Below are 144,179 nucleotides of genomic sequence, written 5' to 3'. Positions count from 1 at the left end.
AAGAGAAGAAACACTCACAGTACATTTACAGTGAGAAGTTTTTTATTGTAATCCTAATCGATGTTGTCATAAAAAATGACAATAACTTGTACTTATAATAACAGTACTTACAGTACATGTAATGTAAAAAGATTGTTGCTAAAAGGCTAACTAGCTACAGAACTTACATGCTGGTGGTTACCCTGTTTAGTCATAATAACTTAGTTTTAATTTATTTTCCATTTAGTTTTCGTCTGTGAAAAGAGGTAGTCGACGAACATTTTTCGTCTGTTTTAGTCGACGAAAACAACACTGATCCAGACTAGAGGGGGTATCAATATGTCCGTGCACTGACAATATTACTGACTACTGATTACTGACACTATGTAATATGGAGCATTAGGAGTCCAACTAGTACTACTGGGCCAACCTAACTCGTTTGTAAACGAGTCAGGGATGTGCCGATGTAATATAATTAATTGCTGTTAACCGATATTACCGATGTCGATTATGATCTCATTATGTATTAAAAAATATAATACATTATGTCCATTCTGACAAATACATGTACTGTAACAGCGTATCTGCACTGCAGGTTTAGGCAAGTCAGATTTAACTTTAATACCTTTTTGTGAGCTTGTAGATCTGTTCAAGCTGTTACTTTGGGCTTGTTTATCTGTAAAGTATAGGCTGACCCAAATCGACGATCGATCGATATGCACGGGAATCAATCTTGAAATACAAAATCGAATAGTCATTAAAAAAAGAAGCGGCCACTTTTGGTCCACGAGCCGGCCCCATTTGGTCCGCGAGCCATGCTGCATGCTGGCGCCTCGCAGACCTCGCAACGCCGCCTCCCCTCTCCCCCCTCACTCGTGGTAACAACAAGGAAGTCAACAAGAACAGCTGCAGCCTGCAGTCAGGCCGCCCAAAAGAAATCAAAAGTGTAGAATCCCTGATCCCTGATTCCCTGCCACTACAACGCATCTTCTCCAAAGCGGGATTTATTGTCTCTTTTCTGCACTAATATAAGTACGGTAACTAACTATAATATTGCACTCTCAGAGACAGAGACGCTTTTTAGGTTGTGCGAACGGTGCGGCTGCACATGGGCCTCACGGAGTCGCGCCTGCGAGACGGCTTTTGTTTATTCTTTGAAATGGAACGGCACTTTACGTGTCTCTCTCTCTCTCTCTCTCTCTCTCTCTCTCTCTCTCTCTCTCTCTCTCTCTCTCTCTCTCTCTCTCTCTCTCTCTCTCTCTCTCTCTCTCTCTCTCTCTCTCTCTCTCTCTCTCTCTCTCTCTCTCTCTCTCTCTCTCTCTCTCTCTCTCTCTCTCTCTCATTTTGCACCAATATTATACTGCCATGTCTTAATACAGTGTTGCTTTTTACAAATAAAATAAGCAAATTAAGAAGGTTGATCACAAAGTTAGTGTGCTACTTTGATGGGAATGCGACACCTGGGTGCTGTGCGAACAGTGAATCATTATATAGTTTCTTACCTTGTGGCTCGTGCTGGTTTGAAGAAAGAAGAATTATAGGCATAATCCAATTATAATCCAAGGTTTGTCTGGAGGATGGAGATCCAACACTATGTCATATTATTAAAGTAGGCCAAGTAAACTTTAAGAAGAGCTGGTCAGTGAGAAGCTGCTCCGCTCTGCTAATTGATCTGACCTATATTTGCGCAACTGACTGGCATTTGGTAGCCTAGTAATTATACTTATTTGGCAGCACCTGCAATTCAGTAACCTACAGGCCTACACATTTCAAAAGGCTTTCATATGCTATTAATATTTTTTCTAATAAGGTTTGTCCTTATAGATAGAAATGTGATAATTTTTGTATAGTTTTGGATATTAATTAATTAATTATTAAAGCACAGGGCCTCGCATTTCTCCCAGGCAGCTCTGATTGCGTGCGCCTCGCAGCAAGCACTCGTCTTTGCCATATTTCTTTATTTGAGAGGTGAAAGCAACAATTGTTGCTTATTGTTACATAAAATAATTGAGACCAATCCAAGCATGCGTTTCTCTCTGCTATATCGTTGTGCGTCACTGCTCGCCTCGCACCCCCCCCCCCACCCCCCCCCCCCGTCAGATGACGAAGCGTCGACGATCGATCGTGATTCGTTTCGAAGCGTCGATCATCAAAAGCGTGATCGAAGGTCAGCCCTACTGTAAAGACAGACCGATTAATCGGTCTGATTAATTAATCGGTCTGATTGATTAATCGAACCGATGCCGATTAATCTAATCAACTAGAATCGGCCGATACCGATGTGTTTGCCGATTAATCTCCCATCACTATAAACGACTAATACGTTTTAGGGGTAAATATGCCACAAAGTTGTGGAATCTGTATTATTTTTATGCCTGCACAACAGCTGGTTTTTAATTTGTGTGGGGGACGGGGACAGGAATGGACTAATTGTAGTAATTCAGCAGTCCAGTCAAGCCCTAAACAAACACACAGCCTTATCGCATCTATTTTTTCGCTATGTCATTGTTTCTGGTTTTACTTCTTATGTTGTCCTAATGTGTTGTTTTTTCTTCTGTATCTGTATGGCCACACCATGGTGTTCACATAAAATAAAATAAATATATATATATAAAATAATAACTATAACTAACTATATAATAACTATGCGTTTTGGGATGCAAAATGCACCCTATTTTAATCTCTGTCTACAGACTCTATATTAACAGGTTCCACGCCATTGCCGCAGATCTAGGTACTACGCTTACCGCCATTGGCATTGATTAATGGCAATTGCGCTTTTATAGCGCTTTCGATCGATCAAGCCATAATGCTACTTATGTTAGCATCGGGTAGCTAGCAATGGATCGCCCATCTTAGATCATCCTCGCCATAATAATCCATTCTATCCATTTCTTTCAATCACCTGTATCTCCTATTCCTTGTCCCAGATGGCATTTTTGGTCAAAACAACGTTTCTTTGACGGCACAGAGCCGGCGATGTGGAGCTCTCCACTGCCCCGGCATAGACCCATCTTGTAAACAAGGCCTGTCCAGGCTCCGTTCAGCTTCCTAGGTTATGTTGACTTCCGGTGGACCGTAAATGTGGATTTTCAAAATAAGAGCTCAACTGGAAAAAATGCTGTGCTGGCGTGAACTAGATCCTAATTTTTCAATAAATGCTAGTGGTTAGAGTGTTAATTACAATCAATCAATCAAATCATATATATATATATATATATAATATATTTTTTTTGTATGATTAATTATCTCCCCACATCCTAGATGTGTTTCCTGACCATCTACCTGTGAAGAAACATACCTACTGTGATCAGGGTGGGGGAAACATCTCGACAAGCAAGATGTGGGACAAGGTTCAGCCACAGAGATACTCTCAAACTACACCAGAGAATCCAAACAGGAGAGAAACCCTTCTGCCGTGTTTATTTTTTCAATTTCAGTTAGGTTTGTATTTGTTGTTAAAGTGTTGTCATTTGTATTTTTCCCATAGTTTTTTGGGGTGAGATTGGTGAGAATAGCCTAGATCTGCTGTTTTCACTGTGTTCAAACTTTTTGTTTAAAAAGAGAAATTAAAATATCTTTTTTAGTTAAAGAGCTTGTACCATGTGATGTGACAATAAATGTAAACTTACTTACTACCACACCCTCCCCAAACCAACAGTAAGGGTTGGCAGTTACAGGGACTATACAGGGGCAGCAATTAGCATAATAACTATATTGGGTGAAACATTTTAAGCGATAAAATATATATATATATATATATATATTTTTTTAATGGCCAAATTATAATTATAGACCCTTTATTGATCCTGCGGGGGAAAGGATATCAACTAATCGATTATGGCCACAGAGTACATCAGCACATTTGTGCCATTATCCTGTCAGGACATATTCTTAACCAAGCATCCATTAAAACCAGACTGTCAGCTCATCATTAGCCCTCGTCTGACCCAGAGGCTGAATGTTAACCCAAAATGACCAGCGCTTCACCTCTATTCTTATCCTTTAACCGTTTACACACAAGGACCCACTCTTTGCATTTGAGGGTAGTTCTATAATTGTAGCCAGTCGTGTCAATTGTTTAGAGAAAAGAAAAAGGCAAAAATCTCCTAATTTGAGCATCAACAATAAACAATATTCCATGACACGAACCATTAGTGGTGGTGATGATGCCAATAGCATGTTGTGACTCGACTGGGACACACTCACTGAAGTGAACTGGAAATGTGACTACATGCAATTTAAGAGGCAAATCTCTTCAATGGGCAAATATTACAGTGAGACATACATTTCCCTTCACACTGTTACCATAATTTATGTACTCGACTTTAAATGCATTATACAGGTATGAAACGGCCAACTATATCAATGCGATTTCTGCACCTACGCAGTTACGTTTCTGAAATGTTTGGAAAATGTGGTAGGCTACCATTATCAAAAAGGAGATGGTTTGATGAAGTTTGTTTTCAAAACAAAGCTCTGAGGTGACCTATAAGAGCTTTGTTCGTCAGTCGCAACCCCGAATTGTAACAATGTAAAGCATTTAAAAAAACCACACACAAGGGAACGCAACTTCATAGAAGTTAAGGAGAACCAATGACACAATGATCCCAATGGGGAGGCCTTTTGTGTGACCAGACGGGGAGCTCCGAGAAGGGAAAACCAGTACTCCCGTTTGTGAAAATCAAGTATGAAACAGACATGATGTATTCATAAAATCCATACTTCTCGTGGCGGGGGGGCCAGGAAGTGCATGTGACTAGAAAAAACACTTATTGGCGTATGAAGGTCGGCCTAGGATTGGTGCAACATTTGCCTGCTTTTTTTTCCTTCCCGGACCTTCGTCGTCTGGCCAACCACATTACAATTCTGGAGGTGGGCGTGTCTGGGAACCAACAATCATACTTCTGCCATGTTTACAACTATTAACACCTTCATTAGTAATGGACAACACTCATTGTACGGATGGTACGGTGTATCGTGCAAAAGGGGTCTATGCGATAGTTCTAGCTAAATCTGCTTTGCTTCTTTGTGCTCAATTGTTCACTTATCAGCATGCAATTCAGCAATTATCTAGGCTGGGGATCGCTGAAGGTGAAATATTGTACACGTCTGTGTGCGTCATGGCTACTATGCAGCACTTGGGGGCGGCCAGCCTTCTTAAATCAAGATGTTTCATCAATGCTACTATCATCATCACCACCATTTTGCCTTTGACATTATCTATTTGTGAGCCTTGTATTTATCTGTATTCCAAGTAAAAAAACAAAACAAAACAACAAAAACGAGAAATGTTATCAAATGCCCTGATTTCCAGGCAATGAAGTCATAAAAAAAAAAGCTCATTCACAGAACAAAAAGAAAGAAAATTCATATCACGGCAGATACTGCTCATCTTCTAAATACGGATGTGTGTATGTGTGCCTGTGAATGCTTTTCAATCGAGCGTGTGTGTGTGTGTGTGTGTGTGTGTGTGTGTGTGTGTGTGTGTGTGTGTGTGTGTGTGTGTGTGTGTGCGCGTGCGTGTGTGAGAGAGAAATGTGTGGTCTAAGAGCATGAATGGACCACACCGTTCTTCTGCATGTCTGAAGCGCCAGTTCCAGCATCAGAACACAGGTTCATTGATGACGTTTTGTTGGTCAGCGCCATTATTTGACAAAACTAGCATGCGTTGTGATCTTGTAGATTGCCTAGTTCTTAACCCATTTAGGCCCGATGTCGAAATTAAAAAAAAAATTACAATGACAATCATGACAATGTTTCTACAGTATGTCAGTGGTTCTCAATATTTCATGTCAAGGACCCCAAAAATTATATGTAATATGCCGCAGACCCCCATCTGAAAATATGATGTTCCAGGGACCCCCCAGAAGCAAAGATTTGAGTTAAAAACCGTCGCACTGAAAGAACATATAAGCAAAGATTTTAATGATTTTTCAAAAATAGCCACTCATAGCCGCGCTATGAGCTTGTAGATCTGCTATTTTTCAATAGCTAAAGTATAACATAATGCTTAAAACACCAAAAGGGGTTCCCGCCCAGAATGGGTTAAACTTGAATAAATATGGATTAATTTTGCACTTTGATAAAATAATCGGTCGAAACATCAGTAATGGGCCAAGACAAAATGGGGATGGACAGCAGAGCCAATAACGTGCCATCGGCCAGGCTCTAGTTCAGATATATTGTACGTGTGTTGGCTCACCCGAGGGCCAGAGAGATTTCCTCCAGCTGGGTCTTATGGTCCGGCTGTCCGTTCTCTGCAGCCTTCATTTTATACTGCTGAACATCATGGGCCACCTGGCTCTCCTATTGGGAAAGAAACACAACCTTTTGTCTTAGAAAACAATGGCTGATGAAGGATCCTCAATGATAACCCTCGGGTTATCACGGATATGAACTAGAGCACCTTTTTATGTAGGATTATGCGTAGTGACAAATATCACCCTTCCATCCAGCTTCCCTCCTCCGAACACGGGCAAATGTGTTCGTATAGACCCCGAGATTCCAAACCCCCACCAGTCCTGAGAAAAGCCGTTTACCGTAAAAATACAAATAAGAAAAAAACACATTTACTCCTGTGCTCAAACCACTTAATTGGCTCCCCAGAATCGATTTCAAAATACTTGAGGCTTGCTCTTGCCCCTGCTCTAAGTGGTCTAGCTCCCAAATACATCGGACCTGTTCACAGCTCATAGACCAGTCAGGCCTCTCGTGTCCTCAGACATTTGGTCACTATGGACCTACTACTGGTGTTGAACGGGAGTAGGAGGATGGCGGTGAGCCAGTAGTCTACAACAGCAGTGGCACAACCACAGAAATGTGGTGGGGAGGATTCATTGGCATAAAGGCTAAACTGGGGGGGGGGGGGGGGGAGGGTAAAAATAATAGGCTACTTCTTTGGGGGTGGAAAAAACAATTGTAAAAAAAGGTTCATCACTATCACTCCACATTGACCCATTTTGGGCAGAAACCCCTTTTGGTGTTTTAAGCATTATGTTATGCTTTAGCTATTGAAAACTTGTAGTTCTGCTATTTTTTGAAAAATCGTGAACATGTGGCACAAATCTTTGAATATATGTGGCCAAATTTGACTGAGGGACTGCCATTGGATTTTTTTAAATTAAAATTTTCAGCAGGGAATCATAGCTTCAAATTGACATATTGGTTGTTCAGTTTGACCCACCAGTTTTGGAGATATGGCTTATAGAGTAATGTCTTGCAGAAAACAGCGAGTTTTGAAAGGTTCACATTACACCTAGCTGCATTTATCTCATGTCGATTTCAGCTCTGACATTTATTTCAGACATGCACTGCATTTTACAATGCATTTTCAGATGGGGGTTGGTGGCCAATTAAATTTTTTGGGGTCCTTGACATGAAATATTGAGCACCACTGATATAGAAACATAGGTCTTTCAGAAAACTGTCAGGATTTAGACATTTTTTTAATTTCGACGTCAGGTCTAAATGGGTTCATTCCTCTCCTCTCTCACCATGGCCATCTCGCGGGTCCTCTTGCCAATCTCTCTCTCCACCTGGTAGAGCTCAAGGCTGAGCTGCTCGCTGGAGACTGCTGCTGAGCTGGTGCCCCCTGCTGGCCACTTTGCCTGCTGCTCTTGGCCCACTCCTCCCTGGCTCGGGCTGGGCTGGCCTGCCATAGCACTGGCCTCCCTCTGCAGCATCAAAGAGTTACTGGCAGCCTGCAGAAGAAAGAGGGAAAACCTTGTCAATTAATACCAACGATTGAAACAGTTTTTTTTCTGAATCAAGTAGAACAGGGCTACTCAACTTACGATGGCTCAGGGGCCACTCATTAAAATACCAAAAGTCCAAGGGCCGCAAGCCCAAATAATGTTGGTCCTATAGTGGATTTTTTTCGTCCGTGATTTTCTAACACTATGAGTAATCTAAAAATTGAGGAAACACACAGAAAACGGACTACATTTGCATCTAGGAAAAGCCAATCATGGAATGATTAATAATGAAATTAAGTTACAAAATTAGGCTTTTATTCGCAAAATGTGATGAGAACATGAACAGACTACTGTTGCAAATAAATCAAATATCAGAGATAACCAAGTCTACTACTACTGAAATTAATAAGCCATATCACAGTTGTATGGACTGGTACAAATAATAACATCTATAAATTACAGTTTTGGAAACTAACATATGTTTCCTACTTAATGGGTTCAGGCTCTCTGGACATACTTGATTCCAAATCAAGAATCAGGCTTCATTCACCAAATGTGAATAGTAACAGTGCAACAATGTAATAAGTGCAATATAAGTCAGAAAAAAGGCAACATACTCAAATTAAATATAGGCATATACTTGAAAACATCTGCCTACAGCTGGCTTCAGTCAGTGGCTTGACAAACACAACAGAGAATCATGAATATCTTCCAGTGACATTCAGTCACACTTTACTTTACTAATTACTGCCTACACATTAAAACAAATAGTTTCAAAAATCAGCTAAATCAGGTTTGATTTGGGCGACATCTGTTAAAGAGGAGGCAGGAGAGAGACGACATACATCGGGGACGGTAAACAGTAAACGCCACAACTACGTGACGAGAGAAAGAGAGAGAGGGAGAGTGAGAGAGGGATTTCTTACTTAAGGGCAGTCCATACTGTCTCCGACCACCGAACTTTTCGTCGGAAAGCTCCGGTACAACTACAACATGACGTCACTCGCAACTTCTGAAACGCATTCCTCCGAATTTTTGTTATGAAAGCTGCACTCCCATATGTTGTGACTCGCCGACCTCTACTTCGGAGAAACGGAGAACGTGATTGGTCGGTTGTCCCCCCCCCACGCCTCCCCTCCACTGCGCGCCCACCCCCCCTCCATGCCCCCCCCCCCCCCCCTACCATCCACCGCGCCCCCACACGAAACAGTCGGCATCTATACTCTATGCATTGAGGGCATTGACATTTGGCAATAACAATGGAGCCATTTGAAGAGAGGTTAGCAGAGCAGGTCAGAGAATATAGACACCTGTACAACCCTGCGTCTAAAGACCACAGACAACAACAAATGTCAAGGAATTCATGGAGAGAGATATAGGCAGACACTCAACGTTGAGCCAGAGGAGTGCAAAAAAAATGGAATGCACTTCGTGACAAATTTGTCAAAGCGCGCAAACGCGTCAAAGCGAAAAAGAGTGGAGATGCTGGAGGCTACAACACTGTCCCAAAGCTATTCATCCAGCTCCAGTGGCTCGACGGTCACATAAAACACAGAAAGACCACGTCAAACATGACCATCTGTGAGCCCCAGGTAAGGAGTTTTGTTGTTCTCAAGTTGACGTAAATAATAGACACCCAACGCAAAGTAGGTCGCCCCCCGCTAACTCAACATGGAGTTGAATGAAGTGGAGTAGAAAATACTCCACTAAACATTCCAATTTCCACCACTGATATCATGTTTTATTTCATCCCCAAGCCTCAAATTTCATATAAGGTTGGACTCACTTTCATTCAGTGGTTGTGAAACATGTTCATGTCAAGGACCCCCAAATTGATACAGTAGTAGTTTGGCCGCCAACCCCCATTTGAAAATCGGCATATGCAGTTGATTTTTCAAAATTTGTCTAAAGTAGCATATCATATCTAATAGCTCACATCACAATGCTTTCACGGATGTCATTGTAGTGAATCAATATCAATAGTAGACTGACCATATTGCTGTGGTTAGTATTTCTTCTTGATTGTATAGCCTAGTGATAGTCAGTTCATTTAGTTAAATTAATGATAATAAATAATAATACATGTTAATGATTAAATAGACAACATACAATTAATTACATATATAGCCTACTTGTTGCGGTTTGGAACACTGTTGCCACCTTGTGGATGCATAAAGACAAGATATTTGACATGTTAGGATATTCATGTTGTCAAACGTGAACTTAATTTGTTCTTAACACTTTCCCTTTGCTTTTTCACAGCCGCCTGTTCCCAGCAGTTCCCAGCAGTCTGTCGCTTCATTGACCTTCAGTCAGTTATTGGAGGCCCCATTGACTGACCACGACTTGTCCACCATCAGCATGGAAGAGTTTGGCCCTACAGCACTGGACGCTCCAGCTCCAGCACCTCCTCCTATTCCTGCTCCACGTTCCCTCCCTGGTCCCTCTACTTCCTCGTCTCTCCCTGTTCCTTCTACTTACTGTTCTCTCCCTGAGACCTCTACTTCCTGGTCTCTCCCTGGTCCCTCTGCACTTCCTGCTCCATCCCCATCTCCAGCTGCTGTTCCCACATCATCCGATTCTGAACCCCCACCTTCCAAGAAGAGGAAGGGGAAGAACTCAGGGGGCCCTGACCTTGAGGCTATGATGGATAAGATGGAGATGAGGAGAGAGGAGAGAGTGGCAGCAGTGGAGGCTGCTAGAGAGAAGCGGAATGACATCCTCAACACTTCTCTCAAACAGCTCTCAGACCAGAGAGATGAATGTGCAAGATACCTCCAGCCTGTGGCAGATTTCATGCGGTCACTGCCTCAAAAGCATCAGATTGAGTTCAAACACAAATTACAGAACCTAGTATATGAGACAGAGAAGGCTGTCAGTAATGAACTGTAGTGTCTCTATGTAAAGATGCTTCTAATTTAATTTAATTTACTTCTAATATATTACTGTTATACTGTTGTATTATTACTGTTATACTGTTATACTGTTATACTGTTGCCAATCTTCATGGCCTTAAATAGCCTGATGAAGGCCCTATAGGCCGAAACGTTGCGGTTTCCCCATTAAAGTTTTTTCACTGCATTCTTTTTCTTTATCAGGCACCTTATCCTCTCCTACGCACCTGTAGGTGTGCAAAGGCCTTCCTTTTTATTGCCTCTAATATTTGGAAATTTGGCCTATGTTTAACCAGAGGTACTAAAAATGTCTTACAGGTTGAGAACCACTGCTGTAAACCACATTGAGAACCAATTATCTCCCATCCAGCGACAGAATGGTTTTGGACATTAAAGGCAATTCATTCACTACAATATTTATAAAACGGGAAAATGTAAACCAAAAACATCTGGGAATATTACAATATTTATTTGCAGTAAAATATTTTCATTCAAGTATTAGGTACCGGGTGTCGCAACCCACGCCGCACAACCATTTCTTGCCATGCTACACGTCCCTGCGGTGTCAGGAAGAAGTCAGCCAAGTCGTCTCTTGTTGAGCGTGCGTCTTGGCTGGCTCTTTGACGGGACAATTCCACGCGATCCTGCAGGTTTGTGTCCCCTTCCACCTCACGCCTCCATGCACCTGGCTGCAGGTCCCCTGAAGCAGTGATGGAGTCTGTGAAGTTTGGTGGGATGTACCTAGGGACATAGCAATTGTTAAATTAGAGGCTTCATAATATTTTCCCAACATTTTTTTTCTTTTACAGTTGCCTACTTTCATGGGAAAAGAGAGGAAGCCGCACACTCATATGCTCCGAAGTATAAGTTTATTGACGACGTTTCGAGCCAAGGCTCTTCATCTGGTCAAACTCAAGATGTCAGTGATCCACCCACTTAAGTAGACACCCATGGGTCACGTTACTAGTGTGGGTGGAACCAACACAACATGGTCATTAATCAATTACTGAAATATCATTAAATATAGTGTTACACATTTCTCAAATCCACAGACGTGGACTAAACAAAAGGACATCATGATTATTATAGAATCTATGATAGTGATTCACATAATCAGGTATTATTACTTAGGCAACAATTCGAATATATACAGTGTACAATAAATAAATTATAAAAAATGGCTGATGGGGAAGTCCTCGTTCATTCCCTTTGGGGACATTGTATTCAAAGTGTAAATCCAAAAGGATTCACGTTGTAGCAATAGTCTATTTAGATCCCCTCCTCGCCTGGGGTATTTTACATGTTCAATCCCCTGATATCTCAGAGTGGCCACAGTATGTTTAGCGGACAAAAAATGCATTGCAACCGGGCTTTTTGGATCTTGGTTGCGAATGCTACTTCTATGCTCGCTCATGCGTGTTTTTAACGCCCTGTTGGTCTTGCCAACATACCCTAGACCACATGGACATTTGAGCAAGTATATAACATTTTTGGTTGTGCATGTTATAGTGCCCTTGATGTCATAGTTTTTACCCGTGAGTGGGTGCGTAAAAGTGTGGCTCTTAGTGGTGAAGTTGCATTGTGCGCAACGGCCGCATTTATAATTACCATCGGGGATTTGAGTCAAAAAGTTAGATTCTGGCGAGATAGGAGTGAGATCTGATTTGACAACAGTTTGCCTAATATTGGGAGGACGTTTGTAAACAACCCTAGGTATTTCTTTAAAAGTATTGGCCAGTTTGGGGTCGCTGCTGATGATGTACCAATGTTTCTTTATAGCACATTCAAATTCTTTTCCCAGGGCTGAGTATTGCACAATGCATAGAGGGCCGTTACTTGAGGGAGCGTCCCGTTTGGATTGAAGAACTTCCTCTTGTGTGCAGTCGCTGAATCTGTCGCGTGCCTTTTTTAGCCATTCATCTGGATAGCCTCTGCTTCTGAAGCGCGCATCTAGGAGATCTGCCTGTGTTTTGTAATCTGCGTCTTCACTACAGAGTCTCCTCATGCGGCTATGTTGGCTTATTGGAAGGCTGCGTTTCAGCGGTAGCGGATGGAAACTATCAGCTCGGAGCAAGGCATTACTGTCTGTGGGTTTTCTATAAACATCTGTTTTGAAACCTTTGCCGTTGCGTATGATGCGTATGTCCAGAAAACTGATTTCCTTTTTGTCAAAGGTGATAGTGAATTTCAGTGATTCATTGCAGGAGTTGATATAGTCAAAAAACATTTTTAGATCATGTTCACTGCCGCTCCATAATAAAAGGATGTCATCCACATAGCGTCGCCAAAGTTTTATGTAGGTTAGGAAGGGATTATTGGGCCCAAAGACTGAATCTTGTTCAAAAAGGCCCATATAGAGGCCTGCGTAATTAGGGGCCATACGGCTTCCCATTGCGGTGCCACGTGTTTGGAGATAATAGTCATTCTCAAACATAAAGAAATTCCTTGTTAAAACTAATTCGGCCAGCTCTCTGATGCAGTTTGTACTGGGTGAGGGGTTTTCACGTCGGTTCATATAATAGGTGAGCGCTTGCAATCCCCCTGTGTGTGGTATACAGGTGTATAAGCTCTCAACATCCAAAGTGACCATGATAACTTCTTCAATTTCCCCCACATTCTTTAGGGTGTTAATCATGTCCATGGAGTCTCTTATATAGGCTGGGAGAGAAGTGACATGTGGTTTTAAAAAATGATCGACATATGTGGAGATTTTCTCTGTGAGCGACCCGATTGAGGAGACAATGGGTCTGCCTGGAGGCGATTCAAGGCGTTTGTGGATTTTGGGCAGCGTGTATATGACTGGGGTGACAGGGTATTCAACTTTCATGAACTCCAATACATTTTTATCAATTTCCTGATTGTCAAAAAAATGCTGTAGTTTTCCATGTATTTCTGTTTTGAACTGGGCTGTAGGACTGGATGGCAACTTTTTATAGAAAGAAAGATCTTCTAGTTGTCTTTTTATTTCATTTTGATAGTCCACCCGGTTCTGAATGACTATAGCGCCGCCTTTATCAGCAGGCTTGACAATCACATGCACATCATTTTTCAAATCAATCAAAGCATCTCTCTGTTCTTTTGGGAGGTTATTCATTGTTTTATATTCCCGTTTTTTATTTAGGATTTGAGTTACATCTTTTTCCACCAATCTACAATAAGTCTCTAGAGAGGCGTTCTTGTTCCTGGGTGGACAAAAAGTAGATTTGGCACGGAAGGGATGTTTTGCCCTGGTCACATTTTCACGAGTGTCATCTACCTGTGTGAGCTCATTGGAAGTGTGTTTGGGGCTAAAGAATTCCCTTAGTCTGAGAGTGCGGAAAAACTTGTGAAAATCAATGATGGTGTTAAAGTCATTGCATTGTGTGGTAGGGACAAAAGAAAGGCCTTTACTGAGGGCTAACTCACATGGGGTGCTTATGGATTTATTGGACAAATTGATCACATTCAGTGATTCTGGCTGCTGCGTGTCCAGTAGGGGGAAGGTTGCCTTTTTCCTCTTGCTCCTGCGGCATTTTCTCCAGGGACGTTTCTGCCTCGTTGGCCTCGCTGTCCTCTTCGTTGTGGTCTCGACATTCCTCTGCGTCCTGCGCCTCGTCTAAAAAAGGTTCCCTCTGGTAGTGGACCCCATCGTTGTATTCTGAGTCTGTGTCGAAGGAAGAGGAGTCGGAGATGGGAGCGCTGTATCTTGGTGCGGCTCTGACGTCATCGGCATTCCTCTGCTGTGCCACGGGCTGGACTGGCCACAGGGCATACCGGGCATTTTCCCGGTGGGCCGCGACCGTAGGGGGCCCACCGTAGGGGGCCTGCCGCCAATAGGCGGCAGGCCACCAGGTAGCGCCCCCCCTGACCCCCCCGCCGGTGCAGTGCAGGGGTGGGGCCACATAATATTATGTTGCTTAGGGCCACTACTGTTTGTATCATTTATGTTGTTCTGTAAAAGTGGTGGTATTAGGGCTTGTTTGTGTGTGTGCCTCGACGGAGTGGGTGGTAGAGTTTCTGCTATCTGCGCGCTGGTTGTGGTGGGCCGGTCTGGGCCAAATTCACGCGAAAATGCCCGGGCCGAATTTTTGTCCCAGTCCAGCCCTGGTTCAGACGCTTCCTGGATACATAATGCCATCAAATCGAAGGAGCACTTATTCATAATTTGGCACCACTGGTCACAAAATATCTCGTTGCTTCGGCCCATTGTAGGCGCTTTTTTAATTCTGAGCCCTTCTGGGATCTGTCTTCTGCGTAGATAGTCACTCAGTGTGACAGCATGAAGGCGGTGTCTGATCTCTCTTTCGTAGAGTCGTTTTAGGGATTTTTCAAGTTCCCCTCTTGTTTGGAGACCATCTGCGGGCTCATCAAAAATCGAAGCAGTAACCATTATTCGGTCATAATCTTCTGTAGAGAATTCCAAGGTTTTGGATAAGGCATCGTTATAATCATTCGATGTTGCCATATTTATGGGTTCAGTGGAGTCTTGGTAGGAGTGCCGTATTGTGCAAAAATCATACAGAAACTATAGTAAAATACGCACATCACTTCATGGAGGTGCTGGGTTCAAAAAGTAACATAGGAAAAGAGAGGAAGCCGCACACTCATATGCTCCGAAGTATAAGTTTATTGACGACGTTTCGAGCCAAGGCTCTTCATCTGGTCAAACTCAAGATGTCAGTGATCCACCCACTTAAGTAGACACCCATGGGTCACGTTACTAGTGTGGGTGGAACCAACACAACATGGTCATTAATCAATTACTGAAATATCATTAAATATAGTGTTACACATTTCTCAAATCCACAGACGTGGACTAAACAAAAGGACATCATGATTATTATAGAATCTATGATAGTGATTCACATAATCAGGTATTATTACTTAGGCAACAATTCGAATATATACAGTGTACAATAAAGAAATTATAAAAAATGGCTGATGGGGAAGTCCTCGTTCATTCCCTTTGGGGAATGAATGGCCTACTTTCATGAAAAATAATGCTGTATCCAATATACATATTTGTAGAGAAAATCAGATCTTTTTTGGTATACTGTATGTCTCTGGCGAAGTAGTTTAAAGGCAAATATTAATTACATAAATACACATGGAAGTGTGGAATTTGGCATGGAGTATCCTGACACATATACGTAGGTATGAAGCAGGATTTTGGGGCTTGTTACCATTGTATTCTTAAATATGACCCCAGAAACACAAAAAAACAAACACTGTCCGCTTAACAAACAAAGATGGTTATTTTCCAGCACATTATGGTGAATATCACTGCCTCACTTGTACATAGAAAACTTCCCATATCCTTAAGCTTCAATTTTAGCCCAAGATGACCTTTCTATCTTGAAAATTGCTCTTTCTGTAGCCGAAATTCTGCACTATACCTGAAATCGGTCAGTCAGTATCAGCTATACATTTGGAATAAATGAATGACCGACTCCACATTATGGAATATTTCCTACTTGAATGAGCTATGTAAAAAAATTGGCAAAGTGTCCCATCTGTAATTTTTATGCAAATGAGTGCCGCAATTATATAAAAATCACACCCGTGTGAACTGAGTGGTGTAAGGTTTTATATAGCATGATCAGCTGTGGTCTAACGTAATGTCTGACGTAATGAAATAAGGTAAGGTATTATGTAGCCTGATCAGCTCTGATCTGACGTAATGAAATCACACCCGGATGTGATTTCACAACTGGCTTTTTCTGTGCAGAGAAAATGACCATGGTTGCTACGGTCATCCAGTTCACCCGGGTGTGATTTAATTACGTCAGAAATTATTTTGAACATAGCAACCATGCTCATTTTTTTCTGCACACAAAAGCCAGTTGTAGGAGTGGTTTACACCACTCAAAAATCAGACTCATCTGAAGTGAGTGGTGCTGTTGGGGTGTCTGACGATTAACCCACCTGATTAACCACGACCTGATTAACCCATTTTGACCTGAGATCAGATTCTAAAAATGTCTTCTACATCCTGACAGTTTTCTGAAAAAGCTGTTTCTATGTCAGTGGTTCTTCGATTTTTCAAAAATAGCAGACCTACAAGTTCATAGCGCGCCATTCGGTGGAGCGCTATGAGCTTGTAGATCTGCTATTTTTCAATAGCTAAAGCATAACATAATGCTAACACCAAAAGGGGTTCACGCCAAAAATGGGTTAAGACATTAACCGGTCGAAACATGTTGGTTGCTATTTTATAGAATAAAGTTTGATTTAACTACACCTATTCTATTGTTTATGTACATATTTGTGTCTTTTAAAATCAATATTAATAGTAAAACCGGTTGATAGTGTCATCCCAAAGATCTACCTTGAGGCTGGCCCATTTGATGCATCCGTACAGGTGAGGTAGTTGTGTAGGGCGACACATGCGTGTACAATGTCCCCAGCCTTTTCTGGGGAACCTTCAATTGCCCGCCCTAGGATCCGCCATCTAGCAGTCAAGATGCCGAAGGAATCTTCGATCATCATACGGGCTCTTGAGCAGTGTTGGGCACGTTACTTTAAAAAAGTAATTAGTTATAGTTACTAGTTACTTATCCAAAAAAGTAACTGAGTTAGTAACTGAATTACTCTATTGTAAAAGTAACTAGTTACTAGGAAAAGTAACTATTTGCGTAAAAAGGTTGTAATATGTCAAAGAATTTGGATTGTTTTTGGGAGCAGGTTTCACAAGCCAGGTGCATAGAGTAGAACAGCATAGACAGGTAGGCCTACTTACAACTTACACATAATAACCTTTGCCATTTGAGGGAGAAATAAACTTCAACTTCAATATATGTATTGCAAGTCCAGTTTTTAAGTCTCAATATGTTGAAATAAAAGTAAGTAACCTATTTTCCATTCAGTGACAGTTCTAGTGCTAGTCAAAATGCTTCCTTAATTTGGTTTAAAACTTTACAGAGCAACATGTTCATACATTTGTCACACATTTGTCAAACACTGGACTACACTACAGTGCTTTTTGTGTAAATTAAACTGTCTTAGTTACAACTTCAGACAAGACAACTGGTATTCAGGGCCGCATTTAGGGTGCGAATGGTGCCGCCACACAGGGCCTCGCGCTAGGCAGCGTTTTTTTTTTTTTTTGGAAGAAAAAAAAGAAACACTTTCCATTTCAGAGTCGGAGCTAAAATAGGCAGGGGCGGTTATTAGCGCTACGCACGACGGCTAGAGGCCCCGAGAGTTCTCTCTGAAAACATGTCGTTCCGTCGAAGTTGATAAGCTACGGTCGGTTTGGGGCCGGGCAGCCCCCGAGGGGAGCCTCCGACGGCCACGCGTCGCCTCCTCCTCCAAACCGGCGTCACTTCATCCTCCCGTTAAGCGACGCCCGACCGTCCCGTCGTGGGGCCCCCTGTTCCCCCATCTGCCGTGCAGAATTAGAGCAGATCTACAACTCTACAACATACGACGAATTAGACCGTTCCTCACCCAGGAGTCAGCCCAGCTCCTAATCCAGACAACAGTCTTGTCAAAACTTGACTATTGCAACTCCCTCCTTACTGGCCTACCGGCATGTGCACTTAAGCCCCTCCAACTGATCCAAAATGCCGCAGCACGCTTGGTCTTCAACCAGCCAAAATTCTCACACGTCTCCCCCCTTCTCCGCTCGCTCCATTGGCTCCCGGTCGCTGCCCGCACAGAATACAAAACTCTGATGCTGGCATTCAAAGCAACCAAAGGCATGGCCCCCCCATATCTCACAAGTATGATCGTACCCTACAAACCCTCCCGCTCACTCAGATCAGCCAACGCAGGGAAGCTGGAGGTACCTTCACTAAAAACGCCGGGACAACGCTCCACACGTCCCAAACTCTTCTCCCTTCTGGCTCCAAAACTATGGAATGCACTTCCCATTGCAGTCAGAACTGCAGCCTCACTCCCAATCTTCCGCCGTAGTCTGAAAACCCACCTCTTCAGACTCCACCATGGCCCGTAGCACTTGCCCTAGCCTAGCCCCTTAGATAGCACATTATGTAGACTTAGATAGTATTTTAAACAGACTTATAGCTTGTTATGTAGACAGCTCTAGAATTGCACTTTATGTAGTCATAGCACTTTATAGTACACATGTATAATATATTATATAGTATAGTATGTATAGTTTACATAGATACTCCACTGTTACGTTCTTAGTTTACGCATGATTCATGATAACTACTTTTTATACATGTGATGTATGCCATGCTTTTTGTTATTGCTTAATGTAAGTCGCTCTGGATTAAGAGCGTCTGCTAAATGCCTAAATTGTAAATTGTAATTGTAAATTGTCGCAGCGCGACGCGTTGGAACACAATGGAACGAAACAAAAACAAACTCTGCATCTGCCGTGCACGCTTGCGCTGCAGAATTAGAGCAGATCTGCAAGCTCACAATGCGTCGCGAGTTTGTAGATCGGCCGCACCATCGCGCAACGCAGTCGAATTATACACACAATGGAACCAAACAAAAACAAACTGAACACATGTAGGCTAGTTTCGTGCAGCTCCGCTCACAAACAAAATGACTTGTCACTCGAGTGAAGTGAAAAGGTAGGCTATGTCATGTGACTGTCATATAGGACTGTGTGTGGACAGAAAAAAGGTTTTATTTCAAATAATTAGTCACGCATGGACCGACGATGGCTCTCTTTTTTTCTAACCGTGTCATGTTTGCAGCAAGAGGAGCAGCAGCCACAGCCTGTAGTCGCGCACACACACACACACACACACACACACACACACACACACACACAAAAAAAATAACGACGTTAGGTAACGCCGTTATGCCCAACACTGCTCTTGAGTGGCGGTAATTGTAGATCTGCTGCTTCTCCTCAAGACCGCGAGCTGTACATAAGGTGTAAACAAAACAAATGTGTTATTTAGAGTTGTCAGTTTGTCACATAATGTTCCGATATGAGTCAACAGTGCAAAATTCTAATTTGCAAAGCAGGATTGCAAGTTGCAGGATGGGGGGGCCCCAGAATAAGATTCATATTTGAACTGGGACTAACCCCACCCTGGAATGTAGGAGTTGAGGCGTTACACTGAGTTTGACGCAGTTCCACAGATAAATAGTGAAAATCTACAAGCTCACAACACCTTGCCATTTTAATAAGGGAAAATTAGCTTAAGCGATGGCAAATCTGGGATAAAAATGCTTACCACTAGCTTTCTTCACAGATGTGTTCATAAAGGTGTCTACTATCACAGAAAAATGTGTTCCAACCCAACTCCCTTGGGAAACTTTGTGACAGCTGCTGAAAGTTGGGGTACCATACAACCATTATAAGGCAAAATGTTATAAATTTAATTATGCTTTAAGTAGCGTGACGTGTCAAACTAGGGGTTTTTCATCATTCTGAATCCATTCCAAGCATTAGTTTTGCACGAAAAATACTCCTTGGGCTAAAAATGGCCATAGCCGTCATCACAAATGTGATGAAATCAGCACATTTGGGCATATTTGTGCAAGTGGCTATGGCCAAACCCGTTCCAAGCATTCATTTTGCATGAAAAACACTCGTTTAGGCTAAATTCAGCCATAGAACTTGCCCAAATGTGCCCTAATGTGCCCAAATGTGCTGACCTCATCACCTTTGTGATGACGGCTATGGCCTTTTTAAGCCCAAGGAGTGTTTTTCGTGCAAAACTAATGCTTGGAATGGATTCAGAATGATGAAAACACCCTAGTTTGACACGTCACATGCTACTTAAAGCATAATGAAATGTATAACATTTTGCCTTATAATGTATTGTATGGTACCCCAACTTTCAGCAGCTGTCACAAAGTTTCCCAAGGGAGTTGGGTTGGAACAATTTTTTCTGTGATAGTAGACACCTTTATGAACACATCTGTGAAGAAAGCTAGTGGTAAGCATTTTTTTCCCAGATTTGCCACAACTTAAGGTAACTTTACATTACAGCAGTGGGGGTGCCCATGTCTAACCAATGACTAGTCTAAACTAAGTATGCACCCCCAGCAGTGGTTTTCAACCAGTGGTCCCCGGACCACCCGTGGTCATTGAAAGGGTTCCAGGTGGTCCCCAGCTAAGTGATGGAGTTGGTAACCAAATGGACCCTTATTAGATCTTTAACTGTCCATTTGGTTTCATTTTACACTCTCAAGAGTTACATTAATGTTAAACATCTGCATTAGTTAATTTACAATGAGTCTACACAATTACAATATACAATAATTATTATTTTGATCATTTGCATGTTGTCTATCCTAATGGTACCAACATCAATACAGCACGAAAAAGTGTACATATTCTTTAGTTTTGGGTCTGAGAGGCTAAATGTCATCAAATGGTGGTCCGTGGCTCAAATGCCAAATAAATAATGGGCCTTGATCCCAAGGTTGAAAAGTATTACAGTAACAGAAGGGATATTCATATATACACTTCATAACCTTGCTTGCAATTACATGAATCTCTCTGGCCTGTGCTCTCACACACAGTGGTAACATTTAACTGCATTCATGCTGAATTGTATAATTTATAATACAGAATAGGGATAGATGATAATAGTCTGAAAACATAAAAGTCCTAGCAACATACCTCCATAGGGAGACATGAGGTTGGCACCCAGTGGAAATGCAGCATCTCCTATGAAGACGTGTGGCACTGCTGGGACGGTGGTTCCAGGTAGGGGGTTGGGGGCTGGGAGATCCAGTTTGCCACTTTGCAGTGCCGAACCAAAGGTGCATTCAGCAAACACCCCCCCATCAGATTCTCTGCCATAGGATCCTACGTCCACGTATGTAAATCTGTACCTGGCATCGCAAACTGCCATAAAAACAATGGAGTGGTGTCCTTTATAGTTAAAGAACTCACTACCAGCATTTGGCGGAGCCTGCAGATTGACGTGCTTTCCGTCAATCGCGCCAAGACAGTTTGGGTAGTTCCAAAGTCTCCAAAAGTCCAATGCAATGTCACTGAATTGTGCCGGTGATGGAAAGGCCACAAACTCGTCTTTCAGTGCTTGCCAAATGGCTTTGCAGACCTCTGTCACGATCGAACACGCAGTGGACTTGCCCATCTTGAAACCAGCAGAGACGAATTGCTGCGTGCCCCCAGAAGCTGAAATGCACAGCGTGATTGCTAGTCGCTCAGCAGGCGAGATTGGTGCACTGTGTGTCGGTGCATGCTGAATCAGTGGCTCGATTCGACGCAGGAGATCGTCAAAACGACTGGCAGACATTCTCAGGATCGCAAAATGCTTCTCCTCGTCCATATTCCTCATCGGTAGAATGAGGGTGGTATACAGGCCATCCACCTGCCTGGTCCTGTTGAGAGGACGAACACACCACCGTCGCCCACTGGTTCTTCTGTTCGCCTCCTCCAAAATCGCACCCTCCATGACAAACTCGTCCTCCTCATCTGCCTCCATCAACCTTTCCTCCTCTTCCTCCTCCTCTTCCATTACCTCCAAAACTTTCGCTACTGCTTCTGCTGCTTTCTCCGCCATTGTTGTTGCTCTCTTCTCCACTCTCTTTCCCACAATGCTGTCCCCGTGTCCCGCGCGGGGGAAATTTATGGGCGGGACAAGACGGGGCGCGGTCTACCTTTTTCCGAACAAGATCGAAGTAGGGAAGTCATCGGCGTTCGGAGGGTTTTTTTCGGAAAAGAGAAAAAATAAAAGTCTGATCTTTCCGACGAAAAGTTCGGTGGTCGGAGACAGTATGGACTGCCCTTTAATGTGACACTTGAGTCTGCATTTTCCGCCACTCCTCCGACAGTCATGCATGCATGGGTGCTTGTCTATGAAAGCGTTGCGCTGTTTTGACTTTTCCCATTGTTAAGGCACATTCACATACATATTGATCCTTTCCGAAACAAGCCAGGAGGATCTTCTTTGCACAAGCACAAAACATGCCGTTTTCTGTCCGCGCCCATAACTTGCAGCTGTGCTTATGTGGACTTGTAAATCGACAACAACACGCCCACTTTTTGTCAGCAGGAAGAACAAACAGCTCAGTAGCGCATGATCGCATCATGTGGTTAGAAACGCTAGAAATGACTTTTCCTCACTGAAAGCAGAACAAAAATATTTTTTATTGGTATGACCATGACGGGCCAGCGGGCACAGACTCAACCCGCGGGTTGAAGTAGAAACTTAGTCTATGGGCATATTATGGTTACCAAAAGTGATGAAACGGTGAAAAAGTAATAATTCATCTAAAGAGGGGGGAAAAAATCCACACCTGTGTGAAGTGAGGGGCGCTCTTTTGCATATTTAAAAATGTAAAATTTGTAATACAACAAATCATTGTCTTTGTGTAAGTACTCAATTGGGGAAGTTTAATGGTGATAACAATCTAATATAGGTATGGTTTTGCCCACTCAATTCATAATTAACGTTTCAATTTTGGAGCTCTGGCTCATGGACTAAAAATAACTGAACCGGTTCCCATTGGGAACCAACCGGTGGAAAAGGGGCCTGAGAAGAACAGCCAGCACACATGTCCCTTTCACATGGTTTTATTTGACCTCTCCACAGAGCAGAGCAACGGACACGTTGCAACCTAACAGTCTTCCTCAGCATTTACTGAGGTGCTGGCTGTTTTCTCACTAGTCATATTAGTTGCTGTGCACATCCCCCACAACAATACATGAAAATATATATATATATGTCTCGTAAACCGAATCGAGTGTAGGCTGTGAAGCAGACAGGCCGTTTTAAAAACACACCATCATTGATAAAAGAGCATTCAATAAATACCTCCATGCTGTGCATCTGGGTTTGTTGGTTGATCTGCTGGTTGACCTGCTGCAGTTAAATCTTTAGCTGCTCTCTGTCTGACGCTGCCACAGGCAGACTGGGGAGAGAGAGAGAGAGAGAGAGAGAGAGAGAGAGAGAGAGAGAGAGAGAGAGAGAGAGAGAGAGAGAGAGAGAGAGAGAGAAATGTTTACAAGACCATCCACCAATGTTTTGGGCAGCAAATTTCTATTTTAGTTTTAGTCATAGTCTTTGGACTGAAACTTGTCACATTTTAGTCACCTGGAATGTTTTAGTGTCATGCGATTTTAGTCGACTACGGTAAATCTACAGTTGATTTAGTCGACTAAAATGTATTTTTGGCGGGCCTTGATGCCGTTGTAATGACAGATTTTACACTTGCTGAAAATAGCAGATCTACAAGATCACAACGCGTTGCAGCACGGCGCGTTGTGATCTTGTAGATCTGCCATTTTCAGCATGCAACAAAGTGTAAAATGACTTACTAGATCTCTTGTCCACTAGTCCCTTCCTAATATTTTAGTCTAGTTTTTATTTGTTGACGGAATTGTCAGTATAGTTAGTCTTAGTTTTAGTCATCATAGCTTACCCCCAGGAAAAGGGAACTCAAGAGTCACTGTTACACCGGGGCTCCACTGCTACGTCTATGAGCATGGAGGGGCCACCACTGCCGTTGGTGAGGGGCGAAGGCTTGCGGGTCACTGCTACGTCTATGAGCATGGAGGGGCCACCACTGCCGTTGGTGAGGGGCGAAGGCTTGCGGGTCACTGCTACGTCTATGAGCATGGAGGGGCCACCACTGCCGTTGGTGAGGGGTGAAGGCTTGTGGGTCACTGCTATGTCTAGGGAAAGGCCCTCATCAGGCATGAGGCCTCCTGAGCCTGGGAGGCGAGCCGCCAGCCGCTTATTCATCTTACGATACCTGGGGACGGTCACAAAAAGTACAACTTTCAATGGATTTTCTAGTGGCAGAAAGGATGAATGTGAAATGTCAAAATAAATTGAAAAGTTAAATATATGTGGATATTTCCGACTCTTTTTCAAATCAAACTTTATTTATAAAGCACATTTAAAAACGACTGTCATCGACCAAAGTGCTGTACATGTCAAAAAAACAGCATCAACAATACAATCAAATAAGATCAATACATCAATATCAAGCGGGTACATATGGATATAATAAGACACTAAGATAAGAGGTGATCAAATAAAAGGTTGGAATTAAACTAGATTGTGATTAAAAGCCAGGTCGAAAAAATGGGTCTTAGCAGGTCGAAAAAATTGGTCTTAAGGAGAGATTTAAAAGTCTCAATGGACTGGGCGTATCTGATGTGAAGAGGAAGGCTATTCCAGAGCCTAGGGGCAGCCACAGCAAAAGCATGGTCTCCCCTGGTTTTAAGTAGGGCTGTTTTGGGGGTCAATAGTGAGAGGTGCGCTGACCTCAGGGCTCTGACCGGCTTATGGTGTTCAAGAAGTTCTGCCAAGTAAAAGGGGGCCAGCCCATTGAGGGATTTAAAAGCAATTATCAAAAATTTAAAATCAATCCTAAATTTGACAGGGAGCCTTGATACAGAGACAGCATGACTAACTGTTTTTTTAATCCAAAATTAGTTAATAGCACAGGCAGACTCTTCATACTAGTGCATGTCTGAAATAAATGTCAGAGCTGAAATGGACATGAAATAAATGCAGATAGGTGTAATGTGAACCTTTCAAGCCCGTTTTCTCAACTCGCTGTTTTCTGCAAGACATTACTCTATAAGACATATCTCCAAAACCGGTGGGTCAAACTGACAACAACTAATGTCAATTTGAAGCCATGATTCCCTGCTTTCATATGACATGACATGTGAAACAGGGCCTGAGACGGTCACAGAGACAAATACACTTGCCAAGTCAGCTGAAGGACTTTGTTGTTACCTAGTCCTAGGGCACTTGGCCTTGGGTTTAAAAAGAAAATGAAATGTTGTTTTCTTTTTGTCTTTTTTTTGGTATTGTATACGGCTCTTTGGTGTAGAGCACATTACAACCTTCTACAGAAACCTAGGTGTTTGTAAAGACGATTTTAAACTAGTTATGGTAACAAATGATGAGGTAATTAAGAAACTGAGTACCCTCCAACCCCACAAGGCCACAGGCCATGACAATATTCCCTCCAAATTTCTCAGAGACTCAGCCATCTCTATAGCTCCAATCATCACCCACATAGTAAACCTCTCCATCAAACAGGGACAGGTCCCCCAAGATTTCAAACTGGCCAAAGTAACCCCCTTGCACAAGAAAGGGAGTAAATTAGACCCCGGCAACTACCGCCCTATTTCTATTCTTAGCTCCATCTCGAAAGTGATGGAAAAAATAGTCTATGAACAGGTTGAAAAGTATCTTGCCACTAATACATTAATGTACGAGTTCCAATCTGGCTTCAGAACGTCCCACTCCACTGACACATGCCTTCTCTATTTGAGCGACCACATCAAACATGAGGTGGATGCTGGCAAATACTGCGGCATGGTCATGCTGGACCGCCAAAAGGCTTTTGACACCGTGAACCACTCCATACTGGTTAACAAGCTAAAGGCAATTGGTTTCGATAGCACATCAGTGAGCTGGATGCAATCCTACCTGGAGGGGAGAGAACAGATGGTGGAGGTGAATGGAACACTGTACCCCCCCCCCTCCCAGTGAGCTGTGGCGTTCCACAAGGGAGCATACTGGGACCTTTACTGTTCCTAATATATGTTAACGACATGACTTCAGCTTGTGACTGCAACTTGTTCCTGTTCGCAGATGACTCGGCACTGCTAGTCTCGGACAGGAACAAACTGCAGGTTGAAAAGGCCCTCAGCTCTGAACTCGGTAGAATCTGCACCTGGCTCGCTGATAACAAACTATCTTTACACCTGGGAAAAACTGAATCCATTCTCTTTGGCTCTAATAGTAATCTCAGCAAGGCAAATGGCTTCTTGGTTAGAGTGGGTGACAATGTTATCACACGTAAAGATGAAATTACCTACCTAGGTTCCATCCTGGAGGCTAATCTTTCCGGTGATAAAATGGCCACCAACGTAATCAAAAAGGTCAACCATAGAACAAGATTCCTTTACAGGATCTCCTCACTGGTCAACAAAAACACCTTGAAGACCTTAACAGGAGCCCTTGTACAGGGTTTATTTGACTATGCATGCACCTCCTGGTACCACAGCACCTCAAAGGCCCTTAAAACCAGGCTCCAGACTTCCCAAAACAAACTGGTCAGGTTGTGTTGTTTTTTTAGAATGTTTACCCACCCACAGGAGGGCAGTGGAGTTCCATGTAGGTTTGAGTCATGAGAGTGAGAGCAAGCTGCCAGGCTGACGCTGAATAAAGATTACACACTGAGAAATAATAATGTAGTCCTGTGAAGTTACAAGCCTTTTGCGGTGCATCGGTAGCCCCGCGCTGTCGGCGGAGTCTGGCCGACACGGGTTCAACCTCATGCGAGGACATGTTGAGTTGAACAGTTGAAGCTTGCACAGCAGAGAAATGTCCCGGAGCTTCTGCAGCACAGTACGGGACACGAAGGTTTGATTTAGAGTTAGTTTCTTAAGCGGCTTATACACCTTGTATTACTCTATGCTTATACAGCGCAAGCGGAGAAGCTAGGTAGCAGCTAAGCTAACGTGGAGATTAGCTATAAGCGGCTAATGCTCAGAAGCTATTATTTAGTCGTCCTAGTGAAGTAAGCCTTTCACAGCGCAACTTACGTTCTCTTGTGAGCACAATACCACTGGAGTAACTCGCGGTACCGAGCAGTGTAATTACCCGTCCTTTTGTGAGGCTAAAATAATTTGTATATGTCAGAAGTTACTTGTGACAGTGATACCCAAGAGGAAAATTAGCAAGAGGCCAACTTTGCTTTACTTCCCGTATCTGCGTGAGGTGGGCGGTAACATTATCTTCTTCTTCTTGTTGATTTCCGGCAGTGTGGACGCCGCGAGGCGTATTACTGCCCTCCACTGGTCTGGTGATTTATTCACCTAAATCTTGTCATATAGTCCAGTGTCATGCAGGAACTGCAGAACTGCCTCAGAGGTTATTTGGTGGTTCTCATTATGGCCTCTGCCATCCTTAGGAATAGGGATTGTCTTTCTGTGCTGTACTCTTTACACTCTAAGAAAACATGTTTCACTGTTTCTGGCTTTCCACACTGGCAGAGCCCTGTGTCGTGCTTCCCAATGAGAAACAGGTTCTTATTTAAGCCACAGTGCCCCAGCCTCAGTCTGCAGAACTTTACTGCGCCTCTGCGTGATGCTGTAATACAGAAGCATTCTTTCTTTACTTTAGGTTCCACCTGAAAGTAGTGCCTCCCCTTGTCCTCCTTCTCCCATTCCCCTTGGGTCCGTGTATTTTACGGCCATTTCAATTCTAATTTCGTATCTGCAGATACGTATTCAGAATACGGTTTGGTGTTCTGAATACTGTTTGTCAAATATGGAAATGGTAAATTAAAACATAGAATACGGTTCGTTTTCTGAATACTGTTTAGAAATGGTTCATTAAAAACTTAGAAATAGGTATTTAAAACGAAAATATAACCCGATTCTATATTTTCGTTGGTGTCGTTGGAAACAGAATTAAGAATTCAAAACAAGACGCACTGCGACCTGTTCTGTGTTCTGTGGTTCATTTCTCCGCTCCGTCCCTCCCTCTCCCTGAAAAGGGGGCGGGGGCGTGGCCACGGCCGTCTTGAGTGACAGGCAGGCTGTGCTGCTGTTACTGCAAGCAGACACAGGCAGCGCTGTTGACGATCGCACCAGGCGATATTATATTTAATTTATCCTTTATTATATTTATTTAAACATATTGGCGTGCTTTTAGATCACATTTTAACGCACTGCTGTTATTATATGCCTTTAAGTATTCAATAGTAGACAGGGAAAAAAGCTATAACAACCTGATTACCGGGTGTGCCAAACCTTTCTCAGTTGTTTCTAATAGTAGAATCTAATTCTGCCTTGTACATTTTTGTATCGTGCATAGTTAATGAGATCATTTGCATATTAGATACATTAGCTGAAACAAAGATATAATAAGTACATGAATGTATAATATGGCAATAAGTTGACATAGTAAATGGTGCATTTATATAGCGCCTTTATCCAAGGCGCTTTACATAGACTGTGCATTGCATTCACCCATTCACAGTAGTAATATCTTTAGGGCACAAAATATTCACATTTTATCAAATATAATATATATTTATGTGAAATGAGTTTTGAAGGTGAGATTAGAAGATCAATTATGCAAACGAGGTCATTCTTTAAATGTATTGTTAATGTATGAATTATTCTTTAGATGAACAACACATCAATGCAGATATATGCCTAAATATGGTTCTGTGCAATACTTTGTGCAATATTAACTTGCATGTGTATCATTTTATAAACACATTTTCATATTTGTTTAATTGAAAAGCTAAACTGATTGGAGAAAAAACACAACATGGTACCAATTTTTTGTGAGCTAATAATCACGGTGTGCTAGCTTAGAAGCTTGACCTGTGTATTTAAGGTAAACAAATGTTGCAGTGTAAGAAAATCTAGCATGTTTATTGTGATTAATCAGTATATATTATGCATATGTAACAACATGCACATTCAGACTTAAAGATTCAGACTCAAAGCGATCATATTTATGCAATTGTTGAGAGGGGGACACTGGCTGGGGAACACTGTGGGGTCACTGGGGGGACACTGGCTGGGGAACAATGTGGGGTCACTGGGGGGACACTGGCTGGGGGACACTGAGGGGACATCTGTCTGTCTGTCTCTCTTGTCTGCAAGCCTGTGTAACTTCTAGTCTGCCTAACTTCTGGAGGGACACTGGGGGGGGACACTGGCTGGGGGGACACTGGCCCGACACTGGAGGACACTGGGGGACACTGGCTGGGGGACCCTGGGGGGATCACTGGCTGGGGGGTCACTGGGGAGTCACTGGCTGGGGGGGGTCACTGGGGGGACACTGGCTGGAGAGTCACTGGGGGACACTGGCTGGAGAGTCACTGGGGGGACACTGGCTGGGGGACACTGCCTGGTGAGTCACTGGGGGGACACTGGCTGGGGAGTCGCTGGGGAGTCACTGGGGGACACTGGCTGGAGAGTCACTGGGGGGACACTGGCTGGGGAGTCTCTAAGGGGGGACACTGGCTGGATAGTCACTGGGGGGACACTGGCTGGGGAGTCACTGGGGGGACACTGGCTGGAGAGTCACTGGGGGGACACTGGCTGGAGAGTCACTGGGGGGACACTGGCTGGGGAGTCACTGGGGGAACACTGGCTGGGGAGTCACTGGCTGGGGGACCCTGGGGGATCACTGGCTGGGGGACATTTGCTGGGGGGGGTCACTGGGGAGTCACTGGCTGGGGGGTCACTGGGGGACACTGGCTGGGGAGTCACTGGGGGACACTGGCTGGGGAGTCACTGGGGGGACACTGGCTGAGGAGTCACTGGGGGGAACACTGGCTGGGGAGTCACTGGCTGGGGGACCCTGGGGGGATCACTGGCTGGGGGGGTCACTGGGGAGTCACTGGCTGGGGGGACACTGGCTGGAGAGTCACTGGGGGGACACTGGCTGGGGGACACTGCCTGGGGAGTCACTGGGGGGACACTGGCTGGGGAGTCACTGGCTGGGGGACCCTGGGGGGATCACTGGCTGGGGGGGTCACTGGGGAGTCACTGGCTGGGGGGACACTGGCTGGAGAGTCACTGGGGGGACACTGGCTGGAGAGTCACTGGGGGGACACTGGCTGGGGGACACTGCCTGGGGAGTCACTGGGGGGACACTGGCTGGGGAGTCACTGGGGGGACACTGGCTGGGGAGTCACTGGGGGACACTGGCTGGAGAGTCACTGGGGGGACACTGGCTGGGGAGTCACTGGGGGACACTGGCTGGGGAGTCTCTAAGGGGGACACTGGCTGGAGAGTCACTGGGGGGACACCGGCTGGGGAGTCACTGGGGGGACACTGGCTGGAGAGTCACTGGGGGGGACACTGGCTGGGGGACACTGCCTGGGGAGTCACTGGGGGGACACTGGCTGGGGAGTCACTGGCTGGATCACTGGCTGGGGGGGGTCACTGGGGAGTCACTGACTGGGGGGGTCACTGGGGGACACTGGCTGGGGAGTCACTGGGGGACACTGGCTGGGGAGTCACTGGGGGGACACTGGCTGGAGAGTCACTGGGGGGACACTGGCTGGGGGACACTGCCTGGGGAGTCACTGGGGGGGACACTGGCTGGGGAGTCACTGGGGGGGACACTGGCTGGGGAGTCACTGGGGGGACACTGGCTGGGGAGTCACTGGCTGGGGGGTCACTGGGGGACACTGGCTGGGGAGTCACTGGGGGACACTGGCTGGGGAGTCACTGGGGGGACACTGGCTGGGGAGTCACTGGCTGGGGGACCCTGGGGGGGATCACTGGCTGGGGGGTCACTGGGGTGACTCCCCAGCAAGTGACCCCCCCAACCAGTGTCCCCCCCAGCGACTCCCCAGCCAGTGTCCCAGTGACCTCCAGTGTCGGGCCAGTGTCCCCCCCAGTGTCCCTCCAGAAGTTAGGCAGGCTAGAAGTTACGCAGGCTTGCAGGCAGGCAGGCAGGCAGACAGACAGACATACAGACAGACAGACAGACAGACAGACAGACAGACAGACAGACCCTCAGTGTCCCCCTCTCAACAATTGCATAAATATGATCGCTTTGAGTCTGAATCTTTAAGTCTGACTGTGCATGTTGTTACATATGCATAATATATACTGATTAATCACAATAAACATGCTAGATTTTCTTACACTGCAAAATTAGTTTACCTTAAATACACAGGTCAAGCTTCTAAGCTAGCACACCGTGATTATTAGCTCACAAAATTGGTACCATGTTGTGTTTTTTCTTAGAAACAACTGAGAAAGGTTTGGCACACCCGGTAATCAGGTTGTTATAGCTTTTGCCCTAGATAGATAGATAGGTAGATAGGTAGGTAGATAGATAGATAGATAGATAGATAGATAGATAGATAGATAGATAGATAGATAGATAGATAGATAGATAGATAGATAGATAGATAGATAGATAGATAGATAGATAGATAGATAGATAGATAGATAGATAGATAGATAGATAGATAGATAGATAGATAGATAGATAGATAGATAGATAGATTAGCCATTAACAGTTTTAACATGGTATAGTTGTATAGCCTATACGTTTTAGGAGTGCATATACATGCAGATGTCTGTGACAGCCTGTCAGCTGGTCAGTCAATTTGCTCCCAATGCTCCGCTTGTCTACGACAGAAAAACAGGTGTAGTGGACAAAGCCTACACCTGACCTGATATTAAAACATTTTCATTCATGCTGGAATGATAAATGCCGAAAGCTTTAGTGATTCCGTCCTATGCCAAATGTGCCGAATGCCGAGCCAGCGCAAGTGAGGACTTGGGAGATCTCACAGTCACAGATACCTGTATTAACCCAGCCAGCCCACCACCACCATCACTCCCCGAACCCACCTCACCCCTGCAGCCCACTTTGACAGGCTGGAATGGCTTAGGGTTGACGACAGAGTATGGCTACAGCATCTTGCAATGGGTCTGGTCCACACGATTCGATCCCCCACCCATGCAGTCACCCACCCCTTTTTCCCCTCACTGTATATTTTTTCACTGTGTTTTATTCCCCCCTTTTTGATGATTTCCTGTTTTTGGCTATGTATAGGTTATTTGTACGAAATGTTATGATGAATTGAACATGCAAGATTCTGAAACAATTGAATATGTTTGTTGTGAACTGAAAGCGTACCACTGTGTTTATTAGCAAACTGTAAAAGTACCAAAACAAGGTAGGGAGTGCAGGGGGTTATAACTGCCGTTATAAGAACTATTCGTGCCTGGGAGGGAATAAGGGAAATTGTCTTATACATCTTTGCAGTTGTTCATAATGGCTTGGTTTCAGCCGTCACATATTAAATGTGACATGTACAACGCTAAGACCGAAATTACACAAGGTTCAGCTGCTTACATTCATAAATTCCGTGCCGACGACCCGACGCTAAATTGTCTGTCTGTCTGTCTGTCTGTCTGTCTGTCTGTATATATATCCCTCCATGACTCCATCTCTCCATCTACCCAACAAATCACTTTCCATTGGGGTCCAACTTTGTAGTTGTTATATCATAGCCTACTGCAAACAGTGACTAATAAGACCCAGTTTATGTGTAGAGTAGAGTAGAGTAGAGTAGAGTAGAGTAGAGTAGAGTAGAGTAGAGTAGAGTACAGTACAGTACAGTAACAGTTACAGTATTGCCAGGTGTTGTTATTTCCGAGGCTTTACCTTACCTCTATTCATTACTACTTCAATGACTTCCATAGCTTGGTTGGCATGATGAGAATTGGCCCAAAGGCGTTAAGCGTTAGTGACCCACCTCTATAAACATTCAATTGGATTACAAACAATGACACAGATGACGATGATGAGGCACTAGTCTTATCAGAGCCGGATTTACCTTGCTTAGGGCCCCCCTGGGCGCGTGGCGGTGCCGCGCGTCCTGGGCTAATTGGGCAATTTTGTTTTCATTTTGGGGTACCCAGGCCCCTAAAAAGAGAGGCAGGCAGGCAGGCAGGCAGGCAGAAGCTCTCAATGGTTTAACCATAATACTTATAGTCTTATGTTATTGAATCCATCTCTCTCCATCCATTCATCCATATCTTTCTATCTATAAAAAATACGAGGTATGCCTATACCTTAGCATAATTAGAAAGGCTGTTTTTATTCTATCTATCAATGTTTTTTATTATCGATCTACCTATCTATTGAATACTTTGATAGGTTCAATTCAATATGAGGATGTTTAATCAGTGCGTTTCCATTGGGGTTCAATCATCCAGAAGATAAATGGGGTCATCATCCCTATGTTCCCCAGGTTCTATGTCCCCCAGGTTCATATAATAACAGCAGTGCGTTAAAGTGTGATCTAAAAGCACGCTAATATTTTTAAATTGTTGTTTAAATAAATATAATAAAGGATAAATTAAATATAATATCGCCTGGTGCGATCGTCAACAGCGCTGCCTGTGTCTGCTTGCAGTAACAGCAGCACAGCCTGCCTGTCACTCAAGACGGCAGTGGCCACGCCTCCGCCCCCTTTTCAGGGAGAGGGAGGGACGGAGCGGAGAAATGAACCACAGAACACAGAACAGGTCGCAGTGCGTCTTGTTTTGAATTCTTAATTCTGTTTCCAACGACACCAACGAAAATATAGAATCGGGTTATATTTTCGTTTTAAATACCTATTTCTAAGTTTTTAATGAACCATTTCTAAACAGTATTCAGAAAACGAACCGTATTCTATGTTTTAATTTACCATTTCTATATTTGACAAACAGTATTCAGAACACCAAACCGTATTCTGAATACGTATCTGCAGATACGAAATTAGAATTGAAATGGCCGTAAAATACACGGACCCCCTTGCCACTCCATTATCAGTCCCTCTTTGCTCATTCCCCTAAGTTCCACCCTCCCCAGGGGCAGTTGGACATCTACTTCCCTACCCAGGCTTCCCTTGGCAAGGAGGTCCACCCTATCGTTTCCTTCTACCCCTGCATGTCCTGGGACCCAACAGAAGGTTACCTCACTCGTCATCCCAATTCTGCCCATGGCACACAGGATTTCCAGCACTATGTCCGGACGGGCCTTGCTTTTGCCCCCTCTCAAGGCTTCTAGTGCTGCAGCAGAGTCTGAGCATATGCCCACCTCTCTTGGTCTCCCCTGTTCCACCCACCTTACTGCACACAGGATTGCTAGCAGTTCTGTGGTAAAGGCTGAGCTATTGTCGGAGATCCGCACACTGTATTCCAGCTCCAGCTGTTCAATGTACACCCCAAACCCTGCCCTCCTACTGGCTGGGTCTCTAGAGCCATCTGTATACACTAGTGTCTTGCCCCCCCTAGCGGCCTTGAATAGGTACTCCTCCACTTTTTTTACCTCCCTCTTATCTTCCTCCTGGAGGAAGCGTAGCTCAATGTCGAGCTCAGGAAGCAGCCATGGAGGGGATGGTGCCCAGACAGAGTGCTCTGCTATTCCTCCTTGCCCCAGTCCTAGCTCTCTGGCCTGCTGGTTAACTCTGTACATGTACGGCTCGTACCTACTGCCTCCTTCCCCCTCCTGCAGCAGGCATCTGGCTGGAAACGCTTGTCTGCTCCCACTGAGCTTCATCCAGTACTGCAGCCCCAGCTTGCTGCGCCTTAGCCGCAGAGGCATTTCTCCCATTTCAACCAGCAGCGCTGGCACCGGGGACGTCCTAAAGGCCCCACAGCACTGCCTCAGTGCCCTGGCCTGCAGGACGTCCAGCCGGCCCAGCACCGCCTTTGAAGCGGCACCATATACATAACTGCCATAGTCAATCGCCGATCTAATCATGGCCTGATATATCAGTCTCAGCGTACCCCTATCAGCTCCCCACTCATACCCAGCTAGGCTTCGCAGGACATTAATAACCTTTCCACACTTCTCCACTATTTTATTTATGTGCACCGCCCAGGTCAAGAGCAGGCAGCTTCCTTTTAAATCCAAAAATAACAGTTTGACTTGGGCGCTGATATCCTGAAGCCCCATGTATTGCCCCACTCCTCTACTTTCTGCAAGGCTTTTTGGACCTGTCCCAGAATGTACCCTACATTGCGCCCCCTTTTCCAAATTGCTCCATCGTCCGCGAACAGGGACAGCCCAAACCCCCCTCCTATGCCAGCAAAGATGTAATTTATCATTATGTTAAATAGCACTGGAGAGATTACGCTTCCCTGGGGGGTGCCATTCTCTATGCCTACTTTTTTTAGACATGACACCATCCACCCGGACCTGTATAGTTCTGTCCCTCAGAAAATCTTGCACCCAGTTGAACATTCGGCCTCTTACCCCTAGGTCATGCATTTTAATTAATAGCCCATCCTTCCATAGAGAGTCATATGCCTTCTCAATGTCCAGGAACACACCTACTACCACCTCTTTATGGTTGAATGCCCCCTTTATATCTTGGTCCAGCAGTGCCACAGACTCCATTGTGGATCGCCCATTCCTGAACCCATTCTGAAATTCGACAAATAGTCCTCTGGACTCCAAATAATAAACCAGCCTGTTTGTGACCAGTCTCTCCATTATTTTACAGAGCACTGAGGTGAGTGCTATTGGCCGGTATGACCCAGGGTCAGACGCCTCTTTGCCCGGTTTCAGGATCAGGACCACTACTGCATGTTTCCACTCCTTAGGTAAGTACCCCTCTTCCCATACCGTGTTTATCAACGCCAAGACCTCTTCCAACACAAGGTCGTCCAGGTGTTTAAGCATCTCGTAGGAGAGCCTGTCCCGCCCTGGAGAGGTGTTTGCCCCCGTCATTACAGCCTCCCTCAGTTCTTTAATTGAGAAGAAGACATTGACTGCGCTGTCGTTTTCAGAGCATCTTGCCAGTTTCCACTGGCTGGCTGCCAAGACCTCCGCCCTCCTCCTACCCCTCTCTTCTCCTGCACACTCGGACCTGTGCACCTCCTGAAAGCTTTCTACCAGCATGTCAGCTTTCTCCTTGTTAGACACTGCCTCCAACTCACCCTTCTGCAGCACCGGCATAGACCTCTTTTTGTAAACCCCTGACATCTTGTGGACCGCTGACCATAGCTGCCCTATTGGTGTCTCTGGCCCTATTCCCTCACAGAAAGCCCTCCAGCTGTTCCTCTTTTCCTCCTTTATGACCCTCCTTGCCAACGCCTTTAGCCTCTTAAATTCAATTACATTTTCCAACATTGGGTACTTCCTTAATTTACGGAATGCTCCGTTCCTATTTCTAACCGCTTCATCACACCTCTTACTCCACCAGGGGACACGCTTTCGGGCCCTGGCCTCTCGCTTCTTTGGGATGGTACCGCTAGCTGCATCATGGATCATAGAGCACAATGAATTGTTCCACCTGTCCACTGAGCCCTCGCTGTCAACCTGTCCCACTAGGCTTTCCGCCTTTTCCTGAAACTCGTCCCACTTGGCCCGAGCAAAATTATACCTAGGAACCGTCCCTCCCTCTTCCTTCCTTAGCTCTCTCCCAAACTTACTCATTATTGTGTAGTGATCACTGCCCAAGTTACATGACTCATCAACTTCCCACTCCCCAACTCTTGCCAAGCTAGGGGATGCTATTGTTAGGTCCAGTTGGCTGGACGTATTCCTAGCAATGTCGTACCTCGTTGGTCTCCCGTCGTTTAAGACTACCAGCCCGTGGTTGTCCAGCCAGTCCTCTATCACACCCCCATTACTGTCCCTTTGCCCGCTACCCCATAATGGGTTGTGGGCATTAAAGTCACCCGCCCATATGACTGGGCTCCTTACTTTCTCCATTACTTCGTCCAAGTCTGACAGCACCAGGCTCTTGCAGGGGTTGTAGAAGTTAATCACAGTCACTCTTTTTGCTCCCACTCCCGCCCTCTGCGCTATTAGCCTCCTCATTGTGGTTACCACTGCCATTACTTCCATCCGTTTGCTTTTGGCTGTCCCAAACCTCCACTGCAACACACTCTAGGTTCCCACTTAGCCCCAGTCTCCTATACTGGAGCCCCTTTTTTACAAAAGTGGCACAGCCCCCATGGGTCCTGTCAACCTCCCCTGCCTCCCCTCCTACTACTTCTGCCCTGTCCAGTCTCAAACTATCATACCCTGGGATTACAAAATCCAGGCACGGCCGCAGCCACGTCTCTTGTACACAAATGACCTCTGGCTCGTTCTCGAGCCTGTCAACAAACTTTTTTAGTTCCTGTCCATTCCTCACTAGGCTCCGAGCATTCCACTGTAGGACACAGAACATAAGGAGACTAACAAATGCCCACTTCATCATATTCACCTTCGGTTACACCACTAGCACCCACAGTGTCCCTTACCTCTTCCCTGCTCCCCGGCCGGCCCTGTCCCTTCTTGTTGTTTACATCTAGAATGAGCTGGTGCACTACCGCTGGGTCCTTTTAACCCCAAGGAACCTTTCCGCTACCATCATCACTTCCTTAAGGAGGTCTGAGACGTTGAGTTTCTCTTTCGCAAGAATGGGCCTTGCTGCTTTCAGAACCTCTGCCATAAATGCCAGAAATGACTCCTTGGTCATTACTAGCATGTCTGGTGGCCACCTGTTTGGCTCATCTTGCTTGCTCCCCTGCGTTACACTCCCCCCTCCTCTCTCCTCCCCGCCCTCCGTTGCAACTCTCTGCACTGCCTCAGCATATGTCACATTTTCTCGCTCCTTCACTGTCTGCACCTTCTGTGCTCGCACCACCGATAAGCCGCTCCATGGGTCCCCCCACAATTGGGACACTTTGGGGCTTCTGCGTTACATTCCGTGATACTGTGCTCTCCCCCACACTTAGCACACTTCTGCTTACCCCGACAGGACCCCGCAATATGGCCATACCTCTGGCAGTTGTAGCATCTCAGTGGTGGTCTTACATACTCCCTCACCTGATAGGACATTGACCCCAAAAACACTCTGCTTGGAAGCAGAGTGTCCTTAAACGTCAGCAGGACCGGCGGCTCCCCCCCGTGCCCCCTCTCTGCTCCCAAATCACTTAACAGCAATTACCTCTCCACCTCCAATATTATCCAGTATTTCTTTCTCTGACAGACCTGAGAACATTCCATAAACAACTCCCTTGCTTCCCTCACTTTCTTTAGGCGTAGCATTTAGCCTCTCAACTCTGCTCACCACTTTACTCACTTTCATAGCGTTGTCATACTGTTTTTTGCTTGCACATATGACTCTAAGGGCCTGTACTCACGAGGACGATTTCGGTGTTTCTCGGGCAAGTAATTAGCCGATCTGCCCTTTTTGTCACACGGAGACAGCGTTTTGGGGGACTTTAACGGCTAATTTTGAAACTACCTTCCAGAGTGGGAAAGTTTGGAGACGCGACTTTCACGTCTCCGTGTGTACAGCGAATGCCGCCTAATTTGCTGAAACGGTGATGTCATAGTCCCCTCGCCCCCTCCAAACTAACCAGTGTTAATGGTTTATTTCACCATAACCACTTACATATAAGTATCACAGCTATTTTATATTTGCACATAATGTCTATAAATCTCTTATCCAAAAATAGCCGATCTGCAGCCCGCACGCATGCAAACCGTTGCTGGGATTGAGCAGGCATGCACGAGAGAGGAGTTGTGCGTGAGGAGCTGATCACAGATAGAGGGAAAGTGTTATATTTGGCCTATTATTTATGCTATATATTATTGACCGCGTCTGTGTCACAGAGAGAGAGAGAGAGAGAGAGATGCTGCGTGTTAAAAAATAGAAGGGGCGCGCTCTCTCTCGCTCTCTCTCTCTCTCTCTCTCTCTCACACTTACTTTGTGCTTGCTGCTGTTTTCAGAAGAATTAATCCAAGGTTTGTCATATATTATGGTTTAGTAGGCAATGGCATACACTTTAGCTGGTCAGTCAGTGTGTGCAGACTCAGAGAGAGAAGCAGCACTGCTCTGCTCATTAAATTGATATGACGCATATGCGCATCTGATCAAGATAATTAGTTATTTGGCAACACCTGTGTGAAATACCAACGCTTTCATATAGCCTTTAGAATAAGCTTTTTCTTTTTTTTTTGGGCCATCTGCAGGCCAGCCATGTGTACTGCATCTTTATCTTGAAAACGAAGCAGTTTACCGGTCTCGAGTGGACGTCGTACATAATTAACATAACCGCAATGTAGACGCAGTAAGTTTTATATCGTTCACAAAACTTAGGCGGGGAACAGCCCGCGACGTCCTCGTGAAGGCAGCCCCCAAGTACACCATTGAACAGCACTTTAGCTGCAAAACCCCCACCGATCTGACTCTTTAAGTTTGCGTCAATCTGTAGTGGGTTGATTGCTTTGAAGCCTGCATCACCTGGCTTAGCTCCTTTGACTCTGTACAGCACTACAAGCTCGTCCGGGCTAGTTTTCCTCTGTTTTTCAGGGACATTGACATTTTCCTCACTCGGTGCGGGTCCCTTACCCCTCCTCTCCTGAATCCTCCACCCCCCTCCCTCGACCCCCCCACTCCCTTCGGAAGCCATAGGCTCCCGACTCCCACGCTAGCCTAGCACTGTCCTTCTGCACTAATATAGGTACACAGAACTGAAAACACTACTGCTATTAAACGCCAAGGGGATGACACATAAGCAGAGCAAAGAAAATAAAAAAGCCAAGAGAGAACCACCAATGATTGAGTTACTGCACAAAACTTGACAATACTTATTCAAAGTTTTGCGCCTCCAAACATTTGTCGCTCTGCGCCTCCTTCCTTCCTCCTCCGTCTACTGTGACAGCTGTCAAAAACCTGGCTGCCTGCCAACCTCTGACGTCCCAAACGCCGATCACGTTTGCGAGCCTACTCAGTAACATTATTAGGAGACGGGAAGAATGTTGGAGTCTATTCATTTCCAAAGAGTGAACGTAAACACAGCTTAGCTTATGATCCATTCCATCCATGGTCACTGAACTAAATACTGGACCCAATCATCACAAGGCACACAATATTTACAAGATATTAATAGTAAAATGGCTTCTTTTAGCGAGACAAATCAGGAGAAAATCTACCTAGGTACATGCCAAAATTCACACCCATAAACAATCATTCTTTGGGGGAATGGAATAGTGCAACATGAATATAGAGAATATTAGTGTTAGGTCCTCATGTGAATATTATTTTGCAGAATGTGAGAAAACGTCTCACAGACATTGCCACACCAACATTAAATTGCGCTGATCCTCCACCATCAGCTTCTGGTAGACGTGTGTGTAGCGCTCCTCCTATTGTTATGTTTTAAAATACGTAATACGTTTAGATTAATTTACCTCTTGTGTTTCAGGTGTACGCCGGTAAGTATTAGAAATTAAGTTAATTCACAGCCCTGTCTACCAATGTTCCCTCTAATTTTTTTTTCGGTCTGAGCAAACACTCAAACCTCCTGAGCAGACATCAGCAACTACTGAGCAAACATTACGTCACCTTGACACCAACTATCTAAACGTTAGATAATGCTAAGTGAGCGCCCCTCACTTCACACAGGTGGGATTTTTCTCTTTTGTTACATAGTTACGCAAGTTACATTTTTATTTTATATCAAGGTGGTAGGCTAGCAATTTTAGGAATATTCAGTTAGTCTATATCAGTGGTTCTCAACCTTTTCAGGCTGTGACCCCCCAAAGTAATCATATTTGAACTGGGGACCCCTCACCCAGACAAGCAACAGAATGGTTCCACAGATAAATATTGTGAAAATAGCCGATCTACAAGCTCGTTGTGAACTTGTAGATCGGCTATTTTCACAATTGTTGCCTCTTTCTTTATCATTTAATAATCTGGCCAATGTTTGACCAGTTTTTATAGCATGGTTTGCTGATTACTTTTGATGCAGTAATGGTATTTTTTTCTTTTAGAGCCTTTGAGGTATTATAAAAGTCTTAAAAGTCCTTAAATTGTCACTTCACTGTCATCTGGGGTCCCCCACCCCCAAATCATGTGGGGACCCACAGGTTGAGAACGACTGGTAGGCTATATGAATACTCAATATTGCTTTACATGGGGGGGCATGAGAAAACGGAAATAATGTATTGGGACACTCACACACACACCCAAGTTTGTTGGTTTGTGTTTTTGAACTCCTAGTTTCTCAGATTGTCGAAACGTCAGCAGCCCCTTTTGAAGAAAGCTGTATTAACAGATTGGAGAATTACAGAGAGGTTCCATATGGGGCTAGACCGCTAGAGATTAACGTTAGCTTCCACATGTTTCATTCACAAGCACACCGGACTGTCTGGAGGCTTGTTGTGCTGTAGTGATAACAACGTTAGCTAACCAGCTAACGAGAAGCTAACGTTAGTCCCCCTCTCTTGTTGTTGCGCACAGCCGTGCTTTTATCCACACTTCCATCCGTTCGCCTTTTAAATCTAAATGTCCCATCAACGCACGGGTCTATACGTACAAGCAACGCCAGCTTATCTGGTTCTTGGGGTTTCATTAACACTGACTGCTGCTGCTGCTGCTGCTGCTGCTGTTACGTCTCCACCTCTAAGGACTCGCGCGCAGTCACACACAGGAGGAGTAGCCTCGGTCCCAGGCAGGAGGAGAGGAGACCATAGAGTAATAAAAGGAGGGGAGGAGACCTATCTGTCGCGGTCACCTCGCCTGTGTAATCTAAATAACAGTGTAAAGTAAATAAAAAATAAAGTGTGGGCAAATGTCGACTCGGGATAGGTAGCCTATTATTACTGTAGTGATACTCGGGGCAATTTCTTTTTTAAATAAAAACTTTTTATTTTACACCAGCGTCTGTGTGTGACAGATTTCAGTTGTACGCGGGGGCATTTGGCCATGTGCGCGCGCGTGCACGGGCGCACCTTAGGGGGAACATTGCTGTCTACTGTAAATAACCAACACTGTTTTCTTCCTCCAGGTAATTAGAACGCTAAGTATCTTAATTCCCAGATCAACAGGTAAGTATAAAGGTAATTATTAATGTAACTTCAATACCATGTCACCAAGTACCATACGTAATGTAACTCTTCAGGATAGCAGGTATAAGTATACACTTCTATTAAATACCAAGAACAGATGTCCAGTCAGCTAAGTATAATAAAACAACATATTTACTTTGACAAACATACAAATGGCTTTTCTTTCAAAATGCAAATGAATAAATTCACAAAATCACAACCCTAGTTGCAAACCTTTAAGGTCAGAAATAATTAGTAAACAAACCGACCTTAGTTATGTCAACCAATCAATATCAAACCAACCAGAAAATACCCTGTTGTATTATTCTAATTAGTGTAAATAAACCCAATGAATTAGGCCTATACTAAACCCTGTTTTTAGAATGTATTTAAATCCTAATTAATTACATGAACTTTTAAATGCAATGTAAACCCTTTTTTAGATCTAATTTAAACCCTATTTGACTTTTTAGATGTAATGTAAATCCTATTTTAATGTAACCTTACTACACCTTTAAGATTAATAATATGAAATAACCCTTTTTAGATTACTATATTAACCCGGTGGATTACCTTAAAATAAAACAAAACACTTGTTCAAAGAACTTCAAATATCAACTTCACAATGAAACAATGGATCAACGGTTAAATGTGGGCCCACAACCTTTTTGTGGCAGCGGTGGCCGAACGGATAGCGGAGCGGTCTTGATACCGGAAGGTCGCCAGTTCGAACCAGCGGTCCGACACGTTAAAATTACCACCGCTGAAGTGCCCTTGAACAAGGCATTGAACCACTACGATGAAATGTGTTCTATGAGCAGGGCCTGGCTGGAAACAAGTTCTTGAGCTTAGCCCAGATACCCTGGGTAAATATAGTAATCAATCATCATCACACCATACACCCTGACGATAAAGAATTAAACACAATTAACCCCGTTGCAGGCCTGTATCGATGCTCGGGTGCGTTGTGGCCTAAAACGGAATGGCCCCTTCACTCTCCTGAGCCAGGAAAATAAAAAGGTACCTTTCGTGTGACGACGAGTGTCTGTGGGTGATACAACAGTTCAGAGCTCCTGAACCGGTCCCGACTTCCAAACGAAGAACAGCAGAAGAATGTCCTCTTAGAGCATGCAGGCAGGCAGCTCACTGCAGAAACATCTCTCCTCCCGTCCCGACGTTAGCAGAGACTTCAAGGCTTTTTTTGACGGTCTTTAGCCCAAACAACGTCTCTCTGAGCTAGTGAGACGTGCAGCTAAAAACAAGTCACTTGCCCTCGCTGGTTTAGCAAGCGCACTGATAATCACTTCACACGCAGCATATCACGGTATAAAACGTCTTGTAGACATTCAGTCCGAGTCCACCCATGAATACTGTAGCTTCACTGTAGTTGTAGAGCAGACACACACAGAAACTACAGCTAAATACTATTTTACATCATAAAGTTACAACTTTAGATCACACAGCAAACTGACGCAGCCACTGTGCTCCTCTCTCCTTCGCTCTCTTTCTGATTGGAAATCACATGCACCTGTACACTCACTGACTCCGGTTCTCTGAAACTACCCAATTCCCCACATCTACCAATCACACTAGGCAAGTAATAATTGACACAATAATGACATCATCATTATTCATTATGCTTTTCAGCTTTTACCAAAATACAGACACATGGAAAATAAACAAATCACAAATGCAGAAAAAAACAATTGTTCCCATGCTGTTTTATAAAGGTGAACTTTCCATCTTTATTATGCATAATGCAATACAAAAGCAACCAATTAAATCACACCACTCGTGCAACAACTTCCAATCCATACCATTACAACAGTGGCAGTATTTTATTTTTAAGGCAAGGACACAACACCAGCAGCCACAGACCAATCTGGGAACCCAGTACACGAAGAAGTACTGTGTGTGTGTGTGTGTGTGTGTGTGTGTGTGTGTGTGTGTGTGTGTGTGTGTGTGTGTGTGTGCTCGCGCGCTTAACTTTCCTCCTATCTTAAAAAAGAAAACCTTGTTTTTTTTCCCCCCTCAAGGCTTTTAGCTGAAAAGGCTACTGCAAAAAAGAAGATCTCTCTCTGATGCCCTGAAAGCTCTTCCTCCAATGACTGCTGACTTTATAGACCATCAGTTGAAGACATGTGGCTGAAACCAGAGAGGAAAACAATTCCCAACATCGGTCAAACAGCTGGGTGTGAAGATTTATCATCACAGCCCCAGAGCCTACTGGACACTGGGGAAGCACTTTACTTACATTTCCGCATGTAAGTAGTTCAAGAATGGATCATGACAACTTGACAAGATAGACCAAGTGAAGTGTTGCAGTTCATAATAACATATCCAGTATTGCTGAGCTTTTGTTCAACCATTACAAATCTATGAAAATGTGTCCTAACTGCATTGACCATCCAGATGTTTTTTTTTTTTTAAATCATTCCATTACACTAACATGCATACTGCTCCTTGATTTTACAGCCAGGTTTCCTAGATGGTGACCTCAGTCACATGGAAAACCTAGGGAAAAAGCTATATCCCCTATGTTGTTTCACTCGTATTAGATGAGATGACAATAAAAAAACATCTGGATTACAACAGCTCACTGGATTCTATTAATGGCCTCACAGCTAAAGGACAGGTGGCTAACCAAGCCATGGTCCTGATGGCTCGAGGAGTGGCCTCGAGGTGGAAGCAGGTGAGTTGATATTTTATTCCATACTGCTTAGAGAAAGTGACCAATGCATGCACATACAAGATAAAGTTTATTTTATGGGAGTGAGTGTTCACTCAGGACAAATGAATGCACTTCATCTGCTCACTACAGGCTATATAGGATACTTCCTTGCAACAAGTGCTCTCTCAGGAGAAGATCGGAGGATGTGAGGCGCCTAACAGTAATTGGTTTCACAGTAAGTCTATTATGTAGATGCGTACATATTATGTACATACTTCACATACATGTTACAGAGATTATGTTAACATGTACAGTGTACACTGTCTCACAACAGGTCATTTCTGTGGTCTGTGACCAAGCCTCAACCAATATGAAAACGCTGAAGTTGCTGGGAGCCAGCTTGGATCCAAAAGATGCTACAGATGTGGCACACTGCATATTGGTGGAGGGGAAAAGAATTCCTCTTATATTCGATGTGCCTCATCTTGTGAAATCCATTCTCAACAACCTTAAAAAACATGGCCTGAAGGTTGGTTTCATTCCCAGACCTGTTTACCATCTAATGAGAATTCAAATTGGACATACATTTGGAGACATTCCTTGCATGCATCTTGGCGTGATCAATGAGTGAAAACCTTGTTACAGTTGTGAAATAGTTACACGTATCACGTATCAACTTCCATCTTGTTACAGATGGGAGAAAAACAAGTCCAGTGGAAACACTTGGAACACTTTCATGCTCAGGATATGCAGAACTCTGTCCGCCTGGCTCCAAAATTGACTCGCAAACATATTGATTTGCCAGCTTTTACCAATATGCGTGTTCGACTTGCAACTCAAGTCTTCAGTCACACTGTGGCTGCAGGTGGGTAATAATCGATGCATCTGGGTACGTGAATGGGGCAATCAGAATGGAATGTAATTTAGTTTGGAACAAATTCACCTTGTTGTTGGCTTGTTGGCTTTGTTCGCGGCGTAAACGTCTTTAAATAAATACTTTAGAGTACCACAGACGAATAACAGTCTAAGTCCACACTATTGATCCATAATATATAAATGATAGATAAGGGTTCAGGACAACGAGGCCTTTTCGTGGAGGGGTCAGTCTGAAATTTGGACTTAGACTGTTTTTCGTCTGTGGTACTAGAGGAAAATGAACGGAGAATCATTTCCTGGGCCATGGTAGGGGGCGGGACTGCGACGCTCTATTTCAACAGAATGTAATGCAAGCCAATAATCCAACAATCATATAGGGATGAAGACAATGATTGACTTGAAAAGGCTACCAAGTGAGGCACATCATACGGCGGACTTCTTTGAAGACATGAACAGGTTGTTTGACATACTGAATTCAAGGTACTAATTCAAAATGGCTACTGATCATCACACTTGTTTTGTTTTTTGTTTTTTTTCCACGATTTTGTAACCCATTTTCACCCCTGTGTAGTCTCACTTTCACTTCTATAGTTTGTTTTATTTATTTTTTATTATTAGTCAATTTAAGTTGATTTTATCTTTATTAATCAGCAAACTCGTACTTTTCAGAAGCCTCTCTCATTCCAATCCTTGGTGCCGACCCCTCCGAAGAGGTGACGAGTCCAAAGAACAGTTTTAAGATCCTCATGGACAGCCTTACATGGATCTCTTCTTGGACCTTCAGGTTGGTTAGAACACATTACATGTGGTGAACAGAAAGAGGCAATGGACAATTGTCATGTTTCTATGCAGATGAGTATATTTCCATGAAATAGTCCTCAGACACCTCTAGAGATTTGTACAGTGACAGATCTATGATTCTCAAAACAGAATGCCACTGGCATCATTGGATTCATACAATAGATCATTGACTTCCAGGCCTGGATTCACTCCCCCTTGCCATCGAGGTTTAATCCTCACCATCCGAAGCGTCCTCCACATTGTACAGAAGCTGGAGAATTAACATGGAGACGTCAAATTCCTGTGTACAGCCAAGCTTAAAGGACAACTTCACCTTCAACTTCACCACTCAACCAATCTTCATATAATAGGTCCTCACCAATAATTATGATAAAATGTTTTTTCTACTCAGTTTGTGTCTCATAGGAGGGCTGTGGGCAGTTCAGAAAACCGGTCCACCAGTGACATCATCATTAGGCCGATTTTTTTTTTAAACAAGACTTTTTTACAAACATGTTTAGATTTATATTATTGTGATAACGATGGCTTCTGTTTTCGCATTGCAACTTTTCAGGACTAGAAAGCCTCCAGTTTCTATTAGCTTGGATTCCCCATCGATGATGTCACTGGTGGACGGGTTTCTGAACTGCCCACAGCCCTCCTATGAGACACAGACTGAGTAGAACTTTTTACGATTATTAGTGAGGACCTATTCTATGAAGATCGGTTGTTAAGTGGTGAAGTGGTCCTTTAACCAGGACTGCCTTGAGGTACGAACATAAGTAAAAAGAAAATATATATTATGAATAAACACAGTAGTTAATATTTTCTTCTAATCCATTTTATGTCTCTTCCCACTCCCAGAATTTGTTCTCTGTGATCCGTGGCAAGGGTGGACATTGCTTCAATCCCACAACCACAGAGTTTGCTGCAGCACTTAAAAGTGCCTCTGTCCAACGGCATGGGGAGCGTCTGTGTGGAGGATAAGGACATGCCTTTTATGGGGGGGGGGTGATGGCGGGTGGGGTGGGGGATTTATGTGGTGGGTATGGTGCATTTGTTTGGGTTGGGTTGTAAACTCTAAACCAGTGGTTCTCAAACATTTTCATGTCAAGGACCCCCAAATTGACATGCATTCTGCAGACCCCCATATGAAAATTTTCTGCTAGGGAAATGCTTTGAAGATTTATCAAAATGTTTTGAAAATAGCCGATCTACAAGCTCAAAATGGGCAGTAATGGGACGCGTTTGTGAGCTTGTAGATTGACTATTTTGGTATAAAATGGGATTAAAGTGGTAAAATGTTCCATATTTTGCTGTGGACTGCCTGGAACTTCCTCAAGGACCCCTTGAGGTCCTCAGACCAAACTTTGAGCATCATGCAGATGGCGCTGTTTTTCCTTTATGTTTTCAGATTGCACTTAAGAACGAAAAAGTCACTCTAAGAGTGCTCTACAGTGTGCGTAGATTCTGTTCTTACCTACGAACAAATCACAGCTAAGAAAATATTGAGGGATCCCAAAACCTTCTTAAAAACGTCCTAAGTGGGTCTAAGAACAAATTTCTTCTTAAGAAAGAACTAAGAACGGTTGGCGCATGAGGCCCATTGTATGTAAGTGGTTAATAGACAAAATGCAAAAAACCCAATATAACAGATCCCTGTTCATATTTACTGAATAGAGGGTGTAATAAGTGCGGTTTCTTATGGAAAATCTGGTAAACATTCAATAACATTTAAAGTGTCTTTGATGAACCCATTATAATCTAGAGCTAAATGCCTCATACAGTATGTGAAAATAGTTAAATAAAATTGTAAAATACAAGGTCACGTGTTATTCTAGGTCTCTAGAATAGAAAAAAACGTATTGGCATTAAAATGCAGTAATAAAAACTAAAGTAGACGGGATTATTTTACTGTATATTGGTTTGCTTATCTTGTTGGAAAGTATAAATTGTACTTGAAGCAAGGAGAACATTCAGATGTTATATGTTGCATATGGTTATTTCACTCCTCTATAGTGGTAACAGCCTGCAATCATGTAGTCTGCAACATTGTAAAGTGATGACTGCCTTATATTTATGTTTAAGAAGTACCGTACACAATAAGCTCATAGCAGTCAAAATAGCAGAGACTTTACCATTAATTACGGTCCTATCAATTATTGACAGTTCGATGTCTGATTTTTATATTTTTTCTTTTAATGTAACTTTTTTTGTAAAGCTCTGTGGATGCATTTGTAGGCTTTATTAGAATGGCCCCTCATGTAAAAACAATAGTCCTGTATTTTTGCTATCATGGCTATTGAGCAAACCAGTTATTCAGCAACAGGTGTACAAAGGCTCTTGTCGTCTTGAATTCATGTACTTGATAGACACAACTATTTGCTTGTTTATGAAATTCTTCTATTGTAACAAACTTTTGCTTGTACTGTATGTATACAATCTTAGGGTTACTAAAATGTATCGTAATGTTTAATCCAGGCCTTATTGCTGACTTTTCCATATCCTGTTTTGTCTGCCAGGCGACCATCAAGGTATCTCAGAAGAACGTCTGAACAACTGGTGAAATGGTAAATGGTGCATTTATATAGCGCCTTTTATCCAAGGCGCTTTACATAGATTGTGCATTACATTCACCCATTCACACACACATTCATACACCGATTGCGGCGGAAGCCATGCAAGGTACCAACCAGCACATCGGGAGCAATTTGGGGTTCAGTGTCTTGCCCAAGGACACTTCGACATGTAGACAGGAGGAGCCGGGATTCGAACCGCCAACCCATTGATCATTGGACGACCTGGCCTGCTCTACCTCTTGAGCCACAGTCGCATACGGGGGGTGGTTCTTCAAATTCATAGCATTCAGAGATTGTGGAATAGTTGTCTGGCTACGTGAGACTACTGTATCCCCAACAGCACTTACCAGAGTTATTCTATTTTTGTACGTTGGCCTTTGAACTTTGAAAGTTTCAGACATGCTGCTTCTGCTTCTGTTGTTGTGATAGCGGTTCTGTTGTTGTGATAGCAGGTGTCATCTGATGTCAAAATGCAACACTGTACTGTCAACTACCTACTGTGATAATGTACCGCATTGGACTCTACTATTATTAATTGGAGCAATACAACAACCAAGCGGCCATATGGGCAGGGGTAAGCCGTGTCAAGTAATGCAGTGGTTATCAAACTATTTGGCTTCAGTATAGTACTTTGCGCTAGCTATGATGCAAGATAATCCACCTTTTTGAATGTAACTACAAATAAATGGGAGAGTTGAAGTTGGTGCATTTTGAGCAGATTTAACTGGCAGTTAAATAGTCTGGCAGTGGTTATCTGTGCGACACTGCCACCTCCTGTCTATAATGACTACCTGACTTGTACACAAATTTCCAACATTAACAGTAGCTGCTGTTTGCCTTATTACTTTAATTGGATCACAACACTAGGCTTCTGTGTTTTACACTTATTAGGGTTTTATTATTAAATTCTATTGCGATCAATTCAGGTGCCAGTGGTGGAACGTAACTAGGCACATTTAATTTAATTTGTACAAATGGTACTCGAGGCACAATTTATTTCTACTTAGAGTATTTTCAACAATTTTACTTTTACTCCACAGCCACTACATCTCAGAGGCAAATTTTAAGTGCTGTAATTTGTTTTGTATTTATTTCAGTTATTTATTGCTCATATATGCTTATTCAATGCATGTCCAAGTTGGGCCGGCAGTGCCTTGTTTTGGCTAATGCGGAACCCTTTATATGGCCGTCTGGTGTCAGGTAGACATGGTTGCACACCTGTCACTTGACAGCGTGATACAGTTCCAAGTTTGTGCATCGCTGTGCTCATGGACAGGGCACAGTTATCTCATTCCCTTGTGCTTATAGAGCAGCCAGTAAGTTATGTTAAATGTTTTGGAATGTCTTTTCTTTATTTCATTTATTTCATTTATTTCATTTATTTCATTTATGATTATGGGCTGTATTATGTTTATGCCATGTTAGTCTAAGCATTTGTGTATTTTTGTGTTTTTCAGTAAAGAGTGATTAAATTGGCCGACATTTCCGAGCCAATCACATGGTTTATATACGTATTGAGGGTGCCTGCCTGGGAAACCTGTGACTTTTGGGTACTGGAGTTCAACATTACTATAGCAAAGACCAGATTAATTATCAGTGTTTACAGCGGAGGCGGTGGCAATCATCAATGGGAATAGGAGGTCAGACCAGAGCGAGTGGTGGTGTGCACTGATTCACTGGCGGTATTGGAAAGCTTACAGTCTGAATCTAAAAAGTCAGTGAGAGAGGATTTAGTTATTGAAATTGATCAGTATTTGTTAGAATTAAACAGAGGTGGGATAGATGTGCAGTTTTGTTGGGTGCCAGGCTGCCAGCACATAAGGGGTTGGCAGGGAATGAGGGCTGATAAGCTTGCCAAAAGAGCAACACAACTATGAACAGGACATAGAAATACAAGAGTTATTAGGAAAGGGAATTAAGCAATGGTGAAATGGCAGAGAAGGTGGGATGAGGATCAGAAAGGACGAGTTTATTACAAAATACAGTAAATGCAAAGGAGTAGGCTATAATGAAAGGAATAGGAGGGAAGAAAGAATTATTATAAGACTTTGGGTAGGTCATACAGGGTTAAATAGTACACTTTTATGGGTAAGGTAGAGAGCAACAAATGTGAGAACTGTGGTGAAATAGAAAACATTGTATTTGAATTGTGATAGGTAGGCCTATGGACTAGGAAAGAGCACAATTTGCAGGACAAAGTCTGTGAGGCAGCTAGGAGGGGAATGGAATGTTACTGGGATTCTTGGAGCAGAGGGAAAGGGAGTAGGCCTAGTAATGGTGAGGAAGGCACTGTTTAAGATTTTATATGACACAAATCTCATCCGACTAGTAGAATCATGTGCTATAGTTCCAAACATTGCTCCTATGGCTGGAACTATCCCATTGAGATAGAATGAGCACTTCCGCATTCCATTGTTACAATGGGAGTCAACGCTAGTGTCGCCACTCTCTTAATAGCTGGGGGAAATTACATGATACACTCTTGTACAGTAGGTGGCGGTATTCACCTTTACGTTGGTTGCGAGCCGCCAATAAACCGAAAGAAGAAGAACCTGGCTGTGACTTTCATGCTATGCTTTCATGTTGTGATATTTCTTTGTACATACACCTTTTTTGTGTGTAATAAATATATATACTCTATGAATAAATCAAGTCCAAAATGAATGTTATAAGATATTCTCTGCTTCAGTTACGTGGAGGAGTGACATCTTTAAGCAGGTAACTATATCAATCACATCGCCTGTTAGTTAGAAAGGTCAGCAATGTATTTGGCTAAGATGCTATGCTAAGTTTAGCATAGCTGAGTTTTGGTGCTCTGCTCACTGTCAGTGTCAGCCTCTCTCCCTAACCCAAAAAGAGACTCATCTGATTCTACAGCGATATACACAAGCTTATCACATGATGATTGATAACTGTGTGTGTGTGTGTGTGTGTGTGTGTGTGTGTGTGTGTGTGTGTGTGTGTGTGTGTGTGTGTGTGTGTGTGTTTCTTTCGGTGTTACTTTACTTGGTAATATGACAGACTGAACATCAAGTGACCAATGTTGGCTGTGAATAAGTTAATGTCTTGCCTATATTCTGTACATTTAGGGCTTGTTTGGATTCAAGCACTGAGACACGTGGGATATCAAAAGCAACTGAAAAATATGTGCCCTTGATAATGTATTTTATAAATGTGGACTCAAATAAAGGTGTGTGTGTGTGTGTGTGTGTGTGTGTGTGTGTGAGTGAGTGAGAGAGTGAGACTGTAAATGCAACATTCTCTTTCAATGCTGCCTGTTCTCAATTTTTTTTAAATACAGACTGCTATTGAGCTATTAAGCAGAGTCATTTATAGTGCATATTATGTTCTCTTAACAGCATTGCTACACCAAACAGCAGTGCTGCTTCCCACCATAGACTTCTCAGCAGCTGGGTCCTCTCCAGAGCTGCTCCAGAACCTCTGACTTCTTCCAGATGTGCAGCAGCACCCGGGGGGGTATTCCAGCAGCTTCTTCCTTGGCACTACCAACAGGTCCGGACGAGGAAGCGAGGCACAGAGTACCAGCCCAAGAACATCAAGCGGATCAGGACCCATGGCTGGGTCAAAAGACTCAGTACCAAGGGAGGCATCGAGGTCATCCTGCGACGCATGTTGAAGGGAAGAAAATCCCTCTCGCATTGAAAAGTGCCCAAATGGGAAAGTCCAAAGACGTTGTTCTGACTTGGCAATGAAAACTACTGGTTGTGGAGGTGTTGACCAACCTGACAACAACTTGTTGTTATAATTTCAGTGGCATTTGATCTATTGTATGATACTGTATGTCAAGTAAAATATCCTTGCAAAGTTGCCCTTGTGTTTCAGCTGTTTTTGTTTCATTTGGAGGGAAGATTATTGGTACTTAATTGCTTTAATCAGTTTGTGATGACGAGATCTTTTCCAAAGTTAGAATAATAAGAAGTCTGTCATGTTTGAGTAAAACAGACAATGTCGTGGTCATGGAGCTTTATCACAGTGTTTAATGACCATTGTCATATTATACGGTCTGTAGCAAAAGTCTCAACATCGAATGATGACATTGAATGATGACAACAAGGACAGTGCCTCAATTTCACCAATGTTTGTTTCAGCACCATATGCTGTGGTATTTTGTACTTTAAGTTTCTAGGCCGTATAGAAGAAGGTAAAACGGTAAAATAGTAATAAAGGGGAGATACACACACATACATGGATGTGTGTGTGTGTGTGTGTGTGTGTGTGTGTGTGTGTGTGTGTGTGTGTGTGTGTGTGTGTGTGTGTGTGTGTGTGTGTGTGATACACACATACACTTCAGTCTGTACTCTGTACATAGCACTATCCTGGGGTCTGATCGATTAAATTTTTTATTTCACAGTATGCAGAATAGGTACATCTCAAAAAGAAAGAATCAATGAGTCTCAATCTCAAAGAATTGAATTGGGATTGCACTGTAAAAATGCTGCTGTACATGTACAATGTTTCTAGGTCAGAGTGGGTGAGACAGTGGTTAGGAATGGATGCTAGTAGAAGTACAGTAGGCATAGAAAGTAGGGATATGTTTCCATGCCAGTCTCTGGTGTATTTACTTGCTCACCAGCCAATGAGCTTCGGCCCTCTCAGCCTGGGACCGAGGCTAACCAATGAGCAGACTTTCTCTGCGTGTTTACCATGTCACCAACCAATGGCGTCGTTGGATCAGCTGAAGGTTACCGCCCACAGAGACGAACAACAAAAATGGAGTAGATGTGTGGAAGAGCATCAAGGCAGCGAGAGAGGAAAGAACCCAACCTTGAGCATTTGTTGCAATTAAATCTAATTGGGACGATTTAACTAACTGCGACGAAAGTGTTTGTGGGTGACAAAATAATGTGATAAACATCAAACAAATATCCGGGGCATTTATTGTTAGAAAACGCCAGAATCGGAATTGGTAAACAACGCTTTTTGTTTTTGACGACAACGTTTAAGCTAGCAGCTGCAAGCCGTTAGCGACGGTTCCTTTTCAAGACTTTCAGGTCTCATTACTTGACCAAGGAGCTTAACCAAGACTTGGATATAAAATATGGACAAGGTAATGTATAATTTGCTAGATTTTTTTAAAACTATATAATGTCGTCGGAGGAGCGAGGTGGTAAACTGTACTGGTTTGTTTACATTTATTAAAGCCGTGTGTCCGTTCGCAAAGTGGGATAATCACTTATACGTGTTTTGGACTATCGTTAGATGTATCTATCGATTCTGACATTGTCAATCTATGTCAGAATCGATAGATATAGATTGGACTAGATCTACGAGAGTCCAAATGTTGGTCTATGTTATGTGCAATGTACTGTGGGAGACAGGATTTGCCTTGTCTTGACTCGTACTGTCAATAAAATGTCCACCATTTCCGTTGCACTGCACCTTTAAATACACATTTTTTATCACTTTAGCGTACGTGATCAAGTTTAGTGGACAGCAGTTGTTTACATTCCTTGTCATTTCCAGGCAGATTTCTTGAAAGGGCTACCTGTCTACAACAAAAGCAACTTCAGCAGATTCCACGCAGACTCTGTGTGTAAAGCTTCAGTAAGTGTGCTTGTGTTTCAAAGGTTACAACCTTGATGGGGGGGGGGGGGGGGGGGGACTGTGCCTGGAATAATCCCAGGCAATTTAATAAAGAAAATGCAAGAAAAGCAAATGCATGTAAAATGACATTTCTGTCCAGAGAAGTGAGACTTTTTTTTGCCAAGACAAGTGACGAATGCCTCAAAAAGTTAATGTTCTTTTGTTTCATTTATTTATGTAGAACCGCCGGCCATCAGTGTATCTTCCAACTCGGGATTATCCCTCAGAACAGAGTAAGTGTGTCAAGGTTGAGGATGTTAAAAGGCAGGTGAGCTACATCAGCTTGGTGAAGCAAGAAACCGTTGTTACATACAGTTGGCACAGTATTCCACATACAGGAGCCATAGATCGCTTGCACTCACTCCTGGTAGATTATGTGCGGCATAGATGTGATAAATGCTCCGTTTGTACTCACCCATTAAATAATTCCAAAGACGTGGAGTGTGATATTGTCCTCTAGTTTCATATCCATGTGAAAGATCTGGCACAAAGCGTGTATTTAGTCAATTATCTCCACTTTTTCACGAGCTGCACACGGACGACTTTCTCTCCGGGGCGAGAGCCCGGAATGATCGATGGACTGAATTTACCAATACTTCCTGTTGATTACCGCAGACGTCATCACCAATTGACCAGGGAAACACAAATGTTTGGGTCACACAATTGGCAGGTGGTGTGATTAATTACCCTGCACCTATCACAATGCACCTGCCAATTGTGTGTCCCAAACATTTGTGCTTCCCTGGTCAATTGGTGATGACGTTTGTGGTGATCAGAGGAAGTTTTGATAAATGAAGTCCATCTGTCATTCCGGGCCCCTTTGCCCGGAGAGAAAGACGTCCGGGTGCAGCTCGTGAAAAAGTGGAGATAATTTACTAAATACACTTTTTGTGCCAGAACTTTCACATGGATATGAAACTAGAGGACAATATTTCACTCCACGTCTTTGGAATTATTTAATGGGTGACTAACAAACGGAGCATTTATCACATTTATGCCGACGCATGTTTCATTTCTACCAGGAGCGGGTGCAACCGATCTAGGTCTGTGATACAGAATTTACGAAGTATATGAATGATCACAGACATTCTAGGTCTAGAAACTGCATAGCCCTAGAATGTCTGTGATACATTTCATGTATTCCCAATACACAGACATAGATCGGTGCCCTCCACTCGCAGTTAGCAGCGGGACATGCGTGGCATAAATGTGGTCCGCAGTCCGCACGCCATGTGCAAATTCCTAAGACTTGGAGTCAGATATTGTCCTCTAGTTTCATATCCATGTGAAAGTTCTGGCCGAAAACGTGTGTTTAGTAAAATATCTCCACTTTTCCAAAGGCTTCACACAGACAATGTATCCCAAGGTCATCGGGGTTTCGGGTCTCACGAACATTATATCCCTCACTCGGGTGACCCAGCCGGGGTGATCAAGTCCCGACTTACGTCCCAGTAGCTACCCTCGATCAGACCCACTAGGGAAAGACCAGGGCCACACAATCCGTTGGAACCACTCCGGAACTACTATGCCCGGGACTGGGAGGCACAATTCTGGCATGTGGAGGGACTAGGCTCTGTGGGTTGACTCCTGTCCGGGCCCCTCCTACGTCTCACCAGGTCCACTCCTGCACTCACCAGGACTACAGCCAGGACCTGTGCGTTGCACCAGACTCCCAGCACCAGACAAAGTCCATCGGTCACCCGGAATGACCGATGGACTAATTAAACAAAACATCCTTTGGGAAGCACAAACGTCGTCACAAATTGTCCAGCGAACCACAAATGTATGGGGCACAAAATTGGCAGGTGTTGTGCACTGATTAATTACCCAGCACCATTCGAAACGCACCTGTACATTTGTGCTTCCCTGGTCAATTTGTGATGACGTTTGTGGTGATCAGAGGAAGTTTGGGTAAATTCAGTCCATCGGTCATTCCGGGCCCCTCGCCCGGAGTCGCTCGTCTGCGTGAAGCTTGTGGAAAAGTGTGTTTGACTAAACACACGGTTGCAAAAACAATAACTCGTTCTGTGACCCTATTTAAGGGTCTCAATGTCACAGATATTATGTCATCACAGATATTATGTCACTTTGTATTATTTTTTTCTCGTGGTCGTATCCCTTCCTGTGTGTATACTATAATGTAGGTGTACACTTTATATGATCCGTTCACTCTGGCGTAAATAAGAGTGTCGCAGTCCCTTTATATGATCCGTTCACTCTGGCGTAAATAAGAGTGTCGCAGTCCCTTTATATGATCCGTTCACTCTGGCGTAAATAAGAGTGTCGCAGTCCCTTTATATGATCCGTTCACTCTGGCGTAAATAAGAGTGTCGCAGTCCCTTTATATGATCCGTTCACTCTGGCGTAAATAAGAGTGTCGCAGTCCCTTTATATGATCCGTTCACTCTGGCGTAAATAAGAGTGTCGCAGTCCCTTTATATGATCCGTTCACTCTGGCGTAAATAAGAGTGTCGCAGTCCCTTTATATGATCCGTTCACTCTGGCGTAAATAAGAGTGTCGCAGTCCCTTTATATGATCCGTTCACTCTGGCGTAAATAAGAGTGTCGCAGTCCCTTTATATGATCCGTTCACTCTGGGGTAAATAAGAGTGTCGCAGACCCTTTCATGACGACGACTGGCCCAGGAAATAACTCCCCATTCATTTTTCCCATAGACATTTCAAAAAGTATTTATTTCAAGATCTGTAAGCCTCGAACAAAGCCAACTGGGATCGTGACAAATCATGACGACAAGTGTTGTAACCTGCCCTTTTCTTCTTCTTTCTAATTATGTGTTCGTCCCCCCCAAAAATGGTTTGTTGTCATGATTTGTCACGATCCGAGTTGGCTTTGTTCGAGGCTTAAATACTTTTTGAAATGTCTATGGGGAAAATGAATGGGGAATTATTTCCTGGGCCTGTCGTCGTCGTCGTCGTCATGAAAGGGACTGCGACGCTCTATAGGGCAATACGGTGTAGCCTTCACTCTTTGTCTGCCCTTTTTTACTCTCTGCTAAGTAAATGATATGTGATTGTAAGTCGCTCTAGATAAGATCGTCCACTAAATGCCAAATTGTAATCTGATGGTGTTTTTGTGTTTCTCCTCAGTTATAGTCACAGAGAAGACAAACATCTTATTGCGTTATCTTCATCAGCAGTGGGATAAGAAGGTAAAGGACTTCTTCTCATTGGATGTCATGTCAAATCTTGTCATACACAAAAATCTAAGATGAAATCTTAGATTAGGGAGGGTGACTGGAAGAACTGAGCTTTATTCGAAGGTTAAGCTTTGAGTTTGAGAGTGTTGTATTGAGTCTTTTTCAATGGTTTAGTATCTGTTTCAAAATGTTAGTTTACGTAATTGAAGTAACGCCATATTGTAAGGTAAGTTGGACACGAGGCCTGTTGCATTGTGTTTGATTGTACAGATACCTGTCTGACAACCACTGCTTTTTACAATTGTTTCTGATTCTTTGTCTTGTACCCGCAGAATGCAGCCAAAAAGCGAGAACAGGAGCAGGCTGAGGGGGAGAACGCCGCACCTCCACGAAAGATTGCGAGGACTGACAGTCGGGAGCTGAACGAGGACTCGTAGAGCACTCGTCCAACAAAGACGGACTAACACACTTGACATGCGCATACACAGGCAACAGTCACGCACACTCCTTAAACTCAAACGCAGATGCAAAATATATATATGTTTGCAAAGCAGAAGCCTTGACAGGAGGAAAGATACTGTAAATGCAGGCGGCGTAGAACCCTGCCGCAGCAGTGCCGGTATGACTCAACAATGGATTCAGTGAAGAAGACTCATTATCTTACGCCTAATTTATCTAGTATACTCGGTTACATGATTTTCGGTGAGCAACACACCAATTAAGTATAAATTGGGCATTAACTACAGGAACCTGGGCATGTCATAATGGGTGAACATTCAGCAGAAATAGGCAAGCATTCGGCAAAGAAATATCATAACTACAAGCTTGCAACACGAGCAGATTTGGTGTTGTGGGGAAAGGAAGCAGGGGGCTCAGTACAAACCCCTGGGTGACCCCGTTCCAACTAAATATATAGGTTTTAAATGGTTAATGTCACAATTATAATGTATTCCTTTTGCAGTCATTTCTCTCTTTTAATCTGTAGGCCATACCTTTTGTTCACATACACTTTTCAGTAGAGAGGTCCTGCCTTTCCTGATGCAGCAAACCCTGACCACAAACATCTGCTTAAGCATCTGTACTTTGTGCTTTCAGTAACTTGGCATAGGTAGTGAACATACAACGAAAAATGCCTACCTTTTCATTCCTCTTATCTGGTTTACATTGATCTGTGCTCAAACATGGTTTTTATTAAAAAAAAATTGGTTAATGTACATTCAGTGCTCCTTAGTGCTGTTTGAGCGGTCCACAGATATATTAATTCATACAACCACCCACTCAAGATATGCATGTTTTATGTTAAAGTCCATGTAATTAAGTTGCATGCCACCTTATTGTGGTTTTACTCTCTCCAATTAGGAGTGTTTTGGTTTTGAAATGTGATGACGTGCTTTTTCATTGCGCGCCGCTTACCCCTTCTTAGATCACCCAGCATGAAGTTGTTATGGAAATGGAAAATGCCCAAGATGTCAACTCCATTGATGTAATTAGGAACTCAGGTTATTGTTGTGGACTGTGTTTGTGCTATAAGACTTAACGTCCCAAAGGAAATGTTATGTTTTCTCTCCCTTCAGTTGAGTGATCGATGAGTTCTTGCCTTAAAAAGTGAAAGGGAGTGTTTTCTGACCACATCATAGAGTGCTCCATTGGTTTACGGTGTGATTGACGGGTGAAGAATTGTATATGATCTTAAATTTGTGTGGATCTAGCGTCTCCTTCTCCTAAACTTAGGACACATTGATTTAGGCCAATACAGACTTTCCAAGATGACGCAAAATAGTTTTTGTATGACCTTTTTGTAGCAATATTTAAAGCATGATGTTGAATGCTTTGCGTTGCATCAGTTCTGCAGTGCTTGCATCTCCCCTCTGAAGTGCAAGGCTGTGTCACATCTGATGTTGTGTAAAATAGGTTTGCTGTGGAGAATGCTCACCAGACTGGTGAGACTTGACTGGTGGTGACAGTAGTACTGTAGCTGTATAGGAACTTATTTGGCGGACATGTAGCCGGGGCACCATTCCATTTCGGGTTTATGAACCGGTCGGGAGCGGATGATATCGCTACGTCATGTTGTAGTATTGTTTTGTAGTCATCAATCTTTCGGAACTTCCTTTTCCCTCAAACCGATTTTTCTCAAAAGCTACAGGCTACGAGAGCTTTTATTGTTATTCTTCCGGTTTGAGGGGAAAAGGAAGTTCCGTTTGATTGTTCCTGCCTGACGACTGCAAAACAATACTACAACATGACGTACGTAGCGATATCATCCTGATGACTACAAAACAATACTACAACATGACGTAACGATATCATCCGTTCCAGACCGGTTCACACGGCACTTTTGGAACAGAGACCAGGCTTTCCTCCGTGGTGGAAGGCCTGGTGAGGCGAGGTTAGTGGACATGTAGTTCAATTGTGCAAACTTGTCATACGTGTGCCCTTCACATTTTGGTTGAATTAGTTATCCAGATAAGGAATGATGTTTTAATGAGGACAAGCACAATTGTGTTTATTGGATGGGATGGCTGCCGATGGAACATGAAGGAGAAAAAAAGAAAACAGAGTCTCTCTCTTTCTGCTGCTACTTGTGAAGTTGGTGAATTGTATTCACAATAACTTTCCAAAGTTTGTATATTTGTACAGTGTGTAACGGTTTGCTTGTTCTGGCCCTTTTTATCAGGTAATGATTCATAAAGGACATCCTCCGAGACAGCCATCTTTTGTTTTAAAGGCTCTCTTAATCTGATGTTGGTTTAACCCATTTTGACCTGGGAACGATTCTACAAATGTCTTCTAAATATTGACAGTTTTCTGTCTGTCGTTCTCAAACATTTTCATGTCAAGGACCCCCAACATTATAGGTAATTGGCCGCTGACCCCCATCTCAAAATATGTTGTTCCAGGGACCACTCGAGAAGCAAAGATTTGAGTTAAAAACTGGCTCTGAAAGAATATATATTCAAAGATTTGCGCCACATTTTCACGATTTTTCAAAAATAGCAGACCTACAAGCTCTATGAGCTTGTATATCTGCTATTTTTCAATGGCTAAAGTATAACAATGCTTAAAACACCAAAAGGGGTTCCCGCCCAAAATGGGATAAGAGCCAACGCTGAGTACAGTTTCAGACAGTATAGACGGGGTTTGATTTGTTCATGGTTTTTGGAGGGAATTACATGCCTCGCGGCAGAGGTATGATGTTTGATTAATTATATCACAATTTAAAGTTCCCACTGTGTAACGTTTAGTAGGCTTTGGTGGCACCTCTCCATCATTTTGTCATTACAACATTGTCTACATATTTTGTCTACACCAAAAAGGAATGCTGTATGGTTCTAGCGCCTGAGGTGGAACGTAACAAGTTGTCAGAAGAATACATAAATATACACTTCCATTACCTGTGTCATTTTGGCACGAGTATCTGGTGCAAACACTGGCTAATAAAAAGAGGAATTAATAGGCTTTTTGGAGAAGTTAAAAAAGAACAAAAAATGTAATGGTTTTTGTATTAAAAAAAAATAAACCCCAGTGAAGTTACACATTATGACAGCCATACATGTATGACTTAAGTTGTTGAATACGGTATGTTTAACGTCAAATGGCAGATCTCAACACGTGTTGGTCGTACAAAGAAGAAAGTGTTTGAATGGTTACGAAAATGTCGTTCCTTTTTTATTCTTTTAAAATTGTGAGAATATTATTTTCACCTTTCCTTCATACAATACCTACAAAACTATCAACTATAATGTTTTGCCATGGCCAATCATTACATCTGTCTAAAGTATGTTTAACATTCAATGTTCACAGGTACTTAATTGCTTCAATAAGCGAGGACAAATATATTTCAACTTCTTTCACATGTTTAAGCCAGGGCAGGGACAGATCTGCTTTGGTTTATCGTTGTGGATGTCATGGTGGTCACTGTCGATTTCAGATGTTTTTCTTTTGAGTTTCATGACTTACAGTACATGTGTAACTTGTGATAAACAAAGTTCTCTTTAATTGACTTAGAATGGAAATGATCCTCTCACAGGTGTGTTTTTATGTTTCATTGCATTTTAATCTCTTGGATCCTTATTCTCAATAAATTGAGCTACGGTAAATCAGTGAGTGTGTACTGTGTCCTAAATGTGCCGTTACCTGCGTTTATATATGCTTAATATCAATCTTATCACTGATCCAAAAAACAAAAACCTTTCCATCGTCTCATAATGGGTATTTTATTCAAGTGAGATAATGTTTGCATCACTGGAGACAGTACATTCACACATTTATGTAATAAAATAATTCATAGAAAATCAAAGCTAAGAAAAATATATTTCTCACGTCACAGTGATTATAATCTGAGCTATTGCAAGAGGAATAGAATGGCTTTGAAAGTGCTTGACAACTGAAAAGACATGGCGTTACCACTGAAATGCTTGCAGATGATTACAACATGCATTCAAGACAGGCATGAAGAAAAATAATGTAGTTGGTGAAGTACTATTCACAATCTACATCCTTTGATTAACAGGCTAATAGTCCAGTTTCAAACGTTCTTTGCACAGCTATAGGATTTTCTTTGCCGTGCCAAATAGCAATTGGAAACCAGTTCAGAGCCACAAGTCATGCAGCACTTTAACCTTAGTTACAGGGTACTTTGGGCTTCATTCAAGGAATTACACATACTGTACATTTGATTTATTTTTACATGGAAGCCATAGAGCAACGGGAGAATAGATACAGTCTAATGCTTTTTGTGCAAAGCAGTTTGCATCAATGGTGAAAGTCTTAACACTTTGCTGACCTTACATTTTGGTCCTCTTCAACTAAAGTTTCTGCCACCGTTTACAGGACGGTGCTTTGAAGGCTCTGGATGTTTGCCCCTAGAACATTTGTACATTGCACAGTCCCATCTTTACACGATAATGGAATGTTTTTAAATAGTCTTATTTTATTGACTCTTTGAGCCAGGGTTATCTGAATCACTTGATTGTCTTGTTTCTCCTTTATCGGAATCGTTGGAAGGTAATTCCTCCGGCGTTGTATTTAGGTCGGTATCGCCTGTTCTGGACGGCCCGTTCACGCACACCACAGTCCCCTCCGACTTGCTGAAATTGAACAGTTTCCCGGGACTGAATGTCCTGTTGGGAGATTGTGACCTTTCCTGGCCGCCACCGGGGAGGGCGGCAGCAGCCGAGGCATTCACCGCCGCCACCGCCGACCCTTGCGTCGCTCCTCCTCCTCCTCCGACCGCCGCCGCCGCCAGTTCCTTCTTCGCCTCGGGCGACTTCAGGAACTTGAAATTCAGGAAGCCGGGGAGTTTGGCCTCGCCTCCCGTCGGGGACTGGGCGGGGGAGCGCGAGGACTTCCCCTGCAGCGGGATGATCTGCTTGAGCTTCATGACGTTGTTGTTGCCCAGGAGAGAGTTGGGCCTCTTGGGCTTGTTGTCCCCCGGCTTGCCCCCAGAGGACGTCTTATCACCGTGGTGGTGGTGATGGGCGCCGGCTGCGTCGGCCTTGTGGTACTCGCTCTCCTGGCGAGCCTCGGCCTGCAGCTCGGCCTGCCGTTGCATCTCCTCCTCCTCTCGACGGCGCCGGAGCTGCTGCTGGAAGTGCTGCTGTGCCTGGCGCTCGTGTTTCTGCATCCGTAAAGACAGACCGAGAGAGGAGCGAAGAAGAAGAAGAGAGTGAGTAGAGCATGACGGCATTAAGAAGAGCATAGCAGCCAGTGTTGTTTTCGTCGACTAATACTATGACGAAAAATGTTCGTCGACTACCTTTTTTTCACTGACGAAAACTACATAAAAACTAAGCCATGACGACTAAAAATATGACTAAATATACTGACAATTTCGTCTGCAAATAAAAACTAGACTAAAATGTTAGGAAGGGACTAGTGGACAAGAGATCCAGTATAATTAAGTCATTTTACACTTGGTTGCATGACTAGGACTGAAAATAGCAGATCTACAAGCTTGTAGATCTGCTATTTTCAGCAAGTGTAAAAACAGTCATCACAACGGCATCAAGGCCCGCCAAAATACATTTTAGTCGACTAAATCAACTGTAGATTTAGTCGACTAAAATCTCATGGCATTTAGTCGACTAAAACTAGACTAACACTAAGACATTCCAGGTGACTAAAATGTGACTGAAACTAAATGAAAACTATTGAAGAGACTGACTTTGAAACTAAAATCAAAATTTGCTGCCAAAAACAACACTGCATAGCAGTGGGTGTGGTCTTCTGGACCCACTGAAAAATCGGCCATTAATTTCTCCCCCATAGAGATGTAATCATGTAATGCAATCAGTAACCTCTGTATTACTTCATTTAAAAAGGTGTATTTGGGATTAATCCAAAGTATTGAAATGATCAGATAACCTTGCACATGAGGTTACATTTAAATGCAGGTAATCAGTAAGCTGTTACCAATTGCCTTTTTGAATGCAACTTATATTGTAATCTGTATATTTGCAGTAGTACAATATACAGATTTTCATATTCATACTTTAATATGTTAATCGTTGCTGGTGTTTTAATTCATTTTGAACAATTCTTTCATATTGTAGGTATTACTAAAGGGGGTCACACCAAATATCTTAGTGTGCAATGATGACAGTAAAGGGATTTTGAGAACCAATTGTCTACAACCAGCCAGCAGTGGGAGTGAGCCAGTGTTGTTTTCGTCGACTAAAACTAAGACAAAAAAATGTTCGTCGACTACCTTTTTTTCACTGACGAAAACTAAATGGAAACTAAATGAAAACTAAGCTATGGTGACTAAAACTATGACTAAATATACTGTCGATTTTGTCAACAAATAAAAACTAGACTAAAATGTTAGGAAGGGACTATAGTGGACAAGAGATCCAGTATAAGTCATTTTACACTTGGTTGCATGCTGAAAATAGCAGATCTACAAGCTCACAACGCGTCGCGCTGCAACGCGTTGTGAGCTTGTAGATCGGCTATTTTCAACAATTGTAAAATCAGCCATTACGATGGCATCAAGGCCTGCCAAAATACATTTTAGTCGACTAAATCAACTGTAGATTTAGTCGACTAAAATCTTATGATATTTAGTCGACTGAGCCAGTCACACTAATGTGACTAAAACTAGATGAAAACGTTTCAAGAGACCATGACTAAAACTAAAATAGAAATTTGCTGGCAAAAACAACACTGGAGTGAGCAGCGATAAGGACCGAGTTGTAGCTCATTGTTTGAGGGGGAATTGGCATAACGACCAAGGGGCACAAAATAAAGACAGACTGACACACACACACACACACACACACACACCTCACAAAGTAGAGCAAGCTTTCAACTTTTGTTCGAAGGTTTTTTCAAGCTATAAGAGGTCTCTACAGTATACCTTGAAAGCTTCCCTTCGTCGGTACTCTAGCTTGGCCATCTCGTCTGCTACCCAGCCAGGGATATCAGGGATGGCTACATGGATGACGTACTTTAGGAGAATTGCAAAGTGCTGTAAAACCGCCGACACCACAAAAAGGGACAGGGATGAACAGACAAGTTCCATAAAAGCACAAACAATCACAATCACCAATGTCCAAACAAAAATAGAGCTCTCAACCCATTTAGGCCTGACCTCGAAATTTAAAAAAAGTTTCTTCTAAATCCTCCAGTTTTCTGAAATACATATTTTCACGATTTTTCAAAAATAGCAGACCTACAAGCTCATAGCGCGCCACTCTGTGGCGCGCTATGAGCTTGTAGATCTGCTATTTTTCAATAGCTAAATTATAACAATGTTTAAAACACCAAAAGGGGTTCCCGCCCAAAATGGGTTAAACACACAAAGGGCTCCATTTTCGTCACCGCTAAACCCCTTTATCCCTAAACTTCTTTGCCTTTTTTTTAAAATATTTTGCAAAACATTTTTGAATAGTTAAAATGGCCAGTCGACAAGCTCACAACGTGTCAATGTAGATTGGCTAGTTGAACTATTCAAAAATGTTTTTCAAAATAGTCAAAAAAGGCAAAGGAGTTTAGAGTAGAGATGTCCCGATACTGTATCGGTATCGGGAAAAGTATCGGATCGGCCCTAATTTGTCATATCGGGTCATATCGGTATCGGTGAATATGCCAGCCTAAGCACCGATCCGACACAGGGGTAAGGGGTTGACACTATGGCAGGTAAATAAAATGTGGAGTTTGCTTTGGAGTTGCCCCAAACTGCAAGTGCACATTTGAGTGAGGAGTCTGCTATAAACACAACACGAGATATATAGCTAGATAGCTATAAACACAACATGAGATCACGACACTGGTATCGGTATTCGGTATCGGCTAACACAGAAATTGAGGTATCGGGATCGGATCAGAAGTGAAAAAAGTGTATCGGGACATCCCTAGTTTAGAGGTGACGAAAATGGAACCCAAAGACTCCAGAGGATTTGCATTTGCTATTGTTGCTGCAAACACACAAATCAGTGTTTACAAAAATACAGCTACAAAAAACTGATTGATTCGATTTTGAGATTTGCAACAAAGCCAGACAACAGATAATAACATTCAGGTGAGCTGTGTTTCGAGCTATGTTTCGTTCAGGCTGCTAGCTGAACTAAAAAATGAAACTGAAACCTCACGCATTTAGTGGTTCCCAAAGTGTGGTCTCAACATTGATTTTACAATATAAACTGGGGTCTCAGAGATAGAAATGCCATTACATGGGGGTCCATAGACTAATGCATGTCAAACTGGGGGGTCCTTGAAATTAAACAGTTTGAGAATCACTGCTAGAGCCGTAGAAATCTTCTCTTATAGGGGTCCCTGGCATATCTTTTCAAATTAGTGTCAATTTTGGCGGTCCTTGACATGAAATAGTGTGGGAACCACTGGCTTACATAGCCTTGATCGTACTGCTGGTGGACACATTACAGTTACAGCATACCTCTAGCAAGACAATGCAGATAATGGTCATCTCTGGACTCAGCCAGGGGAAGAGCCGTTGAAGCTGCCCGCATTGACCAATCAGGTAACAGTTCACTATGATGGCTATCAGTCCCATGGCCTCCATCACTGTCTGTCAATGCCAAAAAGAGAGGGAGGAAATATACAGGTCGTCAACTTAAATACATTTGTATTATTACTCTTTTGGTGTTTTATTTAAAGCATTATGTTATGCTTTAGCTATTGAAAAATAGCAGATCTACAAGCTCGTAGCGCGGCACCGAGCTTGTAGGTCTGCTATTTTTGAAAAATCGTGAAAATGTAGCACAAATCTTTGAATATATTCTTTCGGAGCGAACATTTTTAACTCAAATCTTTGAATATATTCTTTCACAGCGAACGTTTTAACTCATATCTTTGCCTAGTCTGGAACAACATATTTTCAGATGGGGGTCGGCGGCCAAATACATATAATTTTTGGGGTCCTTGACATGAAATATTGAGCACCACTGACATAGAAACATAGGTATTTCAGAAAACTGTCAGGATTTAGAATTTCGACGTCAGGCCTAAATGGGTTAATTTAGACTTCAATTTACATTTCGAAAAGTGTGCATTTTTTCTTAGGGCAAAGAAACAAAAGATACCGACCTGCCATCGGCCAATAGTGTCCACTCTTTGTCCAAAGGGCCTCTGCAGACCCGTGCAGAGCTTCAGGCCGTCGCTGCGTATCTCGATGATGTTGTTGATGAGAGCACACATGGCGGCCAGAGGAAAGGCCGAGGAGAAGAGAACCACATAGCCAAACTGAACGAACATCTCCTGGTAGTCCTGAAGGGTGTCCTGTTGAGGTCAAAAGTCACGTTTTAGAATACAAATCCTTAGATCGGCTATTTTCAAATGGCCGGAATGTATATAGTGGAGTTAAAAGCATTTGAAATTGGAAATACTCAAGTACAAAATACCTCAAAATTGTACTCAAGTACAATACTCAAGTACATGTACTTAGTTACTTTCCACCACTGGATCTCATGGGTGTGTAGTACAATGTTTGAGGACAACGATGAAGAGAAGCCCCCATCCTCCAAAGTCCAAACCTCCCTCAAAGTCTTAGGGGCGACTCACACGGTCGCAACATATTGATGTATGCTTGTTGTATGAGATGTATGCTTGTTGTAAGCTCTCAATGCATTTCCAATGGGAGTCACATGGTCACAATACCTACTGAAGTCACATGGTTTGACACAACATTTGTGTTGTATGAGGGGGAGGGGGGCAGTCGAAACACAGCCGTCCCTGTGTGGGTGTGGGTGTAAGGGGCGACTCACACCTTTAAAACATTGATGCATGCTTGTTGTATGAATGTTGTAAGTGTCATGGCCACCCCAATGCATTTCCAATGGAAGTCACATGGTTTGATACAACATTTTGGACTACAAGCTGTTGTATGGCTTTCGGCTGTGTTTCGACTGCCCCCCTCCCCCTCATACAACACAAATGTTGTGTCAAACCATGTGACTCCCATTGGAAATGCATTGAGAGCTTACAACAAGCATACATCAATCTGTTGCGACCGTGTGAGTCGCCCCTTAGCCTTTTCTATTTACTTATTTCTTTCTTTCTTCTTTTTTTCTCTCCCAAATTTAGTCCTATACCCACACACATTTCTGTGTTGTGTGTCACTGGCACTGCTGTTGCATCCTACTGACTGACCTACCAGTGAGGAGCCCCCTCTGGGGGGGGGGGGGCTGTAGACGTAGGTCAGGGGTGGGCAACTTTGACGATGGCAAGGGCCAATATATTTCCACACTCACTCCAGAGGGCCACAGTGCATATTACTGTCGTAGCAAAAATAGCCGATCTACAAGCTCAAAACGCGTCGCAGAGATCGACTATTCTTTTCTATATTTGAATTGAAAACCTGAATATTTTTTTTTGCTATTTTTCAATTGGAATCCTGAAAAGTAACCTTTTTATTGAATTTCAAATGCATTTAGTTATAGTTATGTTAACTTTATGAACTGTAAACATAACTACATTGGACACAAAAAGACAATAACATTTTAATACTAGTCATTAAGCACTAGTCATGTAATATTATTCATGAAGTAATTAAAGCAGGTTTGGAATTGTAACAGCTGAAATCAATACTATATCAGTATGCTGATATTAACATGCGGGCCGCATTAAGTGCCGCCAGTTGCCCACCCCTGACGTAGAGCCTTCGTCCCACTCCTCCCGCCCAACACTCCCTGCTGACAGGCGTCGCCCCAGGCCGTAGGACCCAGACTATGTGCAGTGCCACTGCCAATTACTGACCCTCGACAAAGCCGGATACACCGCGGTGGATTTGAACCCACGGCCTCTGGTGTGGTGGGCAGCTACTAGAGCAAAGTCTAAGCCTTTTCTTAGTGTTTTTCCTAATACAGTTGATTTTCTTTTTGTTGTGTTCTCCTCGTTAAATTTGAGATATTATTTATCACATTTTCCATCCATCTTACGTAATCTTAAACATAAAGGTATATAAACTAGACATTAAAATGTTCAAAATGCTCTCCTCAGAGCCAATGTCACCAACACTTGCTGACGTTAAAGCAGTTTGGAAAAATGAGGGAGAGAATACTGCAGTGTCTCACCTCGTATGTCTGCATACAGCTCTCAATCTCAGCCTGGGTGAGGGTGACAGTTCTGGGTTCTTGCGGCGGATCAATCCAAGACTTCTTGTCCTCTTTCCCCTCGCTTACATTTTTCCTTCGCTTACACAGAGAATCACATCCATTCAGCGAAACGGTAGCACTCTTCTCCCTGGTTTCCTGCTGAAATGCAGATTTAGCATTAGGATCGTGGCTGTGAGCTTGTAGATCGGCCAGTTTTGCTATTTTGAAGGGTGGAGGGTGAAAATGAAAGTGGTCTGTCTACGGCAGAGTTCCCCAATTAATTTTCCTCGAGGGCCATATTTTGACTAGGGTACCAGGCTGGGGGCCGAGTCCGCACGCGTGGAAAATGTTTTTTTTTTTCTTCTTTTTTTTCATGAATTAATTAAGCTTAGAATAGATGTAGAACAGTTGTTCTCAACCAGTGGTCCTTGAGTGGGTTCCAGGTGGTTTCCAGCTAAATGATGGAGAGTTGGTAACCAAATGGACCCTTATAGATCTTTAACTCTTGAGAGTGTAAAATGAATTCATTTTCAGTGCAAGACCCCATTTGAAAAGATATGGCAGGGATTCTCATCTTTTAATTTGAAGGATGCCCAGTTTGACATGCAGAGGCTACTGACCCCCATTTAATGCCATTTATATGTGGGACCTCAATTTATTATAACTTTTATTCATAAAAATCAATGTCAACTTAACTCTGAGAGAGTACAAATGGAACCAAATGGACCATAACAGGTCCATTTGGTTCCATTTGTACACTCTCTGAGTGCCAAAAGCCCTTGAATATGATGGCAGGGCTCTAGCAGTGATTCTCATCATTTAAAAAAAATAAAATAAAAGTGTTTTTGTTGTTGAAATTCTTCCAGGGGCCACAAGGGGGCGCCTATTGGGGAACCCTGGTCTACGGTCTACACACACACACACACACACACACACACCTGAGATGGTGCCTCGCAGTCGCTGTCATCGTCGCAGCTGTCGAACATGCTCGCCGCGTACATCGATCCTTCCTCCACCAGGGTGGGACTGTCCTCCAGGGAACCGTCGTCCGCCGCCGCCTGCGTTTCCGCCGTGACGTCCTGATAGTCCACCTTCTCGGAGAAGCCGACCTTCCGCTGGCGCAGGGCGGTGTCGCTCATGTCCCACTCCTCCTCCGTGAGCCTGAACCCGGCTTTCAGATCGCCCCTCTTCTTGGGCTCCGCGTTGCCGTTAGCCCCGCGCATGACGGCGATCCCCCTCGGCCCCAGGAAGGAGTAGTAGGCCGTCATCGACGTAGCCTGAGCCTTCCCCAGAGCCAGGCGGCCATATTTGAACGCAATGGCCTGCAGGAGTTCCCACACCACCCTGGGCGTGAAGACGCCCAGCTTGTGATGCTCGTACAGATACGGCTGGAGGACCTCTTTGATGTTCTGGAGGAACTGACGGAAGATCAACAGAGTGGCGAGCATCTGTGAAGAGTTATGAAAGAATGGTAAATGCATGCAATCGGCATGTACTCTAGTGTAGATACTTGAATTAGTTATGTTGTTGTAGAACAGGGATGGGAAACTGGCGGCCCCCCCTAGCCTCGCGTTGCGATACTAATATACCACTCGCCTCGGGGCATATGCATATGCAATAGGGGCGGATGAAGTCTGGCTGCGCCAGGCTAGCCCCCCCCCCACCTTCACCTAACCCTTCACAGACGTCGAAATCTAAAAAATGTCTTCTAAATCCTGACAGTTTTTTGAAAAACCTCATGTTTCTATATCAGTGGTGCTCGATATTTCATGTCAAGGACCCCAAAAATGATATGTAATTGGCCACCGACCCCCATCTGAAAATATGTTGTTCCAGGGACCCCCCCGGAAGCAAAGAGTTTAGTTAAAAACGTTCGCTCTGAAAGAATATATATTCAAAGATTTGCGCCAAATTTTCACGATTTTTTTCGACAATAGCAGACCTACAAGCTCGTAGCGCGGCACTCGGTGCCGCGCTATGAGCTTGTATAGATCTGCTATTTTTCAATAGCTAAAGTATAACATAATGCTTAAAACACCAAAAGGGGTTCCCGCCCAGAATGGGTTAATGTAGCTCTCAGGTTTATATTACAATACTGATATATTATTGACTTGCAAACTTTAATTACTTCAGTCTAAATTAGTAGCTTTATGAGTAGTATTAAAATGTTATTGTCTTTTTTTTTTCATGTCCAATGTATTTGTATTTAGTTTATAAAGTTAACATAACTATAATTATATTAAAGGCATTTGAAAGGAATTTGAAATTAAATAAAAATTATACTTTTCAGGATTCCAATTGAAAAATTGCAAAACATAATTCAGGATTTAAATTCAAATAATAGCAAAAATAGCTGATCTACAAGCTGTAGAGCTTGTAGATCAGCTATTTTTTGCTAAGACAGTAATATGCAATGTGGCCCTCTGGAGTGAGTGAGTGTGGAAATAATAGTGGCCCTCTCCATCGTCAAAGTTGCCCACCCCTGTTGTAGAAGCCCAAGATACAAAAGCAGCACAATGGCTAAATTATTTATAATGCTGTCATTTTGCCGAAATGTAAGGCTTTTTGTTTGTAAGGTTTGTTGAAAGTGTAACATCAGAAGACTCTCACAAACTGACGAGAGAGAACAGAAATGTATTTCAAAAGAAAAAGTCTCTCCGATTTAAGTATGAGCTGTTGTTACCTCCTTCAGTCGCTCCATATCCTTGAGGTAGAATCCAATGTAAAAAAGGCTAAGGTAGGAGTTGATGAATTCAAACTGTGGAACAAAGAGTAGACATTACGACGGCATAAAAGAACCATACATCAATAGCAGTCCTCTCTATTGAAATATCAAGCAGCAAAACAAAATGCCTGACTTACAAAAACCATCTTGATGATGAGATTATTCTCATAGGCACTCTGAAGTCTATAGTTCTCTGGAAAAAAGACCCCAAAACAAGGTTCACAAAAGTATTATTCGGTGTGCGGGTGAATATGTGAGAGTGAAATGAGAGTAATGGCAGTTCCCTTGCCATGCAACTGTAGCCCAAGCTCCCTTACCTTTGCTAGATAAGCCAGTTACAAGCAAGGGAACATCACAGTTACAAGATTCATTCCTTCATCAGTATGCATGTGGCTATATAGACATTGTTCTCCTCCTCAAACTATTCCACACACTAACAAGTTCATTAGAAGCTGTCAAATGCAGCTTTGTTTAACCACTTAAAGATGGAGTGCCGTGAGTTTTTCTCCAGTTTTTCATGTGTTTATGAGGTGACAGTACTTCATTAGACCCCGTGGCGTGGTTGTTGTGTGCAATGATGTCTTCCCTTTGTATTTAGGGTTTCTCAAACGTGCCAATGGAAGAAGAAAAAAACAGTGATATAGTGACATCACAATATTATCCCCTCCCCTAAGCCCTCCACCTTTATCTTACAACAACAGCTGTGGGTGCGGCTTCAGTTCAGGTGGATCACCGCCCATCACCACCCACCAGGCAAACTTAATGAACTGGTGGGCGTGTCCACATAAAAACGACAATTTAACAAAATACTGTACACTTTTTTGAAAAAACAATCTTCCTCCTTATATAATAATACCTGAGGATAATGTTTTAGGGTGGAAAACAAATCATGGCACTGCACCTTTAAAGGTAGGGTAAGTGATATTTTTTTGATTGAAACAGGGGTCTCTCTGGCTCCTTAATAAACAGGTGGGTTGCAAAATGTCAGCCAATCAGGAGAGTAGTAGAGTAGTCGCCATGAACGAACCAATATTGTCAATGTATCGTATCGTCAACCGTGTATCGTGATGCGTATCGTATCACTGTTAAAATGTATCGTTACACCCCAATACAGCGTTGCACTCTCGGAAATAATTCCCCATTAATTTTTCACATTTCAAAAAGTATTTATTTAAAGACCTTTAAAGCCTCGAACAAAACCAACAGCCGAGTTGACAAATCATAAAAATAAACACATATGTTTGAGCCGAACAAATAATTAGAAAGAAGGGAAAAAACTGCCCTTTTTTTCCGTCTTTCTAATTATCTATTCCGCCCAAAACAAAATTTATTGTCATGATTTGTCAACTCTGCTGTTGGCTTTGTCCAAGGCTTAAATGTCTTTAAATAAATACTTTTTGAAACGACTATGGGGAAAGTTAATGGGGAATTATTTCCTGGTGCCCTCGTCGTTCTGAAAGGGGGGCGAGGCTGCGACGCTATAGTGTGCACATTTATCAGCTTCATTTTTATAGTGTTCCAGTTCCAATTTTGTCAGCTCATTTCTTAGCGTCTAGACTAATTATTTGTTTACAAACTTTGAGACTGACCTGAACACAGGTGATTGTTTCATCATGTAATCAATTCCCAACAGATCCCCAAACCTGTTGTTTTGGGGAGTGCTGGTTTCAGTTCATTCAACCTCCTTGTGTGTTACAATTTAGGCATTTAGCAGACGCTCTTAATCCAGAGCAATTTACAAGAACAAAAAGCATGGCAATACATTACATACATAATGTGTGTTGACTATTGAGGCACGCCCTAGCGAGACATTATTCGCACTACGGTATCAACCGTTATGAGCTTGGAGGTCTGCCAGAGGCAAATACTTCTTATAACTGTCAGGGGTGCCCCCTGGTGCTGGAGTTTTTACGTGCAGCTGCTGCTGGTCAAAATATTCTCCTTAAACTGTTATAGTTCCATTTTTAAGCCACTGTGTTGCCACCGTTTAGTTTGTTGTGATCCGTGAACGCATCGTCGGCAGTGCTCGGCACAAAGCAAACAACAAAGCTCCCCCCACACACCCCCACCTTTGTCATGTTCAGGAAGATTTCTGGTACCACCAGAGGAGGTCCATGGTACCACTAGGTGGTACCAGTACCACAGGTTGAGAATCACTGCTCTAGTGTATAGCAATGAGTACCATCAGAATATAGAGCTATTTAACACCAACACCTATTTTAACCAAAGGAAATCACTTACCCTAGGCCTCTTTCTTTAAAAAAAAATAATAAAAAAATGTTGCTTTATTTATTTTTTAAATAGCCGATCTACAAGCTCACACTCACAATGTGTCGTGTTGCAACGCGTTGCGAGCATGTAGATCTGCCATCTTCAAAACATTTGTACAAAAAAAACGTGCATCCATTTTCACCTATATCGACATGCCCAATATAGGAACACCACAGTTAAAGGTTGGGCTTTGGCTTAATTGCTAATATTGCTGCCTAACAAAAAGGGTGTCTAAAAGAAGCAACACATAAGCACTGACTGCACTGCTTGATGTTGTTGGTGTTGAGTTGACTGTTCAAGAAGTGTGTCTTCAGGCTCTTACCCATGTCATTGAGCCAGTAGGCGATCTTCTTGTACACCTCATCACATATGGTCACAGTAATGGCCAGAATGATCTTGGGAATGAATCTGGTGATGCCAGGAAGTTCCTTGATGTCCATCACCACCTCCTGTCAGACGCATCAAGGGTATGAAACACAATCAATTAAGACATAATAATGAATTGCATTTTTATTGCGCTTTTCCAAGTGCTCAAAGCGCTTTACAATGGTTCATTCATTCATACATTGGGAGGTGAGGCGGCGAACAGTCGACGCCAGCGTCCTCACTTCCCACATTCACACACACCAATGGTGGCGAGCTCACAACGACCGACTCATTGGAGGCAGTGTAGGGGTTCAGTGTCTTGCCCAAGGACACTTAGACATGTGGACAGGAGGAGCCAGGATTCGAACCGCCGACCCAGGGATCATTGGACGACCTGCTCTACCTCCTGAGGCCGATTCTTTAAATGTCTTCTAAATCCTAAAAGTATGTTTCTCAAACTTGTGGTTCTCAAACTTTTTCATGTCAAGGACAATCACAATGTGATGTATTTGGCTGCAGACCCCCATCTCAAAATATTTTGTTTCGTTAAAGATGTTCGCCTTCAAAAATATATATTCAAACATTTGCACATGTTCATGATATTTAAAAAAAAAAAAAAAAAAAAGCAGATCTACAAGCTCGCAGTGCAGCACAAATTGACGTGCTGTGAGTTGTACGCCTGCTATTTTTGAATAGCCGACGCTAAAATCTTAAACACTGACACAGGTTTTAATGGGTTTAAGGTTATTCACCTAATATTCTGTATGAAAGCCAATTGACCATTTGCAGAACAATTTGACCATCTTCCCATCAGCGTTTGGAAGCACTCGTTTTCAGTAAAGCAATGTCCTGCTGCCTCCTGCATTATGTGCAAATTCAAAACGGGTCAGTTGAGTGATATCTAACGAGCACTTCCAAACTGCAACACTAAAGGTCCCTGCACACTGGCTGCGTTTTTCAGATTTTTTTGCAGAGTTTTCCCGAGTGTACCACCTTTAGAAAAAGAATCACCTGCAAGGACAGAAAGTAACTCATAACGTCATAATGTCTACAGTGGATTATTTATGAAACAAACACTTTGAGGATAGAAAGACAATAATTCAAGCTTTTCGTACAGCTGCAATGTTGGTGAGTTTGACGTTGTGTAATACAATCAGATAGGACTTTTCTGTTTGGATGAATGGGCTGCCAATGGGAAGTTGCACCTTCTTAGCACCTTGCCATTAACTTATATGGTCTGCAAATGGTGGATTGCACACGGACGTGAATTGACAGTAGTGCTTTGAGCATGAACGTGACATCTCACAAAGCATCACACTAATAACCCTGATAACTGAGTCGGATGGATTCATTTGTTTTAACCCATTCTGGGCTTTTGGTGTTTTAAGCATTATGTTATACTTTAGCTATTGAAAAATAGCAGATCTACAAGCTCATAGCGCGGCACTGAGTGCCGCACTACGAGCTTGTAGATCTGCTATTTTTTTTTAATCCTGAAAATGTGGGGCAAATCTTTGAATATATATTCTTTCAGAGTGAACGATTTTAACTCAAAACCTTGCTTCTGGAGAGTCCCTGGAACAACATATTTTCAGATGGGGGGGCCCACGGAAGAGTTAAAAAATAGCCCTGCTATACAGTAAACACATATTTAAAAAGGGAAGAATGCTTCTTATAAATACAATAACAAAATCCACACTAGTGGTATAATAATCACTAGCAGGAACTTCAAAACTGTAAATGGGTTTCTTGGTTACAGTGTTGATTTCGTCAACTAAAACTAAGACGACATTCTTTTCGTCGACTGCCTTTTTTCACTGACTAAAACTAAATGGAAACTAAATGAAAACTAAACTTTGATGACTAAAACTATGACTAAATATATTGACAATTTCGTCAACAAATAAAAACTAGACTAAAATGTTAGGAAGGGACTAGTGGACAACAGATCCAGTTTTATGCTAAGTTGCATGCATGCTGAAAATAGCAGACCATATTTACAGCATGCAACCAATGTGTAAAATCTTCCATTACAACGACATCAAGGCCTGTCAAAACACATTTTAGTTGACTAAATCAACTGTAGATTTAGTCGACTAAAACTGGACTAACACTAGAACATTTCAGGTGACTAAAATGTGACTAAAACTAAATTAAACTTATTCAAAAGACTATGACTAAAACTAAAATTTGCTGTCAAAAACAACACTGCTTGGTTGGGCTGTATTTTTTTTTTTTTTTTGCATCACTAACCTGCAGTTCCAGACAGAGCAGCATGGCCAGGAAGACGAAGCAGAGACAGAGCAGGCATATGGGCAGGCTGACCAGCCACCGGAACAAGGTCCTCTTCCAGGGAGGGTAGTAGAACTCCTCACAGCCCGTTATGGGACTGCACCGCTTCACCCCCTTGGGACAGAAGAGTGGATATTTGTACTTTTTACGTCATATATGTCAGTGGTTACCCAAACTATTTCATGTCAAGGACCCCCAAATTGACACTAATTATCCCCCATTTGAAGAGACAATGCCAGGGACCCCCATAAGAGAAGATTTCTATGGCTCCAGGAGTTATTCTCAACCCGTTTAATTTCAAGGACGCCCAGTTTGACATGCATTAGTCTACGGATGGACCCCCATGTAATGGCATTTATATCTCTGAGACCTCAATTTATATTGTAAAATCAATGTTGATTTCATTCTGAGAGTGTACAAATTGTACACTCTCAGAGTTACAGACCCATAAGGGTCCATTTGGTTCCAAACTATCATTTAGCCAGGGACCCCCTGGGAATCCCTCAAGGACCCCTGGGGGTCCCCGGACCCCACTTTGGGAACCACTGTCATATGTGACTCTTTTGGATACAGAGACAGTCATGGAGGCAAGACTAACTAACTGTTCTGGAGGAGAAAAACTGCTTTTTAATCCAAAATGAATTAATAGCACAGGCAGACTCTTCACATACTAGAACTAGAGCATGTCTGAAATAAATGTCAGAGCTGAAATTGACATGTAAACATGAAATACATTCTTAAACATGTAGCTAGGTGTAATGTAAGAGTCCACGGAAGTGAACCTTTCAAGCCCGTTTTCTGCTGTTTTCTATAAGCCATATCTCCAAAACTGGTGGGTCAAACTGAACAACCAATATGTCAATTTGAAGCTATGATTCCCCCAAAACGGTCACATAAGTTGGCATTTACGTTGGAAGCCTTTTGTGAAAAATGTGCTTCGAAATCCAGCATTTATCAGGCTCAACACCAATTTCTAACTGATATGTTGTTCCGTGTTTGTCGTTTGGTAAAGTAGGTCACCGTTTTGTGCAGAGAATGCATCATTATTTCATCTTTCGCATCTTTCAGTCACAATTACATTTCCTGTGGTTATTGTTGGTGAGGTTAGGAGAGAATGGCAGTTGGTACAGTCTACAGATCAAGTATAACAAAATAAACTTCACAAGAAGAATGCATTGATTATCATGAATAAATACAGAAGTAAGCATTAATTAACATTTAGTTACTAATGACATTTAGTTAACATTTAATAACGGTCTACATGTCAAACGAACATCAGTAAACAGTTGATCAAAATGTTGGTTTCTATTTTGTAGGCCTTAAGATCAGGTAGATTATAGTTATAGTCACCAATGTACACAGTTTTTAAATGTACAAATATTTATTTCCAATAAGAAAATACGCACGCATGCACGCACGCACGCACGCACACACGCACGCACGCACGCACGCACGCACGCACGCACGCACGCACGCACGCACGCACGCACGCACACACACACGTGTGGGGGAAATTATATTCCGGGTGGGATGCTAATATCATGCACAGTGGCGCTATGTGTTTTGACGGCTTGAATGAGCTGAATTTGAACGCTAAGCGGCCACACGCACGCACAAACTCACTCAGTCACTCATGCGCACACTCACGTGCCTCGATTAATATTAAATCCACGATGATCCCACTCATGATCGCGAGCAGCGGCGTTTCCTAATCCAGCGCTAATACAACGGATGACAAACGGAGGGAGAGACAGACAGAACTGAAGACTTTGTTTACATCAACATACGGTCGGTGGTGGAAAAGGTACTCAAATGTTTTACTTAAGTAAAAGTACACACACACACACACACACACGCACACACACACACGACAAAGCGACAGCTGTGCGCGGTAAGCTATTCTGCAAATTACAGTGCCCCAATATTTTGCACAACCTGGCAAAGCACAACATATGATTGTTTGGAGAATGGCCTATGTCTCTTTTTATGACATAAGTCCGAGGTCGCATTCACACCAGAATGTTATACTGCGATTAAAACGAATCCTGCTGCGTGTTGTCGGAAAGTGCGCTTCGTTTGGCAGGCGTGAAAGCTCATTCGAACTCTGACGCGAATTAAACAACCGCATTCTACTTCGCCAAAAAACGGTGGGTTTCGCTTTGATTCCAAGCGCACCGACCTGACTTCGATTCACTGCAGGTGTGAATGCAATCCGAATCAAATACAGGAAAGGAAGCAAGAAGTCCGTTACCGTGCATGAGGAGATCGAAGACCTCATTGAAATATGGTCAGACGAGCACATTAATCAATTGCTTAAGGAAACGCATAAAAACACTGCAGTGTACAGAATATTCTGTCTGTCTGTACATAAACATGGAGGGCCGTCATGTCACTGTGTGTGGGAATCCGAGTGGAGACTTTCTTTTTTTTGGTCCCGTCTGCGCTGTGCCTCGGCCTTGTGCCGTGTTCCCAAAACTACGCGCACACGCACACACACACACACACACACACACACACACACACACACACACACACACACACACATCCACAATTAAGTCCTAACTATTACTCGAAGACTCGAAGTATATATATTTGAACACCATAGATTTCACTGTTTATGAATATTGAACACGGTGATAACGTTCCCTGCTGCGTTTCCTTGGTACGGCTTGACACAGAATGATGCAACAAGCACAGTTGTCGTGGCCGAGTGGTTAAGGCGATAGACTAGAAATCTATTGGGATCTTCCCGCGCAGGTTCGAATCCTGCCGACAACGAGCTCCTTTTATAAGGGCAGCTGTAGTTGAGTGGACAGACCGCCCATTCAAATCGAGTCCACCGAAGTAGGTGTGTGTGTGTGTGTGTGTGTGTGTGTGTGTGTAATGACCCAAAATTTAGGAAAGCCTTAGCCTAGACTAGGTACACACTCAGTGAACACAGCCTTGCTATAGAGAAAGGCCGCCACAGACAGACCCTGCTCCCGAGGGAAGACAAACTATGCTCCCACTGCACACAAAATGTGGTGGAAACAGAACTACACTTTCTAACCACCTGCCCACTATAGCAAGCTATCGTCTCTGATGGACACTTCACATAGATTACACACACACACACACACACACACACACACACACACACACACACACACACACACACACACACACACACACACAATGAGTTTGAAAACATGTTCAACAACAAAAAAAACTCAGTTGTCGTGGCCGAGTGGTTAAGGCGATAGACTAGAAATCTATTGGGATCTTCCCGCGCAGGTTCGAATCCTGCCGACAACGAGCTCCTTTTATAAGGGCAGCTGTGTAGCTGAGTGGACAGACCGCCCATTCGCATCAAGTCCACCGAAGTAGAGGTGTGAATGCGACAGTCACCTAAGACTTAAGATGTGTGTGTGCGCCCAATATGCCACATACAGTGTCCTCTTTTTGGAGATTTCCCCCGCCATATTTTTTCCCACAACTTTGTGTCTGTCTGTCTGTCTGTCTGTCTGTGTGTGTAATGATGACCCAAAACTTAGGAAAGCCTTAGCCTAGACTAGGTACAGACTCAGTGAACACAGCCTTGCAATAGAGAAAGGCCGCCACAGACAGACCCCGCTCCCAAGTGAAGACAAACTATGCTCCCACTGCACACAAAATGTGGTGGAAACAGAACTACACTTTCTAACCACCTGCCCACTATAGCAAGCTATCGTCTCTGATGGACACTTCACATAGATTACACACACACACACACACACACACAAGATGAGTTTGAAAACATGTTCAACAACAAAAAAACTCAGTTGTCGTGGCCGAGTGGTTAAGGCGATAGACTAGAAATCTATTGGGATCTTCCCGCGCAGGTTCGAATCCTGCCGACAACGAGCTCCTTTTATAAGGGCAGCTGTAGCTGAGTGGACAGACCGCCCATTCGAATCGAGTCTACCGAAGTAGAGGTGTGAATGCGACAGTCACCTAAGACTTAAGATGTGTGTGTGCGCCCAATATTCAGTATATGCCACATACAGTGTCCTCTTTTTGGAGATTCCCCCCAACTTTGTGTGTGTGTGTGTGTGTGTGTGTGTGTGTGTGTGTGTGTGTGTGTGTGTGTGTAATGAACCAAAACGTAGGAAAGCCTTAGCCTAGACTAGGTACAGACTCAGTGAACACAGCCTTGCAATAGAGAAAGGCCGCCACAGACAGACCCCGCTCCCGAGGGAAGACAAACTATGCTCCCACTGCACACAAAATGTGGTGGAAACAGAACCACACTTTCTAACCACCTGCCCACTATAGCTATCAGAGACGAATACTTCCCATAGATTACACACGCACACCCAAAATGAGTTTGAAAACATGTTCAACGTCAAAAACTCCCATACCTATTGGGAGAAATACAACAATGTGCGAACACAGCAGCAAGATTTGTGAACTGTTGCGATAAAAGAAGGTTAGCCAATGGAATGGAACCAGCCTATCGCTCTGGATTAAGAGCGTCTGCTAAATGCCTAAATTGTAAATTGTAAATTGTATACTACTGGACTGGAGACAACCCACCGCAGCTACGCAAGGGCCACAGCAGGGGGCAGAAAGGGTGAGGATGAACCAAGACAAGGGCCACAGCAGGGGGCAGAAAGGGTGAGGATGAACCAAGACAAGAGCAGCAAGTCATTGTGTTTTTTAACAGCAAAGACATCTCTTTGGACAGCGGAAACGTCGCTGCTTGTCACACCCATCAGGCCAAACCAACCCCAAAGACAAAAACAACATGCCAAACATCATCATCCGTGATTTGTGAGCAAAATGTGGTGGAAACAGAACCACACTTTCTAACCACCTGTCCACTATAGAAAGCTATCAGAGACGGACACTTCACATAGATTACACACACACACACAAAATGAGTTTGAAAACTTGTTCAACGTAAAAAAAACTCCCATACCTATTGGGAGAAATACAACAATGTACGAACACAGCAGCAAGATTTGTGAACTGTTACGATAAAAGAAGGTTAGCCAATGGAATGGAAGCTATGCAAGGGCCACAGCAGGGGACAGAAAGGGTGAGGATGAACCAAGACAAGAGCAGCAAGTCATTGTGTTTTTTAACAGCAAAGACATCTCTTTGGACAGCGGAAACGTCGCTGCTTGTCACACCCATCAGGCCAAACCAACCCCAAAGACAAAAACAACATGCCAAACATCATCATCCGTGATTTGTGAGTAGAAAACATAAAATGGAGGTGCTACAGAATGCAAGGAAATTGAAGGGCACAGGTGTGTATGTAAATGAGCATCTCACACACACACACACACACACACACACACACACACACACACACACACACACACACACACACACACACACCTAACTATTACTTGAAGACTCGAAGTATATATATTTTAACACCATAGATTTCACTGTGTAGTTTATGAATATTGAACAGTGATAACGTTCCCTGCTGCGTTTCCTTGGTACGGGTTGACACAGAATGATGCAACAAGCACAGTTGTCGTGGCCGAGTGGTTAAGGCGATAGACTAGAAATCTATTGGGATCTTCCCGCGCAGGTTCGAATCCTGCCGACAACGAGCTCCTTTTATAAGGGCAGCTGTGTAGCTGAGTGGACAGACCGCCCATTCGCATCGAGTCCACCGAAGTAGAGGTGTGAATGCGACAGTCACCTAAGACTTAAGATGTGTGTTTGTGCGCCCAATATTCAGTATATGCCACATACAGTGTCCTCTTTTTGGAGATTCCCCCCAACTTTGTTTGTGTGTGTGTGTGTGTGTGTGTGGAAAGCCTTAGCCTAGACTAGGTACAGACTCAGTGAACACAGCCTTGCAATAGAGAAAGGCCGCCACAGACAGACCCCGCTCCCAAGGGAAGACAAACTATGCTCCCACTGCACACAGAATGTGGTGGAAACAGAACCACACTTTCTAACCACCTGTCCACTATAGAAAGCTATCAGAGACGGACACTTCCCATAGATTACACACACACACACACAAAATGAGTTTGAAAACTTGTTCAACGTAAAAAAAACTCCCATACCTATTGGGAGAAATACAACAATGTACGAACACAGCAGCAAGATTTGTGAACTGTTACGATAAAAGAAGGTTAGCCAATGGAATGGAAGCTATGCAAGGGCCACAGCAGGGGGCAGAAAGGGTGAGGATGAACCAAGACAAGAGCAGCAAGTCATTGTGTTTTTTAACAGCAAAGACATCTCTTTGGACAGCGGAAACGTCGCTGCTTGTCACACCCATCAGGCCAAACCAACCCCAAAGACAAAAACAACATGCCAAACATCATCATCCGTGATTTGTGAGTAGAAAACTGAGGTGCTGAATGCAAGGAAATTGAAGGGCACAGGTGTATATGTGAATGAGCATCTCAAAGAGAAATGGTGACAAGCTAGAATCTTTAAAAAGGCAAATCAAATTCAGAACACATGGACAAGGAACTGTAAGGTAATGATACAGCTGATTTGATTTTTTCACAGAATGTGGTGGAAACAGAACCACACTTTCTAACCACCTGCCCACTATAGCAAGCTATCAGAGACGGACACTTCACAATTACACACACACACACACAAAATGAGTTTGAAAACTTGTTCAACGTAAAAAAAACTCCCATACCTATTGGGAGAAATACAACAATGTACGAACACAGCAGCAAGATTTGTGAACTGTTACGATAAAAGAAGGTTAGCCAATGGAATGGAAGCTATGCAAGGGCCACAGCAGGGGACAGAAAGGGTGAGGATGAACCAAGACAAGAGCAGCAAGTCATTGTGTTTTTTAACAGCAAAGACATCTCTTTGGACAGCGGAAACGTCGCTGCTTGTCACACCCATCAGGCCAAACCAACCCCAAAGACAAAAACAACATGCCAAACATCAGCATCCGTGATTTGTGAGTAGAAAACATAAAATGGAGGTGCTACAGAATGCAAGGAAATTGAAGGGCACAGGTGTGTATGTAAATGAGCATCTCACACACACACACACACACACACACACACACACACACACACACACACACACACACACACACACACACACACACCTAACTATTACTTGAAGACTCGAAGTATATATATTTTAACACCATAGATTTCACTGTGTAGTTTATGAATATTGAACAGTGATAACGTTCCCTGCTGCGTTTCCTTGGTACGGGTTGACACAGAATGATGCAACAAGCACAGTTGTCGTGGCCGAGTGGTTAAGGCGATAGACTAGAAATCTATTGGGATCTTCCCGCGCAGGTTCGAATCCTGCCGACAACGAGCTCCTTTTATAAGGGCAGCTGTGTAGCTGAGTGGACAGACCGCCCATTCGCATCGAGTCCACCGAAGTAGAGGTGTGAATGCGACAGTCACCTAAGACTTAAGATGTGTGTTTGTGCGCCCAATATTCAGTATATGCCACATACAGTGTCTTCTTTTTGGAGATTCCCCCCAACTTTGTTTGTGTGTGTGTGTGTGTGTGGAAAGCCTTAGCCTAGACTAGGTACAGACTCAGTGAACACAGCCTTGCAATAGAGAAAGGCCGCCACAGACAGACCCCGCTCCCAAGGGAAGACAAACTATGCTCCCACTGCACACAGAATGTGGTGGAAACAGAACCACACTTTCTAACCACCTGTCCACTATAGAAAGCTATCAGAGACGGACACTTCACATAGATTACACACACACACACACACACACACAAAATGAGTTTGAAAACTTGTTCAACGTAAAAAAAACTCCCATACCTATTGGGAGAAATACAACAATGTACGAACACAGCAGCAAGATTTGTGAACTGTTACGATAAAAGAAGGTTAGCCAATGGAATGGAAGCTATGCAAGGGCCACAGCAGGGGACAGAAAGGGTGAGGATGAACCAAGACAAGAGCAGCAAGTCATTGTGTTTTTTAACAGCAAAGACATCTCTTTGGACAGCGGAAACGTCGCTGCTTGTCACACCCATCAGGCCAAACCAACCCCAAAGACAAAAACAACATGCCAAACATCATCATCCGTGATTTGTGAGTAGAAAACTGAGGTGCTGAATGCAAGGAAATTGAAGGGCACAGGTGTATATGTGAATGAGCATCTCAAAGAGAAATGGTGACAAGCTAGAATCTTTAAAAAGGCAAATCAATTTCAGAACACATGGACAAGGAACTGTAAGGTAATGATACAGCTGATTTGATTTTTTCACAGAATGTGGTGGAAACAGAACCACACTTTCTAACCACCTGCCCACTATAGCAAGCTATCAGAGACGGACACTTCACAGATTACACACACACACACAAAATGTGTTTGAAAACATGTTCAACGACAAAAAAACTCAGTTGTCGTGGCCGAGTGGTTAAGGCGATAGACTAGAAATCTATTGGGATCTTCCCGCGCAGGTTCGAATCCTGCCGACAACGAGCTCCTTTTATTCGCATCGAGTCTACCGAAGTAGATTTTTGTCAGGTGCTTGAAAAGCAGCCTGGACTACATTTCATAGCACATTCGATAGACGACCATAAACGACCTTAGTGGACACTTTTTGAGCGGTGCCTCCGCTCCAATACGCAGCTATGTGTGTCCCTATGTATGTCTTCTCTGTGTCCGTCCTTCTGTCCGAGCGAGCACGGACAGCTGCAACACCTAAAATGGCCAGTAGAGTACAGCACAGAGTACACTAAAGTACGAGCCCTGGGCCATTCCTGGAGGTCTGGATGTTCCGGGGCCCCCCAAACTGACCCTCCCGGGGACCCCCACACGGTAACTCTATCATTTCTCAACCGTTTCGGACACGGGCGGCTCGCCGGAACCGGGCTGGATGGATAATTCCAATTCGCAGCATGCTACAGGTTTGAAACTTGGTGTGTGAACTTAGACCACCAATAGGGACGGACTGTGATTGCTGAAGCCCCTCCCCCTCTGTGTTCCTATTGGCTGGGCTTTAAACAGCTATAACTTCAGTTCGCAGCATGCGACAGTCTCAAAACTTGGTTTGTGGACTTAGACAACCAATAGGGATGGACTGTGATTGCTGAAGCCCCACCCCCTCAGTGTTCCTATTAGCTGGGGTTTAAACAGCCATAACTCCAGTTCCCAGCATGCCAAAGGATTCAAACTTGGTAGGTGGTCTCAAGGGATGTGCTGTAATTGCTGAAGCCCCGCCCCCTCTGATTTCTTTTCCTATTGGCTGGGGTTTAAACAGCCATAAGATCCAGCATGCTACATACAGGTTTCTGCCATGAAACTTCACCCAAACACTCTGAGGGCAGTGGATGGTGTAACCCGGAAGTGGTCGTAAAGACAACAAAGTGAGTTAAAAGTACCCTATTTGAGAAAAGTTCCTAAGTGATTATAGTGAGTAAAAGGTTATTTGAGGTAAAGTAATCAAAGTGAGTTAAGCTTTCTTTTTCTTTTAAGCATGTTAATACTTTTAAATGTATATTCCATTGATTTTGTAATTTTATGTAAAAATGTTGTACCTAAAGGAACATTCTGCTTAAATACATTTTCTAATCTACAACATACTTTGCAGGACTTTTATAGTTACTTTACTAAAGCACAGACCATCATTATAGAACCCCGAACCCTTTATAATGTCTTATGATTATTGTTACAAAGCACTATGACTATAAGTATAAAGTGTTATAAACACATTATAATGCATTATAAGTATGCCTAGGATGCAAAATAGACATGGGATACATAACAAGTGCTACCCAATTGTGTGGCTGAAAGAAAAAGGACTGCGCCCAACGTGGGGCTCGAACCCACGACCCTGAGATTAAGAGTCTCATGCTCTACCGACTGAGCTAGCCGGGCATACAGCATGTGCTAGTAAATACCCAATTTGAACACACCCCCGCCCACCCTTCCCCCCCCCTACTTCCTTGTTCCTTCCACTCTATTCTTTCAAGAGCCACGTGGTGGGTAGCGGGGGTGGGGTGACAACACATTGCGGTATGAATGGAGACCTCTGCCTTCCTGCTGGAATTCCGCCTGCGGGGGACTCCAAGACTACAGATCACATTACTCACTGCTGTGCAAACATATCACTCCAGTCTGCCACCGATTCATAAACACTGATAGTAGTACTTGGACCCTGGATACGATCTCCGGGGCACAAAGTGACACTGACAACCTCTTCTATGAGGAGATAGTAATTGGTAAACTGTATAGTCAAGAGGAAAGACAAAGACAGAAGAGATCAAACCACAGTGCTGGACCAGAGTGTGTTTAAAAACTACATTCATTTTCCTTTCCTTTTATACTACGCTAAGTATATTGCATGACTTGTAAATATGGGTGCCTGCCGTATATCCAGTTGTCGTGGCCGAGTGGTTAAGGCGATGGACTAGAAATCCATTGGGATCTTCCCGCGCAGGTTCGAATCCTGCCGACAACGAGCTCCTTTTATACGGGCAGCTGTCCCCAGTTCGACCCTTGGCTCGCCCGGTCGATGTGTCTCTGAGCCAAAACACTGAAACCCTAACAAATCCCTGGGTGCTGTATTAATAGCGAATTAGTCTGCTCCTAATAGGATAGTTACATTTGACAAAAAGTGGACACAAATATTATTATTATTCATTATTGCAGTGTTCATTTTGACAGGACATTTTGATCTAGTCTTAGTCATAGTCTTTTGAATACAATTTCATTTAGTCATCTGAAATGTCTAGTTTTAGCTGACTAAATATCATAATATTTTTAGTTGAATATATATCTACAGTTGATTTAGTCTAACTAAAATGTATCTTGGCGGGGTAGAGATGAGGTGTTGTAATGCCTAATTTATAACTATCCGCCTGAAAATAGCACATTAGCTGCGACGCATTGAGCTCTTAGATCTATTTTCGGAGCATGACACCCGTGCACCACCAGGCATAACATGTGTTGTCGTGGCCGAGTGGTTAAGGCGATAGACTAGAAATCTATTGGGATCTTCCCGCGCAGGTTCGAATCCTGCCGACAACGATCTCTCTTTATAGTTTTTTCTAGCTATTTCAACTTAACCCATTTTGGTGTTAGCATTATGTTATGCTTTAGCTATTGAAAAATAGCAGATCTACAAGCTCATAGCACGCCACCGAGTGGCGCGCTACGAGCTTGTAGGTCTGCTATTTTTGGGGGGAAAAACGACTGACATAGAAACATAGCTTTTTCAGAAAACTGTCAGGATGTAGAAGACATTTTTAGAATCTGATCTCAGGTCAAAATGGGTTAACTGCATATCTTTTACTGTATTTTGTTACTTACTGTTACTTACAGCACTGATTCCCAACCTTGTGTGCCGCGGCACTTTAGTGTGCCGTTTGAAATGGCCAGGTGCGCCGTTTGATTTGAACAGAAGTAGCTTCTGTACCCAGGCTTTTATTTTTAAGTAACTCCGACCCTCCCCAGACAGCAATAGATACTGCAGGGCTCAGTGAGCTGCCATGCGGTCCGTTGTTGCAATTTGCATCATCATTGTTGTTGTTCCCATCCCCGCCAGTCTAACGACCCTCGGCCATAGAAATGCTAATGTGTGGCTTTGTTTACATGAGGAGATCACCTACTCTCCTGGCACGTACTGTATCAAAAAACACAGCTGGCCTTGTGCATTCCTAACCTCGCGTCACCAGGCTTTCAGTGCGTTCCTGCTGGTGCGTTCACACGGGCAGTTGAAACGATGCAAAACGCGTTGTGAGTTGATCATGTGGAGCCTGCTTTTTGCTGGTGTCGATCTTTTAAGCTGACACTGTGTTGCAAAAGCGGCTTACAAATCGCCGGGGCAGAGCTACATACAGCTGAACTGCACTGCATAACAGTAACGGCAGACGAGACGACATTCACGACAATAAAGAGAGAGAAGCAGAGTAGCCGCGCCGGGTCCTTCATGTTTCACGTTCGCTGTTGTCATACCGTAAATTCATAATAGGCCTTATGCAGCCGACACTTCTACGACTACGGTCGTGATTTTGTAGGAATAAAGTTCAGTACTTTATACAACACTATTTCATTTGATAATGTGATGCCATAGTTTTTCATAGTTTGTATTATTTGTGTTGCGACGTTGACATGATGACATGACTTAGAAACGTCTTAAATCTCCTGTTAAAAACGAGAGCTTTTCTCCGTTGTTGCCATGTCCGCTTGTTATAAGCGAATTGGGGCTTGGCTTCTTTTCATAGACCTGATTGCTTATTTCTCTCACACAATTTGGCGACACCTACCTCTCTCCAGCTGTTATACACAGCAGTGTAAACAACCGGTGTTGCCAGATTGTGTGAGAGAAATAAGCAACCAGGTCTATGAAAAGAAGCCAAGCCCCAAGTCGCTTATAACAAGCGGACATGGCAACAACGGAGAAATACATGAAGAGCTCTCGTTTTTAACAGGAGATTTAAGACGTTTCTAACTCATGTCATCATGTCAACGTCGCAACACAAATAATACAAACTATGAAAAACTATGGCATCACATTATCAAATGAAATAGTGTTGTATAAAGTACTGAACTTTATTCCTACAAAATCACGACCGTACGTTCACAGTGAATGAGTTTCTCCCGACCGGAAGCGTTCCGGCGGCCCAAGCTGAACGCGGAAGTGTCGGCTGCATAAGGCCTATTGTATACGTTTCTCAAACGCAACTTTCAAGTGAACTTTATGGAAACTTTAGGGAGAAGTCTTTCTTGCCTGGCTGCGGTGAACAAACACTTGTGATTCAGCGTGTCACAGACACTATTAGTGAAGACGTTCTTAACTTTCTGTGTGTGCACTGACTGTGCACAGCATGCACTCAAACTTTGTTGATCATGCGTGACGTGATGGAAGCATTTGTGTTCGCATTGGTAGATCAGGAAATAAAATATATTAATATTAAAAATATATTTGTTAAATATATATATATATAAAACTTACAAATACATTGTAGCAGCTGTGTGTGTGTGTGTGTCTCTGTGTGGAAAAAGTATATATATATATATATATATATATATATATATATATATATATAAAAGTATATCATAGATATCAAGTTTTGACTGACCAAACACAGGGAGGGATTCTACACACCCTGAACTGCGGCCGTTGCTCCTCCAAGGACTCTGCCGGCGTGTCCAGCGTGCCCCATTTGTACGCCAGCTCCGCCTCGCGTCTCTTCCAACGCTCCAGGAAGAGTGTCGCCCACACCACGTTGAAGAGGGCGAACACCACGCAACAGATATCCTGACTGGTCTGTGTGTGGGCAGAGAGAGAGAGAAGACTCACTCACTCACTCACTCACTCACTCACTCACTCACTCACACACACACTGATGATGGAACAAATACTTGAAATGATTATTTTTATGCCACCCACGGTAGTTTCCACTTCACTTGGCTATTTAAATTATGGTTCGTAAATCCTCAGAATCCCATCCATCCTATTTGCTTTTCAGTATCGATTTAAATGACTAGTTACATATATTTTGTTAGGATTATCATGGCCAAAGCAATTAGCGTTAACTGAGATGTATCCCTTCCGATCATCAAAATGCTTAAACCTTAAAATGACACATACTGGAATTACTTTACATTTTGTTAATAAACAAACATTTGTATTGCATCATAGGACATATCATTTTTTGTGTTTTTGTGAACCTCCTTTTTATTGGAAAAACAAATAACAAATTCGGACACTCGCCGATACCCAGCAGCACTGTAGGTAATCACACTGAGAGAAACAAATCCATTAACCCATTTAGGCCTGACGTCAAAATTAAAAAAAATCTTCTAATCCTTTTATTAAAAACCCATGTTTCTGTCAGTTGTTCTCAAACATATTCATGTCAAGGGACCCCAAATATATTATGATATTGGCCGCCGACCCCCATCTGAAAATATGTTGTTCCAGGGACCCTCTCAGTAGCAAAGATTTGAGTTAAAAACTCGCTCTGAAAGAACATATATTCAAAGATTTCAGGCACATTTTCACAGTTTTAAAAAAATAGCAGACCTACAAGCTCGTAGCGCGCCACTCGGTGGCGCGCTATGAGGTTGTAGATCTAAAAATTTTCAATAGCTAAATTATAACAATGTTTAAAACACCAAAAAAGGTTCCTGCCCAAAATGGGTTTATACTATACAATCCTCCATCGTCAGCTGAATTCAATCACCCTTATTAGAAACATTGCTGAACTATTAGGCTCTGTGTGTGTACTGTGTACCTGGTCATCCTCTGCTAGTATCCAAAGCAGAAAGCCAACAACAGCAGGGTACAGCATAGAGTTGGTGTAGAAACCCAACCAGGCAAAGTACATGGCAATTTTCACTCCAAAGTAGTCACAGATATCATCTAAAAAACGCAGACAAACAATCAGGAAAAACCAAATCCTCTTTTTTTATACGAATGTGTTAATCCAAACCAGTGGTCTTCAACCCTTTTCATGTCAAGGCCCATTATTTATTCTGCATTTGGCCACTCAGAATAGCCAAATGGCATTGATCACGCCTCCAGGTCTTAAGTTAAGTAATAAGACCTGGTACTTAAAGGAGAATTCCACACTAAAAGGCTTTCTTACCTTTCTTTGTAGTTGTTACGTCCCCACCAAAGAGGTCCAGGCGTTATTTTGTGCAAAAGCTCCTTATTGGCTATTTCCCATACCATAAGCCCTAAATGAATTGCATTGAATTGAATGAGAATTGAATGGGGCTATGGGGTGTTGTACTAATTTGCTTATTTCCATCGTTCAAAACTATTATTTTTTTGTATATATCCTCTCTTCATAATGTAAATAATATCCTACTAATATCCTATCCACTTTACTAATTATTTCGATGGAAATAATCGAATTAGCACAACACCCCATAGCCCCATTCAATTCCCATTCAATTCAATGCAATTTATTGAGGGCTTATGGTAGGGGAAATGGCCAATAAGGAGTTTTTGCACAAAACACCTGGACCTCTTTGGTGGGGACGTAACAACTACAAAGAAAGGTAAGAAAGGTAAGAAAGCCTTCTAGCATGGAATTCTCCTTTAAGACACACATAATACTGCCCTTAGCCTCTCATACACAAAACTTAAAATATTTTGTTATCGTTGGATAAGATCACAATTCCATTCTGTATTGATGTGGTACCATTGATTGATTGATTGATTGATTGAAATATTTATTAACAGTTTGCAGAATTACAGTACATTTCAAGCACAAACTCAATACAAAGACCGTTAACTGTGAGTGGACGACCCAATTAAGCATTACACTTGTTTACAAGAGGGTCCAAAACATTTAGAGACGTACAAATAGACACTTCTATATAGCCAAAGAACAGAACAGGAATTCATCGTAAGAATTAGGAGATAACAGGCAAACAATCAAACTAACAATTCTTCTACATTCTCTAATTGTGTAGGTTTCTTGTAAATTAAGTAATGCAGATGTTTAACAATAGGTATTCAGACAGCCAGCAATGGGTAGAACACTCCCAACAAAAAAATGTAGTCTCTGTGACACATCCAGGGGCCGCAATCTGCATTCAAAGATGTTCCTAGAAGCTTTGTCATTGGTCGATTTACCTTCCTAAAACATTTTTTGGGAGCGTAATTGTCCATTGTTGTACTCCTCAATATTGCAGGACATTGTGTGGTTAGCTGGTGCTAGTGCTGCCAACGAATATTCCATATTCGAATGAATATTCGAATGTAAAAAAAGAAAAGAATAATCGAATATTTTAAATTAAGATTCGAATAAAAAAAAAAAGAACAATACATTTGCTGTGCGAGTGCTGGCGAGACTCTGCCACGTAAACTAAAACATTATACAAAAATTAGGCTATTAAGATAATTATGAATCATTAATTTGATCTCGCAAGACTCAAGAGCATATAGATAAAGAAAGAGAAAGTTTTACAGCATATTATTCTGCAATATTCATATCATATTCATATTCAAATCATAGACATTCGACATTCGAAATCATTCGAAAACTGTTCGAATACATGTGGTGTTTTAAAAGGAATATTCGAATATCATTTTTGGCCAATTCTGGCAGCACTATAGCTGGTGCTCAGTCAGTGCTCACCCAGAGGCTGCTTTTCACAGACTGCCTGGACCCATGATGTCATCAGCTGGCTGAGGATCCTCTGCTCGTGCAGTGGGAACATCTGATGGATCACTCCTCTGGCCACCAGCTCTGGGACTATAGGGTGGAGTACACAGTAAAGGTTTTTAGTACTGAAGTAAAAATAGCAATACTGCAATTTAGAAATACTCCGTTACAAGTAAAAAAAAACAATCCGGAGTTCAAAATTTACTTAAGTTGAAATAGCTAGAAAAAACTATAAAGATAAATCGTTGTCGGCAGGATTCGAACCTGCGCGGGAAGATCCCAATAGATTTCTAGTCTATCGCCTTAACCACTCGGCCACGACAACACATGTTATGCCTGGTGGTGCACGGGTGTCATGCTCCGAAAATAGATCTAAGAGCTCAACGCGTCGCAGCTAATGTGCTATTTTCGGCAGGCGGATAGTTATAAATTAGGCATTACAACACCTCGTCTCTGCCCCGCCAAGATACATTTTAGTTAGACTAAATCAACTGTAGATATATATTCAACACCAAAAGGGGTTCCCGCCCAGAATCACTCCTCTGGCCACCAGCTCTGGGACTACAGGGTGGAGTACACAGGGGTGGGAAATGTACTCAAAAGGTTTTACTGAAGTAAAAATTGCAATACTGCAATTTAGAAATACTCCGTTACAAGTAAAAAACAATCCGGAGTTCAATTTACTACTAAGTAAGAGTAAAAGTACAAAGGTATTTGCATCAAAATTTACTAGTACCAAAAGTAGAAAGTACTCACTATGCTTAATGTTCCATTTCAAATGTATACAAATATTTTGAAAAATAGCAGATCTACAAGCTCACAATGCATGGCGACACATTGTGTGCTTGTAGATCGGCTATTTTCAAATGGCCGAAATGTTTAATGCACGTTTTGTGATCATAATCAAAGTAACTAAAGTTTTCAAATAAATGTAGTGGAGTAAAAGTACAATGTTTGCCTCTGACATGTAGTGGAGTAGAAGTAAAAGTATTGGAAATTGGAAATACTCAAGTAAAGTACAAATACCTCAAAATCTTACGTAAGTACAGTACTTGAGTAAATGTTCTTAGTTTACTTTCCACCACTGGGTGGAATACATTCACCGTCAACTAGGGCATTCACTTCTAGTCATTTTTACTAGTTGACTAGTTGACTAGTTGCCTAGTCGACTAGTTGTTTAACCACCTATTATGTTTTTTAAAAAAAAGAAAAACAATATATATTTTTTTGGAAATAAATATTTGTACATTTAAAAACTGTGTACATTGGTGACTATAACTATAATCTACCTGATCTTGAGGCCTACAAAATCGGGGAAAAAATAAAAAATAAAAACCTTTTTTTTTCATCAACTAGTCAACTAGTACCAACAAGGTCGACTAGTGGATTTACTAGTCGACTAGTAAACTAGTCGACTAGTTGCTTAATGCCCTACCGTCAACACTGCGCTGTCATTCACTGTCATGTGCTTTAGTGCCTGATGAATATTTTATTAGGGCATATGCTGCAGGTGTGTCTGCACTGACGTTTCTGCACTGGTGCTCATGTTTTATTGTCATGGGCTGTAGGCTGCAACCGGGCTGAACAGAACTATGTTGGTATTCATAAATGACTGGCTGAATTCATATATGTTCAACCAAAATCATATTGTTCATTTGTGAGGACAGGTGAATATCTGACTTCTCGCTGTGTTCTGTGCCTATATGAGTTCCCTGTAAGATTAATGTTAAAATCAGCCAAGTGATTTGGATGTTCTCCCTGTGTCTCTAAGGGTATAGGTACCCTCACAAAAAACATGCAGTAATCCTGGTCTCTAAACTGCCTCCCCCTGGCCAGCCGGGGCGCCTGATGGAGGGGAAAGGAACTGGTTGGAATAACGTGTTCCTTCCACGTGCTACGTCCAAGCAGGGAAACTCCCCCCTGTCAGGTGTAAAGGAGCGACTTGGACACTCATGCATGAAGGTCCGTTGCTCTCCCCAGGTTGGCGGAGGGTGTGTAGAGCCCAGGATCACATTAGATAATTGACACAGGGGTGAAAAATGGGTTACAAAATCGTGGGATAAAAAATAAAAGCCAAGTGGACCTTTAGGATGACGTATTAAGCCCAAGCCTACTGGAACTATTCCATTGAGATAGAATGAGCACTTCCGCATTCCATTGTTACAATGAGAGTCAACGGGAGTGTCATTACTCTCTTACTAGATTACTCTGGTGTAGACTATTTAAAAAAAAACAAGTATAGACCACTCGGGGCCCCGGACAACAAAGAATATATCATCACTGTCGGGAGGATACCACTTAAATTAACCCCATTTTTGAGGTTTGGGTTTTTTTTTCTTTTCTTCATAACATAACATCAACGCTATCAAACACCCTTTACGTCCCTCAGTGTGTTGTTTTCGAAGATATTGAACTAATGCAAAGTATCAAAAACCACATCGGAAAGAAGCTCTCAACTCCATTCAGTATTTAAGTCCGACGTCATTTTGTAGTGCTACGTTACGTCCGGGTCCAAGTGGCACCAGCTCACGTCCGCATCTCATTGTAAATAGAATATCTAAACGCATGAATCTTTTTACAATGAAGTTATTTTTCAGAAAGGAAGCCTTCCAACTAGAGTATAATTATTAATGTTTTGTACAAGTGTCCATGACAAAGAAAATATATGATGTGGAGACAATAAAGACTATTATTATCATTATTATTGAAGGTGGTAACAGTCCATTTGCTCAGTACAATATTTCGGGTGCATATTTAGAATGTGTGCAGGGTTGAGTATGTTGAATCTAGTTTACAATTAATGAGGATTTAGTTGACACAATGAAATAAAATGGCGATAGTATTCCGTGTGGGACAGACGGCCTGTCACAGCCAGATTTGGGAGAGCAGCAGCTTTGTTGTTGCGAGGAAAGCGGTAAAATGAGACTTTCGTGGTTGTTTTCGTCTCAGATTTAGTCCGACAGAGCGTCACAGTATAGCTCTATGGGGGACACAAAAGCGACACAAAAGTAGGACCCGGAAGTATCTCTGGAGTATCTCTGGCTCACGTCACGGCTAAAATACTGAATGGGCTCTATGCAGCCAACACTTCCGCGTTCAGTTTGGGCCACCAGAACGCTTCCGGTCGGCAGCCACTCATTCACTTTGAACGTATGGTCGTGATTTTGTAGGAATAAAGTTCAGTGCTTTATACATCACTATTTCATTTGATAATGTGATGGCATAGTTTTTCATAGTTTGTATTATTTGTGTTGCGACGTTGACATGATGACATGAGTTAGAAACGTCTTAAATCTCCGGTGTTGCCATGTCCGCTTGTTATAAGCGACTTGGGGCTTGGCTTCTTTTCATAGACCTGATTGCTTATTTCTCTCACACAATCTGGCGACACCTACCTCTCGTCTCCAGCTGTTATACACAGCAGCGTAACAACCGGTGTTGCCATATTGTGTGAGAGAAATAAGCAATCAGGTCTATGAAAAGAAGCCACTCCACAAATGAGCTACTATAATACTTAATATTTATATACTAAGACTATAGGACATCGGCAGCTACTTCAGAATAGCTACAAGCTCACAATGCGTCGTTGTGAGCTTGTAGATCAGATATTTTCCAAAACAGTTTTTGTTTTATACAAATAAAAAATAAAAACCTGGCACAAAACATTCAGATGGGGGTCCGTGTGCACAAATACATGGGGGTCCTTGGCTTTATGACAATGTTTGAGCAGAATCACAGGTTTAAACAACATTAGGGAACAAGCCTAAATAAGCATACACTTTAGAAACAAGCCCCGAAAAACGCAACCTAACCTGTCAATATTTTCAAGCAACTTTACTGAAAAACAAGACCAAAATCGCTTATAACAAGCGGACATGGCAACACCGGAGAAATCCATGAAGATTTTCTAACTCATGTCATCATGTCAACTTCGCAACACAAATAATACAAACTATGACAAACTATGCCGTCACATTATCAAATTAAATAGTGTTGTATAAAGTACTGAACTTTATTCCTACCAAATCACGACCGTACGTTCACAGTGAACGAGTGGCTGCCGACCGGAAGCGTTCCGGCGGCCCAAACTGAACGCGGAAGTGTTGGCTGCATAGAGCCCATTGCAGCCTCAACCTGTCTGTGAAAGCACCCCCTCGAATGACGCATGCAAGTAACTGACAATATACAAAGTCAGAATACTAACTTTGATTTTTTTTTTTTTTTGGATAGGTGTTTTTTTTCCAGCAGAGAGAGAGATATGGTGGTTTAAGTGGCTAAAGAGCAAGGACAAAAAAGCTCAAACATGAATAAACAGCAGCCTACTGATTGGTTGTCCTTCCAGGAAGTGAATGTTGTGAAGCACCTCGCCATGTTTGGCTCGCAGGTTGACCAGCCAGTAATGAATGATGCTCTGCCGCTCCTGAAAACAGTTCAGAGTGGATGAGGAGGGAGAAGAAAAAGAAAAAGAAAGAATGTAAGGATAATGTATTTTTGACACTGAAGCCTGTCTGGGTTCTGGCCTGCAGGGCCCATACAGTAGGGGTGTCCAAAAAAATCGATTCGAATTAGAATCGCGATTCCCGTTATGAACGATTAAAAATCGATTCATAATTTCCAAAAATTGTTTATTTATTTTTATTTTTTTAGATTTTTTTTCCTGCTTACAGTAACAGTTTTCACTACATGGTGTTTGTGATATGAAATGTAAGCTTACTCTAATCACAGTAAACATCATGTCTTCAGTCATTTTCAAGTTACTGTAGTCAGTACTAGTCACTTCAGATCAGCACAGCTGTATTGTATTGTAGTATTGAATCGAGAATCATTTTGAATAGACAATCGTTTTGAATCTGGGAAAAAAAATGCTTTAGAATTTTTAAATCGATTTTGAATCGAATTGTGACCCCAAGAATCGGAATCGAATCGAATCGTGGGACACCCAAAGATTCACAGCCCTACCACACAGCCTCTCAAAACCCCGCTAACCTCCTCCTCTAACCTGTGAGGTGAAAAAGCAGAGCTCGCTCTCTATGTTCTCATAGATGTTGTCCTCCTCGCAGGAGAAGCGCCGCGTTCCGCCGCCATACTGTGGTTTGACCGCTTTGTGCATGCCCATCTGTTCGGCTCCCCGCAGTAAGCTAAGCATGGAGGACAGAGAAGAGGGGAAATTAAGTGATTAAAAATGCGGGTTAGATGAAGAATTAAAAACCGCTGAGAGGTTAGCATGCCAGCAGTTTGATCCTCTAAGTGTCTAAGTGTGTACTTACAGTACTTACATGACACACACACACACACACACACACACACACACACACACACACACACACACACACACACACACACACACACACACACACACACACACACACACACACACACACACACACACACACACACACACACACACACACACACACACACACACACACACACACACACACACACACACACACACACACACACACACACACACACACACAGGAATGTTTATAATAGCCGGGGAGCCACAGGCCCAAAAGCTCAACGGTTAAGGATTTAACCTGTGATGTCCATGACATACATTCTATTTGTGTTTTTTCTATTCACTTGGTCATTAAGGTCCACAGAATGAGAGGTCTGCTCTGCCGGAAACATCGCGGAAAACAAGTTGTGGCCATTTGTGTATACCCCACCATAGACAACCAATATAAGGCAAAATGTCATCATACATTAAGTAGCATGTGACATGTCAAACTAGGGGGTTTTCATGATTCTGAATCCATTCCAAGCATTCGTTTTGCACGAAAAACACTCCTTGGCCTAAAAACGGTGATAGCCGTCATCAAAAATGTGATGAGGTCAAGTGGATATGGCCGAATTTAGGCCAAGGAGTGTTTTTCATGCAAAACTAATGCTTGGAATGGATTCAGAATCATGAAAACCCCCTAGTTTGACATGTCACATGCTACTTAAAGTATGATGACATTTTGCCTTATATTGGTTGACTATGATGTGGTATACAAAAATAGCCATAACTTATTTTCGCGATATTTCCGGCAGAGCAGACCTCTCATTCTGTGGACCTTAATGACCAAATTAATAGAAAAAATACAAATAAAATGTCATGACATCACAGGTGCTCTCAAATTCCGGGTGGCTGGCTGGCTCCCCGGCTATAAAGCATGTAAAGTGTGATATTTTGTTGTGGAAGATTTATTTGCGAATAATATATTCCTTTTTGAGTCCATTTAACGGTGAGTAGGAGGCACAGCCAAAAATCACAGCCACCCTAAATAATTCAGAATGAGGAAAACAAATCCCACTCTCTTCTCACATCCATCTTTTGAAAATGCAGAAACGCCACACGTGTGTATGCAAAGAAATAAATAGACCCAGCAAGTCACTTCACTATTACACCAAAAACCATGCCGGGTACACATACGATTGGGTGCCACCGATATTGTCCCTTATCATTTGACCCATTTAGGCCTGACCTCAAAATAAAAAAAAATCCTTCTAAATCCTCCAGTCCGATTTAAAAAAAAAATAGCAGACCTACAAGCTCGTAGCGTGCCACTCGGTGGCGCGCTATGAGCTTGTAGATCTGCTATTTTTCAATAGCTAAATTATAACATAATGTTTAAAACACCAAAAGGGGTTTTGCGCAGATCACGCAAACCTCAGCAAAAAGAAAAGGACAATATCGATGGCCTCCAACTGTACACAAAAGCAATAAGAATACAGTATAGGCAAGGGCAACATAAGCGACTCACACGCACAAGTAATAAGCCTATCTCACAGAATTTCCCCGCCCCCTTTTTACGCCCCCTTTCGGGGCTAGTGGTGATAGCGTGACGTCACTCCATAGACACTACATGTTAACAGAGGTTATTTAAGAAGTCTACAACTTTTGTTTTCTCAAGGTAAGGTTTGTTCTATCTGTTCGAGCTGATTTACCATCTTGTTTGCTTCATAATAATATTGGTCTGTCACATTTTGACATTAGAAAATGTACTTAGATTCTCCAGAGAAAAAAAAACGTGTAAATGCTAATGTTAAATGACACCACTATCTACCGGATGTGGGCGTGGAAAGCGGGCTGTGAGATAGGCCTATTGTCAATGTCTTACTTCTCAAAGGTAGTTGTAATGAAGAACGCATGTCCCTGGGTGTGCTTGTGTTGTCGTATCTGAATGTTCACCTGTGGGATTCCAACGCGGATCTGATTGAGCAGCCACAACAATGTGTGGTCATCTATACTGTCTGGAACAAGAGAGAGAGAAGATCTGGTTTTAATAGCACATCCACATCCAAAAAGTACCCCAAAAAAAAAGTACCCATTTCGACCTGAGGACAATTCTACAAATGCCTTCTAAATCCTGACAGTTTTCTGAAAAACACATGTTTCTATGTCGGAAGTGGTTCTCAAACTATTTCATGTCAAGGACCCCCAGATTTATCTGTATTTGTATTGTATTAAATATGTTGTTCCAGAAACATGTTGCTCCAGAAACAAATAATTTGAGTTAAACACGTTCGCTCTGAAAGAATATATTCAAACATTTGGGCCACATTTTCACGATTTTTCAAAAATAGCAGAAGCTATTTCTGTATCGGTGGTGCTCAATATGTCATGTCAAGGACCCCGAAAATGATATGTAATAGGCCACCGACCCCCATCTGAAAATATGTTCCTCTCAGAAGCAAAGATTTGAGTTAAAACGTTCACTCTGAAAGAATATATATGCAAAGATTTGTGCCACATTTTCACGATTTTTCAAAAATAGCAGACCTACAAGCTCATAGCGCGGCACTCGGTGCCGCGCTATGAGCTTGTAGGTCTGCTATTTTGCAATAGCTAAAGCACAACAATGCTTAAAACTACAAAAGGGGTTCCCGCCCCAAAATGGGTTAAAGTCAAATGTTCTGGGAGCGCACCAATGGAGGGTGAAAGCAGCTTTTGTCTGAGCTCCGCTACGTTGTCATTATTTCCTCTTTTTAGTATACTTTAAATTACCCTTTATTATAATAAGTTATGCAGGTACCAGGTAAATATGTCGATATTTTGTTTGGTCTCCTTTTATCCCCTCTTTTTCTTCCCTTTCTTTCTTCCATGGATAACAATATGTGATAGAAACGAAAATGAATTTCACCCACTTCTTTACTTCTGAAAACCTGTGATGTGACAATACAGCCGACTCTGAAAACACTGGCATATTGATTGATTGATTGATTGATTGAAATATTTATTAACAGTTTGCAGAATTACAGTACATTTCAAGCACAAACTCAATACAAAGACTGTTAACTGTGAGTGGACGACCCAATTAAGCATTACACTTGTTTACAAGAGGGCCCACCATGTTCAATTCATCAAAACATTTAGAGACGGACAAATAGACACTTCTATATAGTCAAAGAACAGAACAGGAATTCATCATAGAGGTAAAAAGGGAAAAGAGACATATACAGTGAGGTGGGGGGAAAAGGTGGAGGGGGGGGGGGGGGGGGGGGGGGGGGGGGGGGGGGGCGGTGGGGAATTCAGATTTTTACGGGGGCCAGTTTTGAATTGCAGCCGTCCGTAGGTGCCCTTTGAGAGCGGTTTTGAAGGAGTCAAGGGATTTGCAGGTCTTAATGACTGTTCCACATTTTGGTGGCATAGGAGCGAAAATAATTTAGTCCCTTGTTTGTGCCGAATCTGGGTTGTACATGGTTCGTTGCACTCCCTCTGGTGTTGTGGGTGTGGACTTCGTTAACATTAAGGAAGTATCTAGACAGGTAACTTGAGCTTAGTCTTGAATAATGAACTTTCAATTGAAAAGACTGTGATGCTTTTTCTTTACATTAAAAAAGGTAGTGATAAGTGATATTCTTTGGTTAAAACAAAAGGTTTTTTGTTTAAAGGTTAAATAACTATATTCTGATATAGTATTCATTGCTATATAAAGTGTTCAGTAGCAGGGGTCTCCCTGTCTCTCCAGCTCTTTAATAAACAGAAAATACATGTTCTGGTAGGTGAAAATATTTCAGCCAATCAGGAGAAAGTTGCCATTTATCAGCTTCATTTTTATATTGTGCCAGTTCCAATTTTGTCTGCTCACTTCTTTGTGTCATCGCTTACAATTCCACTTGTTTAATCTGTATCCTGACTGAGTTCTTTATCCTGGTTGGATAAAAATTGGTACCCCGACCTGAAAATGCAATTTCTGTTTAACACCTTGGAGGCCCGGAACTATTTAATCAATTTCATCCATGTGCCCATCATTTATAGCGCACGGACCACTTTTACCGGCGCACCGGAAGCTGGTGTGCATGTCTGTGTAGCAGCTAACAATAGCCACACCACTCTAGAGAGTTGATCGACAACAACGGGAGGTAATAATAAATCTATCGCGACTAGCGACTGGACCGCGGAAGGCCGTCAAACACAGGATCTTTTTTCAGAATTAGACGGGATGATTTGTTATTCTATTTATAGTGACTCATAGGAATAGACTACGTGACAACCAGGAATAGTCTGGTGACCACCGGAGAGACGGGTGGCAGCCGGAAATTAGACGGCACCCGGGAGCAGTATGGGTTGGCGCCCCAGCCTGTGTCTTCCGTGAGGAAGAAGCCCAACAAACCCACGGTGAGGCCTTTAGGAGGGCCATTCAAGCCTCAAGCGGAGCCTGCGGCACCACCAAGGGCAAGGTGGAGCCTGCGGAACTGTTGCGGCTCGAGAATCCACCATTCCTGAATAAAGTGCCTGGTGCTGGGAGTCTGGTGCAACGCACAGGGCCTGACCTGGTGAGAGCAGGAGTGGACCTGGTGAGACGTAGGAGGGGCCCGGACAGGAGTCAACCCACAGAGCCTAGTCCTTCCACGCACCAGAATGGTACCTCCCAGTCCCGGCAGAGTAGTTCAGGAGGAACGGATTGTATGGCCCTGGTTTTTCCCTAATGGGACTGATCGAGGGTAGCCACTGGGACGTAAGTCGGGACTTGATCACCCGGCTGGGTCACCTGAGTGAGGGGTATGATGTTGCGAGACCCGAAACCCCGATGACCTTGGGATACATCACTGAGGATACGTCCCAGGTGCATCCATGTATGTATGTATTTTGTTTAGTTTAGATCGGGAGTTATGATCGTTTTAAGATTTTCGTTTTCGTCAGCTAAACAGGCAGGGGACATTTTCGATGACGTGTCACTTTTTGACACGTTCTCGGATCGGGCAACAAGCGCTCCAAGGCTCTAGAGCGATGCGAACGGTTTTGTTATCAATCATTAATCTCCGTCCTATTTATCAATCTCCGGCTTGGGCACTTGATCATGACCTTGAACTTGGACGGAGAACTCCGCCCCGGGCCTCCAAGGTGTTAATAAGAAGCTGGAGAGACATGGAGACTTCTGTTACTGAACAAACACTCTCTATAGCAATGAGTACTATCACAGACAATATACAGCTTTTTAACACTTATTTTAACCAACGAAAATCACTTGCCCTACCTTTAAAGTCTCTTGCTAGCTATTTTACAGAGATGATAGATTTTCTGCTGCATAGGGAGGCTGAACCAGGCCCATTCTTCAACCTCTTGACAAGAGGAGCCAGAAAACAATTGCCAGGCAGTGACACAGAAAGGTCAGTTCAGTTAGATCACTGGGCTAATGTGCTAGCAAAACACGTCTTCTACTATTTGAAATGATCGGCACAGTCAGTGACTGCTCCTGTTATTATGAGGCTATATTAATTTAGGCCTGACGTCAAAATTAAAAAAATGTCTTCTAAATCCTGACAGTTTTCTGAAATACCCGTGTTTCTGTATCAGTGGTGCTCAATGTCATGTCAAGGACCCCAAACATGATATGTAATAGGCCACCGACCCCCATCTGAAAATATGTTCCTCTCAGAAGCAAAGATTTGAGTTAAAACGTTCACTCTGAAAGAATGCAAAGAGTTGTGCCACATTTTCACGACTTTTCAAAAATAGTAGACCTACAAGCTTGTAGCGCGGCACTCGGTGCCGCGCTATGAGCTTGTAGATCTGCTATTTTTCAATAGCTAAAGTGTAACATAATGCTTCAAACACCAAAAGGGGTTCCTGCCCAAAATGGGTTAACAGATGATTTTGAAATGAACTTAGCCTAGTCATAATGGAACCAATTTGCCACGCAAAATATACACAAACATTCGTTAAAAAAACGTGTGTCTTATCTTAATTTTTGCCTCAGCTTCAGTATGAGAGGACTAAAACAATACATACATTTAGATGTGTGCTTGTATAAAAGTGTTATCTAACCATCTACAAGCCTGAATGTCAAAATGAAAACAGTTGCGGACAAGTCTCCAGACAAGCAAATACTGTAAATGGATGAGATCTAGGACTATAATCGTCCCCCAGGATCGCTCCGGGTCTCGGCTATGTGTCTGAGTGGTTGGCAAATGGCCAAAGTTGTCCTAATGAGACTGCTCTGCTCTCTCGCTCGTCAAAGGAAGAATGGAAAGGAAAAGGTTGACCTCAGCTTACCTGGGAATGTCATCAGGATATCACAGTTCTCAGTGGGCACCATCTTCAGCCAGGACCTACGGGACATGATGTACCGTCTGGCTTGCAGGAGGCGTTTCCCGAACAATTTATCTGAGAGGGGAGAGACGTTTCGGAGAAAAAGGCAAACATTAGGGGGGGGGGGGAGACTGTCAGAAAGCGAGGTCCAGAGATAGAGTGAGTGTGGACTGTGGGTGTTCATTGAAAGAGAAATAATTCAGAGAGAGAAGTCGAGAAAGTGGCCTGTGCGAAAGGTGTCACAGGAGTGAATGAATGACGCTGCGCGCACGAGAGAATAGAATGGTGGTAATGGTAATATTTTCTCATCAGAGTGATCAGGGACACGGCTGACAGCTTAGTGAAGCAGAACTTGAACCAATCTGCCCATGACTGCCACTCTTGACTGTTACTCATCGACACCAGCCATTTGGAGAACCAACTGGATGTTGTTTTATCACCTCTCTCAGCTAAAAGAAAACAAGACAGACGCGGTACTTCTCAACACATAACATTATTGTTCACCGTCCACGACGGTTAACTGTATCACATCTCTCTCATCCAGCCACTCTTTGTCCTACATGAGCGAATAATGTCAGCCTCCGTCAACTCATTTCATCACATGACCTGTCACTGCTGTCAGTGGGACTTAGTGCTTAACGTGGAGCTGCATCCATTTACACATTGTAATTACTTTCAGCGCTCTTCAAAACTGCTACCAACTTGGTTAAAGCACCACTTCACCACTTTTCAACCTATCTTCATCTAATTGGTCCTCACTAATGATCATGATAAAATAGCTAAAAAAAAATTCTACTCAGTCTGTGTCTCATGGGAGGGCTGTGTGGGCAGTTCAGGAACCCATCCATCAGTGACATCATCAATGGGGAATCCGAGCTAATAGAAACGGCAGGCTTTCTATTCCTGAAAAGTTGCAATGCGAAAATGGAAGCCATCGTTCTCACGATAATACAAATCTAAATATATATATTTTTTTAATCTGGTTTTAAAAAAATATGCCAAACTTTGATGTCACTGGTGGACGGGTTTCTGAACTGCCCACAGCCCTCCTATGAGACACAGACAGTGTCTACCAGAATAATATGGAAGTGGCGCGCACACGCACGCACGTACACGCACGCGCGCACACACACACGCCACAGAGCACTTGTGCAATTAATCACTTTGTCACTATGTAATGTCGGAACACCTTCTTGGCCAAGCATTGAAGCATCACTCCAGCACTTTCACAGTCTGCAGCATCAACTAAGCTGCCCCATTGGATCATTCCTGCACAAAGCCATATCGTCGATCACCTCGACACCAGTCGCCAGCGCCACTTTATTTCCCTGTTGTTGTACCCTAATAGCATTATAAATCTGCATGCTATACTAGCAGCAAGTATACAATGAACTGTACATGGAGCTATGGCGGTGGTGGCAAAAGGGGCCAGGTTCCTTTATTATGTTCTGCATGCAGTATGGTGGGAGATGTATAGAGCACCGAAGTCTGACGTCACTTTCAGTAGAGGGCACCAACACACAGGTTTGTGTATTTTTTTATTTGTATTGAAATCTCCATAGGGCGATTTTATGTCGCTTCATATAAGAACTGTGTTTGAAAAATAAACCGACCACCCCGGCGTTTCTGTCAGGGGAGTGGCTGTGCGTCGTTAATGATGTCCATTTATATTTGATACAGCCAGTTTCTAGAGAAAATGGAATTAATGTGACCGCAAAAGCCTTGAAACTACATATGAATGCAATGTCGCTGAGCACATACGTCACGCCCAGCTGTCAACATATTGCGTTCCTGAGATTGCTCGTTGACGTAAGCTCAGCTGGTGGTGACTCGACTCGTACTAACCACGATACATTATATATCAATAAAATTATTATATAAATAAACGTAATTAACGTTCAGTTTCTGTTGTGCGACGGGCTGCGGGCAGAAGCAGCCTACCCGGAAATGTAGTCTCTGGGTTGTTTGGCTCGTTTCTAACGCTTATTGTGTTACTCTTTGGGTATATTTGTACATTTCCACCTTCAGTCGATGCTTCATATCCATATGAGTGAAAAGGCCGGGGTGATCGGTTTATTTTTCAAACACAGTTCTTATATGAGGCGATCTAAAATCCCCCTATGGAAAGTACAATGCTTATAAAAAAATACACGAACCATGGGACTGGCGCCCTCTACTGATAGTAGAGGGCAGTGACGTCAGGACTTCGGTGCTCTATTTTTTAGCTAGGGCATCTTTTAACCCATTTAGGCTTGACGTAGAAAAAAGTCTTCTGAAAGAATATATATTCAAAGATTTGTGCCGCATTTTCACGATTTTTCAAAAATAGCAGACCTACAAGCTTGTAGCTTGTAGATCTGCTATTTTTCAATAGCTAAAGTATAACATAACGCTTAATTAAAACACCAAAAGGGGTTCCCGCCCAGAATGGGTTAAAGACAATTTACTTTGGTGTGCGTGAGCGTGTGTGTGTGTGTGTGTGTGTGTGTGTGTGTGTGCGTGCGTGTGTGTCGGAATCAGTTTCATTGTCAGATCACAGGTTTATACCCTTGTAAATCAGTGGTTGAAATGTGTTTTTGTGCAAGCTATTGGTAGGTCCTCACAAAAACACGAAGGGATCCAACATTGTGTTTGTGTGTGTGTGTGTGTGTGTGTGTGTGTGTGTGTGTGTGTGTGTGTGTGTGTGTGTGTGTGTGTGTGTGTGTGTGTGTGTGTGTGCGCACGTGCGCTTCTGTGGGAGGATATGGGTGTGTCTTTGATTCTGTGTGTTTTTTCCTGTACAGAACTTCTGACCACAGTAATAAGTCTGGCCTCGCTATAGAGCGTCGCAGTCCCGCCTCCTACCCTGGACCAGGAAATGAAACCCAATGCATTATTCTCATAGACATTTCTTAAAGTATTTATTTAAAGACGGTTACGCCGCGGACAAAGCCAACTCGAGTCGTGACAACTCATGACAACACAAACAATATTTTGGACCAAACAAATAATTAGAAAGAAGAAAAAAACGGCAGGTTACAACACTTTTTTTGTTGTTTTTCTTCTTTGTAATTATTTGTTTGGTCCAAAATATTGTTTGTGTTGTCATGAGTTGTCACGACTCCAGTTGGCTTTGTCCGCGGCGTAACCGTCTTTAAATAAATACTTTATGAAATGTCTATGAGAATAATGCATTGGGTTTCATTTCCTGGTCCAGGGTAGGAGGCGGGACTGCGACGCTCTATTGTGGTGCAATTTAATCCACCCTGATTCCATCTCCGTCCTACGACCTATCCTACAAGTGTTGGACCTCTAGAACTGATGCTTTAGAGAGAATACCTTCACTAACTGACATCATTATGTCGAGCCTTTGCCAAGTCATTTGCTTCAAACACTTTGTTCCAGAGAAAAGGCCTGGATCTGCACTTCAGCAGTACAGAGAAATTCAAAACAATACCATCACTTTATAAATAGGATACTCCATGGAGATTCTACAGGCCAGCTGTTGTGTGGAGCTACTGTACGGTGGTGACTGTGGAGCACTGCTCTCAAAATTAGCAATACAGAACAAGATGAGAGGCGAATATAACCATACACCGACACCAACCTTTGTCAACAGGGGCGTCAATATAGCTGGGGGGTGGAGCCAGGGGAAAGTTCAGAGTTTGATTGATTGATTGAAAATTGTATTAACAGTTTGCAGAATTACAGTACATTTCAAGCACAAACTCAATACAAAGGCTGTTAACTGTGAGTGGACGACCCAATTAAGCATTACACTTGTTTACAACAGGGTCCACCATGTTCAATTCATCAAAACATTTAGAGACGTACAAATAGACACTTCTATATAGACAAAGAACAGAACAGGAATTCATCATAATGGAGGTAAAAGAGTTCTCCCAACCGGAATAAACAGTGGAGTGTTGGGTTTTCAAACGCAGATGCTTTAAATACTACTAATTTAAAATTAGGCGTCATGGCTTGCCAGATCACAGGCACAGATCCTTGTTGCCACTCGACAAGGAACGCTACTTTAGAAAATGAAACAAGCTAGAGGCCGATTGGAATGTTTTCCTTGACTGCATGGACATGATCCAACACAACACAATGATGGACTGATATATTCGCATGGTAAGAGACACTTTTCAATAGATATGATCACTGAAACTTATCATAATATACATTTTAAAAAGCCATTCATCAATGATGTTTATAGAACATGTTTTAGTGAATCCAAGTAGGCTACCGACACCATTCGTTTCGACCGCACAACGATGGCTCCGTGCCAAGTTCCAAGTCCAACTGTCTCTAAACTACTTAGAATTCACTACAATGTGTTCTATAAACATTATTGATGACTTAATGGCTGTTGGTTTTTGATATTACGTTAAGTTTAAGTGATCATATCTATAGAGTGTCTCTACCAGGCGAGTAAACACTGCGCCGCATTAACACAATGTTTTGTAACAAGGAGGGAGAGGGAGATTGATGTCCGATTTCAGTGGTGGTTATGCTTGTGCAACTTGACGCATGCAATAAAGTATAAAGAGATAAGGATACTCGGTGACTATAAACCACTTGAACCCCAGGTCCCCAGCATAAACCAAAAATCTACAAACTCACAACGCGTCGCAACCGTAGGTCGCAACGCGCTGTGAGCTCATGGTTGGCCAGGACTGAAGTGTTTTATGCACATTCTCCATTTACAGTCCATACGGCGGCTTACGCCTACACAAATGTTCAGATTACAAATATAAAGTGCTCACCCCAGGGCCATGGATGTTACAATTCTGCTAGGGCGGGAATAAGTATCTTCCGTATTGTTCAATAAAAAGCAATGTTTAATCCGTTTTTGGCCATGCGCTTTCAACTATGCGCCCCTATCGGTTGGTGCATTGTAACTCTGATAAAATGGCCACCGATCGGATTAAAACGCTTTTTATTGAACAATGCGGAAGATACGGGTACTTTTACCCACCCGAGGAGGATTGTAACATCCATATTTAATGGAGTGTGGCGCCTGTTTCACCTCGCTCCATATGTGCAGTAAGTAGAGTATCTGAAAGCAACACCTTGACTTGGTGCTGTTGCTTTGAGCGCAAGCCAAACTGGCTCCTATCTCATCCTCATCAAGAAGATGAGAAAGGCCAATTATTACCCTTTGAAGTTTAACCAAATCACGGTTCATAATACAGAGGATAAGTTTGACCCCACCACTCCTCGTCTCACCTTCACATGCTATCCTTCCTTCCTATAGAGTGTCGCAGTCCCGCCCCTTACCAGGGCCCAGGAAATGATTCTCCGTTCATTTTCCTCATAGACATTTCAGAAAGTATTTATTTAAAGACGTTTACGCCGCGGACAAAGCCAACTCTTGTCGTGACAAATCATGACAACAAACACAATTTTTCAGGCCAAACAAAGAATTAGAAAGTAGAAAGAAACGGCAGGTTACGACACTTTTTTTGTTGTTTTTCTTCTATGTAATTATTTGTTTGGTTGAAAATATTGTGTGTGTTGTCATGATTTGTCACGACTCAAGTTGGCTTCGTACGACGCTTAGAAGGTCTTTAAATAAATACTTTTTGAAATGTCTATGGGAAAAATGCATTGTGATTAATTTCCTGGGCCTGGCGTCTTCATGAAAGGGGGCGGGACTGCGACGCTCTATTCTGTGGCACAGACATATGCAGTTGCCCCGTTTATGAAATAGTCAATTCAAGTGAAGTTTGACCTGAGACCTAAATTGACTCGACAGGCAGCCATTTCTGAAGGTCCTAAATTAACAGCCGCAAATATAGACCTATATTATAGGGCAACATATTATAGGGCAACATTTGATTTACCCACAAATTAAATGAAAATCAGTTATTCTTTAAAAATCACACCCGTGTGAACTGAGTGGTGCAACCCCCCCCCCCCCCCCCCCCCCCTCCTCTCTCTCTCTCTCTCTCTCTGTCGCTCATTAGCAGGCAGCAGTGCAGCACTATCCCTCTCCGTTTCTGACACAACAGCGCCACTTTTGGTAGTCATTGGTACTCGTGCTCATAGTCACATAGGTGGGTGGGTGAACACATAGGTGAACATGGACATTGCTGTTCCTTGGAGTGGTTGCACCACTCAAAAACAGGTTTAGGATACAATCTTCCCACTGTGCTCTTTTACCAGGGCCAGGTTACTTTTACCATGCTTGTAGCTTAAGATGAAAGGATATAAGTAAAACAAATTTCAATAATTTGTTCAGCCAAACCAAACATTCTGTTCATTTTGTCTTTTTGTTCACTAGCAAATGCAATTCAAACCCAATGCAACTAGCTTACAACGTGCTAGCCTATATATATATACCTGCATTTTTTGTGAAAACAAGTAAACCTGCAGCCAGGATTTATGCACCTGTGGACCACAACGATCCGACACTTATAATATTGGGCCTCTCTATCTCTCTCTCAATCGGAATGCGTAGCCTATGCAGCAAAGGGACAATTAATTCAAACCAAAACTCAAACCACTGACCGCAAATTGCCCAGTAGTATTGTACGGGTTCGATTCGTAATAGGATCGAAATTAATAGTCTCCGGAGGATATATCCGTGCCCTGCACCATCGTAAAAAACACACACACCGTCACACCCGCTCTCTCTCCCCCCTTTAATTTCACAAATCAACACTAATAGCCTATATACTATTATCATCTAGTCCCCAACGGTGATCTTCGGTGCATGCAATATAGTAGCGAGACAAATGCACGGGTTTATTTAGTTTAGGTTCGTCGTGATCACTCACCGAGCACGCCGGATGGCATTGAAGAGCTGTGCTGCTGCTTTTTGGTCCCGTCCTGCTCGGTTGGCACGCTTCTGTCCATCCTCTCCCCTCCTGCTGCTGCTGCTGCCCCGTCGACGTCGGTGGGAATGCTTCCACTGTTTACATACATGAGCATCAGCTGCAGCCAAGCATGTTGCCTGCTGCTGCAGAGATCTATGGGAAGAAAATAGTGGTGGTGGGCTGGTGGTGACGTGCAACTGGAAAATAAATAATGCGCCCTGACTGAGGAATGTATTTTTATTGCATGGTCGCTCTGTGTTGAAGCGCGGCCGGGGAAAGCCCTTGATGAAGATGATGCTGATGATGACTGTCACGGAGAAGGAGGGGGAGGAGGAGGAAGATGGCCATGTATGATGACTAGACTGTACATTACGCGTTCCAGTTGACTCGTAACTGGTGACGACACAACCGTTGGAGGGGACACCCAGTCCCACAGGGAGGGGGGAGGCAGGCTGATCAATCGACAATCATATATAGCACCCCACGCTCCGTTTATTGGGTGGGCAGTGCACTACTAATTATGACAATAGATAAGTGAATAAGCAGCCAGCAATGGATGCATTACTACCCATAGCCAAGTAAAAAGATATATGCAACAACACCATTAAGTAACAAAAACGGTTGACACACAGCTTCGATAAAAGAGGTAGAGAAGGAGATCAGATCGATAAAGGTGCATCGTCTCTCTCTGGCTCCCCCTACCTACACCTAAATGATCAGGTAATCTAACCTAATTACACTTCAAACACACTTGTGTAGCCAACATTGATCAATTATGATCAATTATCAATTATGATGAATTCCTGTTCTGTTCTTTGACTATATAGAAGTGTCTATTTGTACGTCTCTAAATGTTTTGATGAATTGAACAAGGTGGACCCTCTTGTAAACAAGTGTAATGCTTAATTGGGTCGTCCACTCACAGTTAACAGTCTTTGTATTGAGTTTGTGCTTGAAATGTACTGTAATTCTGCAAACTGTTAATAAATATTTCAATCAATCAATCAAAAAACATACATTCAATCTGAACCCACTTGCCCAAATCATAGCCGTCTGGGCAAGTTTTTTTAGCCCAAGGAGTGTTATTTGTGCAAAACTAATTGCTTGGAATGGATTCAGAATCATGAACAACCCTACTAGTTTGACATGTCACATGCTACTGAAAGCATAATTCAATTTTGAATTTTTCAAAGAACTTCAAAAAACGATAGAGCGGTGCCCTTTGGAGCCTCTACAGCAGTGCCCTACTTGGAACGATGCAAGTTGGAAATGAATGCCCCACCCAGATATTATGTCCCTTTTATGTCCATATATGGAGTTCTTTGTCAGGCATGCCCAAATATGGAGTCTATGCACACGGTCAGAATGATGTCAGAACAGGCCAGCTCCATATATGGAGGGGCCCTGTCCAGAGCCCGGGCAGAGGCCTTTTTGGGGCGGTTCTGGACAACCGTGGCACCGGGCACTGCACGCCCTGTGGGGGTGTGGAACGCATGTGTCGAATTTGAAGTCGGTGGGGCCAACGGTTCTCGAGTTACGTGGAATACAGACGTACAGAGACTTGGTGCAGTTAGATAATCCATTTTTAATATGTTATTTGGATGACCCTAAGGATCATTAAAAAACCTTGATCGATTTATTGCAATTTATTTTGGGTCACGCCCCCTTTTAGCTTAGATTGACTATGAGGGCAGAGCCTCTTTTGACTATCTTGAAAACCCAATCATTCTTAATTGCTTAACTCTGTCTTCTACTGTGACCACACTAGCAAAAATGTGTTGAAAGTATAGGTGGGTCATGGGCACCAGGCAGAAGAGAAGTAGTCAAATGTTTGTTTTAGGAGGTCTATATATAGTGACTTTGGGATGTTGGAGAACCAAGGGGTGCAAGCATTCACAAAGTGGTATTGAATGAGGGGTCCAGCAAGAGTTTTGAGAGCACTTCTGTTGACAAAAGTGGACATTCTGGTCAAAAATCTTGTTCTTTGATTGCTTTTGATGCAATTTCTTCACCTGTCAGTTTGTTGTGTCAAGAATATACAGCCCAAATAGGTAACCTCTTCTTTGCTTGAGATTACTATCTTCAACTCTGACCTTGAAAGCATTTGCATAATTTACATTACTGAGGTAATATTTGGACCCAAAAAGAGAGACAGACAGACCTTTTTCAGTTCCGCATCAGGGAAAATGTAGTCGCCGAAGGTAGTACAGCAGGTAAGTACAGCAGTCATCTACAGAGTAGCTGCTACAGGAAGAAAATATTTACTGTATCAATAAAAAAGGAACAGTAACAGTATCAATTCAGTGCCTGTAGAGTAGGCTACAGTAACAGTAAATAGAGTAGAAGAGTACTGTATCCTATCGGCTTTCAGTACTGACAGTACATACAAACTTCCAACTTAGAGACCACAAACAAAAAACGTATCAATACAGTACAGTATATAGACAAGAGCAAAAAGAACACCAGAGTTTATTTTTGGTCATGGTCATGCCCCTTCAAACAAGTCTAATAATTTGCCATGAGTTAAACTAATTTCCTTTTTTTCCCTCCATTTTCCCCTGTCTCACAAACTGTACAACTGTAGTGCTATACCTACGCTACTACATATCCCAGAAGTCAGTGCGGTGTGACTTTTTGATGTCAGGTTCCCAATCCTCAATGGCAGTGCCACAGTATGACCACTAGATAGCAGTATTACCCAGTAAATCCATTGATTGATTGATTGATTGAAGAATTTATTAACAGTTTGCAGAATTACAGTACATTTCAAGCACAGACTCAATACAAAGGCTGTTAACTGTGAGTGGACGACCCAATTAAGCATTACACTTGTTTCCAACAGGGTCCACCATGTTCAAATCATCAAAACATTTAGAGACGTACAAATAGACACTTCTATAGACAGAACAGGAATTCATCAAAAAAGAATTCATCAAAAAGGAGGTAAAAAGGGAAAAGAAATATATACAGTGAGGGGAAAAAAGGGGGGGGGGGGGGATTCAGATTTTACGGGGGCCAGTTTCGAATTGCAGCCATCCGTAGGTGCCCTTTGAGAGCGGTTTTGAAGGAGTCAAGGGATTCGCATGTCTTAATGACAGTTGGTAGGGCGTTCCACATTTTGGTGGCATAGGAGCGAAAAGAATTTAGTCCCTTGTTTGTGCCGAATCTGGGTTGTACATGGTTCGTTGCACTCCCTCTGGTGTTGTGGGTGTGGACTTCGTTAACATTAAGGAAGTATCTAGACAGGTACATGGGTATCTTGGTGGTGTATCGAATCTTGTGGACCAGACCCATTGCAAGATGCTGTACTCTGTCGTCGACCCTAAGCCATTCCAGCCTGTCGAAGTGGGCAGGGGTGAGGTGGGTTCGGGGGGCTAGATCAAGTAGGAGCCTGACCAGTTTGTTTTGGGAAGTCTGGAGCCTGGTTTTAAGGGCCTTTGAGGTGCTGTGGTACCAGGAGGTGCATGCATAGTCAAAGAAACCCTGTACAAGGGCTCCTGTTAAGGTCTTCAAGGTGTTTTTGTTGACCAGTGAGGAGATCCTGTAGAGGAATCTTGTTCTATGGTTGACTTTTTTGATTACGTTGGTGGCCATTTTATCACCGGAAAGATTAGCCTCCAGGATGGAACCTAGGTAGGTAATTTCATCTTTACGTGTGATAACATTGTCACCCACTCTAACCAAGAAGCCATTTGCCTTGCTGAGATTACTAATAGAGCCAAAGAGAATGGATTCAGTTTTTCCCAGGTGTAAAGATAGTTTGTTATCAGCGAGCCAGGTGCAGATTCTACCGAGTTCAGAGCTGAGGGCATTTTCAACCTGCAGTTTGTCCCTGTCCGAGACCAGCAGTGCTGAGTCATCTGCGAACAGGAACAAGTTGCAGTCACAGGCTGAAGTCATGTCGTTTACATATATTAGGAACAGTAGAGGCCCTAGTATGCTTCCTTGTGGAACGCCACAGCTCACTGGGAGGGGGGGGGGACAGTGTTCCGTTCACTTCCACCATCTGTTCTCTCCCCTCCAGGTAGGATTGCATCCAGCTCACTGATGTGCTATCGAAACCAATTGCTTTTAGCTTGTTAACCAGTATGGAGTGGTTCACGGTGTCAAAAGCCTTTTGGAGGTCCAGCATGACCATGCCGCAGTATTTGCCAGCGTCCACCTCTTGTTTGATGTGGTCGCTCAAATAGAGGAGGCATGTGTCAGTGGAGTGGGATGTTCTGAAGCCAGATTGGAACTCGTACAATAATTTATTAGTGGCAAGATACTTTTCAACCTGTTCATAGACTATTTTTTCCATCACTTTCGAGATGGAACTAAGAATAGAAATAGGGCGGTAGTTGCCGGGGTCTAATTTACTCCCTTTCTTGTGCAAGGGGGTTACTTTGGCCAGTTTGAAATCTTGGGGGACCTGTCCCTGTTTGATGGAGAGGTTTACTATGTGGGTGATGATTGGAGCTATAGAGATGGCTGAGTCTCTGAGAAATTTGGAGGGAATGTTGTCATGGCCTGTGGCCTTGTGGGGTTGGAGGGCACTCAGTTTCTTAATTACCTCATCAGTTGTTACCATAACTAGTTTAAAATCGTCTTTACAAACACCTAGGTTTTTGTAGAAGGTTGTAATGTGCTCTACACCAAAGAGCCCAGAGTGGGAGGGCAGTTTGTTAACCAGAGTTGTTGATATGTTTGTAAAGAAGATATTCAAGTAGTTGGCCACATCAAGGTTGTCAGTGATGAGAGTGTTGTCAGATTTGATGTTTATGTTCGAAAATCTGGTTTTTAGTTTCTGACCATAGCTTAGTTGATTGTTTAGTATCTTCCAGAGCTCATGAGGATTGTTTTTGTTTTCCTCAGCTTTATCATTAATGAAGTTACTTTTAGCTGATTTGGTCATGGCAGTTACACTGTTTCGTAGTTTGATTCAATGATACGTTCCTGTGACACCAAATCTGACCTAGCAACACAAATCTTAATCCCGATAGAAAATAAAATAAAACAAGAAATAAAGAACTGAAATCTCAGCCATATGTATTTGTGTACCATACATGGAACTGGATTGAGCTCTCTCATCATTATTCTACTGTAATTATTTGTCTCATCAGCAAGAACTGAACAGTGATGGTGAAGAAAGAGAACTTGGAAAGCCGTTTGCGGACAAACCACAAATCATTTGACTAGAACTTTCCAGCAAACAGAGAACTGGGAACAAGACATAAAGAACTGAAATCTCAGCCATATGTATTTGTGTACCATACATGGAAGAATTTCAACCTTTTGCCTTATCAAGTCAGGTGCAATCATCAGTATGTTAATCATAAATAATGTTTTTATTATTGTTAGATTTTTTCCCATAATTATAGCCTACACATTGTTGAATTAGTGGTCTATAATAAGATGAAAAGGCAAGGGCTAAATAGATGTCATGCCCACAATGAGACTGTTGGGCCCTTCTGTTCTTGAATTAGCCCCCCTTTAAAATGTGTAGCACACAGGCATAGTCACTATGGCACATTATGAGTCCATTCCTGGACAATAAACTGACCGGTGATGGCATGGCAACAAGAGCGATCAAAAGAGTAAATCAAAGAACAAGATTCTTGGGCAGAATCTCCTCCTATGTTAACAAGACGGCTCTCAGGACACTAGCTGGAGCCCTTATTCAGCCCTTATTTGACTATGCATGCACCTCCTGGTTTTCCAACATCTCAATGTCACAAAAAAATAAGCTCCAGACCTCCCAAAACAAACTAATCAGACTTTTGCTAGGACTAGGGCCCATGACCCACCTCTGTGCAACACAATTATGATAGCATAGGCTGGCTCAGTGTTGAAGACAGAGTTAATCAACTAAAAATGGGACTAGCATTCAAGATAATAAATGCAGCTCTGCCATCCATGCCCACAGTGCCTATTTACTTGACTGATTACCTCAAAAAGGTGAGCAACTCCCACAGCCATAATACTAGAGGGAGCGTAAATAATGATCTGGTGCCACCCATTTTCAGAACAAATATGGGTAAATTCACATTTCACAGCACTGCCACTCAAGTGTGGAATGCCCCGCCCCCTTCCCTCAAAACAAGCAGATCACTGGTTTCCTTTAAAAAGGGTCTGAAAACTCACCTGTCACTGTCATCAGGTCAAAGGGAGAGAAGGTGATTGGCTCCCCCCCCCCCCCCCCCCCCCCTTTATGTTTATTAATGTATTTCTATTCCAACCTGTACATGTAGATTTAATGTGTTTGAGAAACGTATTGTTTGTTGTCACTGTTGTGACATGTTGTGAATGAATGCATTGGACCCGAATGGAAACAAGACCGCAAGGTCTTTCTTCGGTGCTGTCCTTTTGGACCAATGCTGTGCTTGACTGTACCCTGTACAGTTTGCATTTTTTTTTGTCTAATAAAATTATCAATCAATCAATCAATTCGTATACATTTAGGGCTAGCTATTTGGGTTTCTGGTAAAATTATTGACCATTTATTTTGTATGTCTGTGAGTGACAAAAATAAAATATTGATCAAAATGTCCATCACAAGCTGGCATGATGATGACCCCTGGTTTGTTCATATAACTTGTGTGTGGAGAGAGGGAAAGTAAAAGCCACTTTTCCATGTGAAAATGCATGAAAATGTGTGTGCACGAGGTGTGTGCACGCGCATTTTGTAGCTCGTGCTTACGTGTGTGTGCACCCCCTCCTAAACGTTCAGCACCTCCTAGTTTAGCAAGTCCTCAAAAAAGGCCTTAATTTTTTAGATACCCCTACCCGAGTTAGAACTAAACGCAACCATGTTTTTTCTTATCTTTAGGGTCTACCATTAATGAAATGGATTGTTGCAAACTTTTATTTCGGGGCAAAAGTAGTTTTTTTGTCTTTTCTTTAGACCAGAGGTTCCCAACCACTGGTACGTGTACCACTGGTGGTACTTGATTCCCCCCTCTGGTGGTACACAGAGGAGTCGCCCATTAATAGAAGATTTGAGAATGGCTAAATCACATTAGACATATCATCAGTTGTGCTTATTAGTGATTAGACAGAGTTTTGTCAGAGCAGCAGCATTATTGGCTTAGGTTTGGAACAAAAATGACAGGTATTATTATAAGGTCCTCTATTTTAACATCAGTTATTGTGGTTGTACATGGAGAGCCAAATATCTTCTGAGATGGTACTGGTACTTCAGTATAAAAAGGTTGGGAACCAATGCTTTATCTCTGAAAAAGGTCAGTCCGAATAGAGCAAAGGTGACAAAAAAGCCAATAACTTCAGAATGCTCACTCTTATCTTCATCAACTTTGCTGACGTATGAACCAGGAGTCTACCCTACATCACCAAATGTAATTTACCTAAAGAAATACTGAAATGTAGTCCTTTAAACATACATTTAGTTTAGGCGGAAATTGTATTTTGTGGGACTCCTTTACTTTCTCTCATTTACAAGAAGAACATTACATTTATGTCAAATAAGCTGTTACTGCATTGCCTAAGATGCTATTAAACAATAACCAGTGATTGTGTGGAGATATCTAGCACAGTTCTATTAAAAATCTGATTTATTTATAAGTCTAGCAGTAGAGGCTTTGATTGATTGATTGAAAATTGTATTAACAGTTTGCAGAATTACAGTACATTTCAAGCACAAACTCAATACAAAGGCTGTTAACTGTGAGTGGACGACCCAATAAGCATTACACTTGTTTACAACAGGGTCCACCATGTTCAGATTTTGAGATACCGGTACCCCTCCCTGAGTTATAACAAAACACAACCATGATTTTTTGTCCAATTAATGATACAATTGATTGTTGTGAACTTTTATTTTAGAGCAAAATGTACTAATCTTTAAACATACCTCAATATCTGTCCTAATAGGGCAAGGTGACAAAAAAGGCCTATAACCTGAGATATGTTGTGCACTCTTATCTTCATAAAATTTGCTGAGGTATGAACCAGGTGTCTATAACCCTACATCAACAAAGTGATGATGGTCATCGTTTTTTGGGGAGGGTAAAGTCCAGGTGGCTGTACAGTACCACATCAGCATGTGAATAACCCAATAATGTAGATAATCTAAATTCACTAAAACGATCAAAACTCAGAAATGTCTTTTGTCCTACTACTGAGTCTCCCATTCATTAACGTGTTGTTGTGAAAATGTATTTTAAGGCAAACGTGGTTAAATCAAAGGATAAAGTTGTGCACTCCACAAATTAAGAATCATTCTGGAGGGTGCCCACTGCCAGGGCAACATCAAGGGCCTTGCAAAAGGGGAGTGATAAAACACGCCTATAGTTTAAAGCTGTCTGGCTTTTTTTGCCCTATTCGGACTGGCCTTTTTCAGAGATTAATGGGAGACCCTAAAGATAAGAAAAAACATGGTTGCGTTTTGTTCTAACTCGGGTAGGGGTATATCAAAATCTGAGGGCCTCTGCTACTAGACTAAAGGTGGCCTTACACTAGTCGATAATCGGGCATTTTTGACGCTCGGGGGGTGCCGATCCACATCAAGAATGTTTGATATTTGCTCTGCCCCGCTCCGATTATCCTGTAGTGTGTGGTGCTATCAGATTTCAGATTGAAAAAAATCGGCTAGTGTAAGGCCACCTTAACTGTAAATACCTTCCCGCGGCCCTGTACCCACTCATAATTGAAATAAAAAAGAGAGCATTTGAATGTTATAAGCACCTAAACGAATGTGACCCAGATGCACATAACAAGGCAGAAGTCATTTTCCCCATTCCGCACCATGCACCTGTCAGGGGTAGAGTGGCTGGATGGTAACCGCAAGGTTGCCAGTTCGAGCCCGGGCTCCCTCAGAGGTAGTGTCGAAGTGTCCTTGAGCAAGACACTGAACCCCTAATTGCTCCCGATGTGCTGATTGGTGCCTTGCATGGTTTCCGCCGCCATCGGTGTATGAATGTGTGTGTGAATGGGTGAATGTAATGCACAATCTATGTAAAGCGCCTTGGATAAAGGTGCTATATAAATTCACCATTTACCATTTAAAGGCTTTGGTTCAGAACGACTCTTAAACTAAAACATCATCTCGGCCACGCCTTCAGCCTGATGGAGACAACAAGAAAATGTGCTTTTTATTTTGTACTTTTGAATACTTATAGGACCACTATATTAGTTGGGTCATATCTGATATGTGACCGTGGAGAACGAAGGTCCGTTTCTCAGTGGAAATTACCTCATCACATTTGGGCAAGTGGTTATAGCCATTTTTAGCCCAAGGAGTGTTTTTGTGGGTTCATTCAATATGAAAGGTTACAAATGTTAAATGGACATGTAGTGGGAAGGTCCTCGATGCACGTCTCACTGGAAGGAGACCCTGGGGCTAGACCAAGGACCAAATGGAAGGATTACATCGCCACACTGGCGGCCTTAATTGGAACGCCTCGGGATCCCTCAGGAGGAAGTCTGGAACTCTTATCTCTGGGGTTGAGTATTTTGTCCAACAATGAATGTACAGAATGTACAGAATGAATGTACAGAGCCCTCCTGTTTGAACTGAAACCACACCCACCCAATAAAATGCGGGACCCCGACACCCACCAAACTATTGCATCCAGACATTCCAAAGAATTTAAAGAAAGTGCAGCATAGCCTACTGTACATCCATAAATTACGTCCACTATGGCGGAAGAAAGCCAACAGACCCCTAAGATGGAAACGTATATGGGATGGTCCATCTTCAACACTCTGTTCTGCTGTCTGCCACTTGGAATCGCAGGGATGGTCTGCTCCAGCATGGTAGGTTATTATTCTATAAGTATGTCATTTTGTAACATAATATAGGCTATAGAACTAGATTATTCTACTTCTTATTAATCTGTGGCATTGGAATAAACCTTCTAATTTAACCCATTTAGGCCTGACGTCGAAATTAAAAAAATGTCTTCTAAATCCTGACAGTTTTCTGAAATACCTATGTTTCTGTACCAGTGGTGCTAAATATTTCATGTCAAGGACCCCGAAAATTATATGTAATCGGCCACCGACCCCCATCTGAGAATATGTTATTCCAGGAACCCCTCAGAAGCCAAGATTTGAGTTAAAAACGTTCGCTCTGAAAGAATATACATTCAAAGATTTGTGCCGCATTTTCACGATTTTTCAAAAATAGCAGACCTACACGCTCGTAGCGCGGCACTCGGTGCTGCGCTATGAGCTTGTAGATCTGCTATTTTCCAATAGCTAAAGTATAACAATGCTTCAAACACCAAAAGGCGTTCCCGCCCAAAATGGGTTTAAATGATAGTATCTTTTCTGAAGATATGATATGATTAACTTTTCCCCACATATATTTAACACACAAACAGAAGTATTGGTGATTACATTCATTTTCCATGTGCCAATGCCACATAACATCACACATCATTATTGTCACACTTATGTAGTGTCGATCCTTTGGAAAGATCTATTCATGTTGACAAGCCATGACTGATTGTGCAGTGGGGAAAGTTCACTTTCTACATGAACTAGTTCAGTTAACAGTTCACAATTTAAAAAATGAACCAGTTCAGTTCATAGTCTTCTTAGTTATTTCTTTCCCCAATACGTTGCTGCGAGCTATATTGTCAAAATTATTGCCACAGCCCATATAGAACCACAGTCTGTATAGGGTATGCGCATGCATAAAGCCAATGGCAAATCGAGTGGCAAAGTGAGTTTAATGTCGTTTAACATTGTTTAATACAATCAGATAGGACTTTTCTTCTTCTTCGTTTGGATGTATGGGCTGTGAAGGCCAGAAAGTCGTTTTTTGTCACAGGTGCCCACTCTTCCTGCACCCCTTTGCAATGTGAGATGCCACTGAATCAGTAATCCTTTTCCACTTTGCTTCTCTCTCTGTCCCTATGCCATGTGAAAATGAACTTGTGAAATCTGATGCTTTTATTGTGAAGGCAAAAGTTTCTGAACGTCTCATCCTGCTGAAAATAGCTGATCTACAAGGTCACGCGTTTGTGACGCGTTATCATCATCATCGCGTTGCTACAACGATCACACTGCGCGCACGCCACCCCAGAGAACGTGCACCACGCAATTGGTGTCAGATTATATTTTGCTTCAGCAGGAGCGGGACAGATTGGTATTTTGTATTATTTCAAAGACCCCCATAGCTCTTAGTTGTCAGGTTTAACTGAATCAAATTAATTGCAACATAATTCTTTGAAATTGAAAGTATGTTAATGAGCACATGATATGAAGACATCAGACTGAATGCAATGCTTTGTTTTGTTTTTTCCAAAGGCACAAACGGCAATTAACAACGGTGATACAGCTGCTGCTTTGTGGAATTATTATTGTCATCACCTTCATCGCCATCAAAGCCACCAAGGGATAACTGCTTCTGTTCGAGAGAGAGAGTTCGGCTCACCACCATTTGTAGGAATATCAAGTATTTTGTTACCAATGCATTCTTTCTCGTTCACCATACAGTAGGCCTATACCTCGGGATGGTCAATTGGAACCAGAACAAAATATGTACCAGGGTCATCTCCAACTTCAGGAGAAATCGACTGGACTGGATGTATATGATTAAAAGATTTTTTTCCCCCAATTTTGTTAACTCTTTGAGCGTTTCAAGGATTTCTATATAGTAGGTAGACTTCTCTATGGCCAGAATGGCGTTTTTGAATGATTTATTGAAAATTCTCTGTTGTGAATGTGTGACAACGAAAGACCTTCAGAGAAAGCTTGACTTGTCTGCTTACAGGAACAAAATGAACTGAGTTGATAAAATGTTTAGTTCTTGTGTTGGAAGCCATTTAAAAGAGCCTGCATTTACACTGTTTCTGTTTCTAGGACAACCAAAAAAAGTTATGCCCGGTTGAAGTTTTATTTTCTAAATAACTTTTTTTCTGCTGGGCATACATAGCCATGCAATATCTCATTTTAAAGGGTGAGTTGTCTAGTTCAATTAAAATAAAATAAAAAGTTTCTCACATGTACCACTGTAGATATTTTGCCATCTATAAATAGCATGGTCAGTCATGATCAATCTGACCTATCCAGCTAAAAGTCCCCATAGCTCTGAAATTGGAACATCATATAAACTCAATTCTTTTTTGGGGTAAAATTAGACATTCTAACGCACATTTTGATATATACCATGTTTACATAGTCTTACCAGTACCTTGTCTATTCATGCATGTATCTCAAAAACCTGTTATGAAGAAACACAGTTTTGATAAAAAACACATCCAAGGACATTGTTTTGATATGACTTGGTGCCCATGATATGTATCAAAATATAGACTTGAATGTATACTGTATTATAAAAAAGAAATTGAGTTATTACCATCTACCGTTACAGAGTAAATCACAGTTGAAACTTGCTTAGTCATATACAATAAACCTCACAATAGTGAACAAAATAGTCATGACAGGTCTAACTCATTGTAAAAGCGTCTTTTATTTTTTACGACTACTAACATAATAAAATGATAAATATTACAGAAAATAAATAGGCCTACATACAAAACAGTTACTCCTCCCCTAGCTCTGATCCATAGCTCTAAATGCGCATTTAGAGCTATGGATCAGAGCTACTCCTCCCAAATGTCCCCAAACCCAGTCCTTGACGGTGTGTGTGTGTGTGAGTTAACCTGACTCCGCCATATGGGGCAGCAGAGTGTACACTGTGTTCCCCCCTCCTGCTCCCATCTGGGAACTCTCAGGCAGACTTGATGCCCGACCACAAAACGGCCTGGCCAATCAGCAGCAGCTTCTAGCAACTTCTAGCAGCAGCTTCTAGCTTCTACTAGCTGCTGCTGATTGGCCAGGCCGTTTTGTGAGCAACTTCGCTTCTAGCTGCTGCTGATTGGCCAGGCCGTTTTGTGGCCGGGCATCAAGTCTGCCTGAGAGTTCCCAGATGGGAGCAGGAGGGGGGAACCCAGTGTACTCTCTGCTGCCCCATCTGGCGGAGTCAGGTTATGTGTGAGTAGGCTAAATAAAAAAAACACCCAAAAACTGCCCCCCCTGAAATGTCGGAGAACGCCATCGCAGTCTTGACTCTTCATCCTCCTCCTCCTCCTCCTCATCTGATGCCAGTTCTAAATATATAAAAAGAAATAAACATTTTAGCTGTAGTCAGTGCACGCTACTATTACATGGCGTTTTACCCACCCTGGGCAAGACCTAAGCTGAAAAGACTATCAGCGGAAGTGGCGGAAGTGTTGCGTGTAAGATAACTACGTCACGCGGTGCGGCTGTGTTTACTAGTCCCCACCCAATGATCATTTCAGCGGGAATACATTTTCGGGAACACAACGCGGCGATTGGTCAAAAAACGTTAACTTCCGGGGGGGGGGTTACACGGCGGAAGTCCTGCCTTAGATAGCTTATTTGTCCTAGGTTGTGACCAGGCTCTTCTTTTTCGCAGTTAAGTGAGCCTGGGACCGAGGCTACGTTTTACCCGGCTGCTGGCGATCAATGATTTTATTGTGCAGTGTCTTTGTGGGCCGAGTCGTGGCATGACAAATACAAATAGATGCTTGTATAAGTAGTATCACGATAAAATAATATGGCAACGTTAGAATGAAACACCAATGAGTGATCGGTGGTAATGTAGCTAGCTGCCCAGGGTATATCCAGCACCATTGCGTCGCAATCATCCAGCAACATTGGTACTGGCTATTGCCCGGGCTTGTGGCCCGGCCAATAGCCAGTACCATTTGTGCAGTGTTTGTTAGCAACTACTACTAGCCAACAGCCAGTGGAATGTGGTGACGTGATGGTGCTGGATATACGCTGGGCAGCTACATTACACGCGATCACTCATTGGTGGTGTCATTCTAACGTCGCCATATTATTTTATCGTGATACTAATTATACAAACATCTATTTGTATGCCACGATGCCACGATTCGGCCCACAAAGACACAGTACAATACATTCATTTGATCAGATGTTTTTGTTAGCTACGTCGATCACCTATAGTACCGACCCTTGTTATATATTCTCCGACTATGCATGTCACGATGACTAAACCAGTTAGATCTATCCATATATGGTTCTACCACATCTATCTGATATCAGCACTAGGTCGGCTCGGGCCAAATATAGGGATCGTCTTACTAGACATGTCATATTAGGGCATTTTCGAATACAATAAAATTACCTTTTAGCGAAGGCATCAGCCTTGGTGGTAACTCCGGTGGGGAGAAGAAAAAACATTGCACACGTGTAATCCGCGAGGGTGGATGTTGCAGCCCGGCCAACGGTCTGGGACTGGAGAATGCCACTGGACACGGATGGATCATTTTTCAGATTGTTTTTTTTGCGGCGACTGCAAACCTGGCTGAAAAACTCTTCCTCCAGTGCCCACCTCGGAGGAGTCAACCAACCCCCCTGTTCACTGGGGGCTGGGCGTCAGTTTCCAATAGAGACACACGGGGACTACAATTTTCACGCCCCCAAATGAGACAGCGGCCCCACTTCTGGTCCGTTTCAACTGTGTACTGCAGCTGCCAATGCAATCCCTATGAGAGGCATCATAAAATACCCTAATTTCACTGGTTCATTACTGAGGCTGTAGCGATTTTTTTTGTGTTCTAATAAAGTGTCCCATATGTTTGATTTGTCCTTTTCAATGTCACATACCTGCCATCTCAATATACATCCTACAATGTACTATAATGTACTCCATCAGTTTGTGAAAAGTACTAGCATTGTAATTCTCAAGTCAAAGTGGTCGCACGGTATATACGTCACGGTTGCATCCCTTGAGGTTTTAAATACCCAGATATATTTGTTGTATTTCGTTTTATATGCTATGTATTTGTTGAAAATGATCTAAACAGCATCTTGCAAGACTACTATTAATACTCATCTGGAGAATTCACTAGGTAGTTGAAAATGTCAGGATGTCACTCCTCCATTTAGCTGGGTTATTTTCCCATGCAACTATTCAGCAAAGTTAATTATACAACAAGTTGACAGCGGTAAAACACACCGTCGGAGCTCCGTGGTAGGTAGAACATATATAGTGAGCCCGTGACATGTTCAAAATATAGACATGAATACAAAGTCAGTCGGGATCGGGATGTATATTGAGAATTCCACTCTTCAAAGTCGGCGCTCGTAGCCTCGTAAAGGCAGTGACGTCCCTTAAAAGCGACAGGTTCTGTGTCTGCCGTCTCCCCTCTGCTCCGTTAACATTATGGGTAACTCATTCAAGTGGTAAATTAAATGTGAAATACATCCTCTATTGAGAAAACAACAATATATGTTGACAAAGACACTTCATACATTTGGAAACATATTTTTATTCAAATCAATATAGTCTTCAGTTAATTTCATATTATTTTAAAAGTAGGCTAACTACAGTTGAATTTCAATGGACTTCTATGGGCTGGCCTGCAGTATCCGTGCCAACGGACCAGAAGTGGGGACGCTGTCTCATTTGGGGGCGTGAAATTTGTAGTCCCCGTGTGTCTCTATAGGAAAGCATACACGTGTGTCACGTGACACGGGAATTCTGGGAAATGTAGTTGATATTTATGCTCAATACTATATACAGAGGTGCGGACCGAATTAATATATTGGTATTAATAAAAAAAGAGAACTACGGAAAATCACGTACAGGGCAGAAAAGACTAATGCAAAACTCCACGTGTTTTCCAGTAGTAATCTGTCTAAGGGTTAATAAGCGTTGTAGTTGTCAACACTAATATAAATAAATAAATAATACATTAATAAATACTTCTGCAGTAGATGTGTCTTTTTTAATTTTGTCTTATTTTGTCTTATTCTCCTTTTTTCATGTATTCTTCTCATTTAGTCATTGTGTTTCCAATGGTATATGTTGTTTGGTATTCCGCTATTCATGTCTGTGGAAGTTGCTCAGTGGCGTTTTGAAGCACCCGCCTTTTTTCGATTTGGGCACCAACATTTGGTGCCCAAAATGCGGAAGTGCAAACGCGCTCAACGTTAAAGCCCAGCTGCACGGGGTTTCCCAATCATACTTCCACGGGTTCGCCTGCAGTCCCTCCTCTTACCACTAGGGCCCAGTGCTTCAACGTTGGAGAGCCTCACTGGCCCCTTGGTGCACGCTGCACAGACTTTAGTTTGTAGTAGGACTATAGTAAATAATAAAAAAATAAATCGCTGTAAAATGTTGTAAAAAAATACATATTTAGCCCCATGTTCGAATGCCCCCGCCCCCCTGTCAAAAATAGCTAAAATCGCTAAAACGAAAGAACGCAGCAAATGAAAAAAAAAGAACACTCATCTTATACTTTCTCTAATAACAACCTAAAACATGAACCTTGGTTGAAAAAAACTAAAGTTGTCCTTTAAGTATTATTATTATTATTATTATTATTATTATTATTATTATTATTACAATTATTATTACAATTATTATTATTATTATTATTATTATTATTATTATTATTATTATTATTATTAAAGTGGCCCTTTAACATGCTTTTGAATACCTAAACATAAAAAAAAACACTCCAGTACTTTAACTCATGTACAATTCTTTTTAAAATATATTTCTTTATTCAGGGAGAGGTACAAGGTTAGTTTTACATCGTTATTGTTATTGGTGACATTCCCAGTTTTCTTTTTTTCCCCCTTTTTTTTGCAACCCTTCCCCTTAGGTTGGGCAGAATGACCAAGAGTGCTCACGCTTGCCCAGCCTACCCTCCTCCCGTTCACCCTCCCACCCTCCCATGGGTCCTAGGGGAGGCAAAACATAAGAATTAAAATAAATTTAAATACAACAAAATAAGGAAAAATAAATAAGTAAAATAAGTAAGATGAACAAAAAATGAGAAAAATAAATGAATAAAAAAAGAAACAAAAAGAAAAAAGAAACATGACATAAATGTAGAGGTATAAACAGAGAATAAAACACAAACAATTACAAAATGGACATTTGTATAATATAGCCTACTGCATATACCTCCTTGGGACATTGGAATTGATGCTGAGTAGTTAAATTAAATTACAACTGATCGCTCTGGAGTGTTTCCGAGTTGTTGAAGTGTGATATGAAGGGTTATAGGAAAAGAGAAGGGAACCCTTCTCTTTTCCTACGTCACTTTTTGAACCCAGCACCTCCACGAAGTGATGTGCGTATTTTACTATAGTTTCTGTATGATATGAAGGGTTGCCATCTAGCATGGAATTTCTCGATTGAGCCTCTAATTGTGAATTTTACTTTTTCAAGCTTAAAAAAACCCCCATCATGTCTACCAGCCAGGTGGATATAGGTGGAGGGGAAGGGGATTTCCACGTGAGCAGAATCCTCCTTCGTGCCAAAAGGGAGGTGAATGTGATTACATCTGCATGGGTGGATTGAAGGATTAGTGTGTCACTGGGGCCCCCGAAGATGGCTGTGCGAGGGCATGGTTGGAGATCCAGTGCCAGGACATCTGACAGAGTTTTTTTTTAAAAGAGACCCAAAATGTATATAGTTTGGGGCAAAAAAAGAACATGTGACTAAGATCTGCAGGGGCGTGGTTACATCGGTCACATCGATTGTTCACATTAGGATATATCTCTGCTAGTCGGGCTTTGGAATAATGGATCCTGTGGAGGACTTTAAACTGTATAAGACTCAGTCGTGCACACGAAGTGGAAGAATTAACCCTTTCTATTGCTTCTCCCCACCAATAATCCGAGAAGGTTGTATTCATTTCCCTCTCCCATTCATCCTATTCGTAATTGTATTTGTATTACTGTTGAGGGATGTAATGCCAATGTCAATCTTAGAGATGAGTGAGTTCTGATTGGGGTTAAGTTTCAGTATAGTTCTTCCCATGGTTGGATAGTTGGTAACGATGGGAAGGAAGGGAATTGCGTGGATATGTAGTGTCGCACCTGAAAGTAGCGAAACAGGTGAGAACTTCCGTGGACCTCTAATATTAACCCCCAACTGACTGCCGGGTGTGACCGTGGACCATGAGGCCTCTTTATGGAGCCCACCAGAAGTGTGAGCGTGGACCCGGCCTCACAGTGCACGACCTGGACCAGATGTGGACCAGGCCCCTCCACGGAGCCCACCCTGTCTATCTCTCTTCTATTCTTTCTTCCTATCCCCCCCCCCCCCCTCTCCCCCAACAAGGTCGAGGCAGATGGCCGCCCACCCTAGAGTCGGGTTCTGCCTGACGTTTCTTCCTAAAGGGGAGTTTTTCGTTACCATTGTCGCAATATTGCTTGCTCTGGGTGGATCTTTGTTGGTTGTAAAGTGTCTTGAGACAACTTGTTGTGATTTGACACTTTAATAAAATTGAATTGAATTGAACTTGGAAGGTTGTATTTATTTGACAAAAATGTGAAGCTAGAACATATGTTATCATGGTAGAGATCTTGGAAACTATAGTGATTCCTTTTAGTTTCCACAGTAAAAATGAAGTGTCTAAAACAGAAGGGGGGAATCTGTGATTATTAGTAATAGGACCTAGAGTGGAAGCAGAACTGAATTTAAAATGTCGCCGAAACTGGAACCACATTTTTAATGAGGCTAAGACAACCTGTTTTTTTGTAAACTGAGATAAAGATATTGGGTATAGGGTGAACACAGTAAGGCCGGGAGGGATGTAGAAATACTCATGTACAAATTTGACAGACCAAGGCCTTAGTTGAGTAATATTTGAACAGGAGGATGCTATACTTGGATCTATACTTGGACTCAAGTACTGGGGTCAATTGTCCAACATGACATGGCCTGCCTTACAGAGCGCCCCAGTTTGAACTTACACCACACCCACCCAGTAAAATGTGGGACCCCAACCCCCCACCAAACTACTTAAGACAGTCAAAGAAAGTGCAGCATCCATAGGCTACATTATGTCCACAATGGCAGAAGAAAGCCAACAGGCCCGTGAGCCTAAAACCTATCTGGGATGGTCCATCTGCAACATTCTGTGCTGTTGTCTAACTCAGGGGTTCTCAACGTTTTTGGCCGGGGACCCCCGGAAATGCTTTGGCAATGTCTCGGGACCCCCGCCCCGTCCCCTCCCGACCCCCAATATAAATTGACTGCTACAATAACCTTAACCCATTTTGGGCGGGAACCCCTTTTGGTGTTTTAAGCATTATGTTATAATTTAGCTATTGAAAAATAGCAGATCTACAAGCTCGTAGCGCGCCACCGAGTGGCGCGCTACGAGCTTGTAGGTCTGCTATTGTTTTTAAATCGTGACCCCCCGAGGGGTCGCGACCCACGGGTTGAGAACCCCTGGTCTAACTTGTCTGCCACTTGGAATTGCAGCTATAGTCTTCTCCCGAAAGGTGAGGTTATTGTGCTATAACTATTGATGTATAACGTATAGACCAAGATTCTACGTAACATCTGCTGTAGGCTATACTTCTTATTTCTTAGTAATCATAATGACAATAATATTTCTTGCAAATTGAACGTTAACGAGCACATACTCTGAAGACATCAGACTCAATGGATGTTTTGTTTTGCTTTCATTTGTTCCAAGGCACAAACAGCAATCGACAACGGTGATACAGCTGAGGCTAAGAAGGCATCAAACAAAGCCAAGATAATCAACATCTATGCTCTTGTTTGTGGAATAATTGTTCTTGCAACCATCGCCATCAAACTCGCCATCATGTTCCACATGGTGGACAAGACTTTTGGTGGAAAGGGCATGGGCTAATTGTTTGTATTTGTTTATTTTTCGCACTGGCATATTCGTCTGTTTTCCAGGCCAGGTCAGCAAATGTGCTTCTGTTCAACTCAAGAGATCCTTTCATGTTTCTGCTATAGCCACCATTTATTGGAATATCAAGCCCTTTGTCCACATGACTTCTTCTTCTCCACCATGACCTCTGAATGGTAAATTGGAACCAGCTGTGTGTGTGCTGTGTGTTGCATGCGTGCGCATGTGCACGAAGTATACATTTGTATGAAAGCACGTTCTTGATTTGTTTTCATTGTGAATTATGCCATGTTGGTGCAGTCCAGTCTTGGTTTTACTGAGTTGACAAACAGAGATATTAGTACTTTACTTTGTCATCATTTTAGAATGTATTGATTTGACGTATCTGTACTTACAACATGGTTCAATAATGACACACACGCACGCACGCACGCACGCACGTGCGCACACACAAACACACACAAATTGTTTTCTGTGATATCTGATGATTCAATGCAGTTTAAAATGACATTGACGGCCTGGGCCGTGGCTCAGCGGTCCAGGCACCTTGGCTGGTAATCCAGTCTGGCAGTGTGCCGCGGGTTCGACTCCCGATCCCGAAGGCCTTTACTGCATGTCACCCCCCCATCTCTCTCCCCATTTCCTGTCAGCCTACTGTCTGTCCCTCCATAAAAAATATAAAATAAAAGGCAAAAGCCACAAAAAATACATTAAAATGACATTGACACCGTACTCATTGATCCGTTCTGTGTTATTTGTCTTAATTGTTGGTGCCGACAATATTTGCATGTCAATCTCTCTCTCTCTCTCTCTCTCTCTCTCTCTCTCTCTCTCTCTCTCTCTCTCTCTCTCTGTCTCTCTCTCGCTGCTCGCACACAGCTGCAACAGCCTCGACTCCTCCAAAAGAGAAGTGCCATTTCTCTTTCCACATTACTGCACAAATTGTCAAATTGCAACAACTGCACAAGTTGTGAAATTGCTGCCACTATGGTGATTGCCTAAGTCCTCTCTCATGATTCTCATCGCATCTGTAAACCTCTTCCATCTTGTCTGGCAGCATCCTTCTCCTCAATGTGCCCCTCATTTCTCCTCTGCACATTTCAACCTTGTTCTCTTTCATTATCCACTAACTTTCTATACCCTGGGCTGATTTTCTAATGTAGTCGTTTTTTATTTTTAACTACTGCAAAAGTTTTGGACTTATAAGGTTTCCACCCGACGGAGACGATGGGCCCTATTTTCGTCAGTGCCACCTTCTCCCTTTTTTATTTTTTACTATTTTGAAAAACATTTGAAAATGATTCAACTAGCCGATCTACAACGACACGTGAGCTTGTAGATCGGCTATTTGAACTATTCAGAAATGTTTTTTCAAAATAGTAGCACATTCACCCACTAAATATTTGTATTTTGACTGAAGATAAAATAATGTACTTATTTTTGCATTATAGCTGCCCTTTTGGTGTCAGTTGATGAACATAAATTATTTTCTTCTGTCATGAACTAAGCCCGTAACACAACCTTTTAGCTTGTGACCCAATGTCTCCACAGGACCCAAACAAAAAAAATAGCCTATATCTACAAGCTCACAACGCATTAAGATACAAAAAGTTGTGAGCTTGTAGATCGGCTATTTTCACAAGGAAATATGTCATATTGAACTTAAATGCTCTCAAAGTAGAATATCATGTTATCAATAATGCAACTGCATTCATTAATAAGGTAATGCATTGTATGTGGCCATTTAAATTAAATCATAACACATTCATTAAAGAGCATTAAAGGACCACTTCACCACTTTTCAACCTATCTTCATATAATAGGTCCTCACTAATAATCATAGGAGGGCTGTGGGCAGTTCAGAAACCCGTCCACCAGTGACATCATCATTAGGCAGATATTTTTTTAAACAATATTCTTTTACAAAAATGTTTAGATTTGTATTATCGTGAGAACGATAGCTTCCATTTTCGCATTGCAACTTTTCAGGACTAGAAAGCCTGCAGTTTCTATTAGCTTGGATTCCCCATCGATGATGTAACTGGTGGACGGGTTTCTGAACTGCCCACAGCCCTCCTATGAGACACAGAATTGTGCCATTGTATCGTGATTATTAGTGAGGACCTATTATATGAAGATAGATTGAAAAGTGGTGAAGTGGTCCTTTAATTATGTAGTGTTGATCCTTTGGAAAGATCTATTCAGGTTGATAAGCCATGACCTATTATGAATAATGTATATGTTAATTCTAAATGGATATTATAAACTTTAACTGAATCAAATTCATTACAATGTAATTGTTGCAAACTGAATATGTGTTAATGAGCATTGTACACTAAGGAAGCACTCAATACAGTAAATTCAGATTGTTTAGTTTTTCTGATTTTTGAGGGGCGCTAGCCCCTCCTATATTCAGCTATAGTGTAGATTCTAACAAACATTAAATGCCATTGACAATGAATGGAGAATTTACGTCATATGTCGACGAGCAAATCGGCTATTTTGTCCTAACACAAAGATGAAATTCCCTATGTATACATGTATGTAATCTGAACCAATGCCATATCAAGTAATAAATGCAACCCGGAATTTATTTTATTTTATTTTATTTTATTTATATTAACCAAACTGTATGGCAACTGGTACATCTGATTCTGCATTGATTGGAGTGGTAAAAGTACTCATTATGAAAAAAGGAATGAGTACAGAAAATGTATAAAGTAGTGCTGATGAGCTCAATATCTCAAGTGTGCACAAAGTGTGGGACTAGAGTGGGGGTTTAAATTTCGGGTATAGGGTTTGAAAGTTACTGATTCTACCTTTAAATAATTGCTATGTTTTTTCCTTCCACAGACTGAAGCGCTAAGGATTGCAGGACACTGTGTAACTTCTGCAGGTGCACCGAATCGATAGAGTGTCCTCCTGGTTATATGGGAATAAAAAATCACACCCGTGTGAACTGAGTGGTGTAAGGTATTATATAGCCTGATCAGCTGTGGTCTGACGTAATGTCTGACGTAATGAAATCGCACCCGTGTGAACTGGGTGACCACAGCAACCATGCTCATTTTTTGGTACAGACAGACAGACAGACAGACAGACAGACAGACAGACAGACAGACAGACAGACACGTAAACTAACAAAGCCAGTTGTAGGAGTGGTTTACACCACTCAAAAACACAACCACAATCAAGGCTCTACAGGCGGTGGCTAAATCTGTGTTTCCTGTGATGTCATATCGCCTGTCTGATTGCATTTGCTTATGTATAATTGCCTCAGCTTTGGGTGGGATTCTGTAATGACGCTGTGATTACAGGCTATTATTGTACAGGGTGTATATTGTTTGTATACCGTTTGCTTACATAGTTGTTGTTGCTCTGGGCGGGATACTGTTTTGTGTTTTTTGGTCCTGCATAGCTCGGGCTTAACTACCATGTCATATCGTTGCTGTCAGGAGGGAAACCGTCTAACTCAATTTTTGAGGTTTTAGATGTATTTTTTCATTGACTTGGTTTTTCCATGCTTTAAAAGAAAACGTTTGCTCTTCAATTTTATATAAAGGATTCAGTGACCTCTGAATGTGCTTCATCTCCATTAAGGTCATGATTGATACTCACACATCAAGCCAAAAACAAAGAGAAATTCCTTCAGCTCAAAGCTGTAGCAGTGTTTGTTTTGTATCATTTGTATTCCTTTCACACACAAAAAAAGACCAATGACCTACAGTAGTAAGTTTGACAACCTCCTGGCCCATTTTCTAGCCTCCATAGGAAATACTTTTTACTTGAGTATAAGGCTATACATTACATCTCCTTGGGACACATGGGGTTGTCTTAGGACAAGTAGCTGGATATCCTGTATAACTGACCTTGGCTGCTCTCCTTTCTGTCGCCTCCTGTACAGTCTTAATACATGTAACTGCTGTCTGTACATTTCTTTAGCACCGAGGCAAGTATATCACCATACTCACTGACCTCCTCCATGAAGAAGCCCCGAGGGATCAAGCCTGAATCACTGCAGTGGCTTAAAATCCCTTTCCACTGTCTTATAGCTGACTGCATGATCAGTAATCCTTCCTGCATCCTGGCATCTGAGTATAGCACCAGTAAAGCTGGTTTGTGATGGATAATCAATGGCATGGATGAATGAGCCTGTCCTCTGCCTACAGCAGCTTGGCTGATGAAACACACACTAATAAAAAACCAAAGGAAAAACACCTTTCTCTCTCTCTCGCTTCAGGCTCGTGTCGTTTCCCTGGCAGACAGCGTCAACAGTATTATTATATGTAAATGTGCGGATCCTCAGATTCCGTCCTCGAAATCATCTTATTTCTTAAAAATCACACTTGTGTGAAGTGAGGGGCTCCCACATATATCACTTTCATTCATTGCCGATTCCACTGCCACTATATAGTACGTTGCGGTCGCATGTTTACTATGAAAACCTGCATCTCCCGTCAGTCAGTCACTCAGTCACGCCTCGCGGCACGCTCCAAAACAGAATTCATTCCGTAATGTCGATCTGACCTCATCAAACCCTGTACACTCAAGCCATGCTCCGTATATGGCCAGTACAGAAGTCATTCCATATGTTGATCTGACCTCATCAAACCCTTAGATCTCCATATGTGGAGCTGACCTGTTCTGACATCCCATATGTTGATCTGACCTCATCATACCCTGCACACTCAAGACACGCTCCATATATGGCCAGTACCAGAATTGAACAGAGAGAGGACACCGTCGCGGGCCACCGCCGGCCTGAACAGAGAGCAGCAGCGACGCTGCCGCCAGAATCTCACGACGCTGGCGCGACCTCGCCCTTTAGGGAATCAGTCCCAAGATGTATTTATTTTGGCCACATGACGTCTCACGTCGTCATTTATAGTACCCTATACAAACGTTAAAGTCCATAAACTTGGCTGCCTTATGACGTAATCTTCAAAAGCCCCATCGTTCATTCCAACGGGCATTGACCTATAGCCAAACTATAAATGTGTGCAATCTGTGCGTGTGTGCGTATCTGTTCTGCATAATAATCTCAAGAAGAATCTGACCAATCGACTCACAGATGACCCAAGGGAGTACAGTGCCCAATGTGAAGTCGCTCGGATCACTGGTTCTCCAAAAACTCTATAAATCTATACATCTGCAACTGCCCATATACAGTAGTAGTATATGGAGATCTCTGATGGCATCAGTATGACATCATAATACTGATGTCATAGACTGGATTCCTATCACTATGATTTTGGGTATTCAAATGGTAAATGGTGCATTTACATAGATTGTGCATTACATTCACCCATTCACACACACATTCATACACCGATGGCGGTGGAAACCATGCAAGGCACCAACCAGCACTTAGGAGCAATTAAGGGCTTCAGTGTCTTGCTCAAGGACACTTCGAGACTAACTCTGGGGGAGCCCGGTTTCGAACTGGCAACCTTGCGGTACTCTAACAATGGGCACACAATGGGCACTCTGATGTAAATCAGGTACCAACAGGTACACTGGGTATTGCATACCTTAGGGGCATGTGTGTTGTGCCATTGAGAGAGAGTAGTAACTCGAGTGCTCAAGTTAACTAACTTGTGTCCTCAAGTTAGTAACTGCTGAGGCAGAGGCTGGGAATTGCACAGGTGAAAGGAGTTGGCCTCATTAGGCCCACTGGCAGAGCCTGGCCCAGGTGAAAGGAGTTGGCCTCATTAGGCCCACTGGCAGAGCTTGACCAGAGCCTTTTGTGGTGGTTCTGGAGAACCGTGGGTCCGACCGACTCGATACCTGACACTGCACTCCCTGTGGGGGTGTGGAACGTGTGTGTCAAATGTGAAGTCGGTGGGTCAAGCGGTTCTCGAGTTACGTGCATTACAACCGTACACACACGTACGCACGCACACACGCACAAACGCACGTACGCAGAGACGTGGCGCATTTATAGTAGGATGCTCGGAATCTCTGCCTTTGTGTCTGTATGTCTCTGTCGCCTACATATCTCAAGGCCTGTTTGACCAATCGACTTTAAACTTGGCAAACTCACAGAGATGACTATAATTGTAAAGTTGTTGACACAAATGGGCCGTGAAGCAAATGTTACATAAAGCCATAATGTCAAACAGAGACTATTCTAAGGCTATAATCTCATATCCTTATACCCATCATTTCCCTTCTACCGTTACTACTATTAGAGAAGTAGGGCCAAGGTGAAAGTCAGGGCTGCAACACATAGGGGTACCTATAGGCCCAGTGTTTCCTCCCAGCTGCTTCCAGCGTGTGTTACTTCATATAGATGTTTGAATGAACGCTTTACCCTGTGATGTCTTTACCAGCCTGGCCCGGCCGTGGGACTGATGGGGAGGGGGCCATGCAGGCAAATAGGAAACGTAATTAGCACCCACGAGTCAAGAGGGAGCATTAGCAGCCAGAGACAAAAGAGGTCAGAGTTCTGTGAACCCAGGCGAGGAAGGAGGTCGTAATCATAAGCGCCTGTTCCTTTTCCTGACTTGGCGAGTGGGGTATACGTGGCAGCCTGGGGTGTGTGACAGTGACCGGCAGACGCGGTGGCCCCTGCCATTCCTCTGTGGGGATTAGTGGTGTCCGAACACTTACGTGACAAGTACAGCCAGAGATGTCCAGGCTTGTATAACAATGTGTGAAAGCCATGTTGCCTCCATACTGCCTATGCATTATATAACTTATATTATGATAACTTTACCTGCCTGGTCTGATTAGGCTGGGTACCTACAGTAGGTAGGCCTACTTATAGATATGTGAAGTGTAGAGGTAAATCCAACAACGAGGACAAGAGAGATATAAGGCACTGATACTGTAACTTGGTAGACACCGAATCCCTTGACTCCTTCAAATCCGCTCTCAAAGGGCACCTACGGACGGCTGCAATTCGAAACTGGCCCCCGTAAAATCTGAATCTGAGTCTTTTTTCCACAAAGTTATTGTCAAAGATATAATATAACGAATCCTTTATATCAATGATGTTAAGTGTGAATTAAAAGAGTCAACTTTAGGAGCAGTGGGAGGAAAGGAATAAGTTAAATAATTAGTAATTCAGATACAGTAAACAGTAGGCTACAGCGCATGCATGATGACAGACTAAAAAATAATGCACAGGTTGCAAGTTGCATATGATACCATGAGAATACTCCTTAAACAACCCAGAGGGGGCAGTGCTAGCCAGATGTTTGTCACTGCTGGAGTGAGGACTTTTAAAGCACTTCTAAGAAATCGAATGTTTAAGTTCATGAAAAGGCTGGATGTATCGACAAACAGTATCATTGTAAACTGTTCAGATTACACATCAAGATTAAGGGTACACTGGCTAAAATGCCTGTATGTTCTGCATGTGGGTTAAGTTATGTAAGTTATGTATTTGTTTTACATTCTTTTATGATTTTTATTGCCTGTTGTATCTATTGTATGTTAACCCCGTGTATGTATCTCTATGGGCCTGAGTCTGCTGATAAAGTTGAATTGAATTGAAATTGATACTTTATAACCACATTCTTTCTTTACATGGTTAATTACCGAACTATGCACGACGGTTATATCACCAGTACCCGTTTTTCCTTTCCCTTTTCCCCCATGCAGTTAACGTTTAATAACGACCAAGTGTCAACTATGTTGTCGTGCAGGTTATCCTCTGTGCCATCCTCTCATTGGCTATACTTCACAAAGCCAATGAAGTAATGACGTACAGTGGAAGGAAATAAAAAGGCCCTCTGGGTGTTTACACTATACGATATCATCAGAGGACTTTCCACTTGAGACAGTCAGGACTGCTTGTTCTGTGTCGCAGTCAGTGGTGGAAAGTAACTAAGTACTTTTACTTAAGTACTGTACTTAAGTACACTTTTGAGGAATTTGAGGAACTTTATTTCCAATTACCAATACTTTTACTTCTACTCCATTACATCCCAGAGCCACAATTTGTACTTTTACTCCACTACAATTATTTGAAAACTTTAGTTACTATACTTTGGAGATTTTCATTTTGATTAGAAAACATACATTAACCACTTCAACCCTATACATTTCGGCCATTTTATTTGAAAAGAGCCGATCTAAAGTACTTCTAAACTGCAGTATTGGTACTTTATAGTAAAACAATTGAGTACTTTTTCCCACCACTGGTCGCAGTCAGTGTGCTGGTGTTGTGGTTCTGTCGGAACCGTCCGTCCAGTGACCTTTAGTCTCCCCCCCTCCGTTTTCTCTCAAAGTAAAGCTCGTCATACAAAGCGCTCTTGCTGGAAATACACTTTGGTGTTAAACAAAGGATATCCGTGACAGAGGGTCTCACTTTACCGAGTCTGACTATTTAAGTATTTATTTATTTATTGGCACCCAGACAATACATTTCTTGGTTCATAGATTAACAGCCCCCCCCCCCCCCCCCCCCCCAAACAGGATGTTTGTTTACTTCTCAAGGTGGTTTTGTTTGACTTGCTCCCGTTTGAGCTCAACGCAATGTTTGTACTGGTTCTAATGACGGTATAGAGTTTTAATTCAGACTTTAAATACAATTCTGGGCGCTATGCGATTAAGTGAGTACTTTGGTGATATTCTCATTTTACCGAACGGTTTGGAATACTTTGTAAACATCTCACTAATTTGTATCAAGATATGTCCATGTGTACATCATGGTCCATAATTGACCATTGCTGGACGGCTATTTCCAGTTGTTTATACCATACATAGACCATACAAGCTACGGTAGAACAATAGATAGAAAGCAACAATAGGCATCATTTGGTTACCTAGGGCTATTTCAGGGCTGCTTATGGGCAAAAACCCTGTAGACACACCACCGGAAACCTGGATATACATCCTTTCCTCCCTCAGTAAGCTCATACACATCACACAACGCTTTGTAGATCTGCTATTTTTGCCGAATGTTCACCCCCAGAAGAATAGGGTCAGGGATGGCAGGTTTCATGCGATTAAAGAAGAATTTCAGACTAGAAGGCTTTCTTACCTTTAGTTGTAGGTGTTACGTCCCCACCGAAGCAGGTGTTATTTATTTTGTGCAAAAGCGCATTATTGGTTATTTCCCCTACCATAAGCCCTCAATGAATTGAATTGCATTGAATTGAATGGGGCATTGGGGTGTTGTGCTAATTCGCTTATCCTCTCTTCATAATATAAATAGTATCCCAAGCGGCACACTTTACTACTTATTTTTATGGAAATAAGCGAATTAGCACAAAAACCCAAGCCCCATTGTCAGGGCTTATGGTAGGGGAAATAGCCAATAATGCACTTTTGCACAAAATAACACCTGGACCTCTTTGGTGGGGATATAACCACTACAAATAAAGGTAAGAAAGGCTTCTATTGGACATGAATCCGTTTTTAGACTGATACAGTCTCACAGTGTGGTTTTGCACTGGTCCGGTCTCCTCCCATCCGCCACTATACTGGCCTGCTGACAGGTTGGCAGGTAAGTATAAACATGTCAGGGATTTAATCGAGGTGCCGGTAAGTCGTGGGACATGAAAGCGGGGAACAGAGAGTCATTTATAGGACAATTACCAACACAATAGGTGACGCAAATTGGGGACAGACAATCATTTATCAAACAAGTGTATATACTGTACTAACTACAGGATGTATAAACAAGACAGAACAAATAGAACCTTACACGATGAAGCATAATATCACTGTGCTTTTATTTAAAGTATTTACAATGTTTATCGTGCTAATTTATATATACACTTTGGTCACTTTCAAGCACATTCACTTCACATTATCAAAAACAAAAAAGTGCAAAACGTTATTCAAATCCTGTAGAATGAAGATGTTACAGACATAATCTAAAACAAAAATGTTGATAAAAGTGTATCATACTTTTATTCACACATGATGATAACACAATATGAGGAGATTAGCTTTGTGGGTAGATACAGACTACAGAGAGAGACTGTGAATGGATTAGATACTGTAGATAGAGACTGTGCGATAGATGTGGAGATAGAGACTGAAGGATGTATTAGACTGAAGGTGAAGGACAATCTCACTTCTCTCATCGTTTTCCTTTTCTCTAACCAAAAAATGATTTGAACGGATCTTTCTCTTTCTCTTGTTTCTCCTTTTCCCTGAGGCAGAGAAAGGGAAGGAAGGGAGACAAAAACAAAAGAGAGGGAAAGTCAGTGACAGAGAAAAACAACAACAAGAACAACAACGCGACAGGTCAGGTCAGGATGAAGACTTTTAGCCTGGCTAATAAGCCAGACCGAATCAGCCGTTGGCAAAGAAATGTGCCTGCCGGCGGATTACGGTCTGGAGAGGCTCAATTGTACGCCTATTTCCTACACCAGAGAACTGGTGTGGCCAATCGGGACACGGTATGCAATATGGGCGGGCTTTGGTACAGTGACGTTCAATGCTTGAGACCTTTGACTGACAGTAACTCTGACCAATTGCGTCAAAGAGAAAATGTTTGAACATGCCCCCCGGGAAACAAGATCCATACACAGCATCTCCAGACTCAAATACCACACGACAGTGTGATTTGAGTCTGGTTTATTAGCCAGGCTAGAAGACTTTATCTTTATCTCCTTTTTCACTTTTCACTGCAACAATAAATAATAGTTAATAGTATTATGTGAGTATACTCACATTGCGAGAGTCGGGTTGGCAGCTCGCTCCAGATCTTGAAGGTGTTGTCGGACTGCTGCTGTTGATGAAACAAAAGAAGACATTTCCGTTACCATTACCATGTCATTGAACATATTCACATGATGGCTATTTTTCTCCCACGTAATACTCAGATTTGTGTGTGTGTGTGTGTGTGTGTGTGTGTGTGCATGCGTGCGTGCGTGCGTGCGTGCGTGCGTGCGTGTATGGATGGGTAGGGGGACCTCACAGGTAAAAATGTGGTCGTGGGAATTATGGTCAATGATCAACTCGCTCTGTCAAAGTAAATGTTATTCCAACTCTAATTAGATACTCACCTCCTTGGCCTGGTGTTGTTCCTCCAGAACTGGACCCCAACAATCCCGTACCACCTCCGGGTCCCCTGCTACTCAGTCCACTGGTCCCAAACCCTGCAGTTGAACCCCTGTTACCTAGTGCTGTGGATGCCGCCGGCCCTGTGTTCCCGCCGGCACTCTCTGATTCTTTTTTTGACCACCAGGACCAACCCGCCTTGCCATCTGTTTTACCAGCTGAGCCCAAACCAGTGGAAGCTGACTTTCCTGTCTCGGATTGACCAGCATTGGTCAAACTGCTACTCCTACTGCTCCCGCTAGTGCTGCTACTACTACTACTACCAAGCCCTGTACTCAAACTCGACCCAGTCTTCTTCGCTGTTCCCGTCGAGCCCAGGCTTGATGAACTACTTGAGCCTAAACTAGAACTAGAACCGAATCCAGTTGACTTGCTACCGAAGCTACTCGAGCTTGAAGTAGACTTACTCGACCCTAGCCCAGTTGTGCCCGAGTTTGAGCTGGATCCAGTAGATCCCGAGGTTGCTTTGTTTGATCCAAAGCTAGATGACCCGAAGCTAGAGGATCCTTTGTTCAGGCCGAATCCACTTGAACTTGAGCTGGACCCTGTTTTACTCGAGCCAAAGGCCGACCCAAAGCTTGAGCTAGACCCTGTCCTGCCTGTGTTCCCAGTAGATGTGCTGGATCCCCCACCAGTGCCAAACTTGCTCCCCCATGATGACCCTCCAGAGTTAGATCCTGTAGAACTTGATCCGGTTGACCCGGTTGTCTGAAATGAGACACAGATATATATTATCAAAACTGGTATAACTATTAATATATGATATCCCTGGCGGGAGGCATACTTTGGTTAGACATAGCATTGGTTAGACATAGCATTGGTACGACTGGATTAAGATTGGTGAGGGATGCGTTAAAACGACCGGATTAAGGTTGGTGAGGGGTGCGTTAAGGGTTGGGAGAGGGTTAAGGTTAGGTTTAGGTGCGCTGCCCCGTGGGAGGTTAGGGTTAGGGTGAGGGTTTGAGATATCGGACCAATGGTATGTCATCACTGGCATCTTTTGGGGCATTTCATTATAGGCAACTTATTTTTTGGAGAATAACATGCATTCTCACATTCTTGACAAATCTTTTTTTTGGGGAAAAAATGTGGTATTAACATTTCTTAGTTCCATGAAGTATTCATTTTGATTGTTGCGACCGGAGGTCACTGATAACTATGAAACCTTGCGTTTCTGACACCCAACCCACAATCTCCATCACTCTGACACGTCACCTAACTCAAGTCCCCGTCACTCACCCCAGGCAAGCCCCCAGGTCATCGTGACATCACGTGACATCAGTCCCCTGGTCACCCCAGGCAAGCCCCCCCAGGCGCCCAGGTCATCGTGACATCATTGTGACATCAGTCCCATGGTCACCCCAGGCAAGCCCCCAGGTCATCGTGACATCACGTGACATCAGTCCCCTGGTCACCCCAGGCAAGCCCCCCCAGGCGCCCAGGTCATCGTGACATCATTGTGACATCACGTGAAAAGGTTCCATACATGGGCATTCCCAGCTGATACCCTAATACAATCCCTGTTATGCCCATACAGTATATGGAGATCCCTGACTGTGAGCAATATTGAGCCCATATATGGGAATGCCAATATATGATCATATATTTGTGACAGTCTCATGATAACCACTGTGGTTGCCGCAAAGGTCACAGTTAACTATATGGAATCATGCATTTCCCGTCAGTCAGTCAGTCAGTCAGTCAGTGTATCACTCAAAAGCCCCATATACCTGTCCATTTAAACTCTAGACGGGCCTGCCCCAAAGTTATTTGCAGGCGAAAACTAGAGTTCTCAATATAGGCCCGAAAATTAAGGCCTGGCCCTATACCTGGGCCCTCATCAAACCCTTTATATTCAATACACTGCCCCCCGCTGCCACCCTTAGATCTCCATATATGGAGCTGACCTGTTCTGACATTCCATATCTTGATCTGACCTCATCAAACCCTGTACACTCAAGATACGCTCCATATATATATAGCCAAGACGCCCCATGGGGCGTCTTACTGGTGTAAGCATTGTATCAGTGGCGTGCACAGACATTTAGAGGGGCAGGTGCTCAAGTTAAAAAAGGGCACCTTGTGCAGCGCGTGGAACCGGCCGGTTGCATTAATCCATTTTGGGCGGGAACCCCTTTTGGTGTTAGCATTATGTTATGCTTTAGCTATTGAAAAATAGCAGATCTACAAGCTCATAGCGCGCCACCGAGTGGCGCGCTATGAACTTGTAGGTCTGCTATTTTTGAAAAATCAAAAAAAAAGAAGAAAAAAAAAAGTTTTTTTTTCTTTTTTTTCCAAAAGGGCACATTGCCAAAAGGGCAGGGGGTGCTCTAGCACCCCCTAGTGTCTATCTGTGCACGCCACTGCATTGTATACAGCACCTATAGTCTGGTATTGTGGTTATAAAAGAAGCATTGTC

At 42.8% G+C, this 144,179-nt stretch overlaps 4 protein-coding genes across 6 annotated transcripts in view; 1 reads left to right on the top strand and 3 right to left on the bottom strand.

The window, feature by feature from the left end:
* Nucleotides 1–11,108: 11,108 nt before the first annotated feature.
* On the bottom strand, nt 11,109–42,927 carry LOC306943434 (uncharacterized protein). Its single transcript, XM_079529753.1, has 5 exons — nt 42,842–42,927; nt 23,882–24,214; nt 23,275–23,371; nt 16,878–17,068; nt 11,109–11,311 (listed from the first exon to the last, which is right to left on the bottom strand). The coding sequence occupies exon 2, from the start codon at nt 24,202–24,204 to the stop codon at nt 23,899–23,901; it is 306 nt and encodes a 101-aa protein (XP_079385879.1). The 5' UTR covers nt 24,205–24,214; nt 42,842–42,927; the 3' UTR covers nt 11,109–11,311; nt 16,878–17,068; nt 23,275–23,371; nt 23,882–23,898.
* A 10,499-nt stretch (nt 42,928–53,426) lies between these two features.
* Nucleotides 53,427–60,469, top strand: LOC306912595 (DET1- and DDB1-associated protein 1-like). Its single transcript, XM_079488934.1, has 5 exons — nt 53,427–53,791; nt 54,208–54,288; nt 54,509–54,560; nt 57,435–57,496; nt 57,817–60,469. Exons 1-5 carry the CDS (start codon nt 53,783–53,785, stop codon nt 57,919–57,921), a joined length of 309 nt encoding a protein of 102 aa, XP_079345060.1. The 5' UTR covers nt 53,427–53,782; the 3' UTR covers nt 57,922–60,469.
* A 1,110-nt stretch (nt 60,470–61,579) lies between these two features.
* Nucleotides 61,580–111,176, bottom strand: LOC306912594 (anoctamin-8-like). Its single transcript, XM_079488933.1, has 18 exons — nt 111,066–111,176; nt 104,266–104,376; nt 99,887–100,019; nt 97,777–97,915; nt 97,101–97,197; nt 92,751–92,867; nt 90,894–91,021; nt 89,762–89,923; nt 76,655–76,807; nt 74,358–74,484; nt 71,902–71,957; nt 71,723–71,797; nt 69,978–70,487; nt 69,019–69,195; nt 67,034–67,225; nt 66,384–66,515; nt 64,845–64,955; nt 61,580–63,104 (listed from the first exon to the last, which is right to left on the bottom strand). The coding sequence occupies exons 1-18, from the start codon at nt 111,142–111,144 to the stop codon at nt 62,418–62,420; spliced, it is 3,186 nt and encodes a 1,061-aa protein (XP_079345059.1). The 5' UTR covers nt 111,145–111,176; the 3' UTR covers nt 61,580–62,417.
* Nucleotides 111,177–140,399: 29,223 nt separating this feature from the next.
* The window catches only part of LOC306943209 (uncharacterized protein), a 13,715-nt gene continuing 9,935 nt past the window's right edge, over nt 140,400–144,179 (bottom strand). For 2 of the 3 annotated variants that reach the window (XM_079529415.1, XM_079529413.1), the window contains 3 exons: nt 141,706–142,468; nt 141,371–141,428; nt 140,400–140,847 (listed from right to left, as the gene is read on the bottom strand). In XM_079529415.1, the coding sequence (XP_079385541.1) occupies nt 140,793–140,847; nt 141,371–141,428; nt 141,706–142,468 (876 nt within the window). In that variant the 3' untranslated portion in view covers nt 140,400–140,792. The remainder of the gene's footprint in view (nt 140,848–141,370; nt 141,429–141,705; nt 142,469–144,179) is intronic. The other variant, XM_079529414.1, reaches the window with a different exon arrangement.

This window comes from Electrona antarctica, assembly GCF_951216825.1.
Source record: "Electrona antarctica genome assembly, chromosome: 19".
Taxonomy (NCBI): domain Eukaryota; kingdom Metazoa; phylum Chordata; class Actinopteri; order Myctophiformes; family Myctophidae; genus Electrona; species Electrona antarctica.
The sequence above is the reverse complement of the archived record's forward strand: the minus strand, read 5'-3'. Positions and strand labels throughout refer to the sequence as shown.

Excerpts from the sequence above, each read along its gene's own strand:
- LOC306943434 (XM_079529753.1), bottom strand. The coding sequence starts at position 24,204 with ATGAATAAGCGGCTGGCGGCTCGCCTCCCAGGCTCAGGAGGCCTCATG.
- LOC306912595 (XM_079488934.1), top strand. Across the intron at positions 54,289-54,508 it reads ACTCTGTGTGTAAAGCTTCA|AACCGCCGGCCATCAGTGTA; the intron begins GTAAGTGTGCTT and ends TTATTTATGTAG. Across the intron at positions 57,497-57,816 it reads ATCAGCAGTGGGATAAGAAG|AATGCAGCCAAAAAGCGAGA; the intron begins GTAAAGGACTTC and ends TTGTACCCGCAG.
- LOC306912594 (XM_079488933.1), bottom strand. The coding sequence starts at position 111,144 with ATGGACAGAAGCGTGCCAACCGAGCAGGACGGGACCAAAAAGCAGCAG. Across the intron at positions 71,798-71,901 it reads TCATCATCAAGATGGTTTTT|TTTGAATTCATCAACTCCTA; the intron begins GTAAGTCAGGCA and ends TTTGTTCCACAG. Across the intron at positions 67,226-69,018 it reads GCTGTATGCAGACATACGAG|GACACCCTTCAGGACTACCA; the intron begins GTGAGACACTGC and ends TGACCTCAACAG.